At 41.8% G+C, this 144,179-nt stretch overlaps 3 protein-coding genes across 5 annotated transcripts; 2 read left to right on the top strand and 1 right to left on the bottom strand.

Annotated features, from left to right (window-relative positions):
• Nucleotides 1–6,382: 6,382 nt before the first annotated feature.
• Nucleotides 6,383–9,698, bottom strand: LOC147892701 (bifunctional nuclease 1-like). 3 transcript variants are annotated; one of them, XR_015542359.1, is made up of 11 exons: nucleotides 9,070–9,697; nucleotides 8,817–8,987; nucleotides 8,644–8,693; nucleotides 8,439–8,495; nucleotides 8,255–8,320; nucleotides 7,984–8,061; nucleotides 7,757–7,881; nucleotides 7,187–7,278; nucleotides 7,035–7,099; nucleotides 6,680–6,909; nucleotides 6,388–6,646 (listed from the first exon to the last, which is right to left on the bottom strand). XR_015542359.1 is itself a non-coding variant. In XM_087387565.1 (10 exons), exons 1-9 carry the CDS (start codon nucleotides 9,380–9,382, stop codon nucleotides 7,050–7,052), a joined length of 1,002 nt encoding a protein of 333 aa, XP_087243691.1. In that variant the 5' UTR covers nucleotides 9,383–9,697; the 3' UTR covers nucleotides 6,388–6,909; nucleotides 7,035–7,049. The 3 variants fall into 3 exon arrangements, 2 of the variants coding, with proteins under 2 accessions (XP_087243692.1, XP_087243691.1); XM_087387565.1 differs by having other exon boundaries at nucleotides 6,388–6,909; XM_087387566.1 differs by lacking the exon at nucleotides 8,255–8,320 and having other exon boundaries at nucleotides 6,383–6,909; nucleotides 9,070–9,698.
• Nucleotides 9,699–31,374: 21,676 nt separating this feature from the next.
• Nucleotides 31,375–68,882, top strand: LOC147892700 (protein CANDIDATE G PROTEIN-COUPLED RECEPTOR 2-like). The gene is made up of 6 exons (XM_087387299.1): nucleotides 31,375–31,808; nucleotides 35,596–35,787; nucleotides 57,573–57,735; nucleotides 58,245–58,347; nucleotides 58,480–58,561; nucleotides 68,364–68,882. Exons 1-6 carry the CDS (start codon nucleotides 31,539–31,541, stop codon nucleotides 68,436–68,438), a joined length of 885 nt encoding a protein of 294 aa, XP_087243425.1. The 5' UTR covers nucleotides 31,375–31,538; the 3' UTR covers nucleotides 68,439–68,882.
• A 16,068-nt stretch (nucleotides 68,883–84,950) lies between these two features.
• On the top strand, nucleotides 84,951–99,236 carry LOC147892699 (zinc ion binding protein). The gene is made up of 6 exons (XM_087387584.1): nucleotides 84,951–86,942; nucleotides 87,093–87,148; nucleotides 87,322–87,588; nucleotides 94,106–94,336; nucleotides 94,601–94,714; nucleotides 98,853–99,236. Exons 1-6 carry the CDS (start codon nucleotides 85,121–85,123, stop codon nucleotides 98,994–98,996), a joined length of 2,634 nt encoding a protein of 877 aa, XP_087243710.1. The 5' UTR covers nucleotides 84,951–85,120; the 3' UTR covers nucleotides 98,997–99,236.
• Nucleotides 99,237–144,179: the final 44,943 nt, after the last annotated feature.

Raw genomic sequence — 144,179 nt, 5'->3', positions numbered from 1 at the left:
TCAAATCGTGATTCTGTCTTTCAACCTTCACCCGTCTCTCCTCATTCTCTCTTTTAAACTTTAACATATGCTCATCCTTTCAACCTTCAAGACAATTCTACACAAGATTGGAGGACTTTGGAGCTGTTCCAAGACTCACACCCCCATAAGACGACCAGAATATGTCCAATCCTACATATTAAAGCTCTTTTGTAAATTGACAATGAAAACGCAAGTAAGGGCCTATGTATGCACGTGTGTGTGTGTGTGTGTGTGTGTGTGTGTGTGTGTGTGTGAGGTGTGTGTGTGTATGATTAGAAAAGGGGCTTGGTAGTGTGAGAGAGCGTGAGCGCTTGGAGAGAAAGACAGTCCGGCCGTGAGAGCCCCGTACAGCTCCCCCGTCTGCTCCGTACACCTGTACGGCTGTCGTACAGGTACCGAACACCAGTACGGACAGCCCGTGCGACCAAACTGCCCTTTCTGCAAATCTTTGCGTCATCCCGCTCCAACCCTGCGTGTGTGTGCATCGATATCTTTTCCTTTCTCCATAACCTTACTTTGTGCATCCGTACGCTTCCGTACATCGCAAACAGATCGTCTTCCGTCAACATCCTCCTCCCTGCGCCATCCTCGTCCGTATGCCTGTACGGTCATTGTACGGCGACCGTACGTCTGTCGTACGTTTCCGTACAGATCCAGCCCTACCGTATAATCTGAATCTTCCTTGGGGGTTTTCCTTACGCATTTCTTCCCTAGCTGGTCTTCTGCCAACTCCTACCTATCCCTTTGCTCTCTCCTTACTAGTCACACAACTCCTCTTCTCTCTTGTGGGCTTCTTCTGATTTTCCTTTGGGACTGTTTTTTTGGCTTTCGCCACCTTCTTACAGGTACTTCATCCTCAAGCTCTTTTTCTTACCAAGTCATGGCAGAGTATTCATATGAAAAAACATTTCAAAAGGAACGCTCGGCTCCCTGCAAGAAGCAAAAGCAGGTTGAGGGTCAGCATGACCCAATGCATGATACACTTGAGGCTCAACTAGTGTATGATGTAATGCATGAAGGATTTGCAGATACGAGAAAAGACTGGAAAGAATCGGTTCCCTCAGTTGGCCTCATGGTTGAGGTCGATGAAATTGTGGATCCAGTCAGAGAGTATGCCAAGAATGCAGTTATATTATTCTTTCCAGGCCGGATGCCACCTGCTGCAGAGATAGGCAACTGGCTGACACGCACTTTGGCTGGCTCTTTTGTTCGTAAAGTACACTATGCTGCCAGGGGCTTTTTTGAGGTTATCATGGTGGATGAGATCCATAGACAAATGCTTTTGGAACATTCACCTCTTTTTTTTGGACAGCAAATGGTGCATGTCTTGCCATGGTCTCCCACAAGGGACTTTCACGCTTTAATCAGACACAGATGCCCAGTCTGGGTTGAAGTCGTTGATTTCCCCCAATGCATGGCCTCACTTTTGCCTAAAATTGCAGCCTCTTTAGGTAAAGTGGTCTGCCCACCACGGCCAAATGGCAATTCAAACAGATTTTGCATTCTCTGGGATACTGATAATCCCACACCGGACTCTTATTCAGTCACGGTGAACAATGTGAACATGGGGAGTGCTTTTTATAAACTCAAATGGGGTTTATTTGCAGGGGCCTGTTTTGAATGCAAAAAGTTTGGACACATGGCTTCACAGTGTCCACTGAACCCACATAAAATGCCTCATGTCACCTTGCCGGTACACATGCCTACTAAAGATGCTCCTACTCCAGTTGCCAACAAAAATAAAAGCAGTAGACAGCATCCTGGAAGTCAGGAAAAAGGCAAAGATTCAGTAGTTACCAATATGAATCTCACTTCACATTCACCTCCTGCTACTCAATCCATGCCCAAAGGAAAGCAACCTTTAACTGATGGCTGGCAGAGCCCAAGAAAAGTTATTTCTGCTCGAAGAATTCCACCCCCCCGCACTTGGAATGGTGCATCTTCTAGCGGAAACACCCCAGAGATCAATACAGGAATTGGGATTACATGGGCTGCAGTAACAGCCAGTAACAGCCAGCAGAACACTCTTCCCTGAAGAAGAGGTTGCTGCCTTGCTGTCTACTTCTCAGGCGACTACTTCTTCTCAGGGGCGAGGCCTCGACCCTGAGATAGAAATGCAAGGCTGACCTCATACTTTTTGCTGCTGTACATAGTTGTTACATCACTATAAATATCTGTATATATGACTGCTCACATCACATGTTTTACACTCAATGTCCAGGGTATATGTGACAGTAGGAAATGGAAATCTGTGTGGCTGTACATCAACAGATTTTAGCCTGACATAGTGGCATTACAAGAGCACAACCAACATATTTATGCAGGCAAGACAGGACACTTCTGTGGGTATGACATTTTCTATGCTGGGGAGCACTCTTTCTCAGGGGTTGTCCTTCTGATCAAACATGAGCTACAACCAGTCATTGCATTAAATGACAACAAAGGTAGATGGCTTGTTCTCCAATGCATTATTAGAGGAGAGGTGTTTGAATTTGCTTCAGTTTATGCACCTCAGTCATCTCGAGACAGAACTGTAATTTGGGATGCTATGCAACAATACCCGTGGAGATATCATGCCTACATATGTGGGGATTTCAATAATGCTCCACAACAGGGAGACAACACTTCCAGCCACGATCATATGTTATCTCCTGAAAGGCATGCATGGTCTCAACTACTTTTGCATTTAAATCTGGTTGACCTTTGGAAGGAATTTCAGCCTTTGTCACCGGGCTACACTTTTCAACATAATGCTCTTTCCGCTTATCAGGCAAGACTGGATCGTTGGTATAGTGTCGCTCCCCAACAAAATGGGGATCTCGCATGCAAAATGTGGATTGATTATGCCTTTGTGCATTCAGACCATGCACCACTATGGCTGCGTTTATCTTTTCATAAGATGCCAGAAGATAGATTGCCACAAAGGCGACATCTAATCATCAACAATAGTTATTTGCAACATGTTGAATTCAAGGCAATGGTTACTGAAGCAGCTCATTGTCTTTCCTCTAGCAGCTATCTTCATGCTGATGATGCCTGGGCTTCTTTTATTTCTAAAATGCAAATGGTGATCAGAGCTTATGGCAAGTCTTACATGAGGACTCTAAGGGAAACCATTACTCAGGCCAAGTCTACTTGTCAAGACCTCACTGAACTCAGTCATCATCGTTCGTTGTCCATGCATGAGCAAACCACACTATGTCAGGCTAGACATTGTCTTAAATTAAATGATCACAGGAAACTGGCAAAATGGGAGACTAGAGCAAGACAAAGAGCCTTCACAGATAAAGGTTGCTCTTCCAAAGAATTTTTCAAAAGTTTGCATCAGAGGAGAATCAAAACAGAAATTTGCCGAGTGCTTATGCCCAATGGATCATGGACTACTTCACGATCACAGCTTGCCTCTGTTTGTGTGCATCACTTCTCCCAGCAATTTGGCTCTGCAGCTCCGCCCTCGCAACAGGTTTTGCTTGCACGGAATTTACTGTTGCAAAATGTTTCTCCAATAATTTCCTCTACTCAAGCTTTGGAATTGGAGGAACCCTTTACTGAGAGCGAACTGTCAGATGCAATCAAATCATGTGGCAGATGGAAATCCCCCGGATGGGATGGTTTAACAGTCGAGTTTTTTCTAGCATACTGGCCTATTTTGAAGCATCCATTACTATATATGGTGAATGCTGCATGGCAACATCAGAAAATGCCAGACACATGGAAGAGAGGTCTTGTTAAACTCCTTCCTAAAAAACAAATTTGTGAGTCTTTGGCAGACTGGAGACCTATCACTCTTATGCCGGTAATTTACAAAGTCACTACCAAAATGATTGTTGCTCGGCTAAAGGGGTTTTTACATGATGGGTTGCATCCTGCACAATATGGCTTTGTCCCGCGTAGGCATATCACCGATAACATTGCCAATGCCGACATTGGAATTGAATATGCCAAATACACACAACAGGATGTTTTGTTATTGCAAGTTGATATTGCCAAAGCTTTTGATACAGTTCAGTGGGATTTCATTTCATCGACTATGCAGGCTTTGGGTTTTGGCACAAAAATGCAGCAACTCATTAATTGGCTATATCAAGATAGTGAAGCTGCCTGTATACTTTCAGGAGATATTTCTCCATCCTGGACTCTTGCTTGCTCTGTCAGACAAGGATGTCCACTGAGTGCTTTACTTTTTGCCATAGCCACTCATCCACTGCTTCAATATCTGGATCACCTCTTAGACACTGACCAGCTGCACGGTTTGGAGATTCTTGGCAGTCGCAGCATGATTGCTCAAGCATATGCTGATGATTCTTTCTTTACTCCAAAAAATACTCGGGCTGATCTGTCCATGATTATGCATGCTCTTTCTACATATGGATTGGCTGCTGGCCTTCAGGTCAATTTTCAAAAATCAAAATTGCTGCCTTTACATGCACAGGATTGGCACAATCTTTTGTGGCCTGGGGAAATTGTCCCTGCTTCTCAATTTATTCGACACCTTGGTTATCCTCTAGGCTGGGGACTCACCCGTTCACAACAAACTGATTGGGTGTTAGTAAAGTTAAGGGCAAAACTTGAATATTGGAAGCTTGCAACTTGGCCATTACATGTTCGTCTGCGAATTACACAATCCATTTTGATAGCATACATACAATTTTATTTGCCTCTCACTATGTTCACTAAGGCAGATTTGGTTTCATTTATGTCAGCTATCATGGAAATTTTCTGGCGTTCAAAACATGGCAAGAAAAGTCTCAGATTACTCTCCATGCACCATCTCTGTTCTCCAAAGATGCACGGGGGCCTGAACATTCTCAATATTCAAATGCATTTGCTTGCTCACAGGGGGAAAATGATGATGCAGTTTCTACAAGGAGATCAGCCTTGGGCTTTTATGATCCGCTCTCTCTTATTACATCTTCATTCATCTGCTTTTGGGAATTGGCAGCCTACTCAGTGGGAATTTTTATTTGGCTCTATCCAAGGCAAGATCAGAGGATGCCCTTTCGTCTCCTCTTTGCTTCTTGATTGGAAACATATTCTATCCCACTTGAAATGGAAAGGAAGGGACTCACTCTCGGGCAACTCTTTGAGGGCAGAGAATCTCTTTTGGTCCAAAGTATTCCATCCACCTTTGGCCATACAACGACCCCGACGTTCTTATTTTCTCTCCTTCAAAGGCATTTCATCTGTGGCGGATGTACTTCAGGATGATGGCACAATTCTATCTTTTTCTTTGGCTGCTCGCAAATATGGCTTGGGAGCTCATTATTGTCCTTTATGGCATAAAATTTCAACAATGCTCCAACCGTACTTGCCGGTACCTCATTTAGAAATTCAGCATCGGCTTGAGGATTGGAGTTTACGCTCTCTTTCCTCATATGTCCGTCCTTTAAAGCTCACATATTACAGTGTCATCACTATATAAAGTGTTATTACCTCCACCTTGGATTTCCAACAGAGTAAATATTGTTTGACATATGGATCGTCCAATGAAGTGGTGGAGGAAAAGACTGCGTCTCCTTTGGCATTACAAAGTCCCTCTTCGACAACAGCTTTTCCTATGGCGAGTTCTCCTTGGCATTTTTCCATCTGGGCAGTTACTCGCACACAGACATATTGCTTCAGCTGTTTGTCACAGATGCTCGCACTCTACTGAATCAGTGCTCCATATCTTTTGGTCCTGTCCAAACACTTCTGATCTCATTGCTCTCATCAGACAGAGGCTTCGCCAACGCTTTCCTACTGTCACTTTTGGCAAATTTTTCTGGTTGTTTGGATTTCATCCCCAGAGACAGGGTTTTGATTTATTTTTTGTATGGGTGCGATATTGGACCCTATGGACTTTATGGATGGATAGAAATCATAGAGTCTTTGGTGATCCACTATTTTCATCCTTTCTTTTTTTCAAACGATCTCTGCAACAATCATTCTACGATTATTTTCAGACTCGTTTGATAGATCAGGATGTGTATACAGCTTATACTGAGATCTTTTGTTGAGTAGTAGCTACTTCGTTTTGAAGCAGCTATGAATGTAATTATTCCATAGAAATAAAAGATTTCTTCTCACAAAAAAAAGTGTGTGTGTGTGTGTGTGTGTGAGAGAGAGAGAGAGAGAGAGAGAGAGAGAGAGATGCATGTACACTTAAGAGATGCCCACACGTGTGATACATGTGGGAGTGTGCATAAACACCTCACTTGTGTATGCGCGCGCACACACATGTGTGTGCACGCGTGTGAAAGAAAAGCTCAATGCAAGAGACATCCAAATCCTCCTCATGCAAGGCATCATATAAGGACTGCCACAATGAGACCCAAAAGAACTCATAAAGGTGCTGAAAAGATGAAGCCAAAAATGCATGATTTCACTGAAGCCGGTGGGTCCACAACGCCCAGTATCTGATCCAATGCAAGAAAAGAGTACTGGGATAGGGCATTGGCTCTTTTCTGGAGCCCTACCCTTTGGTAAAATGGTTATTTCATAATATAATGTTCATAGTTTCACCCCCAAAAAAAAGAGTGTGTGCGCGTGTGAGTGTATTACGTACGAGAGAGAGAGAGAGAGACAAAAAGAGAGAGAGAGAATCACCGAACTATTATGTACAAGGTCAGTTACAATTGAATAATTCCTAGTTCTATACATGAATCCCTGCAGTCCCAACATATCTGATTGTCTAACAATCCCAACATATCTAATTGTCTAACATGTGTTTGCCGCTTCTTTGCGGCTGCAAATGCCAGACGGATGTACAAAGATCATACTAACAAATATAACATAGCAAGGACCTAAGGAATTTGTTTCCTGTACAATATGGACATGATAATATGTCAAATTAGTCAAATAGGTGAGAAGTCACCGTAAGAATCCAATGTCATCGTCAAATCACAGCAGCTGCAAAGATAGGCAGAGAAAAAGTCGTGTTACAAGAAGCCAGACTAAAAGAGTGGGAAAATAGGTGAAATGCTAGTAAGCATACGCCCAGGCTCAAAGAAATGGCAAGCGAGGAATGCAACTACCTGGGTGGTGACAAACTAATTACGCTTTTTGGACCGCAATTCTCTCAGTTCGTCCCTGAGGCGTGCTGAGAACCAAAGGGAGTGTTCGTTTCAATAACACAAATATTATCAGCAGGCAAAACTCCCAAACAAACAGAGAAATTTGACGTTACCTGCATCATCATAGCGCTCTTCAGCAGCTGCTATCAGCATACTCCGAACGAGCACGAATTCCTCAGCCTCAAAGCATGTTTCTGTCTGTGGTCTGATTGAAATCACCAAGCAGAGATTTTAGAAGAAATAAAAGGCCATAGCATCAATTTCATTGATCAGTTGGTGTGCAACATGGGATTTCTGATAGAAAGATAAACACGTCATAAAATTTATACATTTGCAGAAGAGAAACTTACTTATGAGGCCAATTAGGCCAAAATATAACTAAAATGTAATATATATAGTAAGCTTTGGGAAATGCCACAAAAGGAAATTCTCAGGTAAATCTGAATATTTAGCATTTCATTGTACAAAGTTTGATGCCTTTTGTATGAACAGTCCACAACTTGCAGGTTTTTCATTGCAGTTTTCAAGTTCTGGGGCTCAAATATGACTTGCTGAAGCATAATAAAATTTCCAATTTTTTGGGTGTTACAAAAATTGTTATCTCAGTGAACTAACATGCAGTTGTATAGTATACAGTTTACCAATTTTCTGTAAACATTAGAAGTACCCACTTTCCAAAGTACCTGTCAAGCTCTGTATACACTGTTACTCTACCAGAACGCTGAGGCCGAGATGGCAACCTAGCAGGGTCACTGACAATCTTTACACCGTCACCATATGCAAGATGTTTGTTGACTTGAATGGGCACCTGCACCAAGATATGAACACTGGATTGTAGTCTCCTGAAAGGACCAAGGTTTTTAGATCGAAGAAGAACATTGTCAACGTACAAGATCCTTTTCAGTCATACCTGGCATCGTGCTGCTATATTTATAGCATCTGAAGGACGCAAATCCAGGCTAACTTCTTGGGTTTCATCCCCAACTTGCTGCAGAACAAATGTGAGAGAAAGAATCAAACAGAAGCACTCCCAACACTTTCAAAAAAGGGGGACGCTACTAATAGATGGGGTACATTGTTTTTATTCGCCCCATACTCCCTTCCCCCATTGCAGTACAGTCGGCCCACTGAGTTTCTTCCTAAAAAGAAATGTGTGATGCCACTGTTCTAGAGGATCATACCTTGCACAAGTAAAGCTGCGCATAATAAGCCTCTTGTACTCTCCTTGTCACTCGCACCAATTTTGCCTAAATTTTACATGGCAACAAGTTCACTGTATTTCCTAAAGAAGCTCCAAAGCTCTGTCTACAAACCATATTACAGCCAAAAGGCTAAAAATTTGCAGGAGACGACAAGAAGTAGCACCTTGAATCCCATCAACTCAATCATGTCCCTTAAGACTTGGTAGACAGTAGGCCTAGCCTGTAAGAGAAAAACCACTCTCCGTTATAAGGGAGTTTATCAGATGCCACTAGGATATGAAATCTGACTTCCCAATATCTTCACTTAGAAACAACCAAGATTCATATTACAGCAACTTGAGTTCGAAGCTTGGATTTCAAATACTCACAACTTGAACATTTCGAACTGCCTCCATCAACAACGTGCACGGCAACTCCACTGTTCGTGTTTCACAATTACCAAAAACGAACATCATCAATACAGTTGCGAGGCTTAATACAAGTAGCTGAGAAGTGGCCAGTAATATCATAGAACGTCAAGAGTTCGCGCGAAAACACATACACACAATAATCGGCAGTAGCAGGTTGCTGCCGTCTTCCATCTTCAAGACAATGGCGGGTTGCGGAGCATAATCTGGTAGATGGCCGCCCTCTGGGTTGTTGTGAACACATTTAATATATCTCCCATCGCGCATCTTTATTAAAAAGCCTTCAGATCCACTCTTCACTTCCACTGCACGGAAATCACGAAGAGCGTGTTAACCTTTCCAAATCTCACAAGTGAGCCGACAGATATCTGCTCAAGGCAGACTCACCAGCTTCAAGTACGCTAGAATTCACGTAGTCCTCATCCTTTTCACTGAAACCCTCCGCCGTGCTTCCGTTGCCAGAAGACATGCTGGAACTGCCTCGAATCGGGCCGTCGGATCGGCGGGCATATTTGCCACCGGAAACTGCTGGCTTAACGATCACACCACGGAGCTTCTCTCCCCAGACTCTGCCTTTAGAGGAGCTGAAGCTACCTTTGGGGGAGAGCAGTCCGAGGGAGGGGAAAGCATCGCGGTGGGGGGCGGAGGCGTTGGTCTGGATGGCAGCAGAGCAAATCACGGGACCCTGAAGGGCAGCCATGCGAGAGGGTCGATGCAGGAAAATGTCCCCTTACCTTCGGGGAGCGAGGATCGCTGCGCTGCCGAGAGGGAGAGAGAGGCAGGGCAAGGGAAGAGGGAGGTGGGAGCTATAGCATGAAGGAGGGGGGGGGGGGGGGGGGGGGAAATATGTACAAGGGAAGGAGGCGAAGAGGGGGGGTAGGGAAGGCTGAGCTATGGCGTGAAAGAGCAATGGCAAGCAGAAGCTATGGCGTTGTGAAACAGAGAATGAAAGCTCAGAGTATGAAAAGAAGAATCAGAAATTAGAAATGAAATGAATTGAACAAGGGATGGAGATGACGTTGAGGACTAGACGGCCAGAGGTGAGGAAACTATGAGGATGAGGTTGCTGATGCTGGCACACCCCTCCCCCATTGACTTTTCTTATCCCCGCCCCGAGCCGCGGCAACGAACTCTCACCCTCTGCACATGCAGATGTTTGAGGCAAGGAAGGCCATCGGATGCCTGTGATACCTGTCAGAAGGCAATCGGATGCCTGTTGAAAGGCAAGTCTCGCAAGAGGGCATATCCACTAGGAATGCTTCTCTCACCTCTTGGATTTCATGCTTCGGCTCCGAAGGAGTCAAACTCTCACCCTCGGCACATACAGCTTTTTGGGCCTGGTTCAGGCAGGGAAGGCAATCGGATGCATGTCGGAAGGCAATCGGATTCGATCTCGTAGGAGGGCATATATCCAATAGGAATGCTTCTCTCACCTGTCAGATTTCAATCCTCACATGTGCCAATACACTCTCTTGAGCGTCAGGCTAACATGTGCCCTTACACCTAGCAAAACCTCTTAACGGAATGCAATTGTAATAGAGACATGTGCCCGACCTATCTCCCACCTCAAGGATGTATTCTCCCGGCTGCACTCAGTGGACACCTCCTTTGGCTCATGGATATATCCTCCCGACTTGCATCGGATTAATCATGCAAAGCGGGTCTCCACCAAGCAGGAGCATTAGCCTGGAGAGGCTTAGGCAGAGTTCAGACTAGGTGCCCGTTATATGGCCAAAAATGTTTGGAACGCTCATCGTCCTACTTCGACGGATGACAAAAATGGGCCCAGACTCACAAAGCGGCGGTCCGAGGTCATGAGGCCGCCCAATTGTTGGAAATTTCATGTGGGAGCTGCATTGATCCCTAGGGTATTGAGAACCCGCGCCACTCCACCAATCACACTTTGATGCAGGTAAATCCATTTCGAGCAACACATATTAGCTTGCCCTGCATTCGACGATTCATCTATTCATTACAACCATTGTAGCACTCACTTCCCAATGAATGCATGCTGCAATCAACAATGTAGAAATGCAACACCTAGAATGGATGCGAATCACAAAGCACATCCAAATAAAGGAATTTGCGTGTTGACCACGTTTCGTAGTTAACATTTTGGTGATCCTACAAGAGAACAAATTGCTCGGTGCTGGATGAGCCAATGAAGTGATGGGAACAAACAGTGCGAGCCAATCGCAATGAATTCCAGGACTAGAGGATGCACGAGCTCATCGCTGAAAAAAGGAGGGGGACGAATAAATAGCAGGACTGGAAGCTCAAGTTAGTGGACTTCAGTCTATGAACAAAGAGGAGACTCAAACCAAACAAGAATGTGACAAAGTGGTGGCTTTTGGACGAATTCATAGTCTTGATCCTATGAATGTGTGTTATTTCCATTGATACCAGATAGCAAAATGCCAAATGGTTGGCTTTGGTCTTCACTTGTTGGTTGCACACATTGGAATACAAGCTCTCCTCCTTTTCGAGTTGTCTCATAGTGCCTTTCATGAATGTCACATTCTCTTTTCATCTTCCCTTCTTCTTCTCCTCCTCTCCCTCCTCCACTTCCCTCTCCCCTCCCTCTTCGTCTCCTTATGGATTCATGATCGCAACAAGCTGGGAGGGGAGTCGCTAGAGTGACACTAATGAACGAAATTTGCATGCATCGCTCTCAACCCAGAGTAGCCTGGAGGAGTACTCCATCATCATTCTTGCAAGATCCCCACGAACGTGAGTTACCACCGGACTACAAATTTTGGTGCCATTGCAGGGGAGTTCTAGGTGTGCTTTTGCATTGCATTTGATTCTCTCGTTACCCGCCCATTGCCTAACACTAAGTAAGCTTAGTGAAAAGTTGTTGGTTTTTGTTGTATAGAAAGGTGTGAGTGAAAGAGAGGTGTTGGAAGTCATTTGGAGTGATTTTGGAGTAGTTTTAATATTTTTTAGTATTCAAAGTGTGTAGAAAGGTACTTTAGGTAATTGCTAAGGTGCATGTGATAGCAATTACCTACTTGACTAAAAACATGGGAGGTATGCCATACCCAACGACCAGCCCTTATAGGCCTATGCCTGGGGTGAGCATGCTATTCCCTAAAAGACCTCCAGCCCAGCTTACTAAGCCACCCAATACATAGAACCCTCCATCAGGACCACCAATATACAGAGCAGGGTCACCATATCCTCAAGTTCGACCTACTCAGCAAATGGTACTTATTGATCAAGCAATGAGGATCCTAGTGTAAGCGCTAGGAAGGGGGAACACACCTCCAACATTACAGGTAGAGACCAAACCCTTCCAGAAGTAAACCAGTCACGATCTCCAAGCTTATAACTAAGTCTTAGGTGACAGAGATCTAGTTTTCCAGGTTGAGAGATTTAAACATATTTGTGAAAGCTTTGGGGATATTGGAGACTTAAATAAAGTCAATGCCTTTGGGTTGAGCCTGGATGGCAAGGCTAGACAATGGTTCAGGGCTCTAAACCACTCTTACTTCTCTGATATATGGAATAAGCTTAAACAAAACAATTGGAGTCCTATATCTAATTATTCAGTTAATGGTGGATATCTCTTTTATGAGAAAAGACTTTGCATCACCAAACCATTTAGATTATAGGTTATGGAGAAAATGCATCAACCTTTTGATGTGGGACATCGAGGGGTGACTGCAACTTATCAAAGTATTGTTAAAGAATTCCATTGGCCTTTGATGAAGAAAGATATCTCTAAGTATGTTCCTGAGTGTTTGATTTGTCAAAAGATTAAAGGTTTCAAGGGAAAAACACCAGGACTATTAATGCCTTTGCCTATTCCTTCACAGTCCTTGGAACAAATATCCATGGATTTTATTACTAGATTTCCCTTGACTTATAATCAAAATAACATGATCTGGACCATCGTGGATCGCTTTAGCAGGTAAGCATATTTCTTGCCTTGCAAAAAGACATTGTCTGCACCACAAGCTGCATACATGTATTTGAAATATGTTTTCCCACCTCATGGATTACCAAAAATTATAGTATCAGATCGAGATTCCAAGTTTTGTAGTGCCTTTTCAAGGACTTTATTTTGAAAATCTGGGCACTAAAGTGGATTTTACTGCAACTTTCCATCTTGAGGCAAATGGACAAACAGAAGTAACCAATAATACTATCTTGGATATGCAACGGATATATGCTTATTCTCAAGGTAAGAATTGGGATAAGTATTTGCATTTATTGCAATTTGTTTATAACAACACAATCCATTCTGCTACAAGAAGAGCTCCATTCGAAATAATATATGGAAAGTTATTACCGATTTCTATCACAAAAATTAGTCAAAAGATTAAAGCTGCTGATAATTTTACAAGAAATTATGATCAAATCATGAGATAAGTAATAGAAGACATCAAGCGAGCTCAAGAAAAGTATACTAAACAAGCAAACAAGAAAAGACAACATATGATGTATAAAGAAGGAGATTTTGTCCTTCTACGAACTGAAAAGAGGCCACAAGGTACCTCTCCTATCTGCTGACTATCTCTAGACTCCAGCCCGTAGACTCCAGCCCGCGTGCTCCACCTTGAGCGTTTGTAGACTTTCTATCAAGAATGATCACAACACCTTGCTGCCCTAGAAGACAGCCAAGGTCCAGCCTCTAGGGAACTCAGTCTACAGCACACCTTCCACTCTCCTTCACCCCCAGTGTGAGGCCCAAGGGAGTGTCCTCTGGCTGCTTCTGTTTGCTCCTGCTCTTACTGAATGGTTGGATAATGAAATAAGGCCTGAGGCCTCTCCTTTTATAGGCCCGCAAGGGCCTGCCAAAAACCGACGAGGTAGCTTGATTCTGGCCAACCAGTCAGCTGCTGGTCCAACCCTTTAAGGGCTCACAAACCGGGGCCCTTCAAATGTCACGCTATCCGTTCCATCCGAATCTCAACCTTCATAGCACTAGCACAAAACCATGGCATTTAGCCTTTATTCCTTTGAGCTTGTTTACTCCCATCCGTCCATGTCATTTTCTATACTCAATAAACCAATTCACCATTAGTCAAATACTTAGGGCAATGATATACATCAAATGATTAGCCAATCACGCGACTACCCATTAATGTGAGTATTTATTAATGGCATCACCTATGATACTTATCAATGGCACACATTTAGTTAGGCACGTCCCTAACTAAAGGAAAGTATTAAATAGAACCCCTGCCATATTTGGTGCAATTCTATAAATACTTTATGTCATTTCGAACAAGAGTTTTGAGAAATACTTTCTCGTTACATTCTCTCTTGCTTAAGGTGCAAATGAGCTCAGTTGTGATTTTGTTTATATGAGTTAAGGATATCAAGATGGTCTCGGAAAAATAGCTCAGAAAACCACTGTGCATTTTTTTTGGATGATTTTTAAACTCCAATAAATAGGAGTTATAAATCTTTCCTTTGCGTGTCAACTCTTTGAGTCACTGCGTTGTCAGTTGGTGCATTAGCCCTATAGCAACAGTCACTGCATTAGCAATATAGCAACAACTCTTAACACGATGGATCCTTAAATCAACACGATTGATAACACAATGGGTGATTAAAGCAATGACTAGTATAGCAGCCCAACAATGAGTGATTAATGTAATGGGTCAAATATAGTAGTGACTCCTAACACATCGAGTGAATAAAGCAACAATTGGTATAGCAATGACAACTATTAACACATTGGGTTAAATATAGCAACAACTCCTAACACTCAGGTTGTGAGTTGTTGGATTAACCTTAAAGCAGGGGTTGACCTTTGAAGTGAACCTTGTGAGTTCATTAAATGCCACGTGGTGTTAGGTGAGGTGGGTAGGGGTGGTTGGCCAATAGGCAATCCATGTGCCAGTCACTGCATTATAAAGCAACGTGATTGACTGAGTCGCTGCGTTAATCTAGTAGTGACTCACTCCCTAGCTATGTCACTAATTGGTATTTGTTGCTCTCTGGGAAATGTTTATTTTTTGTGCAAGGTGTGTGAGCACAAGGGGATGCTATGCTACCTATTCTACCTACCCAAACCAAGAAATCACAAAAACCAACAACTCGAATGCATCTAATGGGATATTTTTGAAGGGGGTGCCTGAGAACTTACTCACACCTCAACTCAATCTGGACCAACCTCATTTTTTATTATTTTTGAGTGAGACTTGACACCACAAACTCTTTAGCAATCACCCAGATTAGCTATTCTTGCAATGTGGTAGCAAAAACACTAAAAAACAAGCTCAAATGGATGAAAAACTCCTTATGGGCAGAAATAACAGTTCTACCTTTCCTACTCCAAACTCCTAGTTAAGCTAGAAGCATTGTGTAATTGGCGGTTAACGATGTGTGGTAAAGAGCTTGTGCAATAGGAAGGCATACCTCAAACTCCCCAATAAAGCACCAAAAATGTGTAGTCCAACAATGACTCAAGTGTCGCGGGGATCTTGGAAGAATACCATTGAAGACTCTACTACTGAGAGCAACTCCTTGTGGGAGCTTTGTATACACAAGCCTCATGCTTGTGTCACCCAAGAGTTTACTAGATTGTGTGCAAGTGATTCCATGAGAGAGAAGGGTGAGAGGGGAAAGAGGGAAGGGGAAGGAGAGAGGGGAATGAGAGTGAGAGGAGGGAGGGAATTGGAATAGTGGCAATCACAAGGCAACTAGCAAAAGGAAACAAGAAGACTCAATGCAAGAGAATATAGAGAAAAAGAGAGCTTCCATTTCCAAAGTTGCAACTACACAATGAAGACCAAAGTCAAACTTTTTGCCTTAAATACATTCCACCTTTTGAAGGGAGGGCTAACCCTTGTAGTCTCTTGTACCTCTCTCATTCTCATATTACAACTTGGGCCCATATGGCTACTCACAAAAATTGGGGATGGAACTCATTAGGGACACCTAGTTGGATTCACCCCTCAGGACACTTGCAAGGCCAAAAAGGACAAATTAGGGGTGTGTTAGGGAGCATTCAATGCTCTCCCCGCCCCATTCTCCATTTTTTCAAGGCAGAAAAGCTTCACTTTTTAGCTCCCTACCCGCTTTTGTTTGCCAAAAATGTGTTTGCAGGTTGTTGAGTGTGTAACAAGGATACTTACCCAACACCGAAATCCTTGTGTCCTCAAACTGGGTGCAACTTGAGCTGAAAGTGGCAATGGGTAACCACACTAAATACTTATTCTTCTAGTTTTTCAAGGAAGAAAACCTAAGATGCTTAGGCTTTACTAGTAGGGGACCCATGTGCTACTGTGACACAACATGATTGTACCTAGTACCTAGAAGCCATGGACTTGGAACGATGGAAATTCAATTATCAACTCCTAGTTCACATAAAGATGAGTTCATGCAGCATGGAGGAAGCCTCTTCCTCCATGTAAGAGACATTACACTCAACCAACTGGTGAAGCAAATCTTGAAGCTCAAGTGAACATGTCTTCAAAGCTCTCTAGCAAATTATTCAGCCCCAATATTCTTGAACTTTGGAAACAAAGATGTGATAGAGTTAGGTCAAAGCTGAGGGAAATGGTAGTGTTAAGGGATGATATGTTTGAGCTGCATTCTGCTTTAAATTGAATGGTGTGCCTCACTTACGGATTTGGTGTCATGAGTGTAATGAACTTTATGGTAAAGGCTTGATCGAAGGCAAGCATGCAGCTTACAATTGCTTCTCTAACTTCATGAGATTTCACATCTTAGAGTGTAAAAGGCATAAGCTCAAGTATATGGTTGCTCAAGGACCACAGAAAGAAGATATGACCAAATTAGTGCATTAACCAGCAAAGGATGACAAAAGAGAGATAAAGGATGCAATAGAGAAGTTGCATTCTAGCAATAGGTCTGTGTGCATTGCACGTTCTTGTTTCACCACCATACCTTCTAGAATTTCTTAGAAGCTTCTCTAGATTTCAAAAATGGGCAGGAGTGGTGGGCAGCAGGTGGGAGGATCTTGGGCAAGGCTGGTGCCATCTGGCAAGCCCTTCATGCCACTTCTTATGTTGTTTCTTCATTTTTATTAACCTCATTTGGAAGCTCTGAGAGTGCAGTGAATTCTAGATAGAGAACAATGTGAATTATATAGTACTCTTCAAACAAAGGTTGGAGTAGGCTTTTCACATCTTTTTATGGTAGGTAGCCTAGTCCCAAGTTTCCCTTTTGCAAGCTATGTCTTCAATCATAATCGTTGGATTAATTTAGATCAAATTCAAATGTTTTGCATGGCCTATATGGGCTTTTGGCCTTTCTAGCTTTATCATATGTGCTTTATAGATGTATTACCTTTTATAACACACTTTTTGCTTTTCCCTATACATTAAATCCCATCTCATAGAGGAACTTCTTTGTGGAATGGGTGCTCCCATCATTCATGTATTTACCTCAATGGGTCGTCCAACCACCATGGGTACACTTTAAAATCCCATCGAGAGATGGCCTCCTCTCTATAAGAGGGAGGACACATAATCTCCTCCTCTAGCCGTGTCAATTAGCCCAAAAATGGCTAGCAACATGTTGGATTGACCCAATGAGTGGATCCATCTATCACGTACCAACATTATTATTAGCTCTACTTTTGGAAAAGAGATAATGCTTAGATAAGTTCAAAGTGGTGAAAGATATATACCTATAAACCAATCTCTTGGAGCAAAAGTCAAGTTCAAGCTACTTCTCTAGCTCTACTGTACTCTTTATGTTATTCTAAAATTCATCGAAGGCATCATTTTGATAATACAATAGTCATGACTCTAGATGAGATCCATGAGTGAAAAGAGAACAACTTTGACCTTTCATTGCGAAAGGGTATGTGCAGGCTTATGATGTTGACTTGGGCTTGACTTGGGTGTCACTTTTCTTAAAAGATTGGACACAGATGCATCACATGCTTGCATGGCTCAATCTCCACATTTTGGTCATACTCATTTGTGAGTACACCCTTGGCATGAGGCACTCCAGCACAGATTGATTCTAGTGATGTACAGCCATCACATCCATGACTTTATCTAATGCCACATCAAAACATGGAGATACACAAAAGGAGTTCAATAGTGACAATTTAGATTTATACTAGGTAGACCCTTCATATACGGCTCCCATATCTCTAGCAGCATGAAGAGATACATGCCTCAATCGTGTAGCTCCTTAGGTGATTTCATACTAGCATCCATCACTAATTCTTTCACATCTAACATGGAGCATATTATTTGGTTGGCTCAATTTCCACTAGGGGTCTAGATTAGTAGATCGGCTTTAGAACATTATATCATCGGCTCAATTAAGCCAAATAACATCTCATTGGATCCAATGATCACCACCATTTTTTACTAGTAGATTGTTCCTCATCATAAGGACATTTATATATCAGCACAGTCCTACCCCAATGCAAATATTATAAAGTTTAACCATAGTTTAACCATAGAGCAACCGGGAGCCTTAGTGTTCTAGCATGCACTTATGGCTATACTATATAGTGCATACTTGATGCAAATTAGTGTGGATCCAAGACTTTAGATCCCCACATCAGCATTTAACACCTCATATGCCTCAGGCATAATTTATATATTTTCAATTGTATTTCAAGCTTCTAGGACTTTATACTGTGAGCTCCAATATGAGCCTTTAATAGATGTTACATACCATGTTGATGGATGTTAGCATACACATAGTAAATCACCTTCAACTTGTAACAGTTGACCATATAAATTTTCCATATCTTGTCAGTTTTTTGGGAGTAGAGAAGAGTACCATACTTGCACCTTTGGCCCATATTATTATCCACCCTTGGCCTATCCAAACTCACTATATCTTCTTCTTTAACCCAACATCATATGATATAATTACTCTATTGTAGCATACCTCAGCAAAGCTATTAGTTCTTTTGGTTGGTGACACAATTGTGACATAAATTACTCTATTGTAGCATAGCTCAGATAGTGTTGTTAGCTCTTTTGTGTTGGTGACACACTGGTTTGTCACAACTTATTTAATTATTTGTGTTTCCTATATGCATTCTTTGGCGGAGCAGCTTCACGATATACATCAACTTATGACAGCTTCAACTCATACATGCAATCAATCACGTAGTCATCTTTTGGTCCTCCACTTTGATCTAGGAAGTCTTTTGTTTTTGCATGCTCCCCTCATCCGTAGCCTATTTTATGGGCCTAGTTCTCAAAGGTAAAGTGTGACACTACAACTAAAGATGGGGAAATGCACATTATATACAAGATCTTCAACTTAAGAAGGGGAAATGCGCACTATGTGCAAGATCTAGTAAGTTGTATACTCATTGTACAACTTCCACTATGTAGTCATTGCCTTCACACATGCACATACTACTGTTACTATTTTCTATGGTCTTTTCCATTTTTTGTTGCTATCATATGCACCAAATGAGATCCCAAAATAAAAAATCTTGTACGTGCACCCTCTACTTACCTAGTGCAATCTAAAAGGGGTTTGTTAAGGATGGTGTAAATTGCACCATATCACAAGGACATACAGTAAAACACCCTAACCCTACCCCTAACCCTAAGGCTTTATGTATATATTCCTCATTATGGGTCAATACAACAAAATGTATAGTTCATATTGTACAATAATCTATCAAGAATCTATCTTGTGCACTTCACTCTCTGTCCCGAACCTCCAACAAGTTGGCCATTCTCCCTCAAATTTACAATGAAAATCATAAATTAAATGGTTGTGATCTCATTATTTATAGACTTAAATTTGTCATTCATATCACTTTTTTTGTTAAAATGGATAGACAATGAGTTGTGCCATTTATATATGTGTGGGTGGAAGCCACAAGTTTGAGGGAAAGAAGCGAGATGAGCATAGAAGATGTAAACGAAATCTTCGAAGGGATAGTGATTTGATGTAAAGACTATCAAGTTTGCTTGATCTGAATATCAAATTGTGTTTCACAAATCTATCATGTTTGGACCTATTATTTGAAGAGTGTGGAGGCTACACCTAGTGCAATCCCTACTTGAGGTTGAAAGATGCCATGAATTGCTATGTTTGTACTAAGCTATATATATGAATTTATTACCTTTAAAAGATTTAATGAGCAAACATAAAAACATGACCCTATGGATTGCTTTGTTGTGTTTTTGTGTGTAAACTTTAGCCGTGTGAATGCATTTGCATATATAATTTATCCACCATAGTTCTTTACACAAATCTACACTATGTGCTTCATTTCCCTTGATTTAAAAAAAAAGTAATCCAGCTAAAAGTTGCCAGAAATTGCTCTCTCTCCTCTAGGTTATGTAAATGTAGAGCCACATAGCAAGTTCATGTGAATTTACATCTAAATATTGCTTGAAATTATCACCTTTGGAAACTCTCATGAGCAAATAAAAAAGAATTATCATGAGAGAAGCATTTTCCTATAAGAAGCTCACATGTTGCATTTGCTTGCATGAGAAATTAGTAGATTGTTAGAGCTTGCATTCAATGGTTCACCGAAGCATGCAATATAGAATTCATGATGAGTCATACATAGAAATAAATTCGTTGACTATGTGAAGCCATGTTTTAACAAAATAAATTTTGTTGAAATAGATATCATTGCTCCTGAGGGGAAAATAGATAACATCCTTGCAACCAAAATTTATCCCTTGAGTGTCCATGTTGCGAGCCCTTCTCTTTTGGGTGGAGTTGTATCACTTTTGAATTGTTCCCCACAACCTGTTGTAAAAACATGTGTGAGTGCTAAGGCATCTACAAAGAGGAAGTTGTTTGACACCGAATCTTTTGATGACAAGAAACCTAAAGTACTTGAAATTAAAGAGGAGTATCCTCCATGTATAGACACAATCAATGTTCCTACTTTGCATGAGGCACATAATTAGCGTGGTGAGGAAAGAGAAAAGCATGTAGTTAAAGTGTTACAAGTATCTGAAATTGACCTTACAATCAAGAATTGTGCTTTTTATGGGAAAGTCCTTAACAAATATGGAACCTATATGTTGTCAAATGTAAATTATCCCAAATACATTAAATTGGATCCAAATGTCAATTATTCCAAACGCCTTAAAGTGGACCTAGTTGATAGAGTTGGTCTTGGTTTCATAATTTTGCACATTTAGCACTACAATGGTGAGTTTGTGAAGCTTTTGAACATAGGTGGTTGAATTAGAATAAGCAATTTCTTCGTATTCTTAAAAAACCCTAGAAATGATTGACGCACAATCAACTACACTATAGCTTTTGATCTTTTGACTAGGGTGGAGAGAATAGAACCATTTAGTGTGGTGCCTAGGCTTTACCCCCACAAGGAAATTTCCCAATACAAAGAGAAGTGCAAGGATTTAATAAACACAAGGAAGGGAAATCAATCACGTATGGCCACATTGGCAATGACTGTGATCAAATTGGGGACTTCCTATAAGTAGCATGATAAAATTATTGTGGGAGATGGTATAGGAATATATTAAAGTAGCCACCCTAGGATGTGGACTACATGATGTGGAGATGTGGATCGAGGATATCCACAAGGAGAGATATGGATCAGAGGATCCCACAAGTGTTGACTATTCTAGAGGCTCTCTCTATATAAGAAGCCTATCATGTATTGTTGAATAGAGAAATACACATACACTCAAGATTCTATTTATAACCAATGCAGATAAGTCAAAAGAGTCTAAATGACTTATCACAAAATCTATGTCTTCTAGATAGAGAAGGTAACTTAGAATTCTTCCATTGAATCCCACACTTATTGATATTGTCAAGAGTGAATGGATATGTGAAAGTTGAGCAAATATGATATGAAAAATAGAACATACCTGTTATTTGGAAAGTTTGCTACAAAACCGGTGTCCATGTAAACACAAGCCTTTCTTATCATATGTTCCACATGTTTCTCAAAATATTAGCAAGTGTGCTCAAATAAAAATGATGAGCAATTTGATTTTTCAAGGGAATGGGCGATTTGATTAGCACTTTTGAAGTGGGAAGAGATTGAGTGAAAAGAAGTCTTATTGCAAAGCCAACAAGTTTTACAAAGTGATTTTTCATTAAGCACACTTCTCATTACATCAACACAAGGATTCACTTTGCTTCCTTGGAAGCAGTTAGAGCAATGAACCTAGTAACCAAGCCAAATGTGTTTGTCAAAATTACCCTTCAACTTTCTTGTCTAATAGGTACGACTTTAGTAAGTGTGTGTTGCTATGGAGCAAATCTACAGATGGTTGAGGTAGTTTCAAAACCTGTCCACAACCACATCCTTTAATATCACGTTGATGGATGCTCCCTTAGCTCTGATTATGGGAGCCTTGATTTTTGGAATTTTAATCAAGAAAGAGGATTTGTCACAAGCCAAGCAATAGACCTTTTCCAAGTCCTGCCCTTGCATGTGGCGCATGCACTTTCATACAACACGACTTTGACTCCCATGATGATCAAAAGTCCCCAATTACCTACAAACAATTGCAATGTTTGTAGTGATTTATTCTTTATTGATTCTAATGATGTCTAGCTTAAACCTCGTGTGTTAAATAGAGAACCTGGTTGCCATAGCCGCTCTATTGGATATGAGAACACTTGTGAAAGATAGGCTCCGAGCGAGGCATCCTTGATGGGCACAATTATGGTGATGTGAGCATATTTAACACAATGGGCTGTGTTCTTCTTGAAACTGACAATGTGTAATTTGAATTATGCCTCACCAAAGGTCTTCAACTTTTCAATAATCTTAATAAAGTACGAGCACCAATTGCTCCAAAAGGTTAGTTGCACCCACAAGTCCACAATGGTGACAATGTCCAAAGGTCACTCCTCAAAGGAAAAGATGCAATTCTTGAAGTTAAATAAAATAACAAGCTCTTACTATTATGAGATCTTCTAGGAGTTCCCACCTTAGCCTATATGCTCATGGCACCATATCTCAGCACCTCCCCTTGGTGCCATGATCCATTGGCTACATGTGAAATTACATTCCATCACCTCCCCTTAGTGCATACCTTGCTACATAAGGTGGTCAAGTGTGGCTTTTACATGTCAATACCTCCCCTAAGTGCTTGCATGGCTACTTGCAGGTGGTCAAGCTTGATTACAAGAATATAGCCTAAAGGTGGAAAGGATGTTGCTTCTCAATGCTTGATGTCGATGGCGTTCTCTTCTTTGCTTGATGTAGCATGATGCATGATGCTTTGTTCTACCATGTGCCTTAACGCTTTATGTGTGGATGCCATGTTCTATACTATGGTCTCACGCATTTGTGCTTTTGGCATGCTTATGATAGCGATGTGTACATTCATGCTTTGATTTGTCATTTGTTGCAAAGGTCTTACCAATTTATTTCTTTCAATATTGGCAATGTCTAATTTCATACAATGATTCTCACTTGATAGGCGCGTAGAGCTCAAAAAGGCAATCACTTTTTCTTTCTGGAGCATGTGCAAATTCTTCCTAGATTGGAAGTTACGGCTTGTCGAAGTTTCCGTGAAGAAGAGGCCTTTGATGATGTGGCACAGGTGTTCATATGCTGCACACACATTGTGCTTAGTAAGGGATTATTGTGCCTGGGTGGCACTATCCCACGTGGCACAACTTTGACCAAACTGAAACTCAACCAACCTATAACTGAACTAAACCCTATGCAACGTAACCAAACCCTTTGAACTCAAGGTTAACTAAACTTAACCACTATGCTAACTAGGGTTAGAATCTATATGCCACATGACAAGAAATTGACCAAGCCCCTGAACCATGGGTTAACTTCACCTAACCCTGGTTAGATGCTATATGGCCACATGGAGTGACAATGAACAGGAGAATTTGTGAGAGGAGGTCTGTTCATGGCGATGGAGAGGAATCCTGCATGATGTCTACCGTCTATCGTAGGGGCTAGCAGTCTCACAGACTTGGTCCAAGCTCGGTGGTCGTGAGCATTGCTGCAAGCTTGGTGGTCGTGAGTCTTTGAAGAAGGTCGTCTAGGTGCAGGAGCCCTTGGAGCCCGTGTGCATGTAGCTAGCTAAGTCGCTAAGCCCGGGTGTTATCAAAGAGAGAAGCCTCTTGAGAGGCGTCTAAGTAGTTGAGTGGGGTATTGCGTTGCGGGGAGAACCATGGGTTAACTTCACCTAACCCTGGTTAGATGCTATATGGCCACATGGAGTGACAATGAACAGGAGAATTTGTGAGAGGAGGTCTGTTCATGGCGATGGAAAGGAATCCTGCATGATGTCTACCGTCTATCGTAGGGGCTAGCAGTCTCACAGACTTGGTCCAAGCTCGGTGGTCGTGAGCATTGCTGCAAGCTTGGTGGTCGTGAGTCTTTGAAGAAGGTCGTCTAGGTGCAGGAGCCCTTGGAGCCCGTGTGCATGTAGCTAGCTAAGTCGCTAAGCCCGGGTGTTATCAAAGAGAGAAGCCTCTTGAGAGGCGTCTAAGTAGTTGAGTGGGGTATTGCGTTGCGGGGAGTCCAGCCATTGGAGATTAGAGTTAACATGTGCATTGAGCTGGGCTGAGCACGGAGACGGAGAGCTGCTAGAGGGTCGGTGCTGTAGTCCATTCATTGTGTGAGGCTTAGAGCTCGTGGAAGCTGGGATAGAGAAGCCATGGAAATTTGTGTAGGCTGTCATAGGAGAGTTGTTGGAGAGGCGCTTGCTTTTGCCCATTTGGAAGCTTGAAGGCCCATTTGGAGAAGTAGGAGTTGGTTATAAGGAGTCACTTTAGACCTGCGAGGCTCTATGGGAGAGAGCGCTGTTGAGAGGTTGATGGCTGAGATGCTCGTGAAGGCTCGTGTTGATAAATAAGAGCTAAGAAGAGCCACCTACTCGTTGATGGAGGAGCCTTGTAGAGAGGCCTACTGTAGGGTCTGTAGCCGGTGTTGTTTATTGGGCTGTGGTGTAGAGAAGCTACTTTGCTTGATTGTAGCGTTGTAGATAAGCTAGAGACGTTTGTTGCGCCAATTGCTTGGCTACGTTGAAGTAGATGTAGATAGGCTCACAAAGCTCTCTTTTCCAAGTTCTCTATGAACATGTCTCTTTGGAGACTCAACACACTCTTTCTCTCTCACAATGGGAACACAAAAATTTCAAGAACTCTCCTTCACAAAAACATCAAGAAACCAAGAAGGAACTCTCTCACTCAAAGATCTCTCACAATCTCTCAAACTCACAAAGTGGAGATGGAGGATGCCTCACATGTGGAGGGCTTATTGCCTTGACAACATGCAAGGGCTTGTGAGCACCATTGGCTCTGATACCATGATAACACATGCGTGCCTTAGGATCTATGGAGCCATTAGGTTCTAAGATAGATTATCCTGGACTCATAAATAGAATCTTGAGTGTATGTGTATTTCTCTATTCAACAATACATGATAGGCTTCTTATATAGAGAGAGGCTTTAGAATACTCAACAATTGTGGGATCCTCTGATCCACATCTCTCCTTGTGGATATCCTCGATCCATATCTCCACATCATGTAGTCCACATCCTAGGGTGGCTACTTTAATACATTCCTATACCATACCTTAGCCTCTAATTATGTGCTCATGGCACCATATCTCAACACCTACCCTTTGCACAATATATCTCTTTTGAGCATCAAGCACAAGGTGTTAAAAATAAAAAAGGGTGCAAATGCAGCACATGGCACAAGCAATCCATGACAAGTACAGACTTTAGATCCACAAAGACAATCCTTCAAAGGAAGTAAAAGGAAAGGATTACTATTGATGACAATGCTAGATATGACAAGTACATGGAAATTTTTAGAAGTCCTCACAGTATGTGAAAAAATATATAAAGAAATTAAAGAAACAGATTCATATGATTTCCTTTCATGCAAAAGAATGGCTTTTAAGAAACAAAGCATCTATGTTACAAAGAAAACATTTAAATGGTTAGCAAAGCAAAAGAGAAAACCTGAGCATTGCATTCACCAAAAAACACCATAGAGTCTTCCATGAATGCAAGAAAGGAATCAAAGAAAACATTTTGCCTAAATACTTTACACAACACACATATCATTGATTGCTCTACTCTTTCCCATTTATATGCTTATGACATCAAGGAATGCTTGGTAGCACCTAGACTTGTTTTCACACAAATCAGGGAAACGACTTTAATGGGAAGCTAGGCATGACTAGAAGCATCATCAACGCATTAGCAGATACAAGCAAAATACAACATATATTGCCACACTTCATAGACGATGACCACTCAATAATTGTTGGGTTAAGAAGAAAATTAAATCAACTTTTGCAATTGGAAAGGTTTGTACATACACTCTTATGAAAGCATTAAACATACTGGTGGATACACTATTGTACACAGCTAACAAAGTGACTATAAATAATGAGTGGTACAAATATATACTGGCAACAAGACCCCTAGAAATTAATTATTTTCAAGAAGGAAATAATAGCAGCAACAACCTTGAACTTGAAAAGGAAATTGAGACTGACTCATTAATACATAACTTGATAAGCACAGAGCAAGTGATAGACTTTGAAACTCAAGCTATTTATGTGGCCCCTTCTGAAAACAAGAAGCCTATAGGTGTTTTCAAATACGTGCATAGTGAAGAATTGGAATTTTCAACACTATACTTTGGCTCTCCAAAACTGTTTGGCAATACTAGACTAACATATTTAGATATAGTGAAATAGGAAATAATGCACAAATCTTTGAAATTTGGTCACAATATTGCAAATTTGTTTTTCAAGTCTATTAAAGTCCTAATACATCAAGTAATGCAATCTATCTTGGCGTGTTTGAGAACAGGTATGCTACAATACAAATCGTTGTGTGCAAAAGATGTTAAAAACAATGTTAACATTGAACAAATACTAAAATCTAAATAGGGTACAAGGACTTCGAGAACCTTCGTACATTGTCTGACTATAAAGAGAAGCTACACAAAGTGGTCTTTGCTATGATGTGCCAATTTGTTCCTCCTACTTTTTTCAATGCTTTTTCATGTGCCAAGAGGGGTTTCATTGCATGGAACAATGATTCTTGCTCCTCTCGAGGGTAAGGAAAGAAAAAAATATAAAGAAGTATACAATAAAGTTCAAGAAGAACTTTGCGACTTCGAAATAATAACAAGCCTTTCATTTAGTGAATGGGTGCAGTTTCTAAAAATTTACTTGCAAACATATATACTTTCATTGAAAACAAAACCAACATTATTTCTCAAGCGTCAATCTAAAGATATCTTCACAAACGCCTTCAACAAGAAAATAGGCTTCTTATGGCAATCTAACACGGACATACAATTTATTATGGACTCATACACTGCTTTCATATTGTACATCATATATCACGAAAATGGATAACATAATTACACAAACAATGATGACATAATGAGAACATGCATAAGAGAACAATCCCACACAAGAAAGGCTCCACAAGGTGGGGAATGCATTCCTGCATGCTCAACAAATGAGCACGTAGCTTGTAGCATTCATAATCTATTGTTGCCATTGCATAGATAAACAAGAGATTTCCAATTTATCAACACAAATGAGAAACATAAAAGAGCCTTGATTCTGGAACGTTCCCTTCCATCTATATCCACCCGCTACGCTTGGAGCTGAGAGCATTTCCTCAGCGAGTGGAAGTTTTTGTTTCTCTGGGAAGGAAGACAGCAAGAGGGGTTTGGAATACAACAATAGATGTAGAGACAAACTACTTGCACTCGACAATAACTCCACCAACATTTCATGTGACACTATAATCGACAAGTAGATTAGAAGGCACAACATGGATAACATTTGCTTTGCTACATTCGCATCAAAATACAACCACACCAATGACAACTCCAAGAAAAGAAATAAACCACATATTTTGAGATTCGTAAAGTTCAACAAGTTCAAGGACCCTGACAATTACTATTGTGAACAAGTTCTCCTATAATACCCTTTCTCAAAAGATGAGAACAAAGAACTACAAATCCATGGGAGTTGGAGAAATGCTTACTATGCAAGAGAGGCTATGATAGACGAGAATAGAAGAAAATACAACTACGATTGCCATCATGAAGAAGACATGGACAACTTCTATAACAATGTTGAAAACAATTATGAGGAAAAGGATTATTTACCCTCAGATAATGGATTGCAAAGTGAAAATTTATATGACATTAGATTCGATAGGCTTGAACTATCAAAAACCACAAGGAATGACTAGTTCCTAATACTCGTAAAGAAACCAGTGCTCATGGACAACAATGGATACTTCCACAGGCTGTAGTCATTGAACAAAGAACAACATGAATTGTTTGACAACATCGTGCTCTGAAAACGCACATATTTGCAAAATACATTTATTTTTGACTGAAGGGGTTGGAATAGGAAAAACATATTTGCTACTTCTAATAGTCCAGGGTTTGCTACGTCATTACAATCACATTCTACCAAACGTGGACTGCAACTTGCCTAAAGTTCTAATGTTAGCATACTCAGGAAAAGGATCATTCAATATTGATTATACCACAATCCACTCAGCATTGCACTTACCCACACATACCAAGAACCTAACATCACTCTCAAAAGACAAGTTAGACACACTATCCAGCCTACATTCACAAGTGCAACTAATTGTTTTTCATGAAATCTCCTTGGTGGGAAAAAGGGCATTGAACTTTGCTAACTTGAAGATGCGTACTGTTAAAAAGAAACCATGAGCATTTCTTTGGGAATGTAGATGTCATTGCATGTGGAGACTTCTACCAAGCAAAACCAATCAAAGACTCCTAGGGTTTACAAAGTGAATGACAATGAACTATAGAGTCTTGCTGACACATACTAGCACCCAAAGACAAGATGTTATGAACTCAAATCAACCATGCGTCAAAGCAACCATACATTCATTTCTCTTTTAGAAAATGCACTCACTCAAGTCACGAAATAGACTACATAAACGAAATGTGCTTTCATTCCATGCCACTTGGTCACACCTGTACTATCCAAACTCAAATGAATAAGCACAATGACTATGTCATGCAATTTTGCACGGGATGAAATCACGTGTTCGTAGAATAATTGATCACTTCTCTCAGACAATATACAACAAGGGAAAAATACTAGATGATCAAAAAAGACATGTGGCCTACACACAAAAATTGAAATAAAAGAAAGTATGCTAGTGGAGTTATGTTCAGAGAATATCAACCAACAAGATGGATTGGTCAATGGGGCTCATGGAATTTTCATGACAACATCAAACCACATGGGAAAATACATAGTTTAGATACTTTTCCCTTTAAAAGAAATTGGATTTTAAGCCAAAAGATAAAGTCAATGCTTATAAAGAATACATTAAATCAGAATGGATACCCATGTTTAGAATTTCAAAAGAGGTGCAGATAGGACCATTAAAAACAAAGCATTCTTACTAGATGAAAATTTCCTATTCAACCAGCAACAACAAGAACAATACATCGAGCACAAAGGCTTGCATTTTCCCCGAAAGGAGTGTGTGCGCATGGCTTTGTCATGGGTCAAAGAAATTGAAAATGTAGTGACTTGTTGGAACGTGTTCAAAACAATAATTTCCAAGTTGAGGTTGATGTGAAGAATGAAATGAATAGGTTCAATTAAAAAGAAACTCGACAACATTGGCCCAATTCCATTTCAAAAGAAGGGAAGGTACAAATTGCTAGTTACATCCTTGAACACAAGATCGCTCTCAAAATACATCTTGGACATTGACCAAACAACCGAATTGATGGATTCCAATATTGTATGCCTACAAGAAACAAGAACACAAAACCCCCATTAATACATTACGGCTGGGTTTGATGTGGTTGAAAATTACTCACTCTGGACAGTGCATGCTATTAAAAAAAGACTTACCAAACAAACAATGTTAATTCGTACATAGGACAAGGGATAGAAATCACAACCATCGAACAACTATAGATGAACAAAGACTGTCCATTATATATATATGTGTGTGTGTGTGTGTGTGTGTGTGTGTGTGTGTGTGTATAAGCCACCATCTCTAAGGTACAATATGTTCTCACCTTTAAAACATACTCATAAACACAATTGATACAAACTCCTAAGCAATAATAGTAGGTGACTTTAACATAGACATGGGCAAAAATTCACAAGAGTAAACTAATGGTCACACTTAGACCACGTGTGAAGCAACAGACCCAATAAAAACTTTGTTTTCAAAACACGCTATGTGTACAAGATGGACCATTCCATAGCATACACTTATGTCTATTAGGACATCACACGATATATGAAGGTACATGACACAAGTCCTCCAATGGGTAGGGCCCTTGTGGGATCCCCACCTAAAGGGTCCATTAGTAGTTGTGTCAGAGTATGTTCCTGCTTGAGCGGAAATGCCACGAAGTTGAGCGGGTTCAAGTGTGAATGAGCATTGGGGAGCATGGGTTCCCACTGATTGCTAGTTACGGTAGGCAGCCTATGGGGAATTTTGGGTTTCTTGGTCTCTCCTTGAGACACATGTCCTAATATAAGCCTTGGATTTTATTTTGATCTGAAGGCCTACAACACTTAATGAAAAGTCTGCTTTTGGATGAAAAGCTCTTGATGGAAGGCATGAGTGCTTTTGAAGGCCTCTAAATCTATATATTTCACAAACTTCAACTCTTTGGATTGTCTAGTTGATGTTGGCTCTCCCGGCCTCTCTCTCCAACATCACTCACATCGAGAAACCGCTTCAGAGGTAGAGACATGATTTCCACGACAAATGACGGAAGAAATCATGACAAGAATATGGTCGATGCTCGAGTTGGAATACAGATATACTCATTGAAATTTAGGTAATATATCATTCTCTTACATATTTGCGATACTCAATCTTTACACTAATATTCTCGGTAATTACAACCTCAACGCACGGGGAAGGGCCCGTTCCCTCAGATTATAACTGTTTGGGGAAGGAAGCGCACCACCTCCCCGCCCACACTATGTGTGGTTATCTATATATATATATATATATATATATGTTTTCCATTTCAAGTTATGTGTTTTCTTTTGCTTTTGCATATTCTAATTTCTTCTTTTTCTATTTGTGTGCCGAGGTGTTCGCAAGAAGGGACCGCTTAAACACATACGCCATTTGGTCAGGCCTGCTATTGTCAGCTTAGTTTATAGTCAGGTATTTTTCAAACATCGGCCTGTTATCCTTTCTTCATCGTTAATTTATAATCAATGTATTATAGATTACTCTCTTAATTCATTCCCCTTAGGCGGCCTACCGCACCCTAGTTGCCTCCCTGCAAGGTATGAGACTTGTATGCAGCTGTAAAGCCTATGCACTTATTGGCTTGAAAGCCTATGTCAAGGGATCTAGCACGGTAATGCGACGAAGTTGAGAGGGCTCAGGCGTGAAGGAGCATTGGGTAGCATAGGTTCCCACTCACTGCTAGCTGCCTCCTTGCAAGGTATGGGACTCGTGTGCAATTGTAAAGCCTATGCACTTATTGGCGTGAAAGCCAATGTTAGGGACGTAGCACAGTAATGCCCGATGGGAAACTCAAAATTTCCATCTCCAATGGGGCGGTCGAATGCCAAGATAAGCTCCATGAAAGTCGGTGGGAAGTGGGAACCGCGTGGGAGTGGCGGAAAAATGTCAATTGTTGGCATTTTCCCTCAGGGGGGACCTTCTCTAATCTCTTCTCTTCTCTTCTCTAATAATTTCTAATCTCTATAATATCTCTAATAATTTCTAATCTCTAATGGGCCTTAAGCGCTCTAACGATGCCACGTGTCTGTTGCTAAAGTGCCCATCACTGCGAAACTCAGTTCCGTGCACGGCATCAAGCCCATTCGTCGCTGGCAGCAGCATCGCTTATTGTAATGCAAGATCCTGCAATTTGCAATTTAATTTGAGCTCCGCTTCAAGCTTTGCCAAGATCAATTTTCATGGAAGCCCACTCCTCGATCATGCCCCCCGTGGAACCCCCAGATCCCCAGACGGGCAATTGTTGGAGCCTCGTCAGGTCTCATGTGGATCACGCTGTGTGGTTCAACGTGTTGCTAGCATTACCAGTGGCTCTTTTTCTCGCATTCTTGTTGCTTCGAGCCAAGAGAAGTCTCCGGAAACTTTTTCATAGTCGATCGTACATCATGGCCACCTACTACACATTTCTCTGGATAGTAGCTTTCCTCAACGTCATTTGGTTTGTGCTTCAGGTAGGACTTAAGTTCACTGAAATCTTTACCCAGAAGCCAAATCATTTGTAGTGGAGCTCTTGTGTGTTTGAAGGTGTTTTGTATTTAAAATTGCTAAAATTTGGTAATTCTATTTGAATCGGAGGAATAATTTCATCTAATAGATTTACATTACAAATTACATTTAATCCAGCCATAACAACTCTGTGATCCCAAGAAGAAGGGCTATTTAGAAAGCATGCGAGCTTGGCAAAAACCTATCCACCTAGCATATCTAAACTACATGTAGAACACACGAACTTCAGCTGTAACTGTTCACTACTATAACTAAGGCCTGGCCTTTTATGGCAGCAAGGAGTGGAGGATCAGTATCCTGAGGCAAACTGGGGCGAGACAATATTCGGTTGGGAGGCTCAAGAAATGGCATCATTCTGGATGCCCATATGTTAGAGATCTCTGCTCCACACAGTATATACCAGAATTTTTATTACATGTGATCCCAGAGCAGTCCGCAAGCACAGCGTGAGTCCACTGAGGCAAGAAAACACCATCTCGCAGGGCATGCTTGATTCATTTCCAAACTTGGCAGACCTGCTGGGAAGCTCCAAAATTGAAGGCAAAGCAAAAGACTGTGAGCCACCCTCAACAACAAGCTAGCCCTCTCTGTCTCTGTCTCTGTCTCTCTCTCTCTCCCCCCCCACTTAAAACTTTTGCAGAATTATGTTCAGCCTGCCCTTAGTTTCCTTGCCTGCAACCGGTATGTCATAGCCTGATTTGGTACCTCTTTATGATGTAGGTGACAGAAGGCAATGGAGTTCGTATGCCAGCAGGCATTAAACGGTGACTCAATGTATAGCTTTGTCATTAAGGGATAGCTTAACTTCATCTATAGGTCCTCCCACTGCACCCTTCAGACACCAGATTACTAGGTATCTTTACCTCCAAAGTCTGCCGATGTTGGGTTTTGCTAAAAGGCCAGGTTCATCAGGGCTACAGGGTGTCCTTGAATGAGTATAGCCAAAAAACCTCCATATAGGGTGCCCTAGAGAGGCATCTCTCTTTAAAGAGCTGGCTCCTTCCCACTGTAACCTTGGAGCAGGATATCCCAACTATGTATCTAAAATCAGAGCATCTCAACATCTGTGGATATTGAAAGGATAATCAGTCATTCCAGTCATGGTGATGCCACTTCCCTACCCTCCCATTAGGCATCCTGCCTATGAATTAAGCAGACCTTGTGGGTGCTGCTGTGGTTGCCAGCGTATGTTTGCCCTTCGCAGTTGCTCATGGACTATAGATGCCTGTGATATCCCCTTCTTCTGTTGAAGCTGAAACTTAGTGGCTTGTGGGCTACTCAGATCTACGCAGCCTCCTACGGACTATTTGTGGCTACTGGCATCGGATGTGGCTTGATGTCACCTGAGAAGCCATACTGCTTTCTTTAGTTGGTACCACCATTTACTGTCCAGCTTCAATGTGGCATCCATCAATTCCTGCCATTCGTGGTAAAATATCACTTTTTTCCTTGGCTTTGAATAGACCTACCATGAGCCTGTGGTGAGGGAGCTTGAGAACTCTGGATTGTCCTCCTTGCCTTTGGCAGTCACTAGTGTTTTTGTGGCCTGCTGTCCATGGCTCTCCCAAGATGACTTGGTGGTCCCAGGATCGAAGGTGATGCTGACGACCATGCACTTTTTTTTCATTATACCAAGGTGTATCTCGGCATCTGGGGCTACCATGCAAGTTGTACCTGGATGTTGAATGTGACCAAACGTGCTATGCTGCTCAAGCACCTGCTTTATTTACTTGGTAATCAAATTGACCTTGGTTGCTAGATTGCTCTAACATCTAAACAAGATCATTTATTTGGTTAATGATGCTTAGGAAATACATTAAGAATTGTAAGCAAGGCACTACTTTGGTTAGGAGATGAATTTTACCTCTACCGATCTGACATTCAACGGCCTCAACCCAATACATCTTGCCAGGTTATATGCCTCCATTGAACTTCTTGCCATTTCCATAATGACTTGGTTCTTGCACTCCACCACACCAATTTGTTGAGGGGTGAGAGCAACTATTATTTATCTCTTGATCCCCCTCTGCTTGCAGAATGCTTGGATTTCCTTATCCATATACTCTTCATCCTATCAGTGTGTGAGTCTTCAATCGGTGCCTGCTCTTCCACTCACCTCAGCTAGCCATTCTTTGAACTTCCCAAAAGTATTTGAGTTCTCTTTTAGGAAATATACCCACACCTTTTGGCTATAATCGTCTATAAATGTGAGAAAATACAGACAACCACCAAAGGATCTCTTGACATGTGCCCACACAAGTCAGAGTCTACCAGTGCCAAGGGTGTGGTGTTCCTCTTCTGCTATGTGAAAAGGATTCCGGTGTTGCTTACCCTTGAGGCAATGTGTGCAGAAAGAAGAATGTGGGTGAAGCTTTGGAAGTGCCATCACCATATTTTTGTCATGCATATCTGCCAGGGGATCTTTCCTCCATGTTCACTAGATTGGGGCATGACCGACGGGGTTTGCAGTGGCTCGTCAGATGTAGGGCTGCTAGGAGACCACAACGGGTTGCACACACAGATCACTGTCAGTGCTCTAGCACAGGTTTCCCGTCATCACAGCCTCATTCATCGCTGGGCCCCCCTTGGCCACGGTCCAGATTCTCTCATGTAATAGATCTGATATGATTTGATGATGTTGTATACATTGTGGGTGATGATGCCGATTAGAGTCTCCACCCTTCAACTCATTGTATCAGGGTTCTTTCAGTTTCAATAGACCCTACGGTCTTTTGAATACCCTAATAAACTCTTTCTTTCTTTCTGTCATGTAATAAACTTTCTCTCTCTCATGTATCCTCTCTGTTATTTTGTATGTTTGCATTATTTAATTAACTTTGGTAAGCATTGTAACTGTAACTCCCCAATAGATTTAAAGACACCCCCAAACATATTTGTAGTTTATTATAGCAACCTTATCCCTGGGATACAATGAGATAATGAGCTTTTTTTACCTCGCGAGTTTTCATCCTTTTCTTCTATTCATGTCACCAGATGTTTTTTGGATGTATCTAAGCATAAATCTAACTGATATATATTCGACTTTACTATGATTTCTAATCTTGGCTGTACTGTTTTTGTTGTTTGAATTGCTCTTATGATCGCAAAGTTTGGCTCACTTCAAAAAAGAAATCTGTCTGAAAATGAGACTAGCTTTAAAATTGTCATAAAAAGGGGGAGCACCTGAAAATATGTAACCATACGATGTGGGTTCAATAGAAGGGATTTTTAAATCCAAAAGTTCACAGAAATTTACATACAGAAGGTGTTTTTAATCCTCAAAATTACGTGATTCAACTTAAATTTTAATCCTCAAAATTCAAATTGATAAAGAGAAAGAAATTTAAGACCCATATGTCAGTAGGGGTTTTAATATTACCTCTTGAATGCATGCCATTTGTTACTCTTTCTAGTAGTGCACTGCCTGGGCATTTTCTAAGCCCATACATCTTGAGTGTTGGCAAGGATATGACTTTTTCAAAGATTGATAATTAAGAAAATTTTGAACAATTGGGGAAAATACAGATAAAAAAGGTGTTTAAAAGCATTGCTTAGTATCTTGTTCAATGAATTGTGGCTCATGTTTTAAGTTTGTAGAAGTGACAATAGTTTGGCTCTATGATGCAAGATTTATATCTGCTCAATTGAAACACGTCTGTTAGGGTATACTTAGTTGTCTATCCAGGAAGATGTTCCTTCTTCTCTTGAATGTCATGTTTTTGTGTTTAACAGGTACGGCAAGCTGAAGATGGAGGGAAAGTTTTTTGGAATGCAATGTCTCTTGTCGTCAACTTTGGAATGGTCATGTTGGAAGTTAGTGTCGTCGTTTTCTTATCTCAAGGTTACCTTGTTAGTGGGCAGAATGCCCTCATAAGAACTCTTCTTTTTGCTGGTCTCGCTGCCATTATTGATACTTTTGCAAAGGTAACTTACAAAACCATTTAAACAATCTATACTAGAGGATCTACAATTATTAATATTAGGCTGTTTTTCAAGACGGTTTATTTCCAAAAGGTACTCTGGCATGTGAATATAAACAAGTACCAAAATTTCTATTTAAATTGGTAGGTGCATTGCTCAATTCATTTTTCTGATGTTAATCTTTTGTGCATGCCAATCTTTAAGGATAGTTGTCAAATTAACTTGGCCCTAGGCCAATAGGTTGATAGCCAAATTACCTTGGCCCTAGGCCAGTAGGTTGATAGCCAACATAGCCGGGCATTACAATTCAGGATGACAGATTTTGCATGCCACATGGGTTCGTTATTTGAAGTTTTGGCAGGTATTACAATTCAGATGGCTGACTTGTATGTCTCCTGCATGACCCTTGGCAGCCTGTATACTGTTCTGCTGTTCTTTTGTCCCATGTGATTTGGTAGCTTGTGTGGCTGCCATGTTGACCTGTACTTCGCTGGCTGGAGCTGTTGGCAGCCCTCCACTTGTCAGAGGCTCCTGCTGCCAACTATTTAGCCAGGGCTGAAGCATGTCCATGACATCCCCGTCCACTGAAGGCAACATTAGGGAAGATTGACGGCCTTCTTAAATGCTGCAAGGAGCTGATGCTTAAATGTGACTGTGTACAAGCACTGGTGGTTGCTGGTCCCTTAAACTTGTGGAGCGAATGTGCTCTGGCTCAACCACATGGATTTAGCCATGACACATGGAACATTGGATTCATTGTCCACTTGTTGGCAATAAAGCGTCATGGTTACCTCATCCATGACCCCGATAATAGTGAATGGACCAGATTTCCCATGTGAAAGGTTCAGATCCCTATGTCTGGTAGATGTTTTGTGCTTTGGCTATCTTGTCGCTCATTGACTCTAGGATCTGCTCATAGCTCTTGAAAATCCTTCCGGCTTCAACCTTATCTGAAGTCTTAGTGAAGAGGAACTTGAATTTCTTGCCAAATGCTGCTCTATAGGGAGTGCTGCTCACACTGGAATAGGTGTCCTTAAGGATCCGCTATACTAATGGAAGGTATTTCTCCCATTTGGATCACGTTTCAATGCCATAGCACTTTAGTATGTTGAAGGCAAGCTAATTATAGATCTTTGTCTGGTCATCTAACATTGGAGGAAAGTTGCTGAAAAAATTGAGCTGCGTATTGAGGTGGTTAAACAGGGCCCCCCAAAAGCCATTGGTGAACTTGGAGTCTTGATCCATTAAAGATGCCCAATGATATACCCCCTTCTTTTGCTAAGATAGCCACTTACAAAGCCTTTCCTGTTCATACTAAGACTCAGCTGAAATCTCCTGGCATTATTGACCTTGTAGCGAAAAGAAAGGGAGCCCTTTTCTTGGTACGTGAATCCACTCCCACTCCCCGGGGTTCACTGCAAATACTTTATGGGGATACTTCCATAGAGTCAAATCCTCCATGAAGCCAAGAAACACTGCTCCACATGATCTAGAACCCTATCAGGCTAAAAAACAATGTGCACAAGAGTATCCTTATCTCTAAACGTGGACAACCTGCCCTCAAAGTAAACATTAAAAACAAGGCATCCCTGTTTGAACCTTGTTGTAGCGCTATGACTTGAAGCGGGATCCTTGAGCTCGTAAAAGCCCCAAGTCAAGTAGAGCAATCGTGAGGCCTGTCATCTGTATCATCCCAATCCAAGGGCATGGCTGCATCAATCTGCTCAATTTTCCTTGAACTGTTGGAAAGGTCACCTGCCCATCAGAAGCCCCTAAATGAGCAGAGCATGGATCTACCCAGAGAAAAATGAGAGAGGGGGCTGCCACATGGGCAGCACCTTACAGCAAAACAGGGCAGGGTCTCCCGAGGCAGAGGTGCAATTTGGCGAGGTATGTGGGCAGGGTTATCACCTGCAAGGGGACCAGAAGATGGTGACTGGTTGTGGGCAGGATTATGGCATGCACAACAGGGCTGCCACATGGCGGGGTATGCAGTTCACGGGCTGGGCCCTGCATGGAACAAGGGGGCTGCAAAGGGCACCTGCCCTTAAATAGGGCTGAGGCTGGCCAGCATACGGGCCCACAAAGGGGCCCCAACAGCCCCATAAAAAGGGGCTGGTGGGTCGGTTGGAGGACAGACAGCAGTCGGCCATTATTGCCCTGCTGGTTGGTTATTTTGGGGCATCCCTTGCCCTATAAAAGGGTGGCCTCTGGGCCTCATAATACATCCACTCAAGGCTCCCTTCTGGGAGCAGGAGCAGCACACTTGGGGCCTACATCCAAGAGGACTAAGGAGGGCTGTGTACTGCCGACAAAGCAGGAAGAAGGGCTGCACAACTAGGCTGACTGACAGTCAGGGCAGCAAGGTGCGGAGAATCAGACATGGAGACTAAGGTCTACATACCCTCATTAGGGAGCACGCGGACTCAGGGATCTAGGAGTGTCTCGGATGTTCTAAGTCAGCATCTTTTGGTGAGGACAAAGGACCACGGTTTGGTGGGACTTTGGCCCTTTGTTGTATTGTGTCCATTGGACAGAAATATTTAGTTGGTCTTATATCTCTCTTGAGCATTGTCTATTTGCTGATATGCACATATATGTGAAGCACATTAAGTAAGGAAGTTTGTGATTTCACTCACACTACCATTGTGTGAGCTCCTGGGCTATTCTATCAATCTTCCGCTATGCATACCTTTTGTTTGTTGATTCTTAACATGCACTTTCTTTAAGGTGACTTACTAATTGGAATTTACGATCACCTGGAAGGTGTTTGAAATCCTTCCAAGAGTCCATATGAGAAATCAAGGCCTCTCTCCCAGCTAGATCATTGCATATAATGAGAAGTACCAAGTGGTTTGCCATGATCAAGTATATTGTCATTCCACATGACAGGTTGCCTGTCAATTTTGTCCAGAGAGGAAGGGGGAACTTTCCGAAGAATACTCCTAAGCTGCCCCAAGATTTTAGGATAGCAGCCATGAGAGGGACGGAAGGATCCTGTGGAATTAAAATCCATGAGTGCTATCCATCCAATCTGCACTTGTGGAAAGAGAACACGAGAGAACACGATGGTATGCAATGAATCTTTCAAAGGTTCATGTCCTGGCAAAGCCCCCTAACCACCACCTTGCATAATAAGGCCCTGCATTGTAAGTTAGGATTAATGATATTGAGGTCCACTTCCCGTGTGGGGAGGATCAAGGTCTCCCATGTCATGACAAGAGAAATCAGTAATCCGTGATTAGTAGACACTAGAACATTATTATATATTGTACGCCAATGGTGTAACATGTATTTGTATTTATGATGGACACTGACCGAATTGTTATCGCGGTGAATCATCTGAGTAGATAGGGCTAGTCGAGCTGGAGCCATTGCTTCAGACAACATCAAATTTGGACATGTAACACTTATTCTATTAATAAATATGTGCACCCACGTGTCTAGGTCCTAGGGGCAATAGGAAGGGAAGGGTGCATTAAGGTGCATTGAATGGTAGATGCATGGGTCATATGCTAAGGGTAGGTCTAAATGGGAAGATGGAACTTGAGTGATGTCAAGGGACATTAATGAAAGGGTATCACCCTTCATTGTGAATCTCACGTAGCATTCTCTGTGCTCACCTGGCATTTATCTGGTATCTCTCTCCCACCTTGCATGTAGGATGAAAAAGAAACAAGTACTTTCACAAGGGCTTCTCTTTCCCCATTGGAGGGCCGATTGGCATTCAAATTGTGCATGCATTGCACACATTTGCATTTTTTGAGAAATATGGTTCTTCACATTTGGTATAAGAGCAACGACAATCCATGACTGGGATGGGAAGAGGAAGAGAGAGACATGAGAGCGATAGCTCGTGCGGGACCTCTACACAGCTAGGCAGGGCAGGGAGAGGGACGGGAGGTAGCCTCACGGGTAGGGACTGCACGCATAATGGCGAGGGAGCGCAGGGATTTGTACGGGCGGCATGCGTGACGTGAAGTTCTGTACAACCGTGAGGGACGAACCAAGGAAGTCTCTCTGTTTTGAATGGAAAGTAAAGTCCCTCTATTTTGAATTGAGAGTGGGTGCAAGCCTCGATTTCTGAGTTTTGGATTGGAAGCGTGTTCGAGGTTGGGATTTTTGTTCTTTTGCCCTCCCTCCAAACCCTGAATTTTAGAAGTCCTAGGCGAGGGCTTTCTCTAAAAATTGTGCTCTTGGACGGGGAACAGGGTGAGTCCCCTTCCCGCTGTGTGAATATACTCTTTAAACCCTTAAACCATGAGGAAAAGAGACCCCCCCGTATTGAAACAAGATTTTAAGGGGGTGATCCACCCACCAAGTACTCTCTATAATGGTGTCTAGAGCTTCAATCCACTCAAAACAAGTAGCCCAAACCAAGTGTACCAGTTTATAGCAAAAAAACAAGAAGAAGAGCCCAAAAGAGAAGAAAGAAGAGCTCATTTCAGATTGTTCTTCAACACCAATGAAGCGAGAGTCGGATAAGTACCACCAACTCTATAACACTTGATTTTTATTGTAAAATAAGTCATTTTCTTCCTTGTATTACTAAAAGGAAAGAATGGAAGGGGAAGGGAGATTTAATAATGAACTTGTCCTTTTTGCTTTACTACTAGAAGGGGATAGGGAGAGAACACCATCACTTATCTTGAAGAGGATAGTTTAGATGAGATCTACACACATCTTGACTATGATAACCCACAAATAGAATTACCTTCGTCTCTCCTTCAAGAACCTCTTCATAGGGAGTTCTCCTTTAGAAATGATAGGAGAAACGAGTCCATCCAAGAGCAAGGCGCTGAGTTTACGTCTTTAGCTCAAAATCCCGTACATCAACTTGGATTATAATCTAAGTACAAGAGGAAAAGAGGAGTCTCTCGTCGATCAGCTGGTTTCTCAGCTAAGCAATATGATTGAACAATCGATTCTGATAAAATTTGGGACCAAGAGAGTGCTGAATTTTGGGGATGAAGATTTAAGTACCCCCTCGAAGAGAGCCAAATTTCAATCCCGAGAGAGAATTGAATTCCCAAAATATGATGGAGCAAGAGAGGCGGATAAAATTCTTAATTGGATTCACCATTTTGAGCTATATTTTGCCCATCAAGATAAGACCGATCACGAGAAGCTTGCTCTTGCCACACTGCATCTACAGATGGATGCTTTGATGTGGTGGTCCTTATTACAAACGGGAAAAGAGCCTTCAATGGTCTAAGCTTATAGAGTAGCTGAAGGCCACTTTCATGCCTCCGATGCATGAAGAAGAATTGACCTTCCATTGGGAAAGGTTTAGGTGATTCAATAATGAGAGTAACGCTGAATTTATAGCCAGCTTTTGGGAATTCTCTTTAGAGTTCCTTGAGAAGGGTGAGGATGATAGAAGAAAGAAGTATTTAGAAGCCCCAAGTCCGAAAGTGAGGTGTGAGGTCAAAATGTTCAACCCAACCACCCTTAAAGACCTCACTAAATTGGCTGAGATTGCTGAGAGGAAATTGAATCCTCGTAAACCCCTCAACAAAGGAAAGGAGAAAGCTATTGTATAGAATGTTAACAACGAATCACATCGTGGATGGATACCATTTCCTTCCATGACTGACGATGAGAAGAAAAGGCTGATTATGGAGGGTAAATGTTTCAGATGTAAGAAACATAAGCTAGGGCATCCATGGCATAATGTCCTACTCTATTAGCTAAAATTGCCAAGACTAATTCTGTAAAAGGGAAAGGCAAAGCATCCAAGGAGGAGGGTGAGGCTTCTACCTCCTCATCCCAGGAATCTACTGTGGACATAGAACCTTCAACCAAGAGTAAATGCTATCCATTCACCCAACATTGGTGTATGGATTTGTGAATTGGATAGAGAGTAGATATATATTCATTATGGAATATGGATAGATAATAAAGAACCTTCTCCTCCATGTAGAGCGTCTTATAGGATGAATAGGGCTGAAATAGAAGAGTTGGAAAAAGAGATTGATGATGCTTTCCATGTTAGCTTGTTGAAGCCTTTTCATGGAGAAGTGCCACAAGATATGCCAGGTGAAGAGCAACTTGAAGTTGATGAGCAAGATGAAGTCTTGATTCCTGAGCAGATTGTGGCACATAAGGATCGAAAGGTTAATGGTAGAGTTTCCAGACGCTATCAAGTGAAGTGCAAGAATTATCTTGCAAATGATGTGATCTGGATGGAGGAGAATGAATTGGCAGATTCACCACAGGTTTTGCAGCTCTACCTTGAGGCATTTGGTCTCAAGCCTACTGCGGTAGCGGCTCATTCCGGTTCAGTCGAGCACAGGTCTGGAGCATTACCGGATGCTCATGGGGAGGGTAGCACCTCCGCTCCCACAGTGCAGACAAGCTCACAGGATATCTAGAGGTCGTTTGGTGACACTACGGTTCCACCCGAGGCACTAACGCTGACAGTGTTTCTGCTGTGAGACTTCTGTGATGAGTGGTCATGACACTCCAGACAGTTGATACACTACCATATGGATGGATCTGCAGTCGTGCCGTATGTGCATTGTATTTTTGTACTTCATATGATGTACTACTATGGATTATGGGCTGTTTATGCCTATTGTGATGCCCTTTTCTATTTGCTGTAATTTTGGGACAGCAAACAGGATTGTTTGCTGTTTCAAGACGGGGGTATGTCATGGGGACGTGATGGCGAAGTGATTAAACTAACTGTCACAGAATTTGGCCTAAGGGTGCCAGGCTAGGGGCATTAGTTAATGTCCAAAGGGTACCTATGATTTAATGTGCAACAAGTGCAACTCCTAGTGCTATTAACTTGGTCCTATTCCCTCAGGTAATTGGTTTAGTTCATTAGATTCATGCTTTAAAAATTGACCCACTAGAGGTCCTATATACTAGGGTCATTGGTTCCAAGCACTAGGGTCATGACTTTAAAAGTGACCCCCTAGGGGCATTAAAATCCCACGCCCTATTTGCCATGTGTCCTGTGTGTGAGCATGTGTGGGCTCTTTACTTGACTTGTGGCGCTTGTGTGTCCCATCTGGAAGCACCTGGAAGGTCTTGGAGCCCTTCCCCAGTCTACCCTGCTGTTCTGGGTCTTCTCCCCTACTAGAGGGGTCTTTTGTAGAAGATGGCAGATTTTGGCAGCTCTTTCTTGGCTGGCTAAAGACGTTTGTGAAGCTTTCTCCACGATAGATCTTTCCCCCTTGGTGTTTCCTGCTGTTGGCATGCTCCTTGGACCTGGGCGTCCCCATTTTGGGCCTTCTCTAAAGCTTTTCTCGACATTCTTCATGACAGAATGCCTCCTTTTCTTCGTTTGAAGCCATATTCTGCAGTCAGGTTTACTTGACTAGAGTCAAGTATCTTTGACCGTAGTCAATCCTTTGACCATTAAAATAACTCTTTGACCATAATTAACACATATAAAACTCTTTAATTATGATCAAATAAATGGTCAACTGTACTTTGACTTAGGATATTTACATTGTGGTGACAGGAGGTCCCCCAGAGTGATCTGTGTGTCCCCTCGATGTCTCGTGTGTCGTGATGCGGTCGTCGGGTCGGGGTCTCTGTCACGTTGATAAGGAAAAAATGGAAAGACAACCAAGAATTATGTACTTCACCACGTCAGATAGTTGAGACTTCATAGGGATCAGCTGCAATGTGGGCTTGTACATGATGAGCTTATGAACCAGATTCCAGAGTATGTGTCTTTGTAATAGGCACCGAGACAAACCCCCAAAAAAATTGACTGAACATAGATCACACAGACTCAGAGAGAACCAAAGGACTACACAACCTGAGCCAACTAGACTTTAGAACTGAACTTTCCTCAACAACTCAGAGAACAGTCAGCCTCAGAATACTACGAACCCACAACCCACATGAAGGTTATCTTTGGGACTTTTCAAGACTTCAACCCACAATCAAGATCCCACAGCCAAGACTCGTAAGCCTCCATCAAGAGCAATAGCTCATAACTCTTGACGTGATCATAACTGCTCCACAGCATCTCCTTCTCAAACACCGAGCTCCAGCTTTCCACAACTCTCCCCAAATCTGCAGTCAACAACCAAAGAGTGAAAGGGACTGGCTTGCAGATCGCATCAATCATCTCTGCTCTTACACAACTACATCCAGCGTCTGTATCTTTCTCTTGCTCGTAGAGTACTCCACACTCATAGCTTCATGTCGCCAACAGTCCTCTAGTCAGTAGAACTGATACCACGGCTATGCCTCAAGCTTTTACTAAGCAATAGCTCATAACCAGCCACCTACAAGCCCACACGAAAGACATCTCAAGCAACAGCCTCAGCCTCTTCTATTTCCCGTATTGTATGCTTTCCGTCACTCAAGATATTCTGCCCAAAACCTCCATGATAGCTATGCTTCTCACAGCCAAGAAACCCACGATGCTTCATGTTCATCCGTCGCCCAGAATCCTCTTCTTAGCCCACACCATCAACTGCACAGCCAAGACTCCTAGAGAACTGCAGTAAGCGCCAATCGTGCCACAGAGATCACGGAGCACTTGGAGCCCATACATCCCAAGCTATTGTAGTCGAAAATTCACAACCCGTCACGTACGTTGGCCTTCTTGTGATGGTTGTTCAGCCTTCCGCTCACGCACGACCTCCCATCAACAATTGCGAGCCTCTCCAACCTTCCTGATCGTTCCCCGTCTGCTCCTTATCGCACTCCAGCCTCTCCCATATCTCGTAGCCCTTCTGCTCTCAGAACCTCCTACACCCGTCGTCTGAGCTTCCCCGGCTGCTCATAACCTCCCTTCGTCGCAAATCCTCCACACAAGCAGCAACTTTCTGGCCTGCAACCTCCTCCAGCTCTTCTGAGCTCCTCCTCATCCACACAGTTGCAATGCGCGTGCTCCTTCTAGAGCTCTCCAACTCGTATCATATAGTAGCCTCCTTTCACGTAGCATGCCAGCTCGTCGTCGAGAAGCATCCCTTCATCCATCACGTAGCCACCTTTGCATGAGCAGGATGCGTTCTCAATTAGTCCAGCCACCTCAGCCTAATCTGCCACCTCATCAGTGACATTTTACCACTCTCAAGACATTTCCCCCAAATCACATTAAATGCACATTTTGGACCTCTAGTCACACAATTCCTACACACATTAGCATGCACATTAAAGCTTGCATGCAACCCCGTACACACACATGAAAAGCCCTTTGACATGGACACCATAACATATCAAATTTTTGTAACATGCAAGTGCACATTGACTCAGGGAAAAAAACCCTCCATGACTTGACTTTACATGACCCCAAAAACATTTCACTTGATCACACACTAGACACCCTTGCTTTGGAAGTCTGGTACAACCACATTGCATTTCATCATTTCCCATGAAGTCCTTGCAAAACATACTTTATTATCTCAAAAAACTATACATCAATCCATCATGCTTGTGAAAGAAAAATCCACAAATGCCAAAAGCCCACACCTACCCTAGATGTGTACAACTACGTGCCTACCCACAACTATTTACAGTGCTCAAAAACTTGATACAGATTTTGTCCTATCATTTTGCCCATCCCCAAGTCTGCAGACATTCATGTCTTGCAGATAGAGGTATAGAAGATTTGCATTTCTTCAAAGATATCCTCATCCATGAGGTCTTCCGACTTGTCTGGTTTTATCACAGTAGGTCCACAGCCGCCCACACTCATGATCCTATGAAAGTATTTCTTTAGTCTGAAGCCATTGACTCTATTCTTATGCTGCCGACCATCCAAATCCTCAAGTTGATATGATCCATTTTTGAATTTCTTCGTCACACGGCGTCCATCCCATTTGGTCACAAATTTCTTCTTGAAGGTAGAATCCAGACTACTGTTGTATCTCAAAACTAGATCACCCTCCTTGATTTTCTTATCCCTGAATTTCCTGTTTGCTCTCTTCTGATTCTCCTCTTGAATTAAAGCATAATGTTCCACCGCCTTTTGTCTATCTAGTTGTGCTTCCTGCAAATCCAATAACCGGTTCTGGAAAGTAGAATTTGAATCCTCGTTTATCTTCATTAACATCTGTAATGCAGGAATTTCTACTTCCAAGGGTAATAGAGCTTCTTTCCCGTAAACAAGATGAAATGGTGAAAACTGGGTGCCTTCTTTTACTACAACTCTGTAAGTCCGTAAAGCCTAGTGCAAAGCAAGATCCCACTCCTTCTCATAGGTTCTCATGATCTTTCCCATGATATTAGTACACACACCATTAAAATTTTCATTCATCCAATTACATTGAGGGTAATAGGGACTTGCATATCTGTGTTTAATCTTTAGCTTACCACATAATAAATCCATCAGTTCACTCCTGAAACCTGGGCCTCTATCAGAAGCAACTCCAGTGGCACACCAAATCTACAGCAAATATCCTCATACACAAATTTACATACAGATTTCGCATCGACAGCCCGTACTGCTCGTGCTTCAGCCCATCTCGTCAAATAATCCACAGTTGTCAGCATATAACAATTTCCCCTGGCTGTCATGGATAGAGGACCGATGGCATCTAGTCCCCATTAGAAAGCAAGCATGATATTTCTGAGTTCTGGATATAAAATCCTCTTACTTATCTGCTGACACTGTAGGCATGACCTACACCAATGTCTTATGTCTCTCTGGAGGGATGGCCACACATATCCTTCTGTCAGTATTTTCCTCAGCATGATTTTGAAAGCAAAATGTCCTCCACATACTCCCTCATGATTAGCTTGTAGGATATGAAAAACTTCCTCATGCCAGGGAATTCTTCTGAGCACCAGATCAGCCCCTTTCATGTAAAGAACATCATCTATCAGACCCTAGTGGTGTGATGAATCCCTCCTCCGAAATACGAAGACAGTAATCTCTTTAGAAACTCAGCTTCACTGGAAGCTCCCTCGGCTCCAACTAGGTCCTAAAGATGTGTAGCTGCAGGAGATCCTCTCGAATGACCTAGTTGGTGTGTGGCCCGATCGGGATGGTGGGTGGGAGTACTGGAGTTGCATCTAAACTGTACTGAAAAGGAGGTATCCTATCGATGTGAAACCCTAGTCTCACAAACCATCTGTGAGTCCGTGCATACTAGCATCGCTTGTCTCCCTCTGCTACCAACCTCATGGAGGAATCGAGAGCCAACCATGGCAACCTCTGTCTCCCTGATGTGCAGTCCCCATATGATCTAACCCGGTGTAGATATGTGATGGTCTGAAAGGCTGCATCTAGCTGGAGTGGAGAAGCACCAAACTCGGTTTGAATGATGTGATGTGGTACAGACGGTTTCCCCCGGATCATCCGTGAGAGCATGAGGATCTGCAGGTGCTCCACCCGTGTCTACTCTATCTCTGACATGTTAGGTCCCCAACAAGGGCTGCCATACATACCGGCTGGTCGGACCAAGCAGTCGAAGAGAAGAGCCTTGGTCCGAGGGTCCTGGAAGTGGAAGTGGAAGCATTGTCTCTCTAGCCGGGCCAGTGAGGTGTATCCCCTACTCTCATCGTGAAGATCGGGCCGGAGAAGATGACCCCTAGGTAAGTGTATGAGGATACCATCTCAACCGGTGACCCACCGAAAGTGAACTGCTTCCATTGCATGTTTGCTCGAGAGGTGTTAAAGATCATGACCTTGGTCTTGCCAAGGTTGACCTCCAAATCATGGGATAAACAAAAAGCCTGCAGTGCATCCAGGTGTCGCTAGAGCCCCTCGGGTGTGGACGACAAGAGTGCCACGTCATCTGCATAAAGAAGAATCCTGATGATGATCCCGGTAAGTGAGCAACCGGTCCCTCCGAACACCCCCATGAAAGTCTCAAGCTCATCGATGTAGAGGCCAAACAGGGTTGGTGATAAGGGACAACCCTGTTTGACCCCTATGGTACTCTAGATCTCATCTGTCCAACCTGCGCCTGTCCGAACTCGGCCTGAGACTCTCATAAAGTGCCATGACTGCCCAGATGATCTCCTTATCAAATCCCAGTGTCTGTAGGCATGTGATGAGACGAGCTCGAGGTACTGTGTCAAAGGCTTTGCGAAAATCAACAAAGCAGCAATATACCCTCTCCTTCTGTGATCTGGCCTCCTCAATGACACTCCTGAGTGTGAGTATGTGATCCATAGTCCCATGGTCTCGCCTGAAACTGGCTTGACCCTCTGCTCTGAGCTCTCTCATCTCTGCGAACAGGCTGACCGACGCATCCAATACAGCTGCATAGATCTTGGACATCAGATGTCCAATCATGATAGTCCTGTAGTTACTCGGGTCCATGGGATCCCCTACCTTGTGGATGGGGGTGATGGTGTTGAGTGTCCAAGTGCGGGGGAAGCCAAGGCAAACAGCATCATTGAATAGCTTTGCTAGGATCGAGGCTAACGTGTCGATCCCATATGTGATAAACTCAGTGCATAGCCCCTCGTGATCCTTAGCGCGGTCATTGTGCAGTTTCAATGTTGCGTCCTTGACTCCCCCTCTGGTGAACAACGTGCAAGTGGTGGGGTGAGGTGTGTATGAGATCTGGAGTGTGTATGAGAGAAAGGAGATGAGTTGGAGAGAGAGTAGAGTCGACAACCCGATTGGGTCCCTGTACCCACTGAGGTCCCCCTCCCCCAATCAGGGGAGAATTTGATTTATACTTGGAGAACTGAGAAATACAAAGAACACTTTTCGAGAGAGCACGGAACGCGCTTCTGAAGAGCTCATTATGCACATGTATAGCAGACCCAAAGACCTGAGAGGCAACGCTGACCAGTACCGAGACCTTGATGCTGCCCACACTGACGATGTAGGACGCTTCTGCAAGGCAAGGGAGAGGCTTGTGCTGTCTACCGGAAATGTAGGGTTACTGTGTGAGTGAGAGAGTGATAGCTGAGAGTAATAGATACTGAGAGAGAGCTGAGATGTGACTGAGAAACTAGAGCTAAGAAGTAGGCTGTGTAGCCTGTAAAGAAAACTGAGAAAAGCTGAGGAGACAGTGTCCAAACCTCTCTCCGTTTGCTGGTCCAAACCTCCGACTGTTGTGCTGCATGGACACCTTCAGATCAGGCTGAACTGATGGCCAAGGGACTGAGGCTAGAGCAGGGCCAGAACTGAGGATCTCAGGGGCTGCACAAGGAGGCTCGAGTGGAGCTTGTAGGAGAGCTGAAGGCAGGAGCACTGAATGAGGAAAGAGGGCAGCCAAGGGGCCCTTTTATAGGGCTGGACTGAGCCAACCAACCCAGTCTGTAAACAGCGGACTGAGTCGGTCTGTTTTACAGACTGGTTGGCCTACAACCAGCCTATAAAAAGCCCTCCTTGGCTCATTTGCCAGGGGAGTTTTTGGGCAGCCTTTGCAGGCTGCGTTCCCTGCTTACCTGTCCAGCCTTTGGGGACCCTAAAGGGACTCCTAACCTAGGCTAAGACCTAAACTATAAGATGGAAACACTTAACCTATTGTTCTCCAGTGGGTACTAGTGAAGAAGAATTGACTTACTGACTTGACCTAAGGTTGAGAGACTGACCTAGATAGCTTGTGCCTGACTGTCCTTGGACAAGGGCTCACAAAGGGGTTAGAGCATACGACAAAATCTCCTATCTGGGAACTATAATGCACTTGTCGATGTAGCCAGTGTGTCACCTTGCACCCAAGTGCAGGGGTGCATGTGACATGGTGGTAGGTTCATTGCTTCCAAGTAGTCCGCCAATATCTGGGTAAACTCCTGGAAAAAATCTTTGTCCAACCACACTGCTTCATGGGTACCTCGATCACGAAACTTGGTGTAAAACTCACGGATCTTGTGTCCTGACCTATGCTTGAATTTATGAAGAAGGATCTGTTCTGGTTGCAAAATTTTGGCTTCATCAAGAACTTCAGGTTGTTGCTCGTTGGAAATCGCTGAAAGAGGAGGTCCAAAATATGGCTTCAACCAAGCTACATGGAACACGTTGTGCATAGTCCAACTGTCTGGTAGGCGTAACTTCATTGAGATATCATTGATCTTTTGAATAATAGGGAATGGTCCGAAGCTCCTGAAGGACAACTTAGGGCATCGCTTGCCCACCTGCTTCAATCGTTGGTTGACAATGCGTAAATACACCCATTGACCCTCTTTATACTGGACATCTCATCTGGATTTATTAGCTTGGTGTGTATACGATGCTTGAGCTTTGGCGATGCGGCTTTTCACGGACTCCGTAATCTCTGCCATGGATTTGGTGGTTTTGTTGGCTTGAAGAGATGGAGACACCTTCCGGGTGAGGAGTGAGGTATATTGCCGTCCAAACGTCGCTTGATAAGGTGTGCGACCAATACTCGAAGAATAGGTATCGTTTAGAATGGCCTGCACAAGCGGAAGAAACTACTCCCACTTTCCCTGAGCATCATGACAATATGATATCAAATGCCATACCATTATACTTTTCCGTCTCGCCGTTCAATTGCGGATGGAAAGCGCTGGACATCTGGAGCTTAGTACCAAAATTATCAAACAAGGCTCGCCAAAAGTTAGACGTAAACTTGGAGTCCCTGTCGGATGTTATGGTCTTTGGCAACCCTTCAGTGGGATACCAATACTTGATAAACAAACGAGCTACATCTTTAGCGCTAGCCGTTTGTTTGCAGGGAATGAGCATACAATATTTACTAAAGCGATAAACAATAGTAAGACATTGAGTATTACGCATACCTGCGGATGCTGGAAGTGGTCCCACGAAATCCATACCTATGTCCTGGAAAGGACCGTCGGGGATTGGCAATGGCATAAGTAAGCCTGCCGCTTTCTTGTGGGAAGCCTTGACCTTTTGCCGTATACGTCCTTCTGCATCTTTGGCCAATAGAAATAGCGCTCTAACTTCTCCAAAGTCCCGTTGATACCTTTGTGACCACCGGTAAGGGCGTCATGGGCATAATGAAGAAGCAATTGCCGTTTGTCTTTGAGTACACATAACCTTTTCTTATAGAAAAGCCAACCGTTCTCTAATGAGTAATGGCCAAACTCTGGAACTACGTGCCAAACTCTGCTGACTCTGCGTACTGTGCCTTCATACTATCAAGATCATTTCCTTTGATTTCGAGCACAATGGCTTACTCAATGGTTTGGATGGAATCTTTCCGACTGAGAGCGTCTGCAACGGGGTTGTTTTTGCCAGGAACGTACTCGATCATTCTCCCAAACTGCTGTAATATTTGACTCCACTGTTGCTGCCGATCACTCCATTGCGTACTAGGCATTGTCTGAAGCCACTTAAGGGCTTGGTGATCTGTCTTCACCGTGAAAGTCCGTCCGTATAGGAAAGGCTTCCAATGTTTTAATGCATGGATGACACCGAGGAGCTCTCTATCATACACTGAATAGTTCTTTTCGGCATCGTTAAGCTTTCTGCTGTAGTATGCCACGGGCCTATCCTCTTGCTGTAAAACTATCCCTATGGCAACATTGCTAGCATTTGTGATTACCAGAAATGGATCATCCCAAGAGGCGATCTTCATAACTGGTGCTGTTGTGGCCAACCGTTGCAAGTCGTGGAAGGCCTACAAAGCTTTGCCTGTGACTTGAACTTTTTGTTTGCGTGTCTTTATCCCCTTGAGTAAATTTGTAAGAGGGTCTGTGCATGTTGAGAAACCCTCCATGTGTGAGTTGTATGCTTGACACAAACCCACAAAGGATCAGATCTCTTGGGCCGTCATGGGGACAGCCCAACTTATGATAGCTTCGATCTTCTCAGGGTCCAATAGAATCCCTTGAGCACTAATGATGTAGCCCAAATATTGAATTTCTAGCAATCCGAATTCACTTTTCTTTGCGTTGAGATATATCTGGTTATCACGTAATAACTGTAGGGCACATCGCACATCTTTAATATGCTGCTCGGTTGTCATGGAAAAGATAAGGATATCATCGAGAAAGATGAACAAGTACTTCCCAATATACTCTGCGAATACCCGGGACATCATCTTATTGAATGTTGGTGGTGCATTCTTCAGACCAAAGGGCATGATGACGAACTTGTAATGAGCTCGCTCAGCTTGGAAAGTTGTCTTTGGGATGTCAGCTTTAAAAATGCAGACTTGATGGTAGCCACTCTTGAGGTCAATCTTTGAAAAATATCTTGCACCATTGAGTCTTTCCAAGATGTACTCGATGCGGGGCATAGGAAACTTGTTGCTTACCGTAAGCTTGTTGAGTGCTCTGCAGTCGACACATAGTCGTGACTTATCCTTCTTTGCCACAAATAGAATGGGTGCAGCAAAAGGTGAAGAAGAAGGTCTAATAAACCGTGCGCGCAGTAATTGAGACAATTGTTGCTCTACCTTCCCCTCCATAGACTTTAAAAGTCGATAAGGAAACTTACTTGGAGGTGTCGAGTCCAGAAGTAGATCGATGCGATGGTCTTTCGGTCGGTTGGGAGGCAGCTGGGGTGGTAGATTGTCCCAGAGCATGATGTCTTTGAACTCTTGGAGTGGATCCACCATTGCCTACCCCATCGGAGGAGCGGCTTGAACTGCAGTGATTTGGCACTGGACATAGACAAGTGCACACATGGCACCCTTGCGGGCGGCGTGACGTGCTTGAATATGAGAGATTAATGGAATCCCTGGAATGCTCCGATCACCGCGTATCACGGCGGGCTCAGGTAAACCTTTCACAATCGTGAAGGTATCCTGCCACCAATCAAGTGTCGGAACATGCTCACGGAACCACTGAATCCCGAGGATCATGTCACACCTCATCAAAGGAGTCAATATAAAATTCTGCGTAAACATGGCCTTTTGAACTGAAAAAGTGAACTGGATGGCCTTATGCGTGATGTGTGTGTGCAAGCCAGGCGTGAACCCGTCCACTGCAAGCTCGTGAGGCACCAAGGTGCACCCCACTGTCTTGGCAAGCTGAGGGGAGATGGCATCTTCGGAACTCTCCATATCAAACATGACAATAAACTAAGCCTCCAGGTTAAGCATATATTGGGGTAGGAGAAAACGGGATTTGAGATTGGCCACAAACGTTGCCCAAACGAAATTTGTCTTAAACGTTTTTAGGTCAGTATGCTTACTAGCCCAATGCTGCCACCAAGTCACCGCCTCACCTGTAAGATGAGGGGCTGCAAGGTGGACTTTATCTTGCTCATCTTGAATCCGTGCTAACAGAAAATGAGCTACAAACTGATGAATAAATTGTAAAATTGCTGAATGGTCACACTTACAATCATACTTAACAAAATTTGGAGTGGACCGAGTGAGTGGTGTTACCTTTGTCGATGGCGAAGTTGTGGTGGAGACGGCTGCTGCGCTCAAAGTTGCCTACATAGCGGCTAACATCTGTTTGTGTTGGAGAAGCATCGCCTTTCGGTCTAGCTTTTGTTGCCTCTCTGTGCCTGGGCGAGCTCTGCGCATCGCAGTGCCTCCTCATTTTTGCGTTCCTCACACATCAACAAGAGCATTTTTTCAAAATCTGTGGTTCCTCTTTCTTCCTGCGGCTTTTCTGCTTCTTTTTCCTCTAGATGTTGTTTTGTTAGGGTTAGGGTCAAACCCTAAACTCTTCCTAGGCCATAACTTTTCATGGCTAGCTCGGATTGCTCTTCTGTAAAAAGGTCAAATGATCGAAATTGCAAGCTCTATGCATTCGTGTCCATTATCTAGCCTGATTTGTTTTTCAAGTTACTTCTTTTTAAGAAATACATAAAATTTCTTAAGGTAGTAACCCAAGGTTGCTGCTTGGGGTTGATATGTGAAGATGGAGATCACGATATTGAGGAAGAAGATGATCATCAAGAATCACCTGACTTATTTAAGAGATGTCTTTTGCTTTCTTCTAGCTGGGATGAATGTTCTTCGAGTTGCTGCAGCAGGACCCGATTTTGCTCTAGAAGGTTCGCCATCACTTCTTGAGCATTTGGCAGAAGGGTATCTTGTTGGTAGTCTTTCTCCTCTTTAAACTCTTCGAGGTTGAAATCTTTTCCTGACCCTTCCATAACGCTTGATTGTGTGTCCTTTCCGGATCTCAACACAACCATACACTTGTGGTAGTCAAGCTGGATACAGATCGAAGCTCTGATACCAATGTAACATGCAACGGTAATCTGATCGTGTAATTCACAACAAGACCTTTTTTAAACCTTTAGCGAGGAATGAGCGTTGTTTACCATAGAGAGAGAAAGGAGATGAGGGTAGAGAGAGAGAGTAGAGTCGACAACCGATTGGGTCCCTGTACCCACTGAGGGCCCCCTTCCCCAATCAAGGGAGAATTTGCTTTATACTTGGAGAACTGAGAAATACAAAGAACACTCTTCGAGAGAGCACGGAACGCACTTCTAAAGAGCTCATTGCGCACACGTATAGCAGACCCAAAGACCTGAGAGGCAACGCCGACCAGTACCGAGACCTTGATGCTGTCCACACTGACGATGTAGGACACTTATACAAGGCAAGGGAGAGGCTTGTGCTGTCTACCGGAAATGCAGGGTTACTGCGTGAGTGAGAGTGATAGCTGAGAGTAATAGATATTGAGAGAGAGCTGAGATGTGACTGAGAAACTAGAGCTAAGAAGTAGGCTGTGTAGCCTGTAAAGAAAACTGAGAAAAGCTGAGGAGACAGTGTCCAAACCTTTCTCCGTTTGCTGGTCCAAACCTCTGACTGTTGTGCTGCGTGGACACCTTCAGATCAGGCTGAACTAATGGCCAATGTACTGAGGTTAGAGCAGGGCCAGAACTGAGGATCTTAGGGGCTGCACAAGGAGGCTGGAGTGGAGCTCGTAGGAGAGCTGAAGGCAGGAGCACTGAATGAGGAAAGAGGGCAGCCAAGGGGCCCTTTTATAGGGCTGGACTGAGCCAACCCACTCTGTAAACAGCTGACTGAGTCGGTCTGTTTTACAGACTGGTTGGCCTACAACCAGCCTATAAAAAGCCCTCCCTGGCTCATTTGCCAGGGGAGTTTTTGGGCAGCCTTTGCAGGCTGCGTTCCCTGCTTACCTGTCCATCCTTTGGGGACCCTAAAGGGACTCCTAACCTAGGCTAAGACCTAAACTATAAGATGGAAACACTTAACCTACTGTTCTCCAGTGGGTACTAGTGAACAAGAACTGACTTACTGACTTGACCTAAGGCTGAGAGACTGACCTACGTAGCTTGTGCCTGACTGTCCCTGGACAAGGGCTCACAAAGGGGTCAGAGCATACGACAAAATCTCCTATCTGGGAACTATAATGCACTTGTCGATGTAGCCAGTGTGTCACCTTGCACCCAAGTGTAGGGGTGCATGTGACATGTAGATTTGCATGTGTGAGCATTTGTTTATACTATGGTTTACACCCACTATTGGGCACTGATGATGTTAGTGGGGATGTCATAGTAGCTAGTCCAGGCTATGCATGATGGAGTTAATGGTTTTCAATCTTCTAAGTGACTATCATAGATTAGAACTCCACTATGTGTTGTGTTTTTTGAGGATGATATTTGGCATCATCCTGGATTCATCTAGATATATGCTCACTCGATAATGTTTCCATTCCCCCTTACAGACCTGCACATGCCTCGGCAGATACTCCCTTGTAGATTCGTGGCAAGCATTTCAGTGTGCCATATTTGGAGATCCACATGTATAGAGGCTTTGAATGGTTTCCAGATCCACCTTCACATTAGCTAGTATTTGGACAGATAATGTGCACACCTTCACGGCCATTTGGGTGAGCATGCAGGGGTGGCTGTGCCATGAGGACTATTTTCCTTAGGGAGTGGAGTAGCTCCATGTTTTCTCGGAGTCCTCCATAGGGTTGAGGTGGCACTTTCAGCCTCAACCTAGGATTTTCTGTAGCTCTCTTACATGAGCATGATTTTTCCCTCTTAGGGTGTTTGGTTTCTCATGCTTTGCATGATGTACTTCTCCCATGAGCTTTGCTCTTGTAGTTTCTTTCATACTTAATAGAAGTATTTTCTTTGGGAAAAGAAAAAATCCATGACGTGTTTCATGTTTCGCTATTGGAACCGCATGTGGATCAAAAGGCACAATTCTTGTTTGAGCTCCACCTATGGTCGAGGAGGGCTACATCGTCTATATTCTAGAGTGGGTCATGCATGGGCTTTAGTGATTATATCCTTCATAACAAGGTTTACAGCAAATATCTCATCCAATGGAAGGGTATACCTGAAGATGAGAAGTCATGGCAGCTTGAGAGCATTGTGCTCTTGGCAAATTCATGAGCCGCATCCTCTGCCTTAGACACTCCTTATGGACAGCCACCATATGTAATTGTGAGGGTCATGCCAAGCCACCATATGTAATTTTTAGGGAAAAACTCTTTGGGAAGGGATGGTTGTAATGAAGGGGAAAATTATGTTAAGCTAGTGGGGGATAGCACTAGTGATACAATTAGCTAGAGGGCTAAATAGGAGCGTTTGGGGAAAGAGCCCCACTTTCACTAATTAGTTCTCATATATTGATTTGACTCCTTATTCTTGAATCTACTTCAAGCTCTTACCTCTCCCTTTCAACCTTCAGCATCCATCTTTCTGTGTTTTCCCCACCTCTTTCTCACTCTCCCTACCTTCCCTTCCATAACTTTATCCCCCTTCTTCCACTCCGAGCTCTATTCTTCCTTACGAAAAGTAGTTAATGTGATAAGTGAGGTGCCAGAAACCTTGGTCATTACTAGTGGTGGATGAGATATCATGTTGGTGGTGAAGGAATTTCTAGTGTCCATGTCTTGGATGTATGTGACTATTGCATTCGTGCAATCTCTTTGCTAGAGAGAGAAAACACTAGTGCGATATGGATCTAGGATGTGACATTATCTAGAAGCATATTCCCAATCTCAAGGAGGGGGAATGTATTATGGTGTGGCTTCCCAAGAAATTGATCAGGAAGTGCTCTAAACCTCTATATCTCTTTGTCCATGTTCAATGTGTCTTCTAAGAGACTATTTCCGTTGACCTCAACTCGGTAGAGCGACACTGCATTGCAAGTATATCAACCAAGTGTTTCCTCAGACCCAAACATCATTTGCTGACCTACTTGTGTTCTCAAATGCATAGTACTAAAGCCTCCCTACCTCTATCGTCTTGTCCAATATCATGCATAGGCAAATAAAGTTGGATAAAATGGGCATCCTTGCTTTACTCTCCAATGTGATTTGAGGACAGACAGAGAGAGAATTTGGTAAAAAAGTGTATATGAGTGTACATTGAGAATGTGAATGCAGGTGGTTGGATGTTGCTAATTGAAGGATGCTTGCTTAGCAAGCACATGTGCACATGTGTGTATGGGTGTAAGAAAGTGCGTTTGTATAAAAGCAAGGGTTGACATGTTACAGAATTAGGGAAAACCAGCTTGAAAAAATAGAAACAAACAATGTAAAACCGGTAACATCAGAATTGAGAAACAAGTGAAGACCAAAATCTAGAAGACGTTATGAGAGACATAGAAGGGATCCGAATGGGGAAGTAGTTAAAAAAATGCAATGGAGCAAAGCAAGAAACCAAAGTAGGATAGAATATAGATGTTCTGTCTATGATGTCATTAACATTTTCTCTTAAAGCAGGCATTCTATATTTTCAGCCTTGGTGTTCCTTTGTTCCTTTCTGAAGATGATGCTGGAGACTGGCAAAAATGGAACTTCTGGATTAGGGAAAACCAGCTTGAAAAAATAGAAACAAACAAAGTAAAACCGGTAACATCAGAATTGAGAAACAAGTGAAGACCAAAATCTAGAACATGTTATGAGAGACATAGAAGGGATCCGAATGGGGAAGTAGTTAAAAAAATGCAATGGAGCAAAGCAAGAAACCAAAGTAGGATAGAATATAGATGTTCTGTCTATGATGTCATTAACATTTTCTCTTAAAGCAGGCATTCTATATTTTCAGCCTTGGTGTTCCTTTGTTCCTTTCTGAAGATGATGCTGGAGACTGGCAAAAATGGAACTTCTGGATGATCAGGAGCCTTCTTTTTGTAGTTGTGTACTTGTTTATTCTGATTGTACCCCACACAAAGTTGCGCGATAGATTACCTGGTTTGTTTTTCATTACCTTCCATCAAGACTGGCTATATTTTTATATCAATAGTCACTGTACGTGATCAAGACTTTTGTTGCAATTATTGTAGAAACCAGGCACAAGGTGAAGTAAGGATATACTACAGTTTAGTTCAATGAATAGTGAGGGTTTGACAACAAGACATACAAAAAATTAACCCAAAGAAAAAGAAAAAAGAATATGGCAGTCCCATTGTGGCCACAAATAATATTCTCAGAGCAGCTTGTAATGAACAGTTGCTTAAGAGGCATCATTACTATTGCAGCAGAAAATTATATTATAGGCATAAGCAATGCATGTATGAAGCCCTCTATATTGGGAGATTATTGTACTTTTGATGGCATCAGTAAGATCTTTTGCTGGCCTTAATTTTTTAAGGTATTGAAGTTGTATGCCTGTCTCAAGGCATTTTGTGATATATTTCAACACATGTTTATTGCTGCATACTTGCTTGTGACTGATTACATGCGTTTCTTTTTTGCCTCAGCTCGTCCTTCATTCTACCGCTATGTTTTCATACTTTTTGTATTCTATGTCCTATCTGCACTTGGCAGTGCCCTCATAGGTTTTGGAGCAGATCTTGGCTACTGGTATGTTCAGACTTCCATTCCCACTCTGCCACAGGTTTTCAATTTATTATAGTTTATTTTACTTGCAAATCTGTTCTGTTCCCCTTGCCTGGAACGTTTCTATCTCCTGATCATTTGGGTCTGTTGGTGCAGCTTGCATGGCTTAGCATTGTTTTCATATTGTGCCTTCTATCCAGTTCTCCTATATGCCACATTTTTGGCAGACTTCTTCCTGGTAGGTTGGTATGACTTTTAAGTTTTGGTTTTAAAGTATTGTGATGAACTTTGGACTGGAAACACACTCTTTTTTGGGTGAAAAGACTGGACACACACTTTTTTTTTAGTGAATCTTTTATTTCTGTGTGGGAAACCCCAAAACCCACCAATAGGTACAAAGAAAAAAATTACAAGTAAAGCCTCAGAAAAACTCACGAGGCAGCCCAGTAAAAAGTTACATATTCACTGGAGGAGAATCAAACAAAAGATCCTCCAGTTTCAGATTGTTGCTTTGTAAAAGACTGGACACACATACACACACACACCCACACATGCACGCACGCACGCATGCATGAGAGAGAGAGAGAGAGAGAGAGAGAGAGAGAGAGATATTAAACAAGTTTGTTGAAGGTCCAAGGGCCTGTGAGACTAACTTTTTGTTACACCATGAGAAAACACTTCTCATAAGGGAACTAGAGGTGCTACATGCACCCTTAAGGATCTAATATCAATTGAGACTGAATCTATAAACATAGATACATTGTGTATGAGTGGCCTCTAAAGTGTCATGTATCAGCCATTGGTGATTTAGCTATGTGTGAGCCCAAGTGGGGTCCCACGGGGAATGTTGGTTTGTTTGGAACATTTGCACACTGCAATGAGGGTGTCTCGAATGGGACAAGTGCTCGCCTGTCCTATATTCAACGTTCTATTAGTCTGATGTCTCTGGAGCGTGGACTCAACATCCTGTGTCCTACTTCCACCACCAAGTGTGACCTTCTCTCTCGTGAAGGAGAAATTTGTAATCACTTGCTATCAGGGTCCGTGTCCATATATATATATCTCACGAGTCTGTCTGTGTCTGGTGACCTTGGAGACATAGAGAGTATTGAAGGCCTATTTTCTTAATCAATGATCTGGCTTATGTCTAGAAAATCCGAGTAGGACAAGTAGTGGTATTGACCTCAAATGAGTACCCAGGCACCAATACTTTAATTGATGGGATCACGTAGCAGTACTTGAGCTATCCCATTAGTACATGCTCCTCTATCTCCAACTCATGCATGTCTCATAGAGTGCATAGTCCCAGGTCTCGATGGTGTCTTTTGCTGCTCGCTCCCCTTTGGTCTTGCTGCCGCAATTTGGAATCAATGGGATGATGTTTTCTGCGGTTTTCCACTCTGTAGGATAATCCCATGGGTGTTGTGAGCTAGTCGCTTGGCACTACGATGCTGCAATGAGGATGCATCAAATTGGGTGAGAGCTCGTTGGCAACCTTCCTCCAAGTCTTGGGATCTCGTGTTCTATTGTATCCAGTTTAGAGTGGATTTCTCTTGTGTGAAGAAGAAATCTTTTGGTCACTTGCTGTCGAGATTCCTATTTAGGTATGAGTCTCATGAGTTTGTATATATGTGGCGATCTCTGATACAAAGCGGGCAGCACAATCTTGGTTTGTCTATCTAACTCTAATCAATGATTCGATCATGTCTAGAAATCCCTTGTGGAGTAAGGAGTGACATTGACTTTGGGTGGACATCCCATCAGTACATGTTTTCTATCTCCACCTTTTGCAAGTGTGCTTATACCCATTGTCACATCCACAAACATCCCAACCAATTGCCATGCCCTTCTCCCATCTACCATCTCTCTCCCCTCACCCTCCTGGAGCATTCCAGGCCTAGCAGAAGCATTCTGGACAGATTTCAACGTCAGGCTCGACTTCTTCCATGCTTTTGCTACTGCTCTGGCTTGTTCTTCAGCTCTTTCACACTTTTCAAGGCAGCTCAGCTATTGGCGCGCTTCCCAAGGCCATGTACGGATGTTGGCACACATTTCGAGGCAGGGTACATAGCATTTATTGCAGTCCGTATGGACTGTACGGATCTGAGGCGTAGCCCTTGAGGCTGATGTACGGATCCCAAGGTTGAGGCTTTGGAGAAAATCTGCAGGCCATTGTCCTCTTCAGCCCATTTCTTGTCTCCTTCCGCTCTCTTTCTTCATTTCTCTCATCTCCTGAAGCTGGAAGTCACTTGCACCCTGCTGGGAGCCTGGTCAAGGGATAGGTGCGAGGACTGAGCTCACCCCTCTGCCATGGACATGGATCTAGACTTCCATTTGTTTGCTTTTCTTGCTTTGAAGCATTTTGTAGTGCATGTGTGGTGTTTTGCAGTCCTTTCTAGTTTCTCTCAGGTTCTAGCAAGCACCTAGAGGCAAGGGTGTTCCTTGGGAAAGACTTAAGGACAGTGTGGATGCATGTGATAGCCTTAAGGCTGCTTTAAGCATGGTTTGTTAGTGGTTTGGATGCCTGAATGCCTCTCCATTGGGAGAGGTCAGAAGTGGATGCCTAAGATTGCCTTGCTACTGGGATTCTAGTGGTGCACTTGGTTTTGATGCCTATAAGACAGACAGACAATTTGCAGAGAGGAACGGTTCAGGGGTGAGCCCTTGGTGTAAAGCATTTCCAATTCAGAAGTATTAAATAAATACCGAAAGGGGCACCAAGGTATTTGGGGCGAGTGGGCGTGTTGTGTATTGTTTTACCGAGCAGGGGCATTCTGCCTCACCATTCTTGTTGTTGAAGTTTATTTCCAAGTGTCGTTAAGTGATTGAAGTGACGGAAGCTTGCATTGTGGCTCTTTATGAGGTTTATGATCGAGTAGACGAAGATTACTCTTTAGTTTGTTGAAGGCCAGTTAGAGTGGTTCCATTGCCGGGATAGTCACCATCTTCCTATAGAGGTGAGCCTTGGTAGGGTGGGTGAAGGACACCTTCATTCCAATTTGCACTAAAGCCATTAATTTTAGCAAGCATGTCACATCGTGAGAGGTCTTTGACCATCTCCGAGTAGGAGGGGCAAGAGGAAGACAAGCATCAGAGAGTTTTGAGGAGGAGCATAGCATCAACGGGGGTGATGAGAAGCAGGACAATGGGGCACAACCTATTTCCCCTAAGCATGCTACTGAGGACTCATAGGATGAGGTAGATGAGGCAAAGGAGCTTGATCCCAATGCCCTTTTCTAGTTGCGAATGCAAAGTGTAGCGAGAGCCCTGTTGCAGTTGCAACAGGCTTTCACGGAGATTATGCAAGCTCCTCCTACTATTGTTGCTCCCCTTGGAAGCAAAAAGACAGCTCAGAAGAAACAGAAGAAGCATAAAAAGACTCACAGGCATGTATCTTTCAGTGGACAGCCATCAGAGATGCCCATAGTTACCCCTGTAGTGGGTAATGCCAATAACTTTCATTCAATCAATCAGGGACAGCAAGTCCTCCCTTAGCCCATGATGCATCCAAGATACTTCAGAGGGGTATTATTTTTTCAAGCAATGCTGGGACTGCCCACAGAAGGGCCCTGGAATGCCAGGCAGCTTTATGGGCAGCATGCAGCCCGGAATGCAGAATTTCCAGCAACCTATGATGGGTGGAATGCTCCCTACAAATGCCAATATGATGTAATCAAACATTGGGATGTGGTGTGGCATGCAGACAGGAATGTTTGGGATGATGGGCAATATGGAGTATGCCAGAGATGCAGGGAGTGGGACCTGGAATGTTTAAACCGACCATGGGTACGGGTGAAATGGCTCAAAATGCGGGAGCAATGATGACTCCGCCCTTTTCACAGCCCCCCGTTTATGATAACCTCACCCCTAAAGGCAAGTTGAAAGATTACAAGGAGGGAGGGGCAGTTGTAAAGTTTGAAACCTTCAATGGGATGTAGGATAGATTGAAGGCTTTGACATTTGTGCAATAGTTTGATGCCACCTACTCAAGTGGACACTTTACAGAGTCTTCCAAAGTTCGAAAGGCAGCACCTACCACATGGGTTGAATTCAAACAGGTGTTCTGTGCCGCATGGTTAACTACCATGTTCGAGGTAGATATCATGACCACCTGGTAACAAGTTAGATGCAGCGAAGTGCAGATATTTGGAAGACTACAATAAGAAGTTTTGGGAAGCTTTGCTGCCAGTGATTTCCTATAGGCATGTACCGCTGTCCGGGCAAATTGAAAGGTATTGCTGCGGGTTGCCAAAGGAGATTCGGGACTACTACACAAAGACAAGGGTCTCCAATATGTCCGAGTTGATTGAGAACGCCACTACCGCTTATGCACTCATGCAAGGGAAAGTTTCTGGGTTCGGAGGTAGCCAACAGGAGACATCAAAGTCAAAGGGCAGCAAGACAGAATCTCCTAAGAAGTTCACAAAGTTCTTGCAGCCCATGAAGGCAAAATTTGTTGCAAGATAGAGACGAGTAACCCGTATGTCAGATGAGAAAACAAATTCTTTATGATGCCAACAAGTGTTATGTTTGCAAGGAGGAGGGCCACATGGCCTTTGAGTGCCCAAGCCCACTGCCAGTCTTTTGCCAGATTTGATTGGGGTTGTTCAGAATACAGATGCTACAGAGTTATGTCGAGCATGGGGGAAGATAAGAGACCAAACAGCTCTGATATTTTTTGATCCAGGAGCCAAGGCCAACTTTATCTCTCTAGAGCTGGCTGGAAAGTTGGGAATACGGGTAGAAGAGATGGGTCCTTTGTGTGATGCGGATATGGCTTGCTCGGGGCTCAGCCAGTCAATTACTCTAGTGATACGCAAGCTAAGGATGCATATTCAGAGCTACGTGGACACGGAAGAGTTCTATATTATGCCGTTGAATGGTTGTGATGTGTTATTGGGAATACCCTGGCACTTCCGTGTTGGGGCTGTTTTGGATACGTGGAATAAAACATTCACAATCACTCACTATGGCAAAACCCACGTTCTTGATGCTAAGCTAAAGGGAGAATCCATCCTTGTTGTATCTACTTCTGCCATTGGCAATGTAATGAAAAAGTCCCTTTTAGCATACTTAGTGTTTGCATCTGAAAAGAAGTCAGTAGAAGAAAAGTCTCATTTTTCTAAGCTGGAAAAGCAGCGGACAGATTTTCTTTTTCAGTTTAAGGAGGGTTTCTCTGGCTCCCTTCCACAAGAGTTGCCCCCTGAAAGGCCAGAAGACCATATGATAGACATAATCCCTGGTAGCAGCCCACATAATAGACCTCCTTAAAGGGTCACTGCAGCCCACCAAGAGGAAATTACGAACTTGGTGAAAGACCTGTTGGAGAAGGGACTGATTCAGCCCAGCTCTTCACCCTATTGCTCACCTGTGCTTTGGTCCAGAAGAAGGATGGATCGTGGAGGATATGCATTGACTACCGAGCCCTCAATAAAATCACAATTAAGAACAGATTCCCTATACCCAAGATAGATGATATTTTGGATAGGCTACAGGGATCTGGGATGTTCAGCCGCATTGATATGAAGAGTGGTTATCACCAGATTAGAATTCAACCAGAGGATGTGCACAAAACAGCATTCCATACCACATTTGTTGTGTATGAGTTCCTTGTCATGCCATTTCGGTTAAGGAATGCACTAGCCACCTTCACAGAATGATGGACATGATTTTTAGAGAACACCGAGCCTTTGTTGGTACTTTGTTTGATGACATCATCGTGTTCTCTCAGGATGAGGCTGAACATAAAAACCACCTGGCAATTGTTTTTGAGGAGCTTCAGAAGCATAAGCTGCTTGTCAATGCCAAGAAAAGTGAATTTTTCATGCATGAGATCCATTTTCTTGGGCACATTGTTTCCAGGGATGGAGTTAGGATGGACCCCGCCATGGTCGAGGGCATCAGGAATTGGCCACACTTGAAGAACGTACATGAAGTACGTAGCTTTCTGGGCTTGTGCTTGTACTATAGGATGTTTATTTGGTATGTTGTAGAGATTGCATCACCACTCCATGCCTTACAGAAGAAAGAGGTCACTCTCAGATGGGGTCCCAAAGAAATTGCAGCTTTTGAGAATCTGAAAGAAAAGCTCTGCTCCGATCCTGTTATCATACTGCCTAATCTTCGCAAGCCTTTCATTGTCCAATCAGATGCATGTGGGAACATCATAGGCGGGGTACTTATGCAGGCTGGTAGAGTGGTGGCATACGAGAGTAGAGTGCTCTACGATGCTGAAATGAACTTTTGCATCTATGAGAAAGAGATGTTGGCTGTCATACATGTTCTTTCGACTTGGAAGCATTATCTTTTGGGTGCTTCTTTTCATGTTCAGACCGATCACTAGTCCTTGTGGTACTTTCACTCAGAGAAAGTTGTCCGAGAAGCATATGAGGTGGCCAAATTTCCTTTCTATGTTTCATTTTCAGATTGTGCATGTGCCTGGGAAGAAGAATGTTGTTGTAGATGCACTTTTACGAAAGCCCACCCAGAAGCAGTGTCTGTTAAGCCGCAAGTTTCAGCCGTTACCATTGCATATCATGATGAGCTTGACGCCATGAAGGATCAATATGCCAATGATGCTGATTTTGCACGGATTTATGATCAATTAGTCGATGGATAGAGGCATGAGCACTATCCTGTCAAAGAGGGTTTTCTGATGATGCATGGCAGATTGTGTGTCACGAGATAGTTGTGGCCAAAAGTTTTGACAGAAAGTCATGCCCCACCTTATGCAGGACAGAGAGGCATTGATGCCACCATCACAGCTCTGGAGCATTATGTCTTTTAGCCAGCATTGAGGAAGGATGTCGAGGCATATGTCAGGATTTGCATCACCTGCTAGAAGGTGAAATATGAAAGACAGGGCCGGCTGGACTGTTGCAGCCTTTACCTACTCCCGATCGACCCTGGTAAAGCATTGCCATGGATTTTATCTTCGATCCTCCTCGTACACCATTGGGACATGATGGGGTATGGACAATTATTTGCAGATTCAGCAAAGCAGGCCCATTTTATTCCCGTACGGAAGAAGATTACAGAAGGCTAGATGGCGAGAGTTTTTATGTCTCATGTGTTCAAACATCACGGGATGCCTCAATCAATTGTCAGTGATCGAGACCCGCGGATGACAAGTCTTTTCTGGAGAGGTGTCTTTGAGAATATGGGTACCACACTAAATTTCTCATCCTCTTTCCACCCTGAATATGAAGGGTGGTCAGAAGGAGCCAACTCCACTGCTCTTGATCTTCTCAAGTGCTATGCTTCGGATCAACAACAATTGAAATGGGAGCAATTTCTACCACTTGTTGAATTTGCATACAATAACACTGTACATTCATCCACAAGAAAAGCACCTTTTGAAATTGTGGCAGGAGAATGGAATGTACCTCCCATTCTGCATATGGAAGAGAAGATTTTCGAAGCAGACAAATTTGTGGAAAGTCTGGATGTTGCATATTAGAAGGTCAAAACAGCCCTCCAGAAAAGCCAAGAGAAGCACAAACGGGCAGCAAATAAGCATCACCGCGAGTTACCTTGAAAGAGGGCGATTGGGTGCTGCTGCGTTTCTAGAAAGCACGACTCAAGAAGATGAAAGGCAAGGACAAAGTGTACACAAAGCTGAAGATGAGGTACTATGGTTTTTGAACTGATTGATGATGTAGTTTACAGACTAAAGTTACCTGCAACTTGGACCATATACAATGCCTTTCATGACAGTTTGTTAAAGCCTTTCCATGGTGATGTGCCTGCTGACCTGCTTCATGAGGATCAACCCGTGGTTGAAGAGTTGGATGAAATTTTGGTTCCGGAACAGATTTTGGCACATATAGAAAGAGAAGTAAAAGGTAGAGTTTCCCGTCGCTACCTGGTGAAGTTCAGGAACTATCCTGCACAGGTTTGCGAAGTGGATGGAGGAGGGTGATGTGGTAGAGTCACCTCAGATTTTGCAGCTCTACCTGGACACATTTAAGCTTGAGCGCACTGCTGCGCAAGTCCTATAGGTTCAACAGGGCAACGATCTAGAGCATTGCCTGGTGCTCGAAAGGAGGGTAGCACCTCCCCTTCCTTGATTCAGACTCCTCATGTATCTGGAGATTGCTTGGTAGCACCGATTGTCTCACCCGAGATACTGCTTGCAGACAGTATTTCTGTCGTGAGGTCTCCATGATGGATGTTCTAGACACTTTCCACAAAGGATGCATTGATCTATGGCTGGACTCGCACGCTCTCCTACACCATATGTTCATTGCAAGGTTGTATTTTACAGAGGTTGTATATTTTGGTATGGGCTATTTCTGCCTATTTTCTTTACTTTCACTGTAAGTTTTCAGCAGCAACCTGGGTAGTTTGCTGTTTTAAGAGGAGGGTATGCCACGGGGACGTGAATAGTGATGTAAAGTACTTTGTAACTCAACCCACACTTAACTCGAGGTTAACCGTGGTTAAATCTAGTAATGGTTTGGCCGTGAGGGACTGGCTAGAGGAAGTGCACACTTCCTAGAAGTCCCTAGGGGCAAAATCTAGGTGCACCACTACGTCCTAGGGGCAAAGGCACTAGAGAGGGGTCTAAAAGTTGGGCCCAAGGACAACCAACGTTGTCCTTCGTTAGGTGGGTTAGAGCGTTAATGAAGGGCCAAGTGTCATGCATGTAGGTGCATGTCCTTCTCCCACCTACCATCTCTTTCCCCTCACCCTCGTGGAGCATTCCAGGCCTAGCAAAAGCATTTTGGACAGATTTCAACGTTAGGTTCAGCTTCTTCCCTACTTTTGCTGCTGCTCTGGCTTGTTCTTCAGCTCTTGCACGCTTTTCGAGGCAGTCCAACTGCTGGCACACTTCTTGAGGCGGTGTACGGATATTGGCATGGATTTCAAGGCAGGTTACGGGGCATTTATTACAGTCCATACAGCCGTATAGACTATATGGATTTGATGTGCCATCCTTCTTCGACTGCCTGCATATGCGGGATCTTGATTATCGTGCTTTTGTCATATAATGAGATCTTTTGATGTTGTAGCTGCATGTCCCTTTCTTGGGGACTTCTCTTTGTAATATAATGACAAATGGATTTGACCCCCCAAAAAAAAGTTTGTGTGCATGTGTGTGTGTGTGTGTGTGTGTGAGAGAGAGAGAGAGAGAGAGAGAGAGAAAGAAGAAAGTTTATTAAGTCTTCGAAAGACTGATGGTTCTATGAGACTGAAAAATCCTGATACAAACAAGTTGTGTGGGTGGAGCTACTAAACAAGCATCCACTCCAATGCAAAATGCAAATGATAAGTGCTGAGTGCTACATAGTCATGTCAGAATGATAAATGCTGAGTGCTACATAGTCATGTTAGAATGATGATCGCCTACACAACACTAACATCCTCATCGTCAGAGGGTCGAGAGGGACGAGGGAGTGAGGGCATAAAGTCATAAATAGAGTGGTAGCAGCTGCCCGTTGACGTGGTCCTATATCGCTCCTGGTCGTAGCTCTGCATCTGATAAGGGCTACAGTGACCCTTGTCGGTGGAGCCCTAACTTTGAACATAGGAGGTTGAGACAGAGGAGCATTTCATCTTCAGGTGTCATGTTTACTATGAGATCCGAGGGTGTTTCTACTTCCTCTTCAGAGATAGTTATGGGATGTTGGCCCATGTCCTCTCCTACCCAGACCAGCGATGAATGGCTGGTTTCATTCATGAGATGCTCAGACACCGCGATAGGATACTTAGAGCACGGAGACATGAGCAGACTTCTCCCTTGACTGATACCTCTCAGAGCTCTATCACGGAGTTCTTTCAGCTTCCGAAGACTTTAATAAACTTTCTTTCTTTCTTTCTTTCCCCAAGCGTAATCTGTGTGTGTGTGTGTGTGTGTGTGTGAGAGAGAGAGAGAGAGAGAGAGAGAGAGAGAGAGAGAGCTTTGCCCATGGAGGATGGGATTGAGGCTTTTTCGTAGAGTCTCCTTTGAAATTTGGTAGCGGTTCTACTTCTAAAGAACTTTGCAAAACTGACTAGGAATATCTTTGGTAGTTGACTTGCATTTCGTTACTTTTCAGGAGGAAGATTTGCAATTGGAGGATGTATATTACTCAGAGATGAAAGATGCAGGTTATTTTGATCCATGGAATTGACATCTGCAAATGTCTTCGTTTGATTTGACATCATATCTTGTGATCGTACTACGGCCAGCTTGACTTCGTGAGGTAATGCATCTCAGTGACAGCATGGGCTCTTGCGAATGATGCGTTTGATGACAACCTCCAAGGTTAGCCTTTCTGCAGGAGTGGTGGTCCTGATTCATTGGTTAGTGAAGCTGCGAAAATGATAATTCAAGCTCAGTTGGGATTAATGATGAGGCTTAAGCAGCGTCATTTATATCCATGTGAAGAATAAGAATTCAAAGATGAACTTTAGTTTGAGTAAAGACTATCCAAAACTTCACAAGATGACGCTATTTTTGAGTCAAGTTAGAAACAAGAAATCAAGAGTTTGCTAAAGATGAGAAAATTGGAAAATCTTTAATATGATTTTACGTGATGTGCTTACAGCAGCCCTGGCAGATGGTGAGTCTATAATGCTAGAAACTAAAGTCTTGCATGTAAAGTTATGATATTAAAGAATGCTCGGGTTCAATCCCGAAGATTCGATGCAAGGTTGTGTTGCTTTTTGGACTGTAAGGACTGCATTGTGTTCCTCATAAACCCAAAGCTAATTTTCAAGAGAGGAAGCCTCTATTGGTTATGAGGTCACAAATATAATGAAGAAACTAGAAAGTCCACCGCATATATGCTTTGCCCTAAACAGACATAGGAGGAGCAAACTGAGCCAAATGGAAAACAAAGTAGTAAATCCAATATGTGGCAAGAAAGATCATGGTTGAGGTAGTCCATGCTGGTCCAACAAGCAGTTCTTCAAGGGTTTTTATGATCATCTTCCTAGGATTGTCGGGCTCCAAGGATGAACATCCTGCTGCTAAAGTCTCTTCTTGAAATCATCTCATTTGCTTGCAATTCATGCTCCTTTGACTGCTTGTGTATGAATGAGTACCTTGGGGGTGGACGATGTGCTATCTGGTACTTGGTGATGCGGCATGTTTCACTTTTACTTTGAATGAGTCATTTAACGGTTATACAAGACCAGGCTTCTTCATATCATAGAAGATCTAGTGCTGTAGAAGTGAAAAAAGGATGGAGTTGGTCTTCAAGACAGGGCTTCTTGTTAGAATGGTAAGGGGAAGACACGAATCTGGGTGCCTTTGGGATGCCATGAGAATGAGTAATAGAGGATAGAGAGTCAAAAGAATGTGATCCTGAGTGGAATATTGTGAGGACTTGAGAGGGCTTTAGTGCCAAGAGGGATAGCAGTTTTGACCTCAAAGAAAACAGGAGGTTCGGGTCTCATTTGGGGGGCATGGTGGCCTTCAAATGGTAGATGCATGAGTGCTTAGTTTCGTAAGGACTGGGGACAAAACTGGATAAATCACTACCACCAAATGTTTTTAACCCATCTTGATGCAAAAAACCTAGTGTGAGAATAAGTTCCAATTATCCCATCACAAGTTATAAGTACACTTATCATCACTCCCTGAAATGCTACAATCTCACGAATTGGATAACACACATGCTCCGTTACCATTGTTGTACAATTGTAGATGGGTTCACTATTATTTATTATGATGCGTGTCCCATAAATAGAGTTTACGGACCACAAGGTGTGCCTTGCAGTTGGGAAATCCTATATACCTAAGGGAAGTGTATAATAAAATGCTTGCACGTCGATTATGTAGATGTTAAACAACTTCGTTGAGGACCAATCTAGTATTCAAAACTAGCGTTATGGTGAATCAAAGGAATGAATTGTGAACACAACAGAATTCGATACAATATGATGGATATCGTTATAAGGGAACTACGTGATATGCAATAATGTATTCTATCAAAAGACGTAGACTTGTCTAAAAGTTCATACTAGGCATAAAGACCTCGCTTACATAAGTTGTGTCACCTATGCATACCAAAAAGTCATCACAGACATAGTCTTGGAGTTGCCAAAAACAGTCGTGATTTGTATCACCACAAAGTATTCAGGAAATGAAGAAGCATTTGCGAGCATCCAAAGAATGTTATATGTGAATGTTTCATAATGTTCATCACAAATTTGAATATAAATAAACTTTGGATTGCTACTACTTTCTGTAAAACGATTTCTCACGAAGATTATAATATAATAAATTACACTAATTGTTAAACAAAAGAACCATCTTACAATGTCAGCCCTCAGTCACATACAAGCATCCAAGCGTTGGCATCAAATTGGATTTTTTATTCTTTAGAATCCAATCAAGATGTTTACATTTTAGATATCCATGTCCCAAGAGTTTATATAAAAATGATTAAATGTTTCACATAAGAGATGTTGTCATCGTCTTAGTCGAACATAGATACATTGAGGTAATTGAGTACCTAGTCGCTAGAAGCATCCAAAGGATGTCATATGTCAATTTTTTATAATGTTTATTCATTACAAATTTGGATTGTTACTACTTTTTGTAAAACTTTTTCTCACCAAGATTATAATATAACAAATTACACTGATTGGAAACTGAAAAAAGAATACCCCCATGATTACAATATGCAAGACTCTTTTTTGTAAAACTATTTCTCACCAAGATTACATTATAGCAAATTACACAAATTGAAAGTAAAAGAACCATATTACAATGTCAACTCACAATCACATACAAGCATTCGAGAGTTGTATTCTTTAGAATCCAATCAAGATGTTTACATTTAGATAGCCATGTCCTTAAGAATTTGTATCAAAATGAAAAAATGTCACATAAGAAATAATGTCACTATCTTGGTCTGACATAGATACATTGAGGTACGTGAGTTGCAAAATTGTTGCACAACCTAATCGCAAAACTTGTGGGAAATTCCAAAACCACAATACATAAGCTTTTAACATTCTTAAAAGCAATAATTTGTGAGAAGGCAATCTATCTTTAGTTAGATGTACTTCGACAAGATCAAAATATTTTCTTATGTTCAAGGGGGCATGCATATAAACATGAAAGAGGTATGAATTGCAATGCATGCAAGTTATAGGGCAATGTCTATTATCATGAAGCTTGCGGACACCATTAAACAGGATACTCTGGGGTTTTGTAATAGCTTACGTACTTACCTAGCAATCTATACTAACATAACTATACAGTGTTGGACTAGGTTGTTGTAAAGAACTCTACCAAATATTCATTTCATGTATTCAAATAGGAGTTGCATTATGATGTAAGAATACCAACTAGTAGTGGTTTGTATACACAAAAAGGATATAACATCTATGATAAGTCATGATTATCAATTGCACCAAGCATTATTGAACAATAACAACAAAAATAGAAGTAGGTTTGTTGATAAGGCAAGCATGTTAGAATAAGGTGCCCACAACCTTGAATTGCCCATAACATTATATTTCCTTCATCAAATGATATCACGAATGTATTCCTTTTAACTTACTCTTAAGAAAAATGAGTGCTCCATGTGGCATTAGCATCCCAAGCACATAATTCACGTATTACTTTACAACCTTGTAAAATATAAGTTCATAAGAGGAATAGCCAATCAAATTTGGAGATAGAAAAGGATGTACAAAACTCGAAAGTGACTGCTTTGTGTGTTGTCTTGACGTCCCAGTAAGAAAGGTGCATCAAGAAGTGCTACAAGTCAACAAGTTGTTCTAAATCAAGCTAAAGTGATATTGACTTGGATTGCATGTATATAGTTATCACTTCTTGGTCTTTATATGGCACATGTTCCATACTTCATTATATATATGGTAGACATGAATTATCACTAAATGATTAAGGCAATTTGTAACTATCACAATCACAAGTTTTGAGATGAACTTATGTGTGGTTTGATAGCCTCTATGGCACAATATTTTTCTTTAAAATCTTAACAGAAAAATTCAGATGGGAATGAAAGACACTAAATAATGTATTATTAACTCTAATGTCATCTCAATAATAAGAGGTGATGCTAAACTAGAAAAGTAATTGCAAATTATTCCATTAGATTTTTACAACTTCCTACTCTCATTGTACATAAAGATACTCATTGTTTGATGCATTTTTGAGGGACTACGTCTAAGAAATAAGATGATTTAATCCTATCATAATCTCTCATGGAATCACTTATAGAATAATAATAACTATAAGGCATACAAGGAGTGAGAGAGGAACAAGAAAGTTAGCTATGTAACATTTTCATATGATTTTAACTATAGCCTATGCCATCTAACCAACTAGTATCTTCCTACAAGGTTAAGGAAATTTAACTGAACAACATCCCAAGCATAATAATCCATACAATATAGATAAATGGTAATATATAGATTATTCAATTAATGATATAACTAATCAAGTTGTTGATTTACGAGGAAAGTAAGGCTGAAGAAAGGAAGCACATTCCTCCACTCCTATGTATAGTGGCAACATACATTTCTTTTTAGGATCATGATTAAGGTGAAGTCTTTTATACCACTAATAGAAGGATTGATAAATCTTGATATCTTACAAGACCTTAAAGTTTATAAATGTTGTATTATAGTAGTTGTTTGAGAAACCATACCAAATACTAACTTGAGGTCTTATAATCATGTTTACGTTAGTTCTCATCTCTTTCATTGTAGATGGAGATAGAGAATTTAGTCCATCATCTTTATGTAGGGAAAGGTCAACGTTAAGTTAAGATGGAGACACACTAAAGTTCTTTGGATCATTGGTTAATATGGGATACGTCGATAAGTGGATTAGGGAGCTCAACTTGTGCAAGAATGAGGGCACAAGGAAGGCATAGAACACTAGAGATATTATGGGGAAGGCTACTCGTCATTCAAGTTACCAATTTTTAAATTTGTAAGTAGAAAATACTAACGGCCATCCTACCGATAGGAAGACATTGTAGCTCTCATTTAAGAACTATTGAGAAATTGTAATTAAAAGTTAGATAGCTCTTTGTAGCACTAGTGGGCTCTGTTGACCACAAGATTCTCAAGGACAACTAGATTCCCAACTCCTTTTTCTAAAAAGGACCATGGGGATAATGGGCCTCTAGGTATTACATGGCTTTGTCCTTATATGTGCCCTTTACAAATGGGATTATGGCCCATAGACCTTGTACAACACTTGGCGTGAGAGGATGAGTGGCAGTATAACCCTCCCTCATTCCCAACACCCTCCCTTGACTCGAACTTGAGGGGCCAAGTCTACAACACTACTACTATGTATGCCATTGCATGTGTGCATGGAGCATCATGCAATCATTCACAATCATCATGCCACTATCATTGGTCAATACACCTAGTCTAGGCCCTTGTGCAATGATTGCATCATCAAGCCACTTTTCCATTGAGCACACAACCTTAGTTGCCACTTTTGGAGGCGGCTACCAGTTTCATTGTTTCTCAGTATTGGCTAGTCACCTATTGCGTGCATGCAAACATCATTGCCAGTCGTCCACTATTTGAACTCCAAGCGTTTGCTACATGATGCATGGGTGCACCATGTATTTTAACCAGTCCTACACCTATGCTGGGACTTGGGACTCAAAACCACTATGCATTATGGCCTGCCTTCTACTCCCTACTTGCAAAAAAGTCATGACTCTTGTAGCTTGCCGAGTGTCATCGATTCTTGGGTATGCACATGGCTACTTAGATAATAACTTGAAACCATGTGCAAATCTTTTGAGAGTGCCATATGTTTATATGGTTTGTGTGCCTTTGCAGATCCTTAAAATAGATTTGCATGAGGTGAGAAGAAGAACTACCATTCACAATTAATGGCATTCAAGACAAGCTTTTCCATTTATTTAAATTTATAAAAATTAAAAGTTGTTAATAAGACATTCCCTATCAACGCTCCAAATCCCAAGCTATGATCAAGAGTGCTGTACAAGTCGTCAGTATAGATTTGCGCTAGTATTTCATACGGTACCTATTGATTGTACAATCGTACGATAGTCCACAAATCAAACATCCATACAACTTGCGTCAACCCCGTACATCCTACTATCAAGTCACTGTACAACTTGCATAAATCGCCATACAACCTGCTCAAACTATGGTACGTCATCCATAGGACCTACAAAAAGCTACTGTACGGTACCCTATAACTGGCATAGAGCTTTGCAAAAGTATTCCATACATCCTGTAAAAGACTTCCATATAGCAATGCTATTTGCCTGTACATTCAATCATATACGCCATACAGCAAATCTGTCGGTACAGTCATTGTTACTCTTGCATGTTTTCCATACAAGTGATGTTTCTACAAACTTGAAAGCACATTTATGTTGTAGAGCTTATAAACCATTTAGTTTCATAATCGTAGGATACCTACATTCCCTTTTCAAAACTTGTACCAAGTATTTTTTTTTCATGTATTCAAATAAATTTGCAATACTCGTTAGCCAAGTTCACAATTTGCTAGAATGAAAGCAAAGCAAGTTGTATTATGATGTAAGAATACCAAATAGTAGTGGCTTTTATATACAAAAGGGATATGACATATATAAGTAGTCATGAAAGTCAATTGCACCAAGCATTATTGAACATTAGCAACAAAATAAGAAGTAGGTTTTCTCATAAGGCAAGAAGGTACGCACATCCTTGAACTACTCATCGGATTATTTTTCATTCATCAAATGATAACAGAAATGCATTCCTTTTAATTACTCTTAAGAAAAATAAGCATTCCATGTGGTACTAGCATCCCAAATATATCATTCACATATTACTCTACATCCTTGCAAAACATAAGCTAGTAGGAGGAATAGCCAATTAAATTTGGAGATAAACGTTTGAAGAAAATGTATTTTTTCTATTGTCCACAATTTTATAAACGTGTGTGGAAAGGGTGGTGTGTTTCTATGTTTTATTGCATCCACTATTTTTACATTGTAAAGGGAAATCTTACTATGTAGGTCCCCTTTTTAACAAAAGGATAGCTTTTAATATAACCCTTTCTTGATTCCCTTTCAATGGAAGATAGGACTGTACTTGCTTTGTTTTCAATTTTCAAGATATAGTGCTACTACAACATTTCATATTAATAATAGTTTAAGACCAAATGTCATAACATTAGAAGCAAATACCCCCCATTCAGTGACAAATGTTGTTTTTTCTTTATCTTCAGGTGCCATTCTTATCTAGTTGTACCCACTGAAACCATCAAGAAAACTATAGATTTCATGACCTGTTGCAGCATCTAGTAAACAATCACAAAATGGTAGAGGGAAAGGATCAGTAATTGTGGCAGCATTGAGCTTTTTGTAGTCCACACATATTCTGAGTTTTCCATTCCTTTTGGGCACAATGACAATAGGTGAAAGCCATGTAACATGTAATTTTGATTACATCAATTTCAAATATGGGGAAAACCATAGGATTTCTCCTAAGGAAAATCTCCTCCTCATCCTCCTCAAATTCTGCAATCATATTAATGCCCTTTGCTTATAGTGGCTGAGCTTGTTTTGGGAAGCTTCTCCTTAAAGAGAGATTGATTTTTAACTTCTTTTTGCCTTTCCTGATCATAATTATTTATGAACCCATCTTGTTTTACTTTGGCAGCCCTCAACGATGGCCTGCCCACCAATAACATGGAATATGCACAATCTCTTTCCTCCATCCTGAGAACCACAAATGTAACTATGGAGAGTCCCATAATAGTAATTTCTTGTCCTCGTAGTATTCCAAGAGGTTGTATCCTCCTTTGGTCAGCCATTCTGACCTGAAATGGTGCTGGTGCAAGTTCATTACAACAAAATTTTTTTAATAGATCCTCAGAGAGGATGTTCACTCCTGATCCTCCATCAACTAGTACTTCGGGGATCCTTTGCCTTTTATAATCCACATCTATGAGTGGGACTTGATAATCCATATCTTCAATACTGGATGTGAAGATGTCGGGGGTTTCCTCTTCATCATCACTTTGTGGCTAATTTGTGGGTAGAGGATTGTCGGTAAAATGCTAAGTCTAACATAATTGATGCTTAAAAGCTGGAACAAGATTAAGAAGTTGATCTAGTGTTATTTCAACTTTGGACTCCAAAAGTTCTTTAAAGAAGAGTGTGGGATCTTCCTTTTCATGCTTGTCCTTTTTTTGTATCTGACTTCTATTTTTGAGCATGGTGTTTGGAATTGGAACTGTCTGTCCCTTTGTGATTTCTATCATCTTGACTTTGTCACCACTGTTTTGTTGCTCTGCTGAGTTCGGAGCTGGGTTCCAGCCAAAAAATCTAGTTTATGTTTTGGAATATATCTCTGGTTGGTGGAAGCTTGTACTCTTGTTTGTGTGTCTAGAGCCTTGTTAAATTTTTGTATGTTGCCATGCTAAAGTTGACTAGTTGTAGCTTGATGTCGGATGTTTTTTGTCGGAAGATTGTTGGACTATGTTTGGAGTGAGCTTAGCCTTACCCTTGTTTTGGAGTTGTGATCTTTGTGCTTATGATGCCGCATTATTTTCAAGTATTTTCTATAAAGCTTGATTTTTATATGTGTCTGATTGGGCCAGTTCATTGGCTTTGTTGTCATTCTTGGTGCATCTCCAAGGCCACGGATGGGCTTTGTACCTTTAGATCTAGTCACTGCCAGTGCTTGTATATTCCTCTGACTTCTTTGAGTTTGTTTATTGTAATCCTCATTTATAGGATCCAAGTACACCATATGAACGCTTGGTGGTAGTTGCTGTTTTTGTTGATTTTGACTACCTCAGAGCATTATAGTTGATAATGGGGATTCCTCTTTCTCCTCAGTGCTTGCACCAAAGTTCACACTAAGGACATTGTCTGTGTCCTTCCATGCCGCAATATGTGCATGGTTGATTCTAGTTTTGTACTTGTTGATTTTCCCAATTCTGCCGATTGGGTCTTCTTGGTTGTGGATTATTGAATCTTTGTTGTCCTTGGTTGCCGACTACAATCTGATTGGTTGCCACGGGTGGGGCTTGGTTGTTTGAGTTTTGTACATGAGGAGGAACTCTCCCCCTGTTATTTGGATTATACCAGCATCTTTCTTTCTCATGATTGTCCTTCCCACAAAATGCACAAGTAATTTTAGGTGGAGGTGGTGGCGTTTCTAAAGTTTCCAATTGCTCCTTGATCATTTGCTCTAACTTAGAGAGCTTGTCTATTTTCTTCTTGCCTTTTGATTTTTCTTTGTCCTTGCTCTATCTTTTCTTTTTCTTGGAGGTATTTTCCTCTTCACTCTCTTCATATGATGTTTCAATTGCTGTTGCATCACTTTCCTCTTCTTCTACATTAGTATCTGTGTCAAAGTCGGAATGCCTTTTCTTCTTTTATTTTTTGGACCTTGACTTTGTGCCAAGTCTTCTTTTTGCTCTTTGTGCAGCATCAACCATGTTGTTAAAATCATTTACTCCTATTTGTGCTAGCTACTGCTGTTCATAATTCCTTATCAAGTCCTTTACAAAAATAGTCTCCCAACTGCTCATCAGTTGGTTTTTGATTGTTTGTCAACCTCCTGTTCAGATTTCTGAACATTTGTGCATAGTCTTCAACTAACATATGTTTTTGCTTCATGTTTCAAAGCTTCTTGAGTATGTCTTCTGGAGTTTTTTCTTTATGAAAGCGGCTTAAAAAGGCAGTTTTCAATTCATCATAAGTTTGAAAATTAGATACATTGTATTGCATAAGCCAATTCATTGCCTACCATTAAATGTTGCTGCAAACTGCACTTTTTTTGTGAGGTCCGTGAGTTGTCCGAATCCACTTGTAGCCCATCTTGTCTCAAACTGTGCGGCTCATGACTGTCTGGATCTTGTCCTTTCTTGCCGGTGAATTTAGCTGATTTCACCAAGGGATTCTGCATTCTTGGTTGTTGTTGTCTTTGAGGTGGAGCTTTTGTCTTCTTTTTGGAGGTGGAGCCAGTGGATTGAAGTCGAGTTTCCTTTGAGCTCATACAAATAATTGTGCTACGAAATTTGTCACAATACTCCTCTTGATTAATTCTTTAGCAGGTGATTGCACCATCAATTGGGTAAGTTCGAGCTGCACTTCACTTACTTCTGTGCCATGCACGGAATTATCGAAAGAACTTGTTCCACTCGGTGTGTAATCTGGATCGTGGAAAATATCGTCCTGATCATCTGTCTGTGTGCTCGCTTCCAGTCTAGCATGGTTTCTGGTGAAGTAGGCATAGCCAATTTGGCGAGGGGATGTTTGCTCCTGAGAGTTATCTGACATGGACCAAGGTACTTGCCATGTAAGAGAAAAATAGAGCAGTTTAATCACTTGCTACTATTGAGTTGCATCTAGTGCATTGTCATAAGGAGTCTACTTGCACTTTCTCGATCTTGCGGTCTTTAGTATAGCTGGTTGTGCTTTGTGCGCAGTAGGACGTTAGTCCGCTTGTTCCCCCCTTGTATTGTCGGATAGGAGTCGGACCAGGCTCTGCTTGGCACTAATTGGAGACTCTGAGCTACAGCTTCGTAGGCACCCCACTCGTCACAGTGCATTCACTTGTCCAAAGTGTTGTGGTGGCTATCCAGTTGATTTTCTTTGAATGAAGTCGATAACATAAGTCTTGAAGGAATTTTGATCGTAGTCCTGGCTTCAAGTGATTTTCTGAAGGATTTCCTTTGTTGAACATGGTTGTGTGCCTTTCTGCTTTGCGATAAGTTGTCACTGCAACAATGCTTCATTGTATACTTGATTTTCATGGAAGTTGTTGCGTCTGCTAGTCTATTTTTCCCGTGGCATCGTAGATCTTATGGTTTTCTCTCTTTTTGTAGAATTACTATGTAGCAACAACCGATAGTCAGAGTTCAAACATAGTAGAGGATCGCCAATAGTGTTGGTGGTGTCTCCAAAAGGCTAGAAAACACCTACACATATCCACACCTGGCAATGGTAGTGCCAGGGTTAGACTTATGTCCGACTAATGTCGAAAAGATGACAAGATAATTCAAAACATATAGAGAACCGAGATAACTATGTATACAGTAGCAATGGTACTAGAAGTTTGTATTCCAGCAGATCACAACAACCCCCCTCATATAGGAGGTAAAGATCATATGATATTAATCCAACTTCGGTTGGGTAGCTATCAGAAACAGAAATAGTTAAAAACATGATGTGGTGGATAAGGCCACTACTACTAGCTGTTAGGGACAATTAAGACTGTCCCTACAATTACAAAAGTATCCACTATTCCCTAATGTAACTTCCCTTTACTAGGGGTGTACTAACCCTCCTTGGGTGAAGCCCACGTGGGTGGAGAGGTCACCCTCAACACTGAGCCATATATCTTCAAATTGTAATGCCATGAGAAGGTGGAGTTTGACCTAAACCATCTCACATTGAGAGTTTTATTAAGACCAATGGAGTGATCCTATTTGGGTGTGGGTATAGGGAGAAAGGAGTTGGGGCCTAACCACAATCAAAGTCTTTGCTAAAAATAAGCTAGGAGCATCCCCTCCATATGTCATTACATAGACTCAATCTTTGACAGACTAGCTCCTTGTCTCTATTGTCGACACTCACTTCTAATGGTTGGCCATTCCTGCCACTTTAGGTTAGTTTTGTCCCACAATTGACCCTACATCTACAACCCTTTGTTGAACAACGACCAAGCCTAAGGTACATTCTCATTGATAAGATCTCTTTAGGCTTGAGAGTTACTTTTACAACCCATATTAGAAAAAGTTTATGTGCAACAACATGTATGTTAATAACCCCTAGCTTGCACTCCTTTTTGTCAACAATGCAAAATTGCCACTAGACCAAATGAATATTTATGGTTCATCACCATATAAGGGCTCTACATATCTTGATAAGCTGGTTGAGACATATCTAAGAGGGAGCCCAACAAGAAAGAAACTGGATAGCGATAGGGTAGACACAATGATTGGGGACCATCTTCCTCCCATCCACTAGGTTAACTTGAATGAAAGCCTTTCCACTTCCCCAATTTTTTCTAAAATTTCTCTCATTACAATTCCCATATTTGTTTCATTGAAATTTGAAAACCCTTTGGAATGCCAAGACATCTAAAAATACATCCCTTCTCAATCCCATGGCCCCTAGCAAAGGATGGTGGTCTATAAAAATGGGAGAATAGGCCATCTTTGTGTGATTGATAAGAGATATAAAGGCCAACTTAAGGTCTCCAAAAAATATATAACCCCTAAAACATCTTCTTCAGTGTTTGAAGGATGCCTCCATTTTTTACCTCATTATCTATGAGCCATCCAAGGGCATTTCCAACTATGGCAAAAAGAAGAGGAGCAATAGTATATCCTTGCCTTATTAATCTCTTCAACTAGAAAGACATTGTAAGTTCACTATTGATATCCACTTTGGCTAGAGCATTAGTGAGTAGTAGCCTAGTGAAACTTGTAAAGTCAACCCCTATCTTGATGTCCATCAGTGATTGAAGAAGAAAGCCCAATCAAGCCACCCTAATCAAGCTTGCCATATGCCTTACTTTGGTTAACCTTTATGAGGCATATGCCCTACTCAGTCTCTTTGGCATATTCACAGCCCTCCCACAGATTAATGAGAACTTCTAGAATATGTCTATCTTTGATGAATCCTATATGCTCAAGCCTATCTAAGCCTTTCATTTTGCTATCAATTCTAAGAGCCTACTATAGTTGAGCATTGTGAGAGGCCTCCAATTTTTCAATACCTCCTTTGAGGGCTTCCTTAGGTCTCAGTTTATGATGCTTCTATTTATGTGTGATGGGAGAGAGTCTAATTGTAGTCTTTCTTGCCATACATAAAGATGGAAGGCCCAACCCAATTCTCAAATTTATTGTAAAACTCTATAGGCAAACCATCGTCCCTAAGGGTTTTCTCCATCAACCATAGCATTTACTACATCCTTAAAGGTGCTTGTGATTGTAGCTTCCCATAATTTGCTAATGCTCTCTCCCTAACTTCTCAGCATTTATATCTAACTTGAATAACAACATTACTTATCTAAGATGTAGATAAAAGTAGCCCCTGAAAATGCTTGAGAATTAACTTTACATTGTCTTCCTTGGAAATAGTTGTAGTCCGTCTTCTTTGACTAGCAAGGGTTCACCTCCTTGGCATGTTTTCCCCTAGTTTAGGCTGAAGGTTTCTTTATGGGTCTATATATCCAACTTCCCAACCCAATTCTCTAAGATGTATCCAAGATTGGTTAAAGATAAGCCTTTGTTTCTTTCTTAGGACAAGTTTTAAAATTTTGAGGTCCACTTATTCCTTAATGGGCCCAGTCTTGGCCTTATGTTGACATTTTTAATCCTTTTTTCTATCTGGTCTCTTCTTTAGCTCTAGCTGTTGCAACTTTTTCCCATAACATTGCAATAGTCAAGCCAAGACGACTTATTGGTTTTGTGTCTTGATTTTGAGAAGGCCTATGAGGGTGGATGGGCAGTTTTTGAGGGAACTGCGGAGAGGATGGGCTTCCCGAGATAGTAGATAGGGTTGTTAGCACTCAATTTTTAGCATATAGCCAACCTTTACTCAAGGGAGCCAATAGGACAAACTTCACATAGCCAAATTAGTGGGACAAGGATGTCCCTTGACCCCTCTACTTTTCTATTTGTTGTCTATGAGTGGTTTTTGAGAAGCAAAGGCACAAGTATTCATGACATTTGGATGTCCATTGCAGGTTTGGAGGAGGTTCTTGAAGCAGAAATTGCAATTGATATGGTAGTGTATCTTGATGAAGGGGTAGACATCTTCAAGGCATTTGTTTCAGCCATGGAATCATTCTACCTCACTTCAGGAGCTGCACACGTTGTAGGTGATTTGGTCACTGATTCACGTCACCTTGATTAGAGAGCAATAGTTGGGACTGCAATGCAATATCTTGAATGTCATGTTAGAGCAGTAGTTGGCACCACTACTTTTGAGCATTTAGAGGAAGCTCTTACATTTGAGCTCGGCCAAACTATCCTCGCCAAGTAGAGTTGTGGTTGCCAACCAAGTAGTACTTGCTACTTTGTGCTATATAACATCTTGTTAGGCCTTTTCTAGATCTTGCATCGGCTAGGTGAAGCGACTCATCAAAAACTTCATCTATTCTACAATGAGATGGTGGTGACTTCTGGACGTTGGCTTAGATTATAGACAAAGGATCTCATAGCGAAGAAGTGCATGGATATCCTATAAGTAGCAGTCTAGACCTTGAGCTGTTGATCCCCTCAGTTCTTGATCTCTAGACCTTCGTGAAGAGAAACCTCCTAGCATAAGAAATTAGAAATCATGCATGTAAAGGCTCCCCTCTTTGCTGCTCCAAAAGAATTAATGATCTATGTCAAAAAATGTTAAGGTAGTACTTGGAACAATCCCCATCATCCCTCCTCTAGCACATGCCCACTTATTCACATAGAATCCATCTGTTCTAGAGAACATGCTTGCATCGACTTGTCTATCTCATCTAGAGAAGAGAAGAGATCCTAGTGAGCGGCCAAACCTAGCTAGATGCAAGGGATCCGGTCCTCTCACATGAAAAATGAGCTTCTCCCAAGCTTGCCTGTTCCTCTCCTCTAAGAATGTCTGCCTCTCCTCCTTCCCTTCTATTCTTTGTAGTCTCTAACATTTTGAAGTCACTCCCATACATCAATGACTCTAAGATTCTAATAGATGATGATCCAAAAGTCAGCCCTGCATGCTTACTCCATGAAAGCTAAAAGGCAGCGCTATCAAGCACATCATGTGCTCCCTTGTTTTTCTTGTTTTCAACCTTGCATTTTTTGGGACTTCATTAGGGGCATAAATGGACAGAAGTGATATTATAGCCTCCACAATCCTCATTGTAACCCAGAGTGTAGGATTGTGTAACCCAGAGTGCTCTGCCTAGCAGTAGGATGCCCCAATCGTATTTGGCATGTGTCCAAGGCAAAGATGAGCACCGTCTATTCCCCACACATTCCAAGAAACAATCCTCATGGATGGGGAGTGAGTCTAGTAGATCTGTGTGGCTCAGGGGACATCTCATACACTTGCTATCCGCGGCCATAAGTAACCCTAGTAAGCCTTTGTCGATGTGGGTCCTTGGGTGGGTTAAGGAAATAGAAGGAGCTGCTGCTAGAGGCGGCCTCCCACTTCATCTGACATGTCAGCATCTTCACCTTCCCATCTAGGAGTCTAAGCTGAGTCACTCTCGCCACAACCCTCCATAGCATCACATTTCGCCTTAGAAGCATCTTGCTGAGGGGTATCCCTAACATTTTATTTTTTTCGTGTGGAACCCATTGCTTCAGCCTAACAATTATCGCTATAGCCATTAGACAAAAAAGCCTTCTCCCAAATGTTTTGAATTCGCTCCTAAACAGCCTTAAGCCTGAAAGAACTAGGATCAACTTTGAGGTAGGACTGAGATCTTTGACCTAAGCCACTAGTTTGTGGTTAGAAAGTATGAATAAAAGGTCAACCTTCAACTCCACCCTTTATCATGAGTTATGGTAGAAAAGAGGAAAGTGTGATAGGAAGCCTCCGACTAGGGGCTTTAGGGGTTTTGGAATAATGAATGGTTGCTTCAAATCATTGATTCACTTAATTGTTCTGCATTTTCGAGCCATAATGAGATTTAGAGGCATATATTCTAACTAATCTACCCTTTCTCCCATTGTCTCCAATCTGTCTGCCAGACCAGGTGAAGTTAGAGCCAAGATGTACTAACTGCCATGTTTGAAGTACGCCTCCTCTAATCATGGACCCTTTCTCAAGCGACATGTCTTCGTTTGACTCTATTGTGTTGAAGTCTCCAAGCAAGATGAAATTGTGTCCATGAAAAGGTAGCTCATCCACAAGATCCTTAAAGAGTAGGAAGTAGGGCAATACATAGAAATCATAAATAAAATGAGCTTTCTTAATAGACATCTCTATTGCCACTGAACTCTCTTGGAGATCAGCTATTGTAAATCTCATAAGAATAAAGCCACTAGATTACAAGTTTCCAATGGTTGGGCCGACTTTGCCTTTAGCATGGTTAGAAGAGAACATGTTCTCCTATTGTCCACTTTCTTTAGTCTTTCCTTGAGAGTCTCCCATTCATGTTGATGCCTTGAAGAGCAAGAAAGGTAGGAGAGGGCCTGAGCCATTGAGAGAGCTCCGTAGCTTCATACGAGCCTGTAAGAGCCAGTGCACACGCTCCATGTAATGCGAAGCTGGTGGCGATTCATTGGCGAATGGCTCGAATATTGAGACACAATGAAGCGCCCTTGGTGCTCATTTTTGCAACTCGGATTTTGAGGGTGAGGATTTGCGCACCAAAGCGCCATCAAGTCTCCAACCAATCGTATTCTGCCATATGGAGCTGTATGCGGTTCCAGTCCCTTGAATGCTCTGGCTTGGGTAGAGATGAAGATTTGTAGGCCAATCAACAAGGCCCAGCTCTTCACAATGCAAGGCCCAGCTCTTCAGAATGCAAGGACTGAGACGTCCATTCCATTCCAATGAAGTGAGAGCTTGGATGGTGTTTGGTATTTCCAAGTGTGAACAAAATTGTCTGATGTGTCTCTACGTCTGGATCTAGCATTTTCCTTCTCGAGTCACGAGTGCACTGGCTCTAAGGCCACAAACGTTGTAACAATTGAAATCGGTTTACTTGAGACTATTTATGTGTTGGTTGCAGTACTGGAAAGGTGTTGCATTTCCAAGATGAGTGTGTGTGGAATGAGGAACGGGGAAAGGGTGGTGTTGCTGGCCATTCTTGCTGAGAATAAGAGGGAGGAGCAGTAGCAGGCTATTTAGAAGGAGCCGTAGCAGCGCCCTGCAGCAGCTTTGTAGTTTTCATGGAGCGAGCTTTGGAGGAGGCCGTCGTCGTCCCAGAATGCGTCGTTTGCTTGCAACCCTTCGACGGTACGCACCACATCCCTCGCGTGCTCTCTTGTGGCCATTCGCTCTGTCAATTCTGTGTCTCCAACCTCTCCATCCGAAATCATTCCCGTTTCCCACCTCGTCCCTCTTTTCTCCGTTGCCCTGAATGTAACCAACGCTCCCAACTTCCTCTCGCTGGTGCTTCTGCTCTTCCCAAGAATATCGAATTGCTTCGCTTCATCCCCTCGTCTTCGTCATCGCTGGCCCAATCCTCAGACGCGGATCGCTCCATCTCCCCCACTATTCATGCCCGCAATAAAAACATTCCCCTTCATCTTCCACCCTCGTTTTTGTTCGGCGCATTCCTTTCAGAATTGTGCACATGGGTTATCCCTCAGAATTCAGTTAGATTGCTGGATGGATCGGACAGACCTCAGTTGAATCATGTTATATCCGGAGAGATTTCTGTCTTCCGAGATGAAAACTTAAAGCATACTTATTCAGCGACACTTCTTCCCATTGACACGGTGTGGAGTTCAATTCATTCTCAAAACCTGAAAAACGCCAAGGACTTACAGTATCGTCAGAGGATTGAGTCACTTTTGGAATCCTTGACAAAGCAGCAAAGGAGGGATTTGTTCCATTTATTAAGGATCTCAATGTTGCATGAAACAGTATGCACTATATTTGGATTCTGGATGAATGCAGAGGGACGTCTCTATTTGGTCTGTAAGGCCTCTACAAAGGAGTCGCAATATTTTTGGCAGTTTACTAACTCTCAATTAAAACTTGGAGTAGGAAAAGAAATTCTACATCTGCCACGCTCAAGGAAAGAAGTAGAACCACCGCGCAATCTTACAAAAGTAAACGGTATTTGGCAAATTGGAAAGGAAATTTGCGAACTACTTGTGGGATTACATCGTGAAGGATTAGTTGCTGGGTTCATCACTCCGAAGTGCTTGCTTTGTAGTGAATTTCTTCACCTAAGATTGGATATCAATGCGTTCCTATGCTTAAGAAAGGCTTTGAAAGACTACGTCAAAGGTCAATGCAACGTTGCAAAGAGCCCTACCATAACTCAACAAGAAGAAACTGGTATCCAGGGGCAGAGCGAGCCTTTGCCTCAAGGTTTTAACCCCCCAATGGAAGAAGACTTACATTTGTATTGTGGCAGTCCAGAGTTGCTATCAAGTTTAGGACTGAAATCATCTTCACACTCGACCATTACGTGCAAAACGGACACATGGACCCTTGGTTGTCTCCTTTGTAATCTTTTTTTTGGAGAGACTCCATGGGATGGTCTTGCAATACAGGACCACCTTCAAAATCCTATAAATCCCATGGAAAGAGCCGAATTATGGCTGGGAGAGAGGATCCGTGGGGACTCTGCTGAATTAGATCACTCAGTGCTGGCTAGAGATGATCCATCCACGAATTTTGTAAGGGTACTAGCTAGATGCTTTGCACGTATACCTGAAGACAGGCCTGACATAATCGAAATTTGGCACCTCCTTAACAATATTGAGACTCCTGTGAATTCAGCATATGATTCACTTGAGGTCAAGTCATTCGAGAGTTTTTGGTGTTTGGCACTCGAATGTGATATTAATCTATCAAGAGAACATTTCCAAGAAGAACAGGGTATGCCAATGACGAATAGGAAAGCAAATGCTAATGCAGAGGTTTCACAGCTGCCGGGAGCTTTGTCTGGAAGCTTGGAGGGTGACGATGAAGAAGTAGGGAAGATGAGTTTTTTGGATGGACATTCAGGCTACGTAACGTGTTTACTTGTGTGTGGTGAGTTTCTTTTTTTAATCCAGGCATTGTTCTGTGGAACAGAATATGGAACTAGAATGCACCAGGTTATTACTAGAGATTAAGCTTACCTGTATCACAATTTATGATTGACTGCAAATTCCTGTTCCGCGTTCTTTTCCATTTATGCAGGACAATATCTGCTCAGTGCTTCTTTTGATAAATCAATATGTGTGTGGTCCTTGAACGTAAGAGCCCTGTTTCCCTAGACAGAATGACTGTTGTGTTTCTTTCAATTGCTTTGTTAGTAGGGCCTGTATTTTTAAAGTAATCTTCCGTCTCAACATCAGCTGCTCTGGCGCTTCAATTTGTTCAATGATTCCATTGTATTGTGTGAGTTGGTGTGGAACTTTTGTTACAGGATGCTATTCTACTAAAAACCTTAAAAGGCCATGCTCATAGGGTGATGGCCATGGCTGCTGACCAACAATCACTTCTATGTATCAGTGGAGATTATGGAGGGGAAATTTGTATCTGGGAGCTAGAAGGAGCCGCAGAAGATTATCGCATTAAATGGTATGAGCATGAAGACTGGCGCTATTCTGGGGTTGCATCGCTTGCAGTATCTGAAGATCACTTTCTCTACAGTGGTAGTGGTGACAAGTCCATCAAGGTGTGGTCTTTACAGGTATACCATTGGTTACGAGGGAGAAAAATCTGCAGTTTTTATAATTGCCAGCTTTTTTACAATACGCGTATGAGTTGATCTACTTGTTAGTCTGTATGTTGGTTTGTGTCATGGTTTTTGTATGACGATGCTTGGTGTGCTTCGGACACAGGCTTAGTTCACCTCTCAAACTCCCATGTAGCTTCCTAGATCACCCCCTACTAGTTTGTTATGTGAAACATGCATACTAACATGTGATTACTCCACTTATCATGTGAACTTTTGTGTCCACTTTTTCACAATTGACCCCTTTCAATGCAGTTTCAGATGAGCCTTGGTGTGTCCTGGCAGGTATTAAGTCAATGGGGCAAATGCGAGCCCATTTAGAAGCAGTGCAGATTTTAGTGGATATGGACTCGAGGCCTATCTTATCCTCGAGTGTGTTTTATTTACCCTAGGCTCTGTAGCACACGAGCATGCTGCCTTGGCTGCATTAATTTATAAATTCTTTGGATGTAAGGGTAGATGAGTCATGAGTTTAGAATAATAGTTGATTTTTTAGCCAACCCAAGGGGTTTTGATTCACGTCGCCAGTGAAATTAGACAACTACGCATTTTTCTTTCCTAGATTTTTACTTTTTATGGAAAATCAATGCTTCTTGGGCCTAATCTAGATTAAATGAACTGAATGACTGGTTTGGAGTTCTGTTGCCCATGCTTACTTGAACCTAACAGTTCCACTTGGCGTGAGTATTTCAGTAGCGTTTTGTATAGTTTTGTTTGAGGTATTCCAGTAGGATTTTCTCTCGCCCACTTATACTTGCACATGACAATTCGAGTTGCAGAGCTAGGGTTTTTCAGAGTCTTGTTCGAGTGGAGTAGGTGTTTAAACCCAACTTTTAATGGAGCGATGGTCACAAAGTTTCTAAACCCTACTCTCCATACCTTTCACTCATGTGAATTAAATTGTAATGTTAAAACATGTAATTAGAAACTTTACACAGGTTCAAGAGGGCATTTCAAAACTTTTGGTTTATAAAGAATCCCTTATTTCAATTAAGTTGGTAACAATTTGTTTGTAAGATGCTCCCACTTGGAATTGATATCAGAGTACATTTTAGAGCTTGCGTTGCTCAATTTCCATTCAAATTTTATTCAACCTTAGATTGGCCTAGGAAGTTCCCAAGTCCAGCTGTCACCTCTTTGACACACAGCTTGTGATTGCTTGTATCCATCTTATTCTACATCTTTTTAGTGAAGTGAGCTTGATTGTTTGTTGAACTTGGTCAGCTCCTTTGGTTCGTACAAGTTGATGAAAAGGAACAACTTGAAACAAGGAAATTGACCCTTGCTGCTCCAAATGAAGATCCAAAAGACTCTCAACAAGTGAAGCTGAACCCCACTCCTAGATATCTTTGAGGCATTTCCAGAACATGGTTGCAGCAAGAAGGTTTGAGACAGCCTCTTAAGTGTTAACGGGTGACCATGGATGAGGTAATGCCAGATACTTTGTGGTAGAGCAAGCAGCGACAGTGAAATCCAATGATTGCAATGATAATAAAGGTTGAGTTTAGGACCATCATACTGTGGGCTATGATAGACATTACCATGAGGAAAAGAGGCCTATGAGAGGGGGGTCTTCCTTCTCTAGCTGAATTCCCTTGACACCACTTGGACTCGATTAGGTTACGCACTGGTCAACATCCATCAGTGTGCAGCCAAACTGGGGATAGAGGTCTCCTTCATGATGCAATTGACTCTCAAGGTAGGCGTGGAACCACTCATTCCTCTTGCGCGATGCCACACTGATGCATATCACTTCCTATCCAAACTGCGGCTAGAGGTCTCTTTCATGATGTAGTTGAATCACAAGGTAGGCGTGGAACCGGTCATGCCTCTTGTATGACGCCGCATTGATGCAATTTACTTCTTGTCCAAACCCCCATTGAAGAAGTAGAAGTACAATGCGGTAGTGTAGGCTCCTACTCATAAGCGAGCCCTATTCACCCAAGCTGCCTCCCCATGAGTTTGAGCATAGTGAGCTGGAATGGCAAGGGCTCCATGACCGAGCACAACAGCAAACACAGTATCTGATACTTCACCAGGGTTACAGAGGGCTGTGGTAGGATGGGCGTTGTATTTTCTATTGATCTAGGAGCATATGTTTTCAGCAACAGATGTGAGATGCCCGCACCACCTCCTTCCAGGGAGAGGCCCGAAGGTGTGGGTCCCCCTAGTTGGCAGGAGTGGAGGGGTGTGCATTTTGGTTTCACAAGCTCTGGCCGTGGACGTATATGACCGGGGAGAGCTTATCACAGAACGTGCAATATGGATGGGCCTTTGTGCGTGCGACTTGTGGATAGGCATCTTGAATGTCTACGCCTCTGCTTGCAGACAGCAGCGCCTAGCGATCTGGACGCGGCTAACGGAGAGTTAGAGATTTCAACAACCTATAGTTTGGGAGGACAAGCAGGTGGACCTTATTTCTTGGAGATGCCAACGCTTGGGAGGTTTTCATGATCTGTGGCGGGGACACTTGGCGGGAGGCGGAGTTCTCCCAATTCCCAGGCAGCCTCATTGACCTAGAGGTGCAGAGTAGAGCCCTCTTGGGCAAGCTAGGGGTCTCACCCAAGGTTATGAGCCCTGGAAGCTCTTGCTTCAGCGACGAGGGCTTCTCAGGATTACTCCCTGTACAGGTGGGCAGTGGCAATCGTCACATAGATGGATTTTCTTGGAGTCCCCCTCACAGGGAAGGGCTCCCCTGTGATGTGTAGCATGTTCAGAGTTCGGAAGTGCCTGCTTGGGAGACTTATTTGGGCCAAGCACACCTGTCGAGAGGAGTTTGAGCGGTAGGCGATCATTTGGCACCCAGAGGTTTGGGATCTATGGGGCATATGCTAAGGACAGCGGTCACATATTGGCTGGGCATAGTGGCCCAGCGAGGTCCTTTAGGGTGTGGCAACGGCTTCCTCTGGATATGGAAGACAAGACGTAGGCACTTTTGCACTTGAGGGGGCATGCATACTTATGGCTGAGAATGGTGGGAGGGATTGAGCACCCCCTGGACCCCCCATCATTGGTTTGGGTAGTTTTCGAGGACTAGAGCGCCTCTATAGATTCAGTTCCTCCAGCTCTCACGGGGATTTTACTACGGAGGAACTACAAGGTGGGATGGGGAGCCTTTGGCAGCCAGAGACAGAGAGACCGTTGGGATGAGGAGGTCTTAGATGGGCTTTTGTGGTAGAGGATCAGGATGGTGGGCTGTTTGGGCAAAGTGTGGACACAGTTCTATCTGATCAGGAGGGAGCATGATGGCCTCTTTGCTTGTGGGAGGGTCGATTGCTCAAGGACATTTAGTGGGACCCGGGGGAGTGGATCCGGCCTGCTTGAAGAGGGCACATAGACAGAGTGGAGGAGTTGCCATTTTTCTTCTACACTACTTGCATTGATCGTCGCTTGCAGCTTGAGGTGGCAGTGTGGACCCCCTTGAGGGAGTGCCTTTGGGTTGAGTTGGATGTCCCCCATGAGGTTCTCTCTTGCTTTTGGTAGCGCCTCTGGACCACTTTGAGACCACGGAAGATCTCTTACTTCTTATGGATGATTGCCTCATGGAGGCCTGTCGGTCTACTTCACAGATAGGGTGCTAGAGATGATCCCACACTATCATTGGGGCTGCTAAGCGGCGTAGAGGATTTGGTCGGCATCCCTGAGGATTGTGGCCAGTACGAGGTGGATGTAGTGAGACTTCACTTGGGGATGGCCGTGTGGCTCACTGACGGGGGCCATGCTTTCTCAATAGATCTTGCCTCTCCATCTTGTCGGATTTAGGGCCAGTAGGTGATTAGGGTTGAGGCGTACAAAGTGGCTCCTCCTAGTTGCGCACGCCATGCCTCGTTTGAGGATAGTGTTTGGGAGACGGTATCCAGCATCATCACTTGGAACATCTGGGTTGCCTGTGCAGCTAGATGATGGGAGGGCATTAGGTTCCACTGACAGCCACTTGATAATTATCGCCATTTGGCAAGATATTATTTACACCCTGTGTGCCATCTGGGAGCACGGGCCTCCGGGTTCTAGAGCGACATGCCAAAAATGGAAGTGTTTCTGCCAAGCACGGTCTGTAGGCATTTTCTATGTCCTCATCATGAGAGGTATTCGCTACTGCCGCCTTTGTTGCTAGCCCCTATTCCAGAGATTCCCTAAGCAGTGTGCTGGGTTCTCAGGAAACAAGCTGGTTTCTCTTGGTGACAACGAGTTTTTTTCTTTATTTTCCATGGTTAGCACCTTTGGTCTTGCTGATTTGTATGGTGGTTTATGTCACAGCATAAATAGAAGCTCCTCCTCTGTTAAGAAAAAAAAGAAATATGCATAACTTTGGAAGGTAGACATGCTTAAAAATGGACCATAGTCACAAGAAACGTTTCATCTGTTTTGTCAAACACATTCTTCAAATTTATTTAAATTCAGGCTTTGAAAGAAACAGACCTCCATCATGACCTAGTTAGGCTGCAGACATCATCATGGGTGCACCATGGGTTGTTGGCTACCGCACAGTAGTCGTTGTCAGAATGACACCATTTCAGTAATAGTTTGCTTTTTATGGTGCCTAACCTGACCCACCAGAAGCTAACAGCTGGTCTGTCGATGATTCGGTAGGTTCAGGCAATTCTTGGACAGGGATTTCCAAGTTTTCCCTGTGTTCCAGCTTTATCAGAAGGGGATGTCATGGGCAGTTGCAGTCCATGCTGCCTACGTGGTAGTTTTGCAGCTGTGTAGCCCACAGCAGTAGGTCAGTCAATGTGTTATAGCAAGGAAAGGATGATGTCAGCCTGTACGATAGCTGATGTTAGCAGCACAGGATAGCTCCAGCTTTACAGGTTGGCAATACAGTACCGCAGCATGTACAGGGCCGCCACATGGATGCCTGGCCGGCAGTTAGTTGGGTTAGTCTGTGGCATCCTGCAGGCCACAGACTATGTCAGCCCTCCAGAAGCCCTATCCTCATATAAAGGGGCATTCCCCCTTCAGTCCAGCATGCACCAGAACAGAAGAACCTCCAATAGCAACAACAGAAGTACCAGGCACTCAATCCAACAACATTTAACAAAGTTAGTGCTTCTTGTTGAAAAGAAAAACAAGTGTATGCAACTTTGCATAGATTATTGAGCTTCAAGCTCACCATCAAGATGATAAGTTCTCCAACCAATTGTGACATGTAAGACTACTTTTCCTTGGCTGGCCTTCTTTCTGCTTATCACTAGGTCCAAACAAGAAAGGTGATGAGTGCAAAACAGGTTTGCACACTAAATCCAGATATTATGAATGTTTGGTGATGCCCTTTCAGTTAAACTATCCTAAGCAACATTTATCAGCTCAATGAATGACATCTTCCATTCAAAAAATTTGTCGTAATCTACTTTGATCACATGTTGGTGTTCAGCAGATCCTTGATTGAACATAAACATCTCTGAAAGGTTTTTGAAGTGCTATAGAAAATTTTCTCTGGATCAACACTGAAAAGAGTGAGTTTTCCCAAACCAACCTGGAGTATTTGGAACATGTGATTTCATTAATTGGCATGTCTATGGAATCTCCAGAAGATTGAGGTAATCCGTAATTTGCTGACACTGAAGAATAATGTCCACTTTCTTTTTGGCTTGAAATTCTTTTAATCAACATACCAATGTTGATTACTTTTTCAATTATTGGTGCCCAATTTCTGAATTTCTGAAAAGCAGCACGTCTTTCCAATATCTGCTTGCGGCAGAGTATAGTTTAAAGCAAAGCAAGCAAGTACTTACTATGACACTGGTAATGGCTGTGGACCCAAATCTCCCATTTGAGGTTAGACTGACACTTCCAACATTGCTATTGGAGCAATATTGATTTAAAAAGGAGGTGTCTTTTTTAAATAAAAAAGCATTTATTTGTTATTTTTTCACAGAAAAAGGTACTCAGCGGCCAATAGCAAATCTCATTTGCTGCTTCCGGTAGTTCATATCAATCAGCTTTACCTGCAGATATCAAATGCCTAAGCCTCAGAGAGTATAATGCTTGTTCTGACTGAATTGGACATGGTAGGCTGGCATGAGTAGATGATGATGTATTTTCAGGAGACAGGCTAGAATTATAAAGTTATGAGAACAAATTTCAAATTGTGAGTCTTCTTTCACATACCAAATTACTATAAAAATTATATTATATTTACTCCATTACTTTTTATTGCGTTTTATGAACATTAGACTGTAGGAAAAATATTACGGAAATGGGAACATAGACTATGACCTACCTCACAGATGCATGGACACCAATATGTGAATCATTAATGGGATGCTGGTTTTTTTTCGGAGTACTGCTTGTTGAACAGTGAGTAAAGCATTTCGTACCATGAATCTGTGTGCACGTGTCATTATTATGAAGATCCTGGGGGACCGGCCATAGTTCTCGTAATGCTTCTATACATTCTGGTGAACCAAAAGTTCACAGGAGGAATCTAGATATGGCTTTTGAAGTTTTTTGAAAGAGGTTATTCGTGCAGGATCACAGTCTTATTGCAACCATGGAGGGACACAAATCTTTGGTTTCAGCATTATTGATAGATAAAGAGGTACTGTTCAGTGGCAGTTGGGATGGTACAATCCGACTATGGTGGCGTAATGATCACAGTCCTCTGGCTGTACTTGGCGAGTCATCGGAACTAGGTGCAGTGCGAGCCCTTGCAATGACTGCAGACATCCTTTTGGCAGGATACCATAGTGGCAAGATTCAGGTCAGTTAACTTGATTTTATCTCTTTCACTTTGAGGCAGAATCATTTGAGCATCTATTGTAGTTCCTTTCCAATATCTCATTTTCTTGAATCTTTCTGTATGATTTTTTGGAAAACTTTGTATCAGTAAGAGAAAGTGTGTGAAGTACATGCAACCTGTATGAGGTTGGCAGGGCTGGACTTTTGATTCACCAATGTTTTTCAGCAATAAATGTAAAGTGGTTTTGTCTAGGGGGTTTGTAATTGACTAAACTTCTGGGTGCAGGTTTGGCGAGATGAAGCTTGCTTGAACTTAGTAACAGCACACGATGGGGTTATTTCGAGCCTTTGTTTGTATGAGGACATACTATTCAGTGGGAGCTGGGATGGAAGCATCAAGGTAGGGTTACCAGCATAGCATATTCCTTCATACTACGTGTCTACCTTCATTTATGTTAGTTAGGTATGTGTGCGATAAACCCTCTGTGGAAGTAAAGATAGAGCAATGGCAACAACCACCCGCTATGAAAACCTGCATGTCTCTATAATAAGGCAAAATAGGCCAAAGTTTAAATTAGGTCTAACGTCCATGTTGTTGTGGTAGTAAGAAGACAACACAAACATGCACAGAGAACAAAGTGCAGGTGCTGACCCATAGTCTTGCATATGCTTGCCAGATTGACTGTATCTGAGCATCATTGAGCAAGTCGTCTCTGCCATAGTCCTGAAATACAACTAACCAACATCTAGTCAAGCCCTCTGAAGAGTACCCCTTCTTTGTTGAAGGAGAGGCATGAGCTTGCATATGTTGATATTGAAGATATGCTGCAACCAAATCTGTAATAGAAGTACCATAGACTGGTTGCATGCTTCTAGCCCTTTTTCCACGCAACACCAGCAAGTTGCATGTAGATCCTTTCCAAGTGGCTCCTTCACGCTCAGTTAGTTCTTTTGCAGACTTGCCTCTGCTTAAGCTCTCCATGCAAGGCACAATTCCCAATATTGATAACATTGCAGGATTTGCCGTCAGCTGCCAAATAAATCCTCATTGGGAATGGGCTGAACTAGTGGCATGCACATAGGGCTATGTAATGCATTATCCCTTGAAAATAATTGCATCAAAAAGTTCGGTTCCATAGGCATGATGCTCAAATCTGAAAGTACAATGGACTCATTCCCGTCAAGGCTTGAAAGTTTGTCTATCAAGCAGCTATTCATTTCAAAAGCATGATTCCAATCTGTAATTACATTCTGCAAGTGACCATGAAGGAACTGGCAAACATATTGGTGGATTCCTTGTGACACCGACATCCATGGACCTTCCTTGTCAAGCTGGAACAACTGCATGCAGCATAAATAAGCATAATGCTCTGATGATAAATATGCCAAAATTTGTGGCCCAAAACCCTCAACATCACACTACATTAGGACTGCAATTATAGCAGCTGAATCTTGGGGCTTGTCTTGCTGGCCTATGTCTGCAACTTGCTGGACAAAGAGCCTTTTTAAGTATTTTTGAATTTCTAGCTCAAAGGGTAGTGATATCTGCATGTTCCCAGTAGTCAACCTTGATGGAATGTACTTAATAGTCCCAAGATCACCCTCATAGTTTAGTTCAGCCTCATCCTGTGCACATGGATTTGCTTTTGCAATTTCCACTACTACATAGCTGCAATGTTTGTCACGTACTATATGCGGCGCGAGGACATTGTTCCAAAGTTCTTCCCTTGCATTTAAAGCACTCCTATGAGGTGCCATTGTTCTCATTATGGCTGCTAAGTCTAGAAGGCAAAGCTCCCAGGTATGCTCACCTAGTGAGCAGCAGTGATGGGCATTAGGTGTGGTAAAGATGTGGCCACATGCCCCACTATCATGCTTATGAATGTGTTGTGATGCAGCTTCCAGATTAAAACTGTCATGCATATCTTGTTCTTGCTGCACAAGCTTCTGCTCCTCATTGTGTGTAAGTTTACTTTGGCATCCTTTGATATCATCTGTGTGGTCTTCGATATATCCCCCTTTATGGAGACCATACAATGCTGGATACTCACCTCCTCAAAAACTTTGTCCTCAATGTTTGCATGCCTAGAAGGATCGAGTGTAAGTCCATCCACATCCTTATCTTGCTGTGCATCTTCATCAATTTCACAGATTTGCTCATCATTGCTTAGCGCCTCATCTATCTTTTCACCCATCAGGTCTGCTTCATTGTCATGGTTACGTAGGCTACTTTGAATATAGGCATTTCTTCCATTAGTGTGCTGGATTGCCAGGGCATCATCTGGAGGAATGTATCGGTCCTGCGAACTGATATAACAGCCCCCTTGCTGTCCATATTTGTTTCCATCATGTGGGCAGCTGCTTTTATTTGAGCAGCTATCCCAACATAACCCTTTTGTAATTGCAGCTGTAATAGCTTGGAAACAAGCAGATTTTTGTCCTGCATATTGAGGTATCTTCCACGGCTTTGAAGCATGATTTCGCTGCGTACTAGGGAGAGGCATAGCATGGCTAGGATGCATAGCTCCTCTAGGCATTATAGCTCCAGGAGACTCTTTGGGTGAATCGATATCCTTCCCATCCCCATCGTTTTGGTGCATAGAAGGAAGCGTGGGCTGCTTTCCCATCAATAGCATTGCAATGTGCACAACCTCTCCGATCTTCTTACAAATTTGTTCGCCGATTTGTTGGCCCATCTGCTTCTCTGCCGTGCTCTGAAGCATCACTGATGAAGCATCCATGAATTTAGCCCTTGAGCCATCAAGCATGTGCATTGCAAAGCTAGGAGGTATCCCTTGGGTGCTCCCGAAATGACAGCTTTTGATTCTTGTTGTTCATAGCCGTTTAAGCTCCTATTTTCATTAGAACACTTCTCCCCACAACATCCTTTAGTATTTGCAGCTGCAGTCACTTGACAACGACCATAGTTTTGTCCCGGATCTAAAGGCATCATCCATGGCTCTAAAGCATGGTTTGGCTGCATGCTAGGGAGTGGCATAACATGGCTAGACTGCCTTACAAGCATTGGCCTGACTACATTCTCCCCAGATGTTGGGTGTCTACTGTTATAGGCTTGCATAGCCTTTGGCATCACTCCCTCGGCATCATAGCTCCAACAACAGGTTGCTCTATGGCATTTGTATCTTGACATTTAACATAGGACATCGCTGTCAAATCTAATAGCTGAATATGTAAGGTATAACCACCATCATATATATCCCGCCCATGCAAGGTATTTTGTGCTTGCAGTGCACTAGCATGTGAGGCAAAATGCATTTCAGCTTGCAGTCCACCTGAAACTTGATGCATAACAATCTTCTCAATAAGCCCAAAAGGGGAAAATACTTGATGTAACACATCCAATGTAATAGGGTATAAGAGGTTGTAGATGGTAATCAAAAGAGTTCCCTTGGGCTGAAATCCTGCTGTGCGTGCAACTATTCAGAAACTAGGATAGTTTTCACGTTGTTGATTTAGTGATATGCAGTCCTAGAGATGAACTTAGAAATCAGAGGACTATCCGTGATTCACATATGGATAGACATTGTTCAAAAGATCACCCCAACTTTCATTTTAGTAGACACTAGAGGAATGAGTTGGACAAATGCGATGAACAAGTCATGCTCCTTTACTATCACCTTGGGGGTGTTATGTTGATGAGATGTTGTCCATAGAGTCTGTGATTTAATGTCGATCATTCTCGTTGGTCTAGCATTATCCTTCACATATCAATTCAAAGTAAAACCATAGTTGTCTCTCTTACTTGGAGCTTATTGTGGGGATTTATATCCTCTCTCAAAGCTATGGTCTGCACAATGCAGTGATGTTTTTGGAGGAGTTTGACCGAGAACAGAGACATTTCATCTCAAATCTGAATGGATACCTTGCATAACCCAGAGAACCAGTGGGACAGGAGCTCCAATTTGCACATTGAGCAGAGTTTACTCTTTAGGTTTCACGGTGTGTCGTATCATGGTATTTTATTCAATTTTCTAGATTTGGTCTCCCTCTCCTGGCTTAGAACTAGCTTAGGAAAATTGAGGACAAGCACCCACATCTTGGCCCTCGTGGCTGATGCATCATTCTTATTGTTTATGCTATTATTTCTTCTATGGGTTTGGGGTTCCATCGTGTTCATCCTGTTGCAACTGGCAGGCCAGCTCGTCTCCACCAGGTGTATCCTAATTTTCCAAAACATAACTTCAGTACTTCTTTCTCATTGGCACCACCATCTCCTTATTCTTGCATTTGCATTTGTTGTTGTTCTTTGAGCTGCTTCATTTTCCTTTTTTTCTTATCTTGTTTGATTGTGAGATTCTGATTTGTAAATAATGTCATGATCTTCAAAACATCAACCTTTTCCTTGAATGTGGTTTGTTTGTCTTCCAAACTCACTTGCTTTTCGTCTTCCACTTTCCTTGTCCACGTACATGCTTAGCCATTCTTATAGATGTGGGTGTTACTTAAATCTATCGTGCAGAAATTAGAGAGAGAGAGAGAGAGAGAGAGAGAGAGACTGATTTAAAAAAACCATGCAGGCTTGGAATGTAATAGAATTGCCTCATGATGCAGCCTCCAGATTGGTGACTACATGTGGGTCACCCGTCACATCACTTGTTTGTCATGACGAGAAACTTTATGCTGGGCTTTCAACAAATGTGATCGCTGTACACAGATTGTAATCTTTGTGTTTGACACTGCATCATGTAAGTTGCCATAAATTATGTGGCTAGAAGATACTACCTGCATGTATGTCATTGTAGCAGATTTTATTGTAAATTGTAACAACATGCTCAAAGGGGCTTGTGACTGGTGACATTCCAGCTTAAAGAAGGGGTGAGTGCCAGTGTACTATCTAAAGAGCAGCTATTTCCTATTTGGTGTCATCAGGGGATCTGTGTCATTGAAGTTATTCTGCATGCTATGACTTTGCTCTTGAGTCTTGTCGATTATCTCTTTGCAGAGTGATCAAAGTTTGCTTCAAACCTCAGCTAATGAGCAATTGCTTCTCAGTCTGTCAAGATCTTATGTTTGCTGGCATGAAATGCTGCTTACTAAAGCGTTTGTGCTTATTAGTAATCAATGGAGTAAGATATGGTGTTAACCTCTAGAAGATTGATCAGTTTGTTATGTCCCTCCTTTTTAATGGTGTGGAATCTTTCAGAATACTTGCCTACTTATGACTGGAATGTAAGATTGGGGAGAGAGAGAGAGCAAGAGAGTGAGCTGAGAGCTGAAAGCCTAAGAGCTTAGTTGCAATAGAAGAGTGTGAGAGTACAATTGAAAATGTGAGAGATAAGGTTTTGTCCTAGTGACAAAACCTTAGTAGTCACTAACCATAGTTAGTGGACTAACTGCAGTTAGGGGGAAAAACCTCTTAGAGAGGGAAAAGTGCCCCTAACTAGCTTATTAAATTACATTGGTCACTGCTGAATTATATCTATAATTCTAACACCCCCCTGCAGTGCCAATGTCATGTACAAGGCTGATTACACCAAATGGATACAAGTTCAGGGCACTGTGAAATGCCTTAAACTTTTCACGTGGTAGTGCTTTGGTGAAAATATCTGCAACATTGTCATGTGTGGACACAAAGATCATACTGATCTCTCCTGCATGCAACTTCTCTCTGACGTAGTGATAGTGAACCTCAATGTGCTTCGTGCGAGCATGAAACACTGGATTCTTTGCCACTGCAATGGCACTCTGACTATCAGTGAGAATTGGAGAAGGACCCTCCCATGACAGATGAAGATCAGTAAATAGACGTCGCAGCCAGACACATTCAACTGTTGCTGTGAAAGCTGCGCTGTACTTAGCTTCACATGATGAGGTAGCCACTGTAGATTGTTTCTTGCGCAGCTAGGAAATGCAAGCTTTACCCAAAAAGAAACAATTGCCACTAGTGGACTGCCTAGTGTCATAATCACCAGCGCAATCTGAATCACTGTAGGCATGCATCTGCAAGTCACCCCCCTGGGAAATAACAAGCCAAAAGACTTCGTGCCCTGCAAATAACGGAAGATGCGCTTAACTGCCTGCCAATGCATGGTTTTTGGGCTGTGCATATACCTGCTCACCTGAGATACTGCAAACTGAATATCAGGTCTAGTGTTGCAGAGATAAATGAGGCATCCAACAGCCTGATTGTAAAATGTGGCATCAACTGATTCTCCTGCATCATGCATTGTGAGTTTCAGCCCCGTCTCCATGGGAGTGGCTATGGGCTTACAATCATGCATGTTAAATCTGTCCAAGAGTTTCTGCACATACTTGGACTGAGACGTAACAGTGCCACGTTTCTCTTGAGAGAACTGGATCCCTAAATAAAAGTGAAGCAGTCCCATATCTGACATGTCAAAGTTGGTCTGCAAATCAGCTTTGAAATCTGCAATATTATCTTCATTGGACCCTGTGAGCAGTAAGTCATCGACATAAAGAATGATGACTAAAATTTTCCCCCCATCCTTCTTGATGTAGAGGGTGCTCTCAGTAGGACTATTATGCAGCCCCTTGCTGGTAAAAAAGGCATGAATCTTGGCATACCATGCACGAGGGGCCTGTTTCAGCCCGTACAAAGCTTTATTTAGCTTGCATACCTGAAGTGCATTTGCTATAATTTCAAAGCCTGGAGGTTGTTTGACATAAACCTCTTCCAACAAGTCTCCGTTTAGGAAGGCTGTTTTAATGTCCAACTGATGAACATTCCACTCAAAATGTGCAGCCATTGCAATAACAGATCGGATGGTGGTCATCCGAGATGTAGGAGCAAAAGTCTCCTCATAATCTATGCCCTTTTTTTGAGCATAGCCTTTGGCAACCAGCCTTGCCTTGTATCTGTCAATGGAGCCATCTGGCTTCCGTTTCACCTTGAAAACCCATCGTGTACCAATGGCATGTTTACCTGGTGGCAAGTCTACGATATCCCAAGTCTGATTTTTCTGAATGGACTGCAATTCATCGTGCATGGCATTCATCCAATGCATTGTCCTTTGCTTCTTCGAATGTTGTTGGCTCTTTCTCATCGAGAAGAGTACCTGCATATGCTGATTCCACTGAATTAGCACCTTCCATGTGCCTTACTGTACTGCGAGTCCTGCTAGGTAATGGAGCATCAATCTTACTCTCCTCGAGAGTCTGTAACAGCCAGTTTGGGAGTGTTTTTGTTGCATGTATGTCTGCAATTTCTTGCTGAACCACTTGTTCCACTGCCTGTGGAGGTGGCAAGACATCCTGTGGCTGAACTGGAGCATCGGGAGGTGGCTGTAAATTCTGATTTGCATCGGAAATATCAGCAGGGGAACCCAAGACAATGGGTAGCAACTCCTCAAAAACATTCTCTGAAGAAGAAGGCATATGAAATTCAGCCCGAGTGTGAGTTGAATTTTCTGCAAATATCACATCTCTACTGACAATGATCTTGCGTGTAGCAAGATTGTAGAGACGGTACCCCTTGCTTTTTGCACTGTACCCAACAAATATGCACTTAATTGCCTTATCTGGCAACTTATGCCGAAATTCAACTGGCACATGAGCATATGCAAGGGATCCAAAGACACGAAAATGATCCACTGAAGGCTTTCTCCCATTCCAGACTTCGTAGGGAGTTTTTGTTTTCAAAGCCTTAGTGGGAGCCCGATTTAAGATGTAGTTGGCACACATTAGGCCTTCAAGCCAGAATTTGTGAGGCATGTGTTTGCTTTTCAGCATACATCTGTCCATCTCCATAAGAGTTCTATTTTTCCTCTGAGCTTTGCCATTTTGCTGAGGGGTTAGCCTCACTGTGAGCTGATGCACAATACCCTTGCCTTTCAGAAAAGCATCAAAATATGCAGACAAGTATTCACCACCTCTATCTGTGCACAATGTCTGTATCTTGAGTCAGTTTCATTTTCAACCATGGCTGAAAAGTGTTTAAACACCATGAACACTTCTGATTTGCGCTTCAGCCCAAAGACCCAAGTGAAATTGGAGTAATCATCAATAAAACAAAGTAGAGATGACCACCCAATGATGGAGTCCTCATGGGACCACATACATCATTGTGTATAAGCTGTAGTTTTCGGACAGCTTTAACTGAACCATCCTTTTTGAAGGGGAATCTATGCATCTTACCTAAAATGCACCCTTCACAGGCATGTGGAGGAGGTATCTCAAGAGGTGGCAATGCATCAACCATAGAGTGCTTCTGAAGTGTCATCAAGCTGTTGTAATGCATGTGGCCATATCTGGCATGCCATAACTCTGCATTCTGCATGGCAGCAATAGGAGTAGAAACTGCAAGAGCATGGGCTGCTCTTTTCTCAAAAAGATCAAGCTGAAAAAGCCCACGCAGCAGAGTACCAGATAATCTCAAGGCATAATCATTTTCCCTGTCTCGGACAGCACATTTGTCATCCTCAAAGATGACCGGAAATCCAGCCCTGTTAAGAGTGGACACTGAAAGGAGATTCTTGGTGATACCAGGCACATACAAGACATCTGAAAGTCTGAAAACTGAGCCATCAATGGCGGTAAGCTCAACTTCTCCTGTACCACGTACTGAATATGACGAGTTGTTGGCACAAGTGACTTTCTTACCAACGGGAGGTGCATGCAAGGAAGTAAAGAGACACTTTCTAGAAGTGATATGCTTGGAGGCACCGCTGTCAAAATACCAAGTATTCAGTGTTTCATTGACACTGAAAGCTGATGCATCCGTGGAAGGATCATAACTGCAAGTCAAAAAGGCATATGTATCATCATTACAAGTGGCTGTACTATCCTGAGCATCTCGAGCAGCCAGCCTAGAATCTGAAATGCAAGATAAAAAGGCATAATCCTATCCAACAAAGTTGGCTGCAGCATCCCCACTGTCAGATGCATGAGGAGCTGAATCTGAAACAGCCATACCATAGCTGTTTTTTTTCTCTTTTGCAAGCCTTTTCCTGCATATTCTGCAATGTGATGACCTGGCTTTTTGCCGTAATGACAAAAACCCTTCTTCTTGGGCTTACTTGCATCATTTTTAGCCTTTTGTGAAGGCTGTCCTGACCCACTGGAAGGCTGATTTACTGATGTCTTTGCCTGTCCCTTTGTTTTTGACTTGAACTTTGAGAGCATAGCTTGTTCACCTGCACGTGAAGCCAAGTTTTTCCTGGTCTGCTCTTCCTGAAGCAGAAGTCCTATCAACTCATGAAAAGTGAGAGGATTTGCACCCCCCCTCAATGATAAGTTCAGCGAGGTATGAGAGCTAAGATAAGACTCAGGAAGAGAATTCAGAGTGGTGGTAATCATCTCTGAATCAGGAATAATCTCATCAATGTTCAATAATTGCTCTCTGAGATCTTGTAGCTTTGTGAGGTGGACTGACATGGAGTCACCCTCTTCCATATGTGTATTACTTAACTCTCTTTTTAAGAAAGATACCCTTGCATCATTCCGGGCTGCATACATGCTTTCTAAGATATCCCACGCTGCCTTCGAGGTCTTACATGACCGGATATGCAGAATGATAAATCTTCTCACTGAAAGAGAGATGCATGACAAAGCTAAGGCATCCCGTGAATCCCATCTCTTCTGCTTTGGAGTAGTGGCTATAGCTGCACCAACAACTTGTCACCCTGTGCATGACCTCTTCCACCTCCTTGATGGGGAGGGGTATTAGGTGCCATATCTGCTGGTCGGATCTCACTCCCATTCACATAATCCCATAAATTGCGAGAAATCAGAATATTGCGTACCATAAAACTCCAGAGGGAGTAGTTGGTACCATCCAACTTGTCTTCCTGTGAAAGACCACCGAACTGAAAGTCATTCTGATTTTGCTGGGCCATATCTGAGAAAGAGATTTTAGCAGATACAAAACTGAATTCCCTTACTGGGAATGAAATGCACAACTCCCCAAAAACACAGCCAAGCACTGGCTGTAAATGCAACTCAGATTTCTGTACTTGCAATGTTAGAAATCTGTCCAAGCATCAAAAACTCTCCAAAAGTGCGTTTTGGCAGTATGAACTAAAATCTCCAAAATTGCTCTCCCAACACAAAAGCCCCAAAATAGGCCTGAAATTGCAACCAAAAAGGGGCAAATTGATCAAAAGCCCCAAAAATTAAAGAATTGCGCTCTGTCTGCAAAAGCCCCAAATTTCACTGCGAAATTGCAGTGTAATCACAAAATCCCCAAATTTATGCAAGAAATTATACTGCAAAATTGAAAGCCCCAAATTTCGAGCTTGAAATTGCAACCAGAAAGGGACAAAAGCACAGAAAGCCCCAAATTTTGCAATTTCAGCAGAAAGCCCTAAATTTTTGGGCTAAACCTTTGAATATGCCTACAATGTCCGCAAAGAGAATCTGCTTCAAAACAAAATAATTGTACGACAGATAATTGTACGGGCTGCTGCTGTATGGAAGTACGGTAGATGCTGAATGGATGTACAGCTGGCTGACACAGGACTGTACGGCTGGCTAGTACGGACTACGAATTATACGATCGCAGGTACGAACGATGAACTGACGAACTATACGATCGTAGGTACAGACGATGAACTGTACAGCCACAGGTACGGACGGTGAACTGTACGATCGTTTGTATGCAGGAGCTGTACGGAAGCAGGTACGACGACCTGCTGTACGGTGTGTACGATAAAGTATAGGCGTATGGTGCAGATACGTGCGGGCCTTCAGGCTGTACGGCGACGAAGGTGTAGTACGTGTTGTACGGCGCTGCAGTCTTGCTGTACGGAAGCAGGTATGTCACGATCAGTATGGATAGCACAAGTACGACAGATTAGTACGAATAGCGAGCGATTGGAGCAGGAAGATGTTGGGAGGCAGAGAGCAGGAGCTGAAGGGAGCAGGGAGCATGGTGTTCTTGAACCTGCTCTGATACCAAATGTAAGATTGGGGAGAGAGAGAGAGCAAGAGAGTGAGTTGAGAGCTGAAAGCTTGAGAGCTTAGTTGCAATAGAAGAGTGTGAGAGTACAACTGAAAAAGTGAGAGATAAGGTTTTGTCCTAGTGACAAAACGTTAGTAGTCATAGTTAGTGGACTAACTACAGTTAGGGGGAAAAACCTCTTAGAGAGGGAAAAGTGCCCCTAACTAGCTTATTAAATTACATTGGTCAATGCTGAATTATATCTATAATTCTAACATGGAATTGGTGCAATCAAGTTATTCTCAATTGTATGCTAGTCATATAAGTTTATATTCAAGTCAGGCAGCAAGAGAATTTGAGCAAAATATGGCTAGATGTACTTTAAATTGCAAAATCAGCATAGAAGTTACAAGGAAAATTGAGAGAGAGTAATGGAGTTACCATAAGGACTCAACGTCTAAGGTGGGGAAACTCCAAGGTGGAAAAATGTTTGCGAAACCTCAAAATATGGCTTAAAAAGGCTCAAGCCCGAACGTTGAGTACATTCTAGACCTAAAAGATAATTTGCATTGCAGGCCTCATAACTCATGTTAGACATATTAGATGAGGTTTGTTAAGTACTCTATCTTGTACTAAGCTTAAACTCAAATCTTGCTTCTCCATTGGTGTTTTAAATGAGGATTATTCTAGAGGATGATGTTGAGCTTGTATTCAATGGCATGGGTAAGGACATGAGTGTTTATTGCTTCCTAGGGCAAGAGAGAAGCACAAATGAGTTTCCCAAGAGAGAAGCACAAATGAGTTTCCTCTACTCTTGGCATGAGGCTAGGAAAGTGCCAATACAAGTTAACTCGGTCCTTGGCAAGCTCATTTTCCAATGCTTGCAACCTCTTATGGAGGTTCTCTTGCAATTATTTTGCTAGGTTATGAAGTTGATCGTACGGGTGGGTTTTTGTGTGTTTTTGAACCCATGGTTGAGTTGGTACTTGTTTTTAAATTGTCAAATCTTAGAATTTGCCATGCATGTGTGTGTGTGTGTGTGTGTGGCATTTCCCTACAGCTTTTGGAAGTGTTTTCTCATTGCTTCTAGCTGCCACGCTTGGTGGTGGCGATTGTAAATTGCCTTAGTTAATTGAATCAGTGGTTAAAAAAAAGAAAAGTATATGTATATGTACACACACACACACACACACACACACACACATTTTTTGGGGATAATACTTATATTATTGCGTGGGAAACCTCGAAAGAGAGGTGAAAACCCACCATAATTACAAAAAAGAAAAGTTTCATTTGTCTAGAAGAGACAAGAGTTGGAGCTAAAATGAACCGAAAGAGAGAGAGGAGGAAAACCTGAATTTATGTGCCTCCAGGTGGCAACATAAAGACAATATGCTCCAAATTGATTCCTTGATGTGCCAAAAAACCATTCAGTGATGTAGTACACACACACACACACATGCACACATGCACGCTTTTTGTGTGGGTGTGAAATCCATATATCTTTATATTAAAAAGAGGGTGTCCCAAAAGTGAGGACCAACAAATACAAGATCAAAAAATTTCATTGTAAGGACAAGTAGACAATGTAATCTATTTGACGAACAAATAGGCAATCATAAAAGGATTGCTTGATTGACATCTGGAAATAGTAGAACATGAAAGAAGTATGCTCTTGAAAGGCTTTGTGGTTCTTGTCTTCCACAAAGTTCAAAGTGCCCAATATTGAACCCACATGAGAAATAGATCAGACTCTGCTCGTGTGGAAGAATGACACAGAAAAAAGCTTGCCAAAGGAAGTTGTATATATGTATGTATGTATGTATATACATATATATGTGTGTGCGTGCATGTACGAGTGTGTGTGTTTGTGTGTGTGTGTGCATAGTTTAATGCTAGGCAAGGTGAGTTGATAGCTTGTTATATCATCTTTTACTTAATGGAAAGTAGATGCCTTCACATTTGCTATGTTATGGTTAGCTAATTGGGATACAAGATCTGCCTTCCATAATCATGTTTTTATGGTGCATCTTGGCATGCTTTACTTTGTATTAATTGGTAATTTTTGTTTCATTATCTTATGATATACACTTCTTGCATTGCTTTCTGTTGCTTTGTACCTAGACACTCGATAGCTAGGCCCTAGACACTTGTAGGTAATGTAGAGTTGTTTCAAAACGTGAGTTGCCTATGGTTTCTCCTCTCCATTTGGATGATATACGGAAAATTGCCCTGTAAGTTTAGGTTCATGAAACTTAAGCATGTGAATGTGATAATCCTTAAAGAATGCCTTCACTAGGGTTTTCAAATTGGCATTTTCAATGGTACTAGTTGGAAAGCATTACAAGAGCGTCCTCCCCCTCCTTCTCCTAGGCTACCAAAAAATCCCCTTCTCTTAAGACAAATCGGCATCTGTATTGATTGGAAAGGTATTTGGAAAACACTATTGTGCTCTCCATTCCATTCTTCATTTATTGCAATTTCTTGTTATCAATCAATTCCTAAATTACACGTACATTCAAAGTATCTATCATGTGTACTTATCTCCTTGGGTGCCAAAACTATTGATATGTAGAACTAAAGTCTGATAGTCTAGTTTATCATAATCATTGCCTCATGTCCTTCAACTCTACAAATTGGTCATTGAAGAAACAATGGATTTGGTGCATTTTCCTCTTGCTAAATGGAAAGAGAAAATATGCCAATGTCCTTTGCCTTGTCGTGATCTTTTGGGTTTGTTCCTAAAGTGAAGCCCCTATATTTTTGAAAAACACGAGCTTTGGAACATAAATATGGCACTATTTTGATGGCTAGATTGGTCAAAATTATCCACTACTAGGTCTTGAGTAATAGAGCTCTGAAATACAAGTTCTTTCCTTTTTCTTTTAACTGATAACTTTGATGTGCTCCTCCTTGATAATGGCACCAAAATATTGTCCTTTATGATCTATTATATCTATTCAGAAGTTTGTCGCTTTCTTGCATTACCTTCTTGTTTTATGTCAAGTTTGAAACACACATTGTGTTGATATCAGATGTGTTGATATCGGATGTGTTTGCAAGTAGCATTGGGCTTTGGGGAATATTTTGTTGAGAGGATGGTGAAAGAAGTATGAATGAGGATTTGCAAGAGGGATCATCAAATGAGGATTTTGGAGATGACCAAGTAGCATGTGTTGATATCGGATGTATTTGCAAGTAGCATGGGGCTTTGGTGTATATTTTGTTGAGAGGATGGTGAAGCAAGTATGAATGAGGATTTGGTGTATATTTTGTTGAGAGGATTTGCAAGAGGGATCATCAAAATGAGGATTTTGGAGATGACCATTCCATGGAATTTTGAGGATAGAAGAAGGTTGTAGGGCTCAAAAAAGAGTTGAGGGTTTGGAAAAGATGGAGTTCATAAATATAATAATGGAGAAATGAATCTTTATCCCAACGGTGGGGCGATAAGGATAAATAGTTTGAGAATGAAGTTTGGGAGAAAGGAATAACAATAGGAGTTAAGAATTCTTGAGTTAGAGTGGAGAAGGGAAAGGGATATAGGGAGAGAGTTGTGGAAGAAGGGAGAGGGAGGGAGAGAGTGTTGTATTATAGGAGAAGGGGGAGAGAAGGAAGCATGGACACTTGGGAAGAGCCTTCAAGTACACAAATTGTGAGTTTGAACACAATGCCCAAAGAGTGGGTTTCCTTACATGATTCTCGACACACTATCTCTAGGTCAACAAGCTCCTCTTTCTAGGATAGAGTTCACAAATGTCTTAGTCTAAACTCTGGCATCATATTGGAGTAGACATAAATCAAATTGGAGGTCAAAACAAAAATTTCTTAAACTCTTCATGTGTAGCTCTCAAGTGCACAAGAGTTCCCTTCTAAATGTAGACTTAGTCTTTCTCTTTATAATCTTTGAACTTAGCCTTTCTCTTTATAATCTCTGTAGACTTAGTCTTTCTCTTTATAATCTCAAGATACACTTTGCATTGAAATCCAAGGTCTTGATGTGAAATGGGTATTTCATTAGATAGAAGTGCAAATGGAGGTTGGTTAGAAAGTTTTCATCCTTTTTGTGTTGGGCTTTCAATGAGCAATATTCTCTCACTAGACTTGTATTTCTCTCTCTACAACATGGAATCAAAAAATCCAAAAAAGGTGTCTCAATATTCTTTAGAGACTGTCTTGACCATGCTAATGTTATCATATCTACGAAAATATTCTCATAAAAAAGTTATTAAAAGTGGAGCTATGCTGCTATACAAGACACACATGTAGTTTCGATGACTACAATCCTTATTACATTTTGACTCTGGTGCATAAAAGAACAACACAATTTGACATGAAGCAACAAGGTTCAAAAAACCTCTCATATTATGGTTGAACTAATTAGACTTGTTGTGTCTCTGTGATTTTGAATTTGATTACACTTGAGAAATTGAAAATTCAAATATCAAAATTTCATAAATATGTCCATAGTCAATTACAATCTAGAATAGACAATAGTCTAGACAAGCTTCTCTTAAATGAATTTTTTAACAAATAAAATCCAAAAGTACTTTCTCTTGATAAAGAACTCCCTTTTGATGGTGCCTAGTAGATATTTACATAGTCCATGGTTTCATAAGATATTGTTTGTAGAAGCTGCAATGATGTTTCTGCACAGCATATGGTGACTAGCATATTGGCCAGGTTTCTCTTCAATCTTACATGAAGTCCATGTAGAATAATAAAAGTTGAAGTCAAAGGTTGAACTCAAAGGCAATGCTATCGAAACTATTGTTGGTGGCTATCTCATTAATGTCCACATCTCTAAATGTGAGTGGATCATAAAGGTGGCATTCTTGATTGTAGCCTATGAAAACACATTTGATGGAGGTAGAGGCAATACTGCTAAAAGATGTTGAGCCACGTAACAAGTGCCATGTGGCCCAACAATCATGTTGGATGTGGGGTCCACAAGCCTGCCCCATAACCACACATTAATGCTCTACAACCTCCTAAAAATCCCCAAGGGGGGATGACTATGGAGGGCCAAGAAGGTCATTATATTCAAGGTCTCCCCAAGGGTATCCCCCTCTATACACATGTCAACAGCACGGAGCTCCTTGAATCCTTTGCATTTTCCATGGCCCTATTTCCGCATACACAAGGGTGAAGGCCATACCTCCAACAAAATATTGTTTGCTGATTAGAATATCATGAGATCTCATCAATGACGACATTTCTAGAGACAAAAAGTCTCCTTTTTGGGTAAATCATAGAGGTGGTATGTGACATATTTAATGAATTTCATATCTGACTTGTTTCTAGCTTTGTTGAAATATATGCATAAGCTAGAAAGCCAAAAACTATCAAATGATTGAGTGAGGGATTAATGCATGTGAATGCTTTCTCAAAAGCAATATTATTTGAAATTGCAATTCATCTATGGTTCATTAATTATAATGCTATTGCATGTTTTTCTACCCATATGAATATTCTTCTATGAAGAATGCATGTGGCCAACTCTATAATAACTTAGATATTCTTTACACAATTTCATTCTATCAAGAAGTATTATTTATGGTGTTCCTTATCCATGCAGCTTATCCATATAGGCTACCCCCATGAATGTAGTATGATTCACTTTTTTTTGAGAATAGAATTGTAAGAGGGCTTGCACCATATATTGGATTGCTTGAGCCAAACCAAGCTTGTTGAATTGAGGTGTCAAACACATGTCAAGTCAAAATGTGCTCAAACAAGCATCTTCAATGGAAGGTGTAGCAGAAAATTGTTGTTTGAATAGGAATTATTGCTGGCTTGAAAATTATGTTGAGTTTAGCACTTTGTGCTATGATTACAAATCTTTGACTATGCAACCGAACTTGCTGAAGGCTAGCTCCATGTCTCTTTTTGTCATTCGATCAAGTGACAAGAGACTTGAGCCTTTGTAGGGACTTTGATTCCTCTGATCATGTGTCATTAAACTACTTTAATGTTATGCACGCTGCCCTATCCCCCTCTTGAAAAACATCAATCTTCTATAAGTTGGGCCATTGTTGGCCACTTGCAACTCCCTGTGTAGCCCATACCAGAAACATGTAACATAACACAATGCCCTTAGGAGCTTAAAAAGTAATGAGGCCATGTTTAAATGTGCCCTTATGAGATTAAAAAGTAAATGTGGCCATATTTAGGTAGTTAAAAAAGACAATAATGAATTCATGAAAGAAGAAAATATAGCCTCCCTGTGTAAATTCCAAATGCTTGAAAAGCACCAAAGTCGTCGAGGCTCTTGGGTCATCATAGTGACATCACTTCATTATATTTACAATATTGTCAGACTCTCTGACATGAGATGAGCTATATGAGCAAAAAAATTCATGCTACATACTTGTTGACGTGTCAATACTCGCTTGAATCATGCTCCCAAGCCTCTATCAAAGTGTTACTCACAAATTCATGCAGCTCTCTTACTCACCATAGGGAGATTTTTAAAATTTCCTCTTCCTTTAGATTTTGATGGGAGGTAGAAGCCAAAAGTGGGCATCTCCATGAGATTCAAGGCTTCACTTCTCAACCTTTAGGGGACGAGCCCCCTAAGATTGTCGAAGGGTGCTAATAAACTCTAGATTCTAGAGGAAGGCTTAGGTCTTTAAAAAAAGTGCATAAATAGAATGTGAATGGGAAAAGGTGGTCCCATTCCTATTCAAATGTATTTCTATCCTATTTCCATCCCACCATGTGCTGTAGTCAAAAGAACTAAGGAGGGTTTAGGTAGGTGGGAACAAGGACACACATCATCACTTCATGCTTTCTAATACCTAAACAAGGCATTGTGGCATTTCCTTTTATGAAAGTACGAGAAATTGAGCTGCCACTTAAAAATAAAAAATGATCAACACCTTACATATCATTATTCATTAACCAAATTTTACATGACCCAGTTTAAGCTATCTGGACTCATGTCTCATGTTAAGTTATAAGACTTAGATTTAATTGTTATTTAAATAGCTAAACATATCAAAACATCTAAATATATGAAAAGCTGGAACGTGCTTCTTTTGTTTTTCCACTACTCGACCTTGTATTCCTCATGCATTTATTTCTAGTTGTGCTATGGTTTATTTTGCATACAACAATAACATTTCTACAACCATACAGATATCCAAAGGAATAGGGGATATAAAGTTCAATTCTGATAGTCTATAGTATTGCTATGCCCAAATGTTTGACCTAAAATTTGATGCTAGATATACATTTGATTGAGCAAGCTTAGGTTCTAGCATACGGAAAGGGTTTTTAACAACCAATAGGAAACACAAGAGACTTGCTAAAGATGATGTCATCATAGGAGTGTATTGTACAAGAACCTTTGATAGGAATTTGGCAAAAGAAAGTTAAGCTACACTGCTCCTAGTATTCAAGAGTTAGAATGAACTATAGCATGGCAAGGCAGTCAGCAACATCATGGAGGGATCCAAAAAGCAATGTCATAGTATTGGCGGATGCAAGCCATACAAGTGGAAGCTGGGTGGGGAATAAGCAACTATTGATTTGGGAGGCAGCATAGCTATATCTAGGTGATATGCTCATGCCATTTGGTATTCTCAAAAGTTCATCAACACAAGTAAGTCCATTCTCGTCTCTTCAATCATCTTGGTCTTTTAAGTTGTAGTTGTTCCAGTACACATAACCCACGAGAAGGCCTTGGAGTGCTATAGGGGAGACTTGGATGATCATGTATGGGAAACATAATATTTCCTAGGTGATTCCTCTAGATGATGGATGATAGAATTCTTTGATCAAGGGATATGCTAGAGTTAAAATTGGTAGGAGCAGCTTGTTCACAAAGCAGTTTCTCTTGAAGGCATTTGGATGGTGAAACAAGCAATTAAAGAGGTATGCTCTTGATGCTTGTTGAAATTGAGAGAATAAGATGATCATACCTTCTTCTTCAATGTCTTGTTTATGATCTCAAATTTTGTCAATCCACTGCTATTTGGTCTCTGATGTTGCCGAAATTCTTGTAATGGTTGTGGTGCTTGCATGGCCTATGTTTTTTGATGCCCTCTTGTTTTGTTAAATAGTCATTCCATCTTATAAGTGCCTGTAGTAGACTATTTTTTAGCTATGTGGAGAAAAGAACCGCCTTTGTGTTGGGTTGTATATACTAGTGATTTGCCTTCCTCTTTCGGATTCAATAAAACAAATAAAAAGGACAAATAACAATTTCATATTTTTTACATACGCAATCACTTATGACTGATAGTTGATCCTTGGAGTTGTCCAAAGGCTTGTAGTGGTTGTGGTGCTTGCATGGCCTTGTTTTTTTAATGTGCCTCTCATTTTGTTGGATAGTTGTTCCATTTTTTATGTGTCTGCATCATTTGAGTTTTGCATGACCCGTTGCTTGGTAGGGCTTCACTTTACTACCATTATACAACTTAGGGAGTACATTCTCTTATAGATCTTTGATCTATATAGTCTCATTGGAAAAAACATCAGTTAGCCACCGGTAGGGACCATTCCACCCAAGTTTGAAATGTGTTTTAAGGGATCCCAGCTTGGAATTATACAATAGTACAAGCATACCCTTGTTCAAATGCTTAAGCGCAATATGCCTATCATGCCATGCCTTTCTCCTACATTGTATCACTTGTTGTGACCAGGCTGCTCAGAGACACAACTCATCCATGTGGCTTTGCTGATGCAATTTCCCCTTGATTGCCTCTGATTTGTCTAAGTGATGCTTGGTTGCAACTCCTAGGCTAGGCATAATAAATTCTAAGGGAACCACTGCTTTCAAAAAAGGAGTGAGATTTGTAGTGACTTTATAAGCAGTTCAGAATGCCCAAAGTGCCAGAAGAAGTTTCGTATCCCAATCACTCTTAGATGATTGCACTGTTTTAGAGAGAATTAACGTGAGTGTCTTATTCATTGACTCAGCTTCACCCATTTCCATGGGGATAGTAAATTGTTGAAACTATATCCATAATTTTGAATTTAGTCCTGAGAAAATGCATAACATCATTGAGAAAATGTGAACCCTGATCACTAACAAGTTGTATAGGACATCCATATCTGCAAATGATATTTTCAAAGATAAATTTGGTAGTGTTCTAAGCCGAGTTATCTCAAAGTGCCTTAATTTTGCCATTTAATGAAGGGTCCTTGAGGTGTTATATTGATGCACATTTGAAGGGTGGAGAAGAGAAGAGGGCATAGGAAAAATGAAATCTATCCTTGGTCAAAGCTTTGTATGCGTTGTCAAATTGGAGGAGCCAAGATGTCATCACACCAAGACTAAAATTCGGACATCCCAAGTTTCGCGGTAGTCCAAGATAGGTAGAAGGAGAGGGTGGGGAGAATTTAATACTTGAGCAAGACATTCAGCACCAAATAAACTGCAATCCTTTCTTGATAATTTATCTTTAGACCAAAAAGAATTACAACTTGAAGCTCAAAATGAGGCACAAAAGGTTGATTAGGTACAAAGGGATTCCTTGGTCAAAACATTACCAACCATAGCCGAGAGCCCTAGAAACCTTTGTAGTGAGATTGAGAAGAAACCGTTCAAGACGAGCTTATCCACAGGAATTAATAAGCAGATGCACCAAATCTCTCCCCAAGCTTGGGGAGCATCCCACCCTTCAAAGAATGTCACCCTTTTAATTACCTCCGATGCAGCAAGTAGCTCGATCACCGCACAATGAGTAGAATCGAAATCAAAGTCCTCCCATTGTATCACTAATTCTTCACCTTGAATCATCCACGGTGGATCATCCCACCCATCGTCTCCTTGAACAATGCATTGTACAATCAGTTGTTGAAGATCAACATGAAGATCAAGAAAGAGATCTTGCCAATTGGTAGCTGTAATGAGCGGAGGATCGAGCACCAAATCCTTGAACTTGTTGAGAAGTGACATAAATATCCACCCTCCTCGTGTGGTGTGCATCCAAGGAGTGAACTTGAAAAAGTTCAGAATCCATGATCTAGTATCAGATATGAATAGAGCACATGAAATGAAATACTTTTGCTTTTTACAACAAGAGGAAACTCCCTATGGTTAGAGAGTTACAGTTCATGAGATTTCACCATATAAGCAATATCATTACACTTTCATCACTTCCTATTTGCTGGCCCATTGGTAAGTATTCCTTTTGTGAATGGGGAGGTCTTGGGTTCAATTCCCACTCCTTAATAAAAAGAGAGGAGAGGAGAGGAGTGTTGGTAAGCTGAAAGGAAAGGAAAGAGTGGACACAAACTCAGAATACTTGCATTATGGAATGAAGAAGAGTGAGGTCCTTAAGTAGGCACCTCATACATGCTCACTGACATCACTGATGACTTAAGAGCTCCACAATCATCTCCTCAATCTGCTCCTAGATTCTCTCAATCATCCTATGTGGCTCTCCACCACCTAACTGTGCTTGTGGGCACCTAATTGTGCCTCTAGCACTCACACATAGAAACATAAGGTGTGCCTGAGGCATACACCTTGAGATATCCCAACAAACCCCCCCTCAAGGGAATGCCTCAGGCTATGTCAAGGATACATCTAGTCTCATAGTTTCTCATGCCATATCATGGTGGTCAAGGATAAATCTATGGCTAGGTTCTCATGCTAGCAAGGGTTCCCTTGGGTGTAAGGTAAACAAAAGGGATAAAAAGACCTTCTAATGGTTATCTCCCCTGCATGTACATGCACACAATGTCTGTAGGAGGTACCATGGAGCAAAAACATACACATGGACTACATCATAAGGTGACCAGAGGTGTTTACAAAACACACAAAACACAATAGTTTATTTCATTCATTTTGGAGGACTATCCAGGCTGAGTACCTTGACATAAAGAGAGATCTGGAGCATACATAGAGATGTTTTTAAAATGCATAATCTTCAAAGGATGCCCCATCTTGTGGAGGCTCATCAACTGAAAGTAGATTTGCATTTTCTGTCTTTGCTTTGGCTCTGCAAAACTTCTCATTATGGTTGTTCTTGCCACAGTGCTTGCATGGATTAATTTTGAAGCAGTCCTTTGAAAGGTGATTTGTCTTTCCACAGTGATTGCAAGGGGTATACTTGCCCTTCTGGACTTTTACAGCATAAATAGTGTCATTGCCTTTCCTGAGCTCCATATGCCTTTCTTCTTCTTGGAGAGTAGAGATAATACCTTCAAGATTAGGATTAGGAATATTTTTCAAAGTGGTAACTATGTGATCATAATCTTCAGGCATACTCTTAAGTAACATTGCCATAGCATCATCTGGACTAATAGGAGAATTGATAGAAGCTAATTGAGTCATAAGACTCCGCATATGGTTGACATGAGCTGCCAAAGTAGTACCACTAGCCATCTTCAATTCAAAGAAAGAGATTTTAAGTGATAATTTAGAAATGTGAGAGCTAGCACCAAAAATCATGTCAAGCTTCTGCCAAGCTTCTGAAGGAGACTCTAAGTCAGAGATATGGTGAATATAATCATCTCCTAAAGCAAGAGCAATGATACCATATGCTTTCTCCTCTCTAGTGGGATCCCTTGCCGGTCATGTCGGAGTTGAGGATTCTCTAGCATTGGAGGCTGTAGAAGAAGCAGTTGGAGTCGGTTTGACAAGTCCCCATAGGTTCTCCCTCATCAATGCAAATTTCACCTTCATCTGCCATGTGTGGAAGCCCTTTCCATTGAACTTCTCTAGATTCAATAGGGTAGCCATGAGAGGGTCTAACCCAGATATTGGGTAGTGTCTATCTCTCTTACAAGGCAAAAAAATAATTGAAAGACTTCCAAAATATAAGCACTTGATGTAGCAAAGACTAGTGACCAATATTCAGTCAATGATGCTTCTTCTTACATGCTTCATAGAGGTGGCTAAAATGAATACTATCAAAAGCAGGTCTAGCAATTCAAAGCAAAACTGAAGCCACACTTGTACTGATGTTATTGAAAGTTTCCAAAAACCAGAAATGCTAGAATAGCATCTTATGTAGCATCTTCTTTAAAAACTTGTCAAAACTGTCAAAACCAAAGGCTGAACTTGGAGGGCTTGTAGCTTACTCTTCAGAGCAAAGGAAAAGGGGGTTTTTAAGGCAAAAGAGAGCTGTTATACCACATAAGATCCTCTGGGAAGAAGAGGCGCAAAAACGCATCAAAACTCCATAGCTTGCCCCTTCAAAGTCGACTGGTTTTTCATTGATTTCTCCTTCAATATGCAGCCATTGCTGCTCAGATTTCAACACAAGATAGCCCAAGGATGGAGAATCTACCCCTGAAAGGAATTAGAGGGAGATGAAGTGTGCTGAGAGAAAACGCAGAAGAAACAGTCGACGATTTTCATGTAATGGTGAGGAAACGGGTGCGGCTTTCTTCGATTCCTCTCAGCTAGGGGTTTGCCCCTTTGAGGTGGAGCTCCAACAGGAAGGACGTGGGAAATGGCTGAGAACCGGAGGAGAACAAGCTTAAGCAAACTTTGGGAAGAAGAGGGAGAGATGGTGAAGAAGAAGATGAAGAAGAAGATGATGATGTGGCAGAAATGTGCTCAAGGGGGATCAAAGGGCTCTGATACCATGTTGGTAAGCTGAAAGGAAAGCAAAGAGTGGACACAAACTCAGAATACTTGCATTATGGAATGAAGAAGAGTGAGGTCCTTAAGTAGGCACCTCATACATGCTCACTGACATCACTGATGACTTCAGAGCTCCACAATCATCTCCTCAATCTGCTCCTAGATTCTCTCAATCATCCTATGTGGCTCTCCACCACCTAACTGTGCTTATGGGCACCTAACTGTGCCTCTAGCACTCACACATAGAAACATAAGGTGTGCCTGAGGCATACACCTTGAGATATCCCAACAAGGAGAAGAGAAGGAGAAGAGGATAGGGGTGCCATATTTTTTGTAGGAGCTCGAAAAGTCTATCCGTGATGCGCAGGTGCACCAGAAGATGTAGGAACCCACGAAAAGTATGTCGCAGGTGCGCCAGAAGATGCAGGAACCTAGGAAAACAATCGCGATCTATTCGTGATGCGCCAGAAGATGCAGGAACTCAAAAAATAGTCATGATTCATGATCTGTCCACAACGCATAGATGCACTAGCTGCAACCAGGAGGCATGCGGGTTTTGTAGATGTGCATGAGCGGTTTTGTAGGTGCGATCGACCAAAAGATGCATGGTGCTGCACGGGAACCTAGAAGATGCACAGGAACTGTAGGCTGAAGGCAAAAAATTGAGAAGTTCTACAGCCACAGAGACGGAGAACTACAAGCACAGAAGCAAAGAACTGCACACAGAAGTGCTACAGAACTACACCTAGCCGTAGGAGTAACAAATTTTACACCACTAGCCGTGGAGATTTCGGTCCCAATAGCCATACCAGTTTTATTAACTAGAAAAGAATTCAATGCATGAGGCTAGACGCTAGGCATGGTGACACCTGAGGGCCATGGAGGAAAAGGGAACGTGAGGGAAGAAGCGCTAACATAGGTGGGGAAAAAAATATTAAGAGGGGTGGGAATGAAGAGGGGGACTATGGCACAAGGGGGAAGGAAAGGGGAAAGAGGAGCATGTACATGATGGGAGGTCGAATATAGAGATGGAGACATCAAGGAAAGAGAATCATGCTTTATTTAAGAGGAAGGAGGGGGGGAGGAAATCAGAGTACTAGCTAGGTGGCTTTACAAGAATGAGCGGGTCCCATCAAGGAATAGCCCCCTCCTTTTATAGCCAAGAGAGGGTGTCTCTCCCAATAAATGCATCCTCCCACATGCATGGTGTGTGTGAAAGAGTGTCCCATGTGGGCTAGGTGGTTACACACTCTCAATTGTGTGCAACAACCCTTTGCCTCATTTTTCCACATACATTAACCCCCATATCCCAAGTCTAAGATACTCCCTTGGTCCCTTCCCAATTTTATAATATGTTCAAACATCTATGAGGACAAGTGGAGGGTTGGCACAAGGAATCTTGCCACTCATCCTACTTTCCCATTATTTAACTTGCATTCTTGGATATTCTACACCCCCACACATGGGCCTATCCTACATGGAGGGAATAATCCAATATAATATCCATCTCCACCTATTTTATATTACTTCTCCCATGGTGCTTGGGCCATATCTCACTAAATGCAGGCATGGGACCCCCTAGGTGGAGGGGTGGTGCATGGAGGACCCATGCCACCTTATCATTTTATATTATTACTACCATGGATTATGTACAACACACCTTATGGGTCCTCTTACATGGAAGGGTGGCACATGGTCATGCCCTGCCACCTCAACCCTGGGCCTTATGCACACCATATTTTATTATACTATTGCCATACATACAAGCACACACACATATTTATGCCTTTTACTTTGGTCAAATTTATCCATAACAACACACACACACACAGCAGTGGGAGAGAGAGAGAGAGAGAGAGAGAGAGAGAGAGAGAGAGAGTTTATCTATGTGTGGGCTAGTAGAGAGTGGCACACACACACACACACACACATGTAGAGAGAGCGGCCTTAATGAGGTTAGCTCCTACATTAATTTGACTCATTATTTGGATATTGTTTGTTTTGAGAATCATCATGTATGTTTGAGAATCATCATTATTCAAAGCCTTTGTATCCCCACTTTTTCTCTCTTTTATCCCCACTTTTTCTCTTTTCTCTTTCTCTCTTTTTCTCTCTTATCTCCTCTCTTTTCTCCTTTTTCTCCTCTCTTTCCTCCCACATGAAGGTTCAATAGCCTACTATTGAGAAAACAGATACAGACTTTTGTCATTCTAATTCAAAGAATGCAGAAGTCTGTAAATCTTTGCTCAATGTTAGGTTATAAGATTCTAAGCTTGCTCAATATCTTACAAGGATTCTAAGCTATAGGATTAGTGTACCGAATCATCATTATTCGAAGCCTATGTATGTTTGAATTGTGATAGGTTGCTCCAGAAGATGTTGCCTCCACCATATACCATGCTTGCATCAAGAGATGAAGTGAAGAAGATGCTAACAACAGTCGGTATGGATTATGATAACATCCATGCTTGCTGTAATGATTGTATTCTCTTTCTTCGTGAGCATGGAGATTTGGCTAGTTGTCCGAAGTGTGGGGAACAATGATATAGAGATGACTTGCAGGGTGAGTAGATACCGGTAAAGGTCTTGAGACACTTTCCCATCATTGCAGGAATATAGCACATGTTCCGATGCAAATCCATAGCAGAGATGATGACATGGCATGCATCTCATCGGTCCACTGATGACACATTGAGGATTCTCGTAGATTGTGCACCTTGGAAGCACATAGCCGGACTTTGTGAGGGAGCCATGCAACTTACATCTTGGGCTTGCTATGGATGGAGTAAATCCTTTTGGGTTACACTCGACATCTTGGTCGACATGGCCCATAGTCTTGGCGAATTACAATATCCCACCATGGCTAACAATAAAGAAGGGACACCTCATGCTTGCACTACTTGTGCCAAGGAAGTACAAGGCCAAAAATATGAACGTGTACATGGCACCTTTGATAGAGGAGTTATAGATCTTATGGAGAGGAGTGTAGGTCTTTGATATTTCCAGAGCTCCTAGACATACCAATGATATTTTGGTCAGGGGTATCTTGATGTGGACCATGCATGACTACCCAGGATATGGAGAGTGCGTAGGTACGTGGTTGTGTCTTTACATGTATAATATAGGATTATGCTTTTATGACTCTTTCACATGCATGTCTTATACTAATACATTCATGCATGCATGTAGGGCTTGTTACATGTGGGCACCATGCTTCTCTTGTTTGTGGACCGGGTTTGAAATTGCTTGCACAATACTCCAAACATATGAGGAAAACTGTTATGAAGGTCATGCTTGATACCTTCCACTCGACCATCTCACGCATGGAGGTCAACTTGATCCACCACCATCATATTTGAAGGCAAGTGACTGGATTCAGGATTGGAGGGCGAATGGAGAGGAACCTCCTTTTGGTATGAAGAGGCTATCGATCTTTCACGAGCTTCATTATTGGGGTCAGTTACAAATCAATCATCTCTTGGATCCCATGCATATCTTCAAGAATGTGGGGGCTACTATTTGGGCACACTTGGCTGGTTCCAAAGACTCAAGAGGAGTGTGAGAAGACTTGTGTGCTATGAATAGGATGTCTTGTTTGTGGTCCCAAGTGCATGCTTCAGGAAAAGTTATCCTCCGAAAAGCAACGTGGATCCTCTCTACGAGGGAGGAGGTAGCAGTCAAGGCAGACATTGCCTCTTTTCAAACAACCACAGGGTACATGCATTGCTTGAAAAGAGCATTTTCAAAGGACAATAAGCTTAGTGGGCTCAAGTCCCATGATTAGCACAAGGTCTTATAGGTATTCTAAGCTGTAGGATTAGTGTACCGATAATCGTGATGCATTAGCGTAATTATGATTATGTTATATTGTTGACATGACTTCTTTGTTGCTTTGATAGTTCATCCTCCCAACTACAATAAAAGGGTGCTTACAAGATGTTAGAAATGCTATATTCAAGATCAGTGGTATTGTGAGGTATGCTTACTATCAAATCACATTGATTGCATTTTCTTCAATTTAAGCTGAATAATCGGTAGACTGATTATGAAAATATCTTACATGGGCATGTGAAATAGGTGGATATCTCAAAAAGAGATCTCCATATTGAGCATCGAGAAGGCTAGGGTGGAATCCATTGAATCCCTATGCTTGCTTGAGAAGCACTTTCCCTCGAGCATTATGACAACTCGAGTACACTTGCTTGTGCACATAGTTGATGAGGTGGCCATTGCAAGTACCACTCATAGTCGGTGGATGTTTTTTCTTGAGTAGTTTATGAAAACTTTGAAGGGATTTGTAAGACAGAGCAAGACCAGAAGCAAGCATGGCAGAGGGATGGCTTGTGCAAGAGTCATTAGTATATATTTTCTTGCATCCACGGATCCCAATATGCTACAAGCTTGGCATCACAAGGATGATGATCGCATCGTTGGCGAGGTTCCCCAAGGAAAAGGGATTGAAAGAAATATGAGTGAAGAGCAAATGGAGAAATTCAATAAGTTTTGTATCCTTAATAGCAAGGAGATGCAAAAGTGGATTGAGAGATATGAAGTAGCCAAAGCACAAATAATAAATGAAAGGACGAGATTCAGAGTAATGTACAGGTGATTGCAACCATATCCACGAGATCTGGCTCTTCTCCCCACTCACGTGTTACTTGATTGGCTACAACTGTCTCTACGTAAAGCCGAACGTGATGGAGAGATAATAAACAAGTGCGAGCGAAAGTTATCATCTAGATGTATGATGCATGTAAGTTTCTTACCTCTTGATGTAATTAAGTAATTATTTGTGGCAATATATGCTATAAAATAGATGCATCTTCATTGTTTTAATGATGCTCTTTTACAGTACAAAAAGTACAATGCATTATGGTCATATGGATGACATTTTGCATGGAACGCATCGATTCAAAGAGAGTCACGTATGATTGTGGAGTCATGGCTAACTTCACACAAGATAGCCGAGTAAGTGCTTCAGATACCAATCTTCTCTCCTCATAGTTGGATTATTGTGAAACCATATGCAAAATCTATGAAGTTGATTTCAGACAATTTAGTATTTTCATTCTTGATGTAAAATCGTTTAGAACTATTTACAACGGTCCCCATGCTATTGAGATATCGAGCTCCACTCGTGATATGCCACGGTGATCATTGTGCATTTATGTCACCGACTTGTTAGCTGCAGATGCAGTTGGTACACCGCCCATGAATAATAGCTAGATGACAGCTATCCTTATGTACTCTAGTTTGTGGCTAAGTTAGTATGCCACCTTAGTTAGTTGAGTTTGGTTTGAGACCCACATATAGGGTTCTTCTATTTCTTTGTACTAGAGTTCTTTTGGCTTTCACAACTAAGAAGAGGAAAACTGTTTTTAGCCTCCATCTTTGTGTGTATTCCCCCATTGTGTATGTGAGAAAGCTGCAAATGAGACTCCTTCCTTCTCTCCCACTATCTTCACATGGTATCAAAGCCTGATTCATGGTAAGTAGCTCAAGAAAGCAACCCAAGTTCGCGGTGTCCTGGTAAGAGGACCAGTGTTGCTTTCGGAGAGCAAATCTCTATAGGGAGCATAGCCGAAAAGTGCAAGAGTGCATTGTCTCCGATTGAAATGCCCTTCGTAGTGTGGCAAGAGGGCAATATATGTTGCAGGTGAGGGCAAACCCTTAGTGACTTTATTTTTCTGATTCGAGGCCATTTTGGGGCCCGTTTTGGAGGCGGAAGTTCTTCGCAAGCATTGAGAAAAAGGCACTGTTTTTGCTGTGCAACCATTGCTCTGCAGGTCGGTGAAAAGTTGCCATAGAAATTGCATCGTATGCCTATGCACAGAGATATTGGGAGTTACAGGATCATCCTTATTGCCTGTTGATGCAAAATCGTCACTAGGAAGTGACTGTGTGGTCAAATACCACTTTTGTGAGTTTTGAAGATTTGCCCTTGTGAGGCAGAAGCTGTGTGTTGTACAGTGACAGAATATTTTACAGTGTTCTGTAATGGCATCTGATTCTCTTTCATAGATTGTCACTGAAAAGCTTGATAAGAACAACTTCCAAGCATGGAAGTTAGAATGACAAATTTCCTTATGGGAAAAGGCTATTGGGAGTTCATTATAGGAAATGAAGAAGAACCAATTCTTCCTAATGTTCCCAATCAACAGGAAATGCATGCATTTAAAGGATGGCATGAGAGAGCCAGAAAAGTTATGTACTAGCTGTCTATCAGTATTTCAGATTCTATGATTGTGCATATTCAAGATGCAAGTACACCAAAGGAGGCATGGGATACTTTGGCAAAAATGTACAGCACAAATACGCAAGCCAGGAAAATGCAGCTCAGGTAGGAGTTACACAATGTGCAAAGAGAAAATATGAGCATCAATGACTACCATATGAAGGCGAAGAAAATTGCAGATGCACTTGCTTCCATTGTGAAGATAGAGGGAGAGAAGGAAGGATCTCACTTGCAGCTTTCTCACATACACAATGGGGGAATACACACAAAGGTGGAGGCTGAAAATAGTTTTCCTCTTCTTAGTTGTGAAAGCCAAAAGGACTCAAGTACAAAGAAATAGGAGAACCCTATATGTGGGTCTCCAACCAAACTTAGCTAACTAAGGTGGCATACTAACTGAGCCATGAACTAGAGTACATAAGAATAGTAGTCATCTGGCTATTATTCATGGGCTAACAAGTCAATGACATAAATGCACAACGGTCACCTTGGCATATCACGAGTGGAGCTCGATATCTCAACACTCCCCCTCGAGCTCAATCCCAATTCTCTGAACTTGCGCAACTTCTTTGTGCCCAATGCCTTCGTGAATATGTCAGCTACCTGATCCTCTGTGCTGACATAAACTAGATCAATAAGACCTAATAAAACCTTCTCCCGCACAGAGTGATAATGCACCTCAATGTGCTTTGTTCTAGCATGATAGACTTGGTTATTTGCCAAGTGTATACTGCTCATGTTGTCAGAATAAATGACAACTGGCCCATCTGTAGACTGATGCATATCTAAAGTAGCTTATGCAACCAAGCTACCTCACATGTAGCCATTGCTGCACCCCTGTACTCAGCCTCTGTGCTCGACAAGGCAACTGTAGGCTATTTCTTGTTGCTCCAAGTGACTACAGTACTTCCAAAAGAGAACACATATCCACTGGTAGATCGTCTATCAGAAATACTACCAGCCTAATCAGCATCACTGTATCCATGCAACTGTATCTAAACCCTAGCCTCATAAAATAGTCCATACTGCAATGTGGACTTCACATACCTAAGTATGCATCTAGCTGCATCCAAATGCGGTTTTCTTGGAGCCTGCATAAATTGACTTACCAATCCAACAACATAGCTCAAATCTGGCCTGGTAATAGTCATATAAATCAAACTTCCTACTATGCGTCTGTACATAGTAGGGTCTTCCAGAAGCTCACCTGCATCTGCGCTCAGCTTCACATTCTGCTCCAAAGGAAGTGAAATAGGCTTACAGCCTGTCATCCCATATTTGGACAGCATGTCCAATCCATACTGCCTCTGCAAGAGCTGTATCCCACTTGGTGATCTAATCACCTCAATGCCCAAGAAATAACACAGCTCTCCCAAATCCTTCATCTTAAACTTCTGCTTCAATAACATTTTCACATGAAGGATATCTTCATCACTATCACCTGTGATGATCAAATCATCAACATAAATGACAAGCAGCATAATACCTTTCTCTATTTTTCTCACATAAAGTGAGAAATCTGCCTTGGAAATCTGAAAGCCAATAGTGACAAGATACTATCCTATCTTGTCAGACCATGCTCTAGGTGCTTGCTTCAAGCCATACAAGGCTTTCTTCAACCTGCAAACAAACTCAAGATGAATAGCATGAACATAACCTGGTGGCAGCTCCATAAAGACCTCTTCTTGCAAATCACCATGCAAGAAGGCATTCTTTACATCCATCTGATGTAAAGACCATCCCTTTGATGCAGCCATAGCAATGACTGCTCTTACGATTGCCATCCTTGCAACTGGACTGAATGTTTCCTCATAATCAATGCCATATCTCTGTGCATACCCCTTGACAACTAATCTTGCCTTGTATCTATTCACAGAACCACCTGCATTGTGCTTCACCTTATAAACCCACTTACAGCCAATTGCATTCTTGTCTTTAGGCAAAGACACCAATTCCCATGTAGCATTTGCTTCCAAAGCATCCAATTCTTCATCCATGCTTTCTCCCATTTTTCTTTTCCCATGGCTTGCTCAATAGAAATGGGTTCTGGTTCCTGTATCACTTTGACCATATAGGCATAGTGAATGGCTGTAAATCCATCATATTTCAGCCTATCCGAGGCCTATCCACAGGGTATCTAGCTTTGGTAGACTTGCGCAAAAATAGGCTCACTTCCAGGTGCTCTCAAAACATCCCTGGTCTTTTTACTCTAGGTGTAATAACAGAAGGAATACCTAACTCATCATCGATGCTCTGTTCTGAGCCACTGGATTCACCATCCACATAAAAGTGACCTGCATTCACATCAAACATGGGCTGATCTTCCTTCTCTTTTCCTTTTCGTGATACCGAAATACCACTATTTGCATTGCTTTGAGGAGATTCTCCTGATCTCAATCTGCCTATCCATGGCAAAGTATGTGAACCACTGCTAGAGGACACTACAGGTCCACTAATATTTTGTGATTGCTGCTATGAATTCTATGCAGCATTACCATTTTGTGCATCTACATCATCAATCACATTTATTGGTTTATACCAGCTGCTCATCTCATTAGAAAAAACATCTCTGCTCACTGTAGACTTACGAGTAGAAGGGTTATAACATCTTTACCCTTTCTGCTGCAGAGAATAACCAATAAAGATGCACTTCTTAGCTTTTGCTCAACTCATTTGGCACATGAATATAGGCAATGCAAACAAAAATTTTCAAATGAGAAATATCTAGTTTCCTACCACTATACATCTCCTCTGGTGTCATGCCATGTATTGCTATAGTGGGAGTCCTGTTCAATATGTAAACTGCTGTAGCAACTACTTCTACCCAATAATAATCTGGTAGGTCTTTTTCATTTAGCATGGCCCGAGATACCTCTCCAATATGCTTGTTTTTCCCTTTTGCAAGTCCATTTTGCTGTGGGGTATGACTGCATGAATATTGCTGCTTTATGCCATGCTCCTGCAGGAACCTTGCAAACTCATTTGAGAGGTAATCTCCCCCTCCATTTGACCTTAGGCATTTTATTTGCAGGCCTGTTTCTTTTTCAACCATAGCTTTAAAGGCTTTGAAATGCCCAAAGACTTCACTTTTCTTTTTCATAAAATACACCCAAACTTTTCTGCTATAGTCATCAATAAAAGTGACAAAATAATGACAGCTTCCAATAGATGCAGCTTTAATAGTCCACACATCAGAGTGGATTAATTCCAATGGCTTCTTACTCTCTCGAACATGCCTAGGAAATGGTTTCCTTGCCTGTTTTCCAAATTGACAGGCTTCACATACCTTATGCATTTCTGCAACCTTGAATTTAGGCAATCCTACAACAATATTTTAGACCTGCATTGATTTAAGTCACTGTACATTAACATGACCAATGCGTTTATGCCAGATATCAATATCTGCTCTTTGCTTTTGCTATCAAGCGACCGTTATTTTTCATATCCTCAAAAAAGCATCCATGAGGATTAAATCTGACCTGCAAGCCCTGCTCAACAATTTGACCAATAGAAACCAGGTTCTTAGTGATGTTCGGGACATGAAATACATCAGACAGGTATTTCTTTTTCCCATCCTGCATAGACAAAGGAATTCTACCAATCTGCACAATAGGATGTGCAGTATCATCACCAGTCTCCATAAATTCTGGTCTTTTCATTTTCCTTGCATCCTGCATCCATTCTGCATGACCTGTCATGTGGTTTGACGCACCTGAGTCAACATACCACACATCATTTCTTTCTTCTGCACTTGTCATAGAATTGGTCATGTGCTGCACCATAAACAAATGCTCATTTTTGTCATCACCCTGTCTACTAGAAGATGCATAATTGCCTTGCTGCAATTTTCCATTCATAATGTCATTCTACTTTTTGTAGTAGTCTTTAGCCATATGACCCATTTTACCACAATAGTAGCATTCAACATTGCTGTTTGAATTTTGGCCTCTCTGCAATCCACCACGACCTCTTTGGCTCCCGCTGCCTCTAGAGTTACCACGTCCTCCTCCAAAGGACTGGTTTTCTTAAGTTTGCTGCATATTCTAATTTCTACCATGGCCTCTAGATCAGCCTCCTCTACCTCTGCCTCTACCTCTTCCAGCATTTGAGTAGAAGACAGTTTCTTTTGAAGTTCCTCCTGAAGAAGATGCACCACCATTTCTTTGCTCTTCAGAAATTAGAAGAGCAAACAACTCCTCAAAATTAGGAAATTTTTCATGGATGGCAATGGATGTCTGGAACTGTGCATAATCCTTTCCTAGACCATTCAAGGTCACAGAAACTAGATCATCATCTTCCACTGGCGACCCAATGGAAGCAAGTGCATCTGCAATTTTCTTCACCTTCATGTGGTAGTCATTGATGCTCATATTTTCTCTCTGCACATTGTGCGACTCCTGCTTGAGCTACATTTTCCTGGCTTGCGTATTTGTGCTGTACATTTTTGCCAAAGTATCCCATGCCTCCTTTAGCATACTTGCATCCTGAATATGCAGAATCATAGAATCCGAAATACTGATAGAAAGCCAGTACATAACTTTTCTGGCTCTCTCATGCCATCCTTTAAATGCTTGCATTTCCTATTGATTGGGAACATTAGGAAGAACTGGTTCTTCTTCATTTCCTGTAATGAATTCCCAATAGCCTTAAATCCCATAAGGAAATTCGTCATTCTAAACTTCCATGCCTGGAAGTTGTTCTTGTCAAGCTTTTCAGTGACAATCTGTGAAAGAGAATCAGACGCCATTACAGAACACTACAAAATATTCTGTCACCGCAAAAAACACAGCTTTTGCCTCACATGGGCAGATCTACAAAACTAACAAAAGTGGCATTTGACCACACAGTCACTTCCTAATGACGATTTTGCATCAACAGGCAACAAGGATGATTCTGCAACTCCCAATATCTCTACGCACAGGCATACGATGCAATTTCTGTGGCAACTTTTCACCGACCTGCAGAAGTGGTTGCACAGCAAAAACAGGGTCTTTTTCTGAGTGCCTGCGAAGAACTTCCACCTTCAAAACGGGCCTCGAAATGGCCTCGAATTAGAAAAATAAAGTCACTAAGGGCTTCACCCACACCCGCAGCATATACTGCCCTCTCGCCACATTGCTAAGGGCGTCTCAATCTGAGACAGTGCACTCTTGCACTTCTGGCTATGCTACCTACAGAGATTTTCTCCCAAACTCGAAAAAGGAAAGCAACATTGGTCCTCTTACCAAGACACTATGAACTTGGTTTGCTTTCTTGAGCTCCTTACCACAAACCAGGCTCTGATACCATGTGAAGATAGTGGGAGAGAAGGAAGGAGTCTCACTTGCGGCTTTCTCACATACACAATGGGGGAATACACACAAAGGTGGAGGCTGAAAATAGTTTTCCTCTTCTTAGTTGTGAAAGCCAAAAGAACTCAAGTATAAAGAAATAGGAGAACCCTATATGTGGGTCTCAAACCAAACTCAGCTAACTAAGGTGGCATACTAACTGAGCCACAAACTAGAGTACATAAGGATAGCTGTCATCCAACTATTATTCATGGGCGGTGTACCAACCGCATCTGTAGCTAACAAGTTGGTGACATAAATGCACAACGGTCACCCTGGCATATCACGAGTGGAGCTCGATATCTCAACATCCATTGGGTCGCCAGTGGAAGATGATCAATTAGTTTTTGTCTGCAGGAGCAAGCATCAAGTTCGAGGGAAATTTGCTGCTGTTTGGAGTCTTCTGAGGGATGATTTGACCTTGAGTGTCTAGGAAAGGATTATGCACAGTTCCGGACATCCATTGCCGTCCGTGAAAAATTTCTTAATTTTGAGGAGTTGTTGCTCTTCTAATTTCTGCAAAGCAGAGAAATGGTGGTGCATCTTCTTCAGGAGGAACTTCAAAAGAAAATGTCTTCTACTCAAATGCTAGAAGAGGTAGAGGTAAAGGTAGAGTAGGACAATCTGGAGGCCGTGGTAGAAATCAGAATATGCAGCAAACTTAAGAAAACCAGTCCTATGGAGCAGGACATGGTAACTCTAAAGGCAGGGGGAGCCAAAGAGGTCGTGGTGGATGGCAGAGAGGACTAAATGCAAACAGCAATGTTGAATGCTACTACTATGGTAAAATGGGTGATATGGCTAAAGACTACTATAAAAAGCAGAATGACATCATGAATGGAAAATTGCAGTAAGGGAATTATGCATCTTCTAGTAGACAGGGTGATGACAAAAATGAGCATCTATTTATGGTGCAGCACATGACCAATTCTGTGACAAGTGCAAAAGAAAGCAATGATGTGTGGTATGTTGACTCAAGTGCATCAAACCACATGACAAGTCATGCAGAATGGATGCAGGATGCAAGGAAAATGGAAAGACCAGGATTTGTGGAGACTGGTTATGATACTGCACATCCTATTGTGAAGATTGGTAAAATTCCTTTGTCTATGTAGGATGGGAAAAATAAATACCTGTCTGATGTATTTCATGTCCCAAATATCACCAAGAACTTGGTTTTTTTTTATCAAATGGTTGAGCAGGGCTTGCAGGTCAGATTTAATCCTCATGGATGCTTTGTTGAGGATATGAAAAATAACAATCACTTGATAGCAAAAGGAAAGAAGAAGGGCAAGATGTTTACGTTGGATGTGGACATGCCTAAATTCGTGGAAGAATGTTTGCACATGGGACTGGTGTAGTTGCAGATATTGATATATGGCATAAACGCATTGGTCATGTTAATGTACAGCGACTTAAATCAATGCAGGCCCAAAATATTGTTGTAGGATTGCCTAAATTCAAGGTTGCAGAAATGCATAAGGTATGTGAAGCCTGTCAATTTGGAAAACAGGCAAGGAAACCATTTCCTAGACATGTTCAAGAGAGTAAGAAGCCATTGGAATTAATGCACTCTGATGTGTGGACTACTAAAGCTGCATCTATTGGAGGCTGTCATTATTTTGCCACTTTTATTGATGACTACAGTAGAAAAGTTTGGGTGTATTTTATGAGAAAGAAAAGTGAAGTGTTTGGGCATTTCAAAGCTTTTAAAGCTATGGTTGAAAAAGAAACAGGCCTGCAAATAAAATGCTTAAGGTCAGATGGAGGGGGAGAGTACCTCTCAAATGAGTTTGCAAGGTTTCTACAGGAGCATGGCATAAAGCAATATTCATGCAGTCATACCCCACAGCAAAATGGACTTGGAGAAAGGAAAAACAGGCATATTGGAGAGGTATCTTGGCCCTACTAAATGAAAAAGACCTACCAGATTATTATCGGGCTAAAGCAGTTGCTACAGCAGTTTACATAATGAACAAGACTCCCACTGTAGCAATACATGGCATGACGCTAGAGGAGATGCATACTGGTAGGAAACCAGATATTTCTCATTTGAAAATTTTTGGTTGCATTGCCTATATTCATGTGCCAGATGAGTTGAGGTCTAAGTTGGATCCAAAAGTTGAGAAGTGCATATTTATTGGTTATTCTCTGTAGCAGAAAGGGTATAGATGCTATAACCCTTCTACTCGTAAGTTTACAGTGAGCAGAGATGTTGTTTTTGATGAGATGAGCAGCTGGTATAAACCCGTAAATGTGATTGATGATGTAGATGCACAAAATGGTAATGCTGCACAGAATTTACAGCAGCAATCACAAAATATTAGTGGACCTGCAGTGTCCTCTAGCATTGGTTCACATACTTCGCCATGGACAAGTAGATTGAGATCAGGAGAATCTCCTCAAAGCAACGCATGTAGTGGTATGTAGGTATCACGAAAAGGAAAAGAGAAGGTAGATCAGCCCATGTTTGATGTGAATGCAGGTCACTCTTATGTGGATGGTGAATCTGGTTCAGAACAGAGCATTGATGATGAGTTGGGTATTCCTTCTATTGTTAAACCTGGAGTAAGGAAGACTAGGGATGTTTTGAGAGCATCTAGAAGTGAGCCTATTTTGCGCAGGTCTACCAGAGCTAGGTATCCTATGGATAGGCTGAAATATGATGGATTTATAGCCATTCACTATGCCTATATGGTCAAAGTGATACAGGAACTAGAACCCACTTCTTTTGAGCAAGCCATGGGAAAAGAAAAATGGGAGAAAGCCATGGATGAAGAAATGGATGCCTTGGAAGAAAATGCTACATGGGAATTGGTGCCTTTGCCTAAAGAAAAGAATGCAATTGGCTGTAAGTAGGTTTATAAGATGAAGCACAATGCAGATGGTTCTGTGAACAGATACAAGGCAAGATTAGTTGTCAAGGGGGATGCACAGACAAATGGCATTGATTATGAAGAAACATTTAGTCCGGTTGCAAGGATGGCAACCGTAAGAGCAGTCATTGCTATGGCTACATCAAAGGGATGGTCTTTACATCAGATGGATGTAAAGAATTCCTTCTTGCATGGTGATTTGCAAGAAGAGGTCTTTATGGTGCAGCCGCCAGGTTATGTTCATGCTGTTCATCCTGAGTTTGTTTGCAGGTTGAAGAAAGCCTTGTATGGCTTGAAGCAAGCACCTAGAGCATGGTCTGACAAGATAGGATAATATCTTGTCACTATTGGCTTTCAGATTTCCAAGGTAGATTTCTCACTTTATGTGAGAAAAACAGAGAAGGGTATTATGTTGCTTGTCATTTATGTTGATGATTTGATCATCATAGGTGATAGTGATGAAAATATCCTTCATGTGAAAATGCTATTGAAGCAGAAGTTTGAGATGAAGGATTTGGGAGAGTTACGTTATTTCTTGTACATTGAGGTGATTAGATCACCAAGTGGGATACGGCTCTTGCAGAGGAAGTATGGATCAGACATGCTATCCAAATATGGGATGACATGCTATAAACCTATTTCAGTTTCTTTGGAGCAGATTGTGAAGCTGAACACAGATGCAGGTAAGCTTCTGGAAGACCCTACTATGTATAGACACATAGTAGGAAGTTTGATTTATATGACTATTACCACGCCAAATTTGAGCTATCTTGTTGGATTGGTAAGTCAGTTTATGCAGGCTCTAAGGAAACCGCATTTGGATGCGGCTAGACGCATACTCAGGTATGTGAAGTCCACATTGCAGTATGGACTGTTTTATGAGACTGGGGTTCAGATACATTTGCATGGATAGACTAATGTTGATTGGGCTGGTAGTATTTCTAATAGACGATCTACTAGTGGATATGTGTTCTGTTTTGGGAGTGCTGCAGTCACTTGGAGCAGCAAGAAATAGCCTATAGTTACCTTGTCGAGCATAGAGGCTGAGTACAGGGGTGCAGCAATGGCTGCATGTGAGGTAGCTTAGTTGCATAAGCTACTTTATGATATGCATCAGTCTACAGATGGGCCAGTTTTCATTTATTGTGACAACATGAGCAGTATACACTTGGCAAATAACCAAGTCTATCATGCTAGAACAAAGCACATTGAGGTGCATTATCATTATGTGCGTGAGAAGGTTTTACTAGGTCTTATTGATCTAGTTTATGTCAGCACAGAGGATTAGGTAGCTGACATATTCGTGAAGGCATTGGGCGTAGAGAAGTTGCACAAGTTTAGAGACTTGCTTGGTATGCAGGAATTGGGATTGAGCTCGAGGGGGAGTGTTGAGATATCGATCTCCACTCGTGATATGCCAGGGTGACCATTGTGCATTTATGTCACCGACTTGTTAGCTGCAGATGCGGTTGGTACACTGCCCATGAATAATAGCTGGATGACAGCTATCCTTAATTCGTGGCTCAGTTAGTATGCCACCTTAGTTAGTTGAGTTTGGTTTGAGACCCACATATAGGGTTCTTCTATTTCTTTGTACTAGATTCCTTTTGGCTTTCACAACTAAGAAGAGGAAAGCTGTTTTCAAGAGTGAGAAAAGACAATAGCGTTTTTTTTGCAATAGACCACCAAACTTTGGACTGATGAAAGTGATGCTTTTGTTCTTCCCAAGCACTGTGAGCAGGTGCATACTAATGATTTAATTAATTGAAGCTTTTGTTTTTAAAGATCCATTGATACATGTACTTAAGCATAATTTCATATATACAATTGATGGCATTTGGCACCCATCTTTAATATAGGTGGTTTTTCATCCGGATCGTTCTGATCCAAGATGGTGGTACATGATCCAAGTTGCATCACAAAGTAAGCAAATTTTTTAAGATAAAGAGATGTGGATATGGAGATACAACTACCAATGCCGGATCCAATTGATCCAGATGAATCTGTCAAAGAAGATGAAGATCACAGTATGAGCCAAGAGAAAGATGCACATAATGACATCGTACGGGAGGAAGATGGAGATCACGATATTGAGGAAGAAGATGATGATCATCAAGAATCACCACACTTTATTGAAGAAGATGATCAAGTACTCTTAGGTGAACGTACGATGCTAGAGTACGATGATGATATAGGAGATCAACTCGATATAGAGCTAGAGATATACTTGTTTGGCACATTAGACATGGCTTGGGATGAAAACCATTGATGTAAATGCTCTTCATTGATTTTTTTCATCTCAAACTTGGACATGAATATATGAGCTTCAAAGGCTTGATGTACATGCTCTCGTACTTTTATTCTCTCAAAAGATCAAACATGTATGAAAATTTTAAAAAAATTGTCATTGGAAAAAGCTATCTTTTAAGGTCGATATGGGAAAGAAACTCTCTGTAAAACGTCGCTATAGAAAACTATTTCAGTGTTGCTATATAACGACCATTACCAATCTGATAAAAGTCGTATAGCGATGTTTTACTAAAGTCGCTATATAGCGACCCTTAAGGAACCCTACTTCCAATACTAACAATTATGCCCTATGCATGCTAAACGTCGATACTTAAGCATTGCAATAGGATCCATGTGTAGTAATGTTTCTCTTTTTCTTTATCTAGTTTCATGATCTCATCATGCCTTTTTGTATAGCAGTACTGACTATCTCTTCCACAATACGAACACTTGCTTGTATCACGTCCTTTCTTTTTGTTGGAGATTGCATAAGCTCTTGTATCATAGATAAGTGAAATTGATCTTTTCTCCTCACTTAGAAGCAAACCTATGCAATCTAGAAAATCCATAGTGTCATCTAGGCGTAATATCTCACCGAATTGCTCCATTGGCAGACTCTTTAGTAAGATTGCCTTCTTGTCTTCATCCTCAAATTTAGCTCCCAACTCATTGAGCTGACACAATAAATCTTGCATGCGATTAAGGAAGACTCCAAGAGACTTAGTTTCCTCCATCTGTAGATCAAGCAAATCTTGTTTTAGGTTTGTCTTTGAGTGCAGATTTGCCAATTCTATGTCGTCAACTTTGCATCAAGATGGTGGAAATATTTGTACCCAAGAGCTCTACCCATATATCCGATGGCCTTCTCATTCTTTGTCTCCCACACTGGAATTCTTTCAGCATCATGTGATCATTCCTTCGGTCTTTTATCTATCATAACAACAATGCTCCAAAGGCCTTTCTACATGAACAATAATCAGGTCACCAACTCCCATGAAGGAAAGTTCTTTCTATTGAACATAACAAGTACCCCACCATTCTTCTCATTCTTAAATGAATCCATAACTATTGATTCAAAATTTTGAGAAAGCATGCCTCTGCTAATAGAATCAATGGAGAACGTCTTCTAGTTGAACTTTGCTTTCTCCTTGGTCTCCTCAACTCCCTAGGCACAACTGGTAATGGTCGAGCTCTTGATTGACTGTGCAGAATTATTCTGGACATAAACGCTCAACTTTTATGCTCCCGATCTCCTCTCAATGCTACTTTGATACCACTGATGGTTAATAGAGTCTCACCACTCAAATATGCATGCAATATTGACAACATTTATGAAATAGAAAGATGCGCAATAGATCTTAGAACATCAAAGCTAAAATATCACACAAAAGGACCTCTATATTGAGAAAATTGAAGGGACAACTTCGACTCATAATCACCTCCCCACTACTGTGTATTTTTTATGTTTTACAAGATAAACAACTAGATAGAGCAGCTGCATCTATCAAGCACAAAGCCCTTGACTACTAACTCAAAAACATAAAGCTAAGCGATGTCTTAGTAACTATGTACTAATCGACTCTCATATGAGAGCTACCCACAAGTAGGTCGGCGGCACCGAGAGAGAGAAAGATGAGCATGCCCATTCACATAAGTAGGAGCTAGAAAGATCTTAGAGTCACCATGAAGCTCAAGCCGCCAAGTGTCCACCACATAGTCTTACAATTGGATGAGCCAATGGGAGGTGACCCTTCAGCACCACCTTTTGCATGAGACTAATATTGATGTCCCCATTAGGGTGAATTCTAAAACCATGGACATAATGATTAAGTATTTTGGACTCAATCAAACACTTGATCTCATGCTTGAATATACAGATGGTTGGAGGATAATAGTGGAATGAAGATATCTTTGCAAATTGTTTTGAAGTGAGTTTTTTGACCTCCTTTGCTTCTTTGGTGATCTGATTACAAGCATAAGCCCAATGTTGACCATCAATGGGCTAGAATCTGCAATTAAAGAGGAATTCCTTCTTTGCTTCCTTCAACATATTCTCACCTTGTGCCTCTTGGCCCTATTCATGTGGAATATTTTAAGGAGTGTCTTTATAGAATTGAGTGAAGGGTTCCTCGAAATGTGTAGGCCCAGTAAATGTAATTTGATCCAAAAGAATATTTTTGATTGGACAAAAAAGTATTGGATATAGGACCACATTGCTTGCCACAGGTTTCTTTCCATCTCTCAAAGCCTTATATATTTGCAATCTATAGAATTTATCAAGGTTTCGGCTATCAATAAATACACGTGTAGCTTCCACACATTAGGAATTCACAAACCACATCCATTGACCCCAGATATATTTCACATCATCATTTGTTACTGCTTCATTAGGATGTAGGTTGAGATTTTTGATTGATGTGAGTTCATCTTGATCATCTTCAGCTTTGGTTCTAAGTCTTCTTCATCTTTGGCTTCTTTTATCCATTTCCCATCCATATGATCTTTCTTTACAAAGGGACGATGCCCTTTTCTAATGCTTGGAACCATGGTACTAGGCTTTTTCATTTCATGTCGTGGTTTGCCTTTAAGAGCTTCTACCACAAGGGTAGTGGATTGACCTTGATCTTCTTCTATTTTTTTAAACTCTTGTGCACTAAAGGCTTGTGTTTCATCGTTTCTTTCATCCTTAGTGACATCCACCATTTCTTGCTCTAAAAGTTGGCACTCATGTTCTACATGTTCATGGTGGTGTGCATCGAAGAACGTGTGTGATCTCCTTCATGTGAAGATCCCTGAATCTAAGCTGCATATTGTGCATCCTGAAAGTACTCAAACATAATCTTTGCATGCATCCTTTTTGCCACCACACTCAGAAATCACTCCCAAGTATATGCAAGAGCCTCTAATGCACTTTACAGCTCTGGAAACTTTGATGGCTGACTAGGGTGCATCAAAAGGTCTTTGAGACATCTCATAGTGCATTTGGTGGATGAGATTGCTATATGATACGCTATACATGCACAATGGTTGTTCTTGCTCGAGTGCTTCATGAAGACCTTCAAGGGTTTTGTGAGGCAAAATGTAGGCCCCAAAGGTAGCATGGCAGAGGGTTGATTGGTACAAATGTCACTTGTATATATTTTTGAGTTTCTTGTTGATGTGGATAGCTCTCTTCCATGACTATGGAAAGAGGAAGAAGACCTAAGGATGACATCTATTGTGCCTCAAGGGGAAGGATGACAAGATATTAGGATGCAAATCCAAGAAGACAAGGAGAAAGGTCCCTCTTTCATCCATAGCATGGATCTAATGTGCCATATCTTGAGAATCTAAGAGCACTTCCAAAGGATATCCATGTTTATTGTCTACTTGACAAAATGGAGAGAGTCTTAAGAGAGACAAGGGGATGCATATCACAATGGAAGAATGGGAGTATGCTAGAGGATGCATGAAAAGGTAGGTATATAGGATGTTTTGCATGAGTTAGGAGTTTTGAACAATTTGGATTTATTATTCAATTGACTTTGTCTTGGTGTAGTGTACTATCAATGCCATATGGTGTGAGGGTAAACATTTTTGGAAAGAATTAATATATTGCTGATAAGAGAAACACACAAGGTTGTTGCATCATTGCTAGCTTTGAGGGAGTCAATGGAGCCATGGATGATTATTGTGGCATAATCCAAGATATTGTTAAGCTTGACTTTCGATGCTTCCTTGTGTATGTTTTAGATGTTAAGTAGTTTAAGGACGTGGTGGAAAGAGTCCCTAATGTAATAATCAAAAGCCATAAAAGTGGCTTTGTAACTATTGACTCCACAATGTTTTGGAGAAGCAAGAAGGACACACTAAGTACTACCGCAATAATGTGAATAGCTACTCTAAAATTCTCACTTATCTATATTTGATACCTTCAATGCAAGGAAATTAACAAGTTTGTATTTGTGTTTGAATAGGTTGTCTACCGACCAATGGTGGATAATAATTAGTTGTGGCATGTCATATGCCACATTCCAAAGTGATGTATAATATATTTACTAATATGGAGCATATGGAGGATGGCCATGGAGGTGATGATGATCATGATGAAAGAGAGGAGGATGATCATGAGACGGGAGATTAAAAAATTCAAGCCATTACCCATGAGGATGAGCCTACCATTGGTGATGCTAATTTCGATGAGCATAGTGTAAAGCTAGTGGGAGAGAGGAAAGGAGTCTCACTTGTGGCTTTCTCACATACAAAATGGGGGAATACACACAAAGGTGGAGGCTGAAAATAGTTTTCCTCTTCTTAGTTGTGAAACCTCTAGTACAAAGAAATACAAGAACCCTATATGTGGGTCTCAAACCAAACTTAGCTAACTAAGGTGGCATACTAACTGAGCCACGAACTAGAGTACATAGGATAGCTGTCATCCAGCTATTATTCATGGGCGGTGTACCAACCGCATCTGTAGCTAACAAGTCGGTGACATAAATGCACAATGGTCACCCTGGCATATCACGAGTGGAGCTCAATATCTCAACACTCCCCCTCGAGCTCAATCCCAATTCCTGCACACCAAGCAGGTCTCTAAACTTGTGCAGCTTCTCTATGCCCAATGCCTTTGTGAATATGTCAGCTACCTGATCCTCTGTGCTAACATAAACTAGATCAATAAGACCTAGTAAAACCTTCTCCTGCACATAGTGATAATGCACCTCAATGTGCTTTGTTCTAGCATGATAGACTGGGTTATTTGCCAAGTGTATACTGCTCATGTTATCATAATAAATGACAACTGGCCCATCTATAGACTAATGCATATCATAGAGTAGCTTATGTAACCAAGCTACCTCACATGCAGCCATTGCTGCACCCCTGTACTCAGCCTCTGTGCTCCAGAAGGCAACTGTAGGCTATTTCTTGCTGCTCCAAGTGACTGCAACACTCCTAAAAGAGAACACATATCCACTGGTAGAACATCTATCAGAAATACTACCAGCCCAATCAGCATCAGTGTATCCATGCAACTGTATCTGAACCCCAGCCTCATAAAATAGTCCATACTGCAATGTGGACTTCACATAATTGAGTATGCGTCTAGCCGCATCCAAATGCGGTTTCCTTGGAGCCTACATAAACTGACTTACCAATCCAACAGCATAGCTCAAATCTGGCCTGGTAATAGTCATATAAATCAAACTTCCTACTATGCATCTGTACAATAATAATCTGGAAGGTCTTTTTCATTTAGCATGGCCCGAGATACCTCTCTAATATGGCTGTTTTTCCTTTCTGCAAGTCCATTTTGCTGTGGGGTATGACTGCATGAATATTGCTGCGTTATGCCATGCTCCTGCAGGAACCTTGCAAACTCATTTGAGAGGTACTCTCCCCCTCCATCTGATCTTAGGCATTTTATTTGCAAGCTGTTTCTTTTTCAACCATAGCTTTAAAAGCTTTGAAGTGCCCAAACACTTCACTTTTCTTTTTCATAAAATACACCCAAACTTTTCTGCTATAGTCATCAATAAAAGCGACAAAATAATGATAGCCTCCAATAGATGCAGCTTTAGTAGTCCACACATCAGAGTGGATTAATTCCAATGGCTTCTTACTCTCTTGAACATGCCTAGGAAATGGTTTCCTTGCCTGTTTTCCAAATTGATAGGCTTCACATACCTTATGCATTTCTGCAACCTTGAATTTAGGCAATCCTACAACAATATTTTGGTCCTGCATTGATTTAAGTCACTGTACATTAACATGACCAATGCGTTTATGCCATATATCAATATCTACAACTACACCGGTCCCATGTGCAAACATTGTTGCACTCAATTCAGGCATGTCCGCATCCAACGTAAACATCCTGCCCTTCTTCTTTCCTTTTGCTATGAAGCGACCGTTATTTTTCATATCCTCAACAAAGCATCCATGAGGATTAAATTTGACCTGCAAGCCCTGCTCAACCATTTAACCAATAGAAACTAGGTTCTTGGTGATGTTCAGGACATGAAATACATCAGATAGGTATTTCTTTTTCCCATCCTGCATAGACAAAGAAATTTCACCAATCTGCACAATAGGATGTGCCGTATCATCACCAGTCTCCACAAATCCTGGTCTTTCCATTTTCCTTGCATCTTGCATCCTTTCTGCATGACCTGTCATGTGGTTTGATGCACCTGAGTCAACATACCACACAACATTTCTTTCTTCTGCACTTGCCACAACATTGGTAATGTGCTGCATCATAAACAGATGCTCATTTCTGTCATCACCCTGTCTACTAGAAGATGCATAATTACCTTGCTACAATTTTCCTTTCATAATGTCATTCTACTTTTTGTAGCAATCTTTAGCCATATGACCCATTTTACCACAATAGTAGCATTCAACATTGCTGTTTGCATTTTGGCCTCTCTGCCATCCACCACGACCTCTTTGGCTCCCCCTACCTCTAGAGTTAGCATGTCCTCCTCCAAAGGACTGGTTTTCTTGAGTTTGCTGCATATTCTGATTTCTACCATGGCCTCCAGATTGGCCTCCTCTACCTCTACCTCTATCTCTTCCAACATTTGAGAAGACAGCTTCTTTTGAAGTTTCTCCTGAAGAAGATGCACCACCATTTCTCTGCTCTTTAAAAATTAGAAGAGCAAACAACTCCTCAAAGTCAGGAAATTTTTCACGGACGGCAATGGATGTCCGGAATTGTGCATAATCCTTTCCTAGACCATTCAAGGTCACAGAAACTAAATCATCATCTTTTGGCGACCCAATGGAAGCAAGTGCATCTGCAATTTTATTCACCTTCATGTGGTAGTCATTGATGCTCATATTTTCTCTCTGCACATTGTGCAGCTCCTGCTTGAGCTGCATTTTCTTGGCTTGCATATTTGTGCTATACATTTTTGCCAAAGTATCCCATGCCTCCTTTGGCATACTTGTATCCTAAATATGCACAATCATAGAATCCGAAATACCGAGCAGGTCTCTGAACTTGCACATCTTCTCTGCACCCAATGCATTCAGGAATATGTCAGCTACCTGATCCTTTGTGCTGACATAAACTAGATCAATAAAACCTACTAGAACCTTCTCCTGCACATAGTGATAATGCACCTCAATGTGCTTTTTCTAGCATGATAGATTGGCCCAGTGTATACTACTCATGTTGTCACAAAAAATGATAAAACTGCTCAGTTATTTGCCAAGTGTATACTACTCATGTTGTCACAATAAATGACAACTGGCCCATTTGTAGACTACTGATGCATATCATAAAGTATCTTATGTAACCAAGCTACCTCACATGCAGCCATTGATGCACCCTTGTACTCAACCTCTGTGCTCGACAAGGCAACTATAGGCTATTTCTTGCTACTCCAAGTGACTGCAGCACTCCCAAAAGAGAACATATATCCACTTGTAGATTGTCTGTCAGAAATACTACTAGCCCAATCAGCACCCTAGTCTCATAAAATAAACCATACTGCAATGTGGACTTCACATACATCAGTATGCATCTAGCCGCATCGAAATGCAGTTTCCTTGGAGCCTACATAAACTAACCTACCGACCCAATAGCATAGCTCAAATCTAGCTTGGCAATAGTCATATAAATCAAATTTCCTACTATTCATCTGTACATAGTAGGGTCTTCCAGAAGCTCACTTGCATCTGCACTTAACTTCACATTCTGCTCCAAAGGAATTGAAATAGGCTATGACAAGCAGCATAATGCCTTTCTCTGTTTTTCTCACATAAAGTGAAGAGTCTACCTTGGAAATCTGAAAGCCAATATGACAAGATACTATCCTATCTTGTCAGACCATGCTCTAGGTGCTTGCTTCAAGCCATACAAGGCTTTATTTAACCTGCAAACAAACTCAAGATGAACAGCATGAACATGACTTGGTATTTGCTCCATATAGACCTCTTCTTTTAAATCACCTTGCAAGAAGGCATTCTTTACATCCATTTGATGTAAAGACCATCCCTTTGATGCAGCCATAGCAATGAATGCTCTTACGATTGCCATCCTTGCAACCGGACTGAATGTTTCTTCATAATCAATGCCATATGTCTGTGCATACCCCTTGACAACTAATCTTGCCTTGTATATGTTCATAGAACCATCTGCATTATGCTTCACCTTATAAACCCACTTGTAGCCAATTGCATTCTTGTCTTTAGGCAAAGGCACCAATTCCCATGTAGCATTTGCTTATAAGGCATCCATTTCTTCATCCATGGCTTCCTCCCATTTTTCTTTTCCCATGGCTTGCTCAAAAGAAGTGGGTTCATGTTCATGTATCACTTTGACCATATGGGCATAGTGAATGGCTATAAATCCATCATATTTCAGCCTATCCACAAGATACCTAGCTCTGGTAGACTTGTCCAAAATAGGCTCACTACCAGGTGCTCTCAAAACATCCCTTGTCTTCCTTACTCTAGGTGTAACAATAGAAGGAATTCCCAACTCATCATCAAGGCTCTGTTCTGAGCCACTGGATTCACCATCCACATAAGAGTGACCTACATTCACATCAACCATGGGCTGATCTACTTTCTCTTTTCCTTTTTGTGATACTTGCATACCACTATCTGCATTGCTTTGAGGAGATCCTCCTAATCTCCATCTGCCTGTCCATGGCAAAGTATGTGAACCATTAAAAGAGGACACCTTAGGTCCACTAATATTTTGTGATTGCTGCTTTGAATTCTATGCAGCATTACCAATTTGTGCATCTACATCATCAATCACATTTATTGGTTTATACCAACTGTTCATCTCATAAAAAACAACATCTCTGCTCACTGTAAACTTATGAGTGGAAGGGTTATAACATCTATACCCCTTCTACTACAGAGAATAACAAATAAAGATGCACTTCTCAGCTTTTGGATCCAACTTGGATCTCAATTCATCTGGCACATGAACATAGGCAATGTAACCAAAAACTTTCAAATGAGAAATATCTGGTTTCCTACTAGTGTACCTCTCCTCTGGCATCATGCCATGTATTGCTGCAATGGGAGTCCTGTTCATTATGTAGACTATTGTAGCAACTGCTTCAGCCCAATAATAATCTGGCATGACTTTTTCATTGAGCATGGCATAAGATACCTCTCCAATATGCATGTTTTTCCTTTCTACAAGTCCATTTTGCACAACCATTTCTCTGCTCTTTAAAATTAGAAGAGCAATCAACTACTCAAAATTAGGAAAATTCTCATGGACGGCAATGGATGTCCAGAATTGTGCATTATCCTCTCCTAGACGATTCAAGGTCACAGAAACTAAATCATCATCTTCCACTGGCGACCCAATAGAAGCAAGTGCATTTGCAATCTTCTTCACCTTCATGTGGTAGTCATTGATGCTCATATTTTCTCTCTGCACATTATGCAACTCCTGCTTGAGCTGCATTTTCCTGGCACTTTTTTATTACAAAATTTCCCTTGCAAAAAGGGTGATACAAAACCGCTCAAATGAAATGATCGAGCAACAAAAGCATATACATGTCGAAGATATACAACATTGTTTGCTACAAAATTACCCTTTCGAAAAGGGTGATACAAAATCACTCAAACAAGCCGATATACAAAATGATATACATGGCGAAGTATATGCAAACTACTACTACTACTACTATGCATTCGAATCATCGTCCTCCTCCTCGTTCTTGTCTTCCTGGCCTGATCCTTGGTCCTCGTGAGCTGTGCCTACTCCCTG

This window comes from Dipteris shenzhenensis, chromosome 16, assembly GCF_047967505.1.
Source record: "Dipteris shenzhenensis isolate YYH24624 ecotype China chromosome 16, Dip_SZ_1.0, whole genome shotgun sequence".
In the NCBI taxonomy this organism is placed as follows: domain Eukaryota; kingdom Viridiplantae; phylum Streptophyta; class Polypodiopsida; order Gleicheniales; family Dipteridaceae; genus Dipteris; species Dipteris shenzhenensis.
The sequence above is the reverse complement of the archived record's forward strand: the minus strand, read 5'-3'. Positions and strand labels throughout refer to the sequence as shown.

Coding starts and splice junctions, on each gene's coding strand:
- LOC147892700 (XM_087387299.1), top strand. CDS start 31,539: ATGGAAGCCCACTCCTCGATCATGCCCCCCGTGGAACCCCCAGATCCC. Junction 35,788..57,572: donor TTATTGATACTTTTGCAAAG/GTAACTTACAAA, acceptor CTCTTAAAGCAG/GCATTCTATATTTTCAGCCT. Junction 57,736..58,244: donor GTTGCGCGATAGATTACCTG/GTTTGTTTTTCA, acceptor TTTTTGCCTCAG/CTCGTCCTTCATTCTACCGC.
- LOC147892701 (XM_087387565.1), bottom strand. CDS start 9,382: ATGGCTGCCCTTCAGGGTCCCGTGATTTGCTCTGCTGCCATCCAGACC. Junction 8,694..8,816: donor GCTACTGCCGATTATTGTGT/GTATGTGTTTTC, acceptor AAACACGAACAG/TGGAGTTGCCGTGCACGTTG. Junction 8,496..8,643: donor CAGTTCGAAATGTTCAAGTT/GTGAGTATTTGA, acceptor TTTCTCTTACAG/GCTAGGCCTACTGTCTACCA.
- LOC147892699 (XM_087387584.1), top strand. CDS start 85,121: ATGGAGCGAGCTTTGGAGGAGGCCGTCGTCGTCCCAGAATGCGTCGTT. Junction 94,337..94,600: donor ACCATAGTGGCAAGATTCAG/GTCAGTTAACTT, acceptor TTCTGGGTGCAG/GTTTGGCGAGATGAAGCTTG. Junction 94,715..98,852: donor GCTGGGATGGAAGCATCAAG/GTAGGGTTACCA, acceptor AAAACCATGCAG/GCTTGGAATGTAATAGAATT.